Here is a 144,179-nt window from a genome sequence, read left to right as displayed (position 1 = left end):
GGCACACTTCTGTCCATTGCAGTCCTAAACTTGCAAAGAGCAAGGATTGTTAGAAACATTATTTTGTAAAAAAAAACAACATTAATGAAGTAAAATATGAAACAATTGCCTATAATATAGCAATTAAAATATCGACCTCTAAAGTCTAAACTATACAAATAATAATCAAATACAATTTCATGGCTTGAACAAGCAAAGGAAATAGACAAATCAGCATATTGAACAAACAAACAATTCTTTTACCTTTTTTACCAATTAATAGAGAAAAGGCGAAAAATCAAACTTATATCATATCATCATCATAATATGTACAAAGCATTAATTAATCATTTTTATTAGATGAAACAAGTAAATAATAATAAGTACACAATCAATATCGAGGAACTCTCCTTTCAAGGAGGCCATTTTAGGTGGTGAAATGGGCTCTCCTTTCAATCATCTAATACCAAGTTGGGCAGTACCTTTATTAGCACTAGATTGGAATGTATCTTCAAGAACATGGAAGCTATTCTGTCAAATTCGACAAGCCAATCCTTTTAAAGGCATGCGACTGTTTTTCAAACAACCATGATCCAATTAAATTTGGGAACAAGTGGAAACACATAGAAGGGATTTTGAATTTGATAGCCACTAAGTGAACGGTCAACACTTGAGCAAACAATGTTACTTTTTTGGAAATTAAAAGTCAGGAAGATTAAGAGCACATCTGAATAAAACAATTACAAATTCCCACAAAAGATAAAAAGCAGATCTGACATAAAGCAACTGCATATTGGGAATGATCTAGTAGCATAGTTGGATTCTATCACAAATACTTTTACAAGTCACGTTTCTGAACTGATAGGGATTGATACTGCACCCCTATCAACTAATGGTGCATACAGATAATCTACAGAACTTGTAAATTTGGTTGCATCTTTCAATGTGGTTCTGAGGGCTATAAAGATGCTCGGAAAGTTGAATATCCTGGTCCAAACAGCTTGAATGTTGTAGTTTTTCGAAGCTATATAATCAAACATGACATTGTGTAGATTTCCAAAAAAATTCTATTTGAGCACTTTAGAGATAGAAGATTGAACTATAACCTTCTAGCTTTAATCGTCAAAAAGGAGTCTGCAAATTGAAGAAATAATTTTATATCCATTGTACTCTAACATAACACAATTAAGATGATTTCTAAAATCCAAGATACCATATTGCAATCTCACAAAGGGGTAGACAAGCCCTTTTCAGTTTGCCTTTAAAAAATTGACAGGTACATGTGATTGTTTTTAAGTTCTATTGTTCCCCGTGTTCTTGAAAAATCAGATTTTATTTTCCTTGCTATTTATGAAAGGTCTTCGTTGTGAAACAAGTTCAGTATTAGCAAACTGGTTTGAGAAACTAGTAGTCATAGATTGGGAAAACTAGTTTTTATTAGTCATTGACTTGTAGTTATTCTAGTAGCAAAGATCTGAAAATCCTATACAATTCAATTCCAAATAAAAATATTATCAAAGCCACCAACATACAAAAACTAGTATTTCAAACCCCAGTTCATTCGCAGCTGCTCTGAAAGCAAGCTTCAGAGCAGCTGCAACATGACCAAGGCAAAGATCACAAGCGTACATGGCAAAGATCACTAGTGTAGAGAGATTTCAATTAATCAAACAAGGCAACAATGGATACTTTCAACAGCATGGAATCTCCATACAATTCCTGAAGCAATGGATACCATCAGAAATGCACTAACGATGCTGCCAAAGGGCATGTGGACTTTCCCACATACAGGAGCTGTAGAATGAATAATGGACTAAATACAAGCAAAGCAATATCTATCCATCCAGTGCTGCAAAGCATACATCATGAACAGATGTGATAGCCTTAGCTTGGCTTGACCCTAAGTGGCCATAGGACAAATGCAGGCATGTTAACAACATAAAAAATGGACTGAGATGGTGGTCTTTGGGTGTAGGGTTCTACATGTGAAGCAAGTCAAGTTCAATGTAAGATTTCAATGTTGGTAGCAATGACCATAGGGTTTGAAAAGAGGAGCAACAAGCATGGAGGGCATGGCAGTTTTGGAAGGAAGAGACCACAAGGAAGAGTTCTTCATACGGTTTACGACATCGAGAGTGACAATAGTGTTTCTTGGTATAGGGTTTGAAGCGAGGAACAATGCACATGTAAGAGAGTTCAAGAGGAAGAGATCGCATTTGGCATAGGGTTTCTCATATTTATGCTCTGTTTACTCCAAAGCACGGATGAGGAAAGGAAAGTAATCCTCGGAGGAAGAGAAGAGAAAAGGTGAAGAAAACCCTTAGAGGAAGGTGAATACATACGACGTAATTTTGTAAATAAAAAAAAGTACATGCGCCATTTTTTAGGTACATGGTATAATTTTGTGAGTTAAAAATAGTACATGAGTCATTTTTTTATATATGGTGTGTCATTTTTTTTCCGTCCACTGCTTTCCATCTGATTTTGAGGTGATCAATTTTGGTTCCAAAACTATTCGTTGATAGATTATGTTTCTCTTCCCTCTAAAAATTTTAATAAAGTATTTTTTTTTAGGGTGAAAACTTTTCCAGAAACTTTTCCTTAATTTTGCTTTCTGCTCCCCCAAATAAACTTACCATTAGTGTTCCGCATAGGGATCACAAGGTTTGGGGGGTTAGGTGGTAATTCTGATCGATCAGAATAAGTATTTTGGAGATAAGGATAGAAATACCTACTCATTAATTCCTAGTTAACCAAGAATAAAAATTTTGACAGCATAGGTATTCCAGATTAAAATTCAAATGTATTGCAGTTATATCTCTTCAACTCCCGTGAACCAAAAGCACCACAGAAGAAAGCATAACCTTAACAAAATGCAAAAGAGAATAATGTGATTCCTTGTGTGTAATAATTTTAGTAGCAATTTTGATGCTGCAAGAAATTCTTTTTTTTTTAAAGAAATAAGCTGAGGTGGTTCACAATAAAACTTTGTGGTGAAACCATAAAAAAGCATGCTCAATGCAAGATGCTAAGACAGTCAAAGACGTCTTCCATCTTCCATGTACTTCATTTGTGTCATTCTTGCCACTTTTGTGGAGATTAATAGAGTTAAATAAAACATGCAGAGAAAAACATTATGATACCATGAGTAGAAACCATCATGTATGTAGCTCTTCATGCAATCAAACCAGTGTTCCACTTCTTACAAATTCTCATTCAAAAATTTGTGGAGCACATTTGTAGCCATGTATGGGGATGCACATCCATGCACCTGAAAAGGTTGCGACAATTAAAGTTGATCAACGAACCATTAACATACAATCAGAGTTTATTTTGAGCTAATAAGTTTCAGCATTGAGCATAAGCACTGTGTCATTATCGCGATAAGATTGACTGCAAGCTTTTCTTAGACTATCAAAGGAGATAAAATTGCCAAGGAAAAAGATGTAAAATAGAGTGTTTTCTTAGCTCCATGTATGTGCTAGCAAGTACCAGAAGCAATTTGTTTAGTAAATTGGTAAGCAAGAATCAAAATGTACAATCAAGAAGAGGGATGTTCATGGACTTGTTCACAAATACTATGTAGACTTGGTCAAAGCAACCAACTTATAGGGAAATTAGGGACGTCATGGAATAAATATATATATATTTATACACACACACACACACACACACCAAGAGTATGTAAGTAAATATCTACCTTGATACAAATTATACTCACCCGCAAGAAACCTGAAGGGATTTCAATAAAGCCCTGTAGAAGAAGATCAACCTTTTGTAGAATGCAAAAGGGAACGGGTGTAATAACATACAAAAGACCTTTAATCACATCGATAGCTCGCACAATACCTGATCAATCAATTTATAGGTTAGTCACAAAACAGAAACCATAGTCCATTGAAATTCCAACAAATTCCTTAAAGTTGCCTATATAAAGATACAGATTGAAGATTCCTTTTAAAATTGGAAATTGTGTAATATGCAGAAATTTAGTATAGAGCCATGAAGCATTTGAGATATTGCTCATGATTACTTTTCAAATAAATATTTCGCTAATTTTCTAGCATATTCTTCCCACTAGAAGAATATTAGGTGTGATTCGATCACATTTATTTAATATAATAAATCTGGACGCGAAAACTAAATTTGCTACCGTGTGGCCTAGAGGTAATGGGTTCGAGTCTCGGAAACAGCCTCCTGTAAAGTACGGTAAGGTTGCATACAATAGACCCGGGACCTTGTATTGGCGGGAGCTTCGTGCACCAAGTGCCCCTTTTTATGTGAGAAACTAAATTTAATCAAAGATAATGAAAAGAAAATCTGTTATAATGGTCTGCCTACAACATGGAATTTGATGGTTATGTGCAGAATATCAAGTGGGATAAGACTTGGTTGTTGCAGAATACCAAAAGAATGTAGCAGTCTAGCAGAGATATCAGTTGTTAAATAAACAAAAATTTTAATATCAAACAACTACGAGATCATCACAGTGAATCATCACCAATAAAAATGGTTTCCTTTCTTCCAACGACACGAAACAAGTTATAAAGCGAAGCAGAATTTGAATAATACTTCATAAAAACATAGTACTAGAATTCCAACTTTTGGCTCTTCTGTATTTTCTGTCAATCGGAACAAGCACTATTACAGACAATTTCAATGAGACCAAAATCCATAAAATTTGTTGTCTATTCTATTTCTCTCTGTGCTAACAATTTCAGTTAAATAAACCAAAAAGATGCATACACATCTGTTATTTTTTAAAATCGGATATCATCATCATTTTTACAAGAAGGAAGCCATAATGTGCAAGTCTCCCTTGTGATTTAGGAAAGGTTTGTGCATAAAAGCTTCAGTTCAGCAAGTCTACAGGATATTCTATCATCACCTGAATCCAGTGATGAGAATGTTGCACTAAGTATTGGAAAATTAGCTTGCCCCTTTACAACCATGTGTGACAATATTTGGCAAAGCGCACTAAGTTATGAGTTTTTATTTAATAAATGATTTGCATAGAGCATATAGGATTCCTTGTGTATTTTGTAGATTGAGGTATCAAGTTTACATAATGGACTTAATGGATTAAACGTACAGCCATGTGAAATTTCAAGCTTGAGAATGGTAATAAAGCTTGGAGAAGACCCTTTGTGTTGAAACTGTAACCTTTTAGGCTTGTTTGGGAGTAGAAATAATGTAAAGATATGACCAATGTTATGGATACAGGAAAAGTTAAATGGTTGTAAGAACAATTTAAATCATGATCTAGGAACAATGTAAGGCATGTCATGATCTAGGAACAATTTAAATCATGGAAGGGCTCAACTAGGAAAAGAGTAGAAGGTAGCTTAATAGTTGTAAGAAAAACCTAATGCATATTATGTTCATCGCTTGCTCCATTGCCTCATTTAAAGGTGTATTTAATGAATATTGTTGTGATGTTGCACCAGAGACAAATGCAAACCATTTTGTGCTAGCGTGCACATCCTTTCTTCTTGATATTGTTCACATGTGCAATTGCTCTCTGACGGTGTGCCAATCTTTGCTGTTTATGTTCATGAATAAGAATTACAAATGATATGCAGCAAATATTCCTCCATTTTGTTCTATAAGCATGATAAGGGCAAAATTGTCTACATAACTTGCTCAGCCATACTACAAAAAATGTTTAATATTTGACTTCTATAGTGTCTTCAAAAATGTTGAAAAGTTAATTTTGCAGTGCTTTGATTAGTGATGGAAATGGATGCTGGAAAATATTATCCAACACTTACTGATGCAATAGCACAAGTGTTGACAATTTTCAGTAATAGATAAAATAATGTAAAAATTTTATATGCTTGCTGTTGAGAAAATAAATGTTGGCAACACGACTTTGCATGTAGTCCTGATAAGTAACTGAGAGGCAGGAAAATGAGAGAAATAAGACAAGCAGAGCAGCTTATTACCAAGTCCCACACATGGAGGTATCTTAGACTTGGATTTTGCAGGCACATCCGAACTGACAGCCAGGCCAACAATTGTAGCATTAAGACTGTGAAATATTTCACTACTCGGAACCTACAAAAAAAAAAAAAAAAAGAAGACAGCATAAGGAAATGAAGATAGATTACACATGTTTATGGGTTATAAACAAGTTGATTATTCAGTTTATTAGCTACTTAGCTTCAGGATTAAATATTGGAAAAACAAGATACATGTTTGTCTGATACCTGCTGAAGTTTGTATACATGCAACATAAAATCATTGGTTATTAGGAATTAAGCACCCAGGATCCTTTGGACCACAACCCCTGGTCCGTTCCTGGACTAGGGGTCGTTTATAGGTGGAATTTCATGGATCCCACCTGTATAATAGGTGGGGTCCATGAAATTCCACCTATGAGTGATGTGGTCCATCCTCTGGACTGCACTTTGCTGTCCAGAGGATCTGTACGCGGAATTAAGAGGATGACACAAAATCATTAATGAAGTTGCACATTTACAGGATGGTTGATGGATCTCTTCTTCACAAGAACAATATAAATGAAATGCCATAAGGAAAAACAAGGGAAGGCTGTAAATCATAGCTCAAACAAAAAACTGACACAGCTTGAGATATATTGGGGTCACACAAATGATTAGGAAAGAGCATGCATATGAAACTCAAGACAACATGTTAAACCAATCTTAAGTATAAGTTTAGTTAAATCACCTAATGCTTTACTAACCTGACAATGAAGATGAATGACCTTTACTTTTGAAAAAGGAACCACATATGGAGAAACAGCAGCCAGAGCACGAGCAAGCGCTTTATTAGTCAGAATATTCAGGTTGTTGGGGAAGCATTGCTTGAAATAGCCAAAAAGACGCTGGTCTCGCATATGGCGAGCATCTTTCTGAACTAATATACTGCAGGAAAAAAAGAAAATTTGTCACTGTTAAAGCCTTACAGGTGAAGTTGTCCAGCTCTATAGCACACCAACTCAAGCTATAGCCTGGTGTATACCTAAAACTTGGTAGAAAGCATAACTAGATTAATAATCGATTTCAAAATCAAATACAGACAAAAAATGTAGCTAAGTCCAGAAATGACAAATAATCTTCTATTTGCTAAACATTTGGACATCAATGTGTACACGAAGTAGTTTCAGCAGACATAAAGAGTAAGTCAATTGTGAATGATGAAAACTCACGATTCATTTTTAATATTTCGACGTGCTGAATCAAGAACAAGTATAGGAACTTTATGAAGTTCCTGCTGGTTTGCATCCAACCAGAATGTCCCAACTGGTAGATTTTTACTCTGAAGTGAAATGTGTATCTGAACAACTAGAGTAGGAGATATATATCTTAACATTTCAACCAAGAGATCAAAACCAGTGCCTGCATACAACAAAGATCAATGAAGAGTTCCCAGCCAACAAAATAAGTCGCTATTTTCAGAATAAAAACACTTATTTTGCTACTTGAAAAGAGAAAAAAATATCAAGTAACAGCAAATATTTCAAAAATATACCTTTCACCCATCCAGGAGTGTTAATAATCAAAGGCAACACTGTATTTCCAGGATCATTGGGTTCATCCAGCTGATGATACTGCTTGATAAAGTAATCATATAATCTTAACGTAAAATCCAGATATGCTTCCGGATTACTCTTTGAGGAGATGTCGCCCAAGTAGAAAAACCTGAAATTTTATGAATTATTGTGTTGTATAAAATTTTCAATAAAAAATAAAATCACATCAACTTTTGAATGACTTTATACACTATTTTGTTAAAATGAGAAGTTGTAGACTAGAGAGTGGGTTTATAAGACTTAGATGAGGGTACTATAGTTAGATTTAAGCATTTTGGACCAAATATTGAGACAATCAAGTTAATGACCCATTTCTTTCATTTGGGCAGATTGTTATATTTTGGTATTAGAGCAAGGTTTGTCATAGGCATGATGAGCGCCAAACAAGTAATAAAAGGATTAGTCCATCGCATGTTCTAATTAGAAATTATTGCTTGCAGAAGTGGAACCGCCATTAGATTGAGGCTCACATCCCCCATATGAGATGATGGTATCCAATAAGTTAGACTTGTGGCCTTGACAGGGACAAAATCTAGTATGACTAAATTCCAACATTGTCTTATAACTATGTAGAAGTTGCTCATAATTAGTTTGAGATATCTCCATCTTAGGAATCAATAAACTATTTCCAGCCTCAGATATAGAACAAGCAAATAACATGAACAAAGAAGGTGTTTCTTCATCATGAAAAAAGAACACGAGTAACACATTAAGTCATTACTTAATTGAGGGCCTTCCGGCCTTGATTGTAAAAACTTTGAAGGCTGCAATATTTTCATAGAACAGCCAAAGCCTTTGATGTTACTAGATGCTTTTAGATGATGATTTTTTAGTTAAAATCAAAAACATTTGTATCTCTAATTTGTTTTTGTCCTTGAAATGATTGGAATAAGATATTTGAATTAGCTCTTAAAGCTAAATTAATAAATCACTGAGACTTTTTTTTTTAAAAAAAAAAGCGCCAATAAATGAACTTTGAGTAGTCAACCAACTCATGTTAGGAGTATCAGACTAAGCAACCATAGTCAAATTAAATGCTTACCTTTCAGTTTCTCTAATGCATGGATTCATCAAATCTACAAACAAAGAAATAACGTGCTGCTTCATTACCTTTAATTTGAGAAAAATTCCATAATATAAAAAGGAAGTTGGATGAGGAATATTGATACCCGAAATAGTTTCCTTAATAAGAGTGAGAGAGACACATCCAGGAGGAGAGAAATCAGGTTGTCCCACATCTGTATCCAAATAACCAACTCTCCCATACCTGCGATCAAACATTCCCAGTAACATTCAATCTTAAAGCTTTAAGAGAAAGTAAGATGAATCCTAGGGAGGAAATAACCCTTTTTCGCAAGAGTCAAAAGAATGAAAAGAAGTGGGCACCTTGGCAAGAGGGCATTGAGGAGGTAGCGGGAGAAGGTAGACTTGCCGCTATTCTTAGGCCCGCACATGAAGACCACAGGCGGAGGAAAAGAAGCGGAAACTATGCTCTCAGCTGCATGCGCCCAGTCCAACGGAATAATTACCTCCATCTCCGTGCTAGGGCACTCCTGTTCACTCCAACTCCACCCGCCGTCCTGATCTCTCTCTTCGCCGACAAAAGAACACAAGCACGCACGGCACAATCTATCTCACCCGCATACACAACTCACAGCGCAGCTTCTAGTTTCTCAACCTCCACAACCCACGTCTTCCGAGGCAGCAGCCGGCGCCGGGATTCCCCGCTGTTGGCGCTGTTGGGCGACGGAGCCGAAGCGGAACGAGAACCGGAACCCGCAAAACCTGCTAATTAGGTCTGATAGGCCGATTCGACCAAGTGGGTTTTAATGGACCATATGGGTTTAATGGACCGAGTGAGGTCCCCGGTTCAATCGGTCCATCCAATCCGTTTAATAAGGAAATATTTTTTACTTATTTTTATTTTCAGTATCATAAGAATCAATCTATTTTGATCGTCCTGATCTTTCTTTGGTTACGTATATTTTTTTTCTCGAAATTTAACACATAAAATATTATTATGAAATTTGTATTCAAATCTTAGTAAAATTGAATTAATCATTATTTTAAAGATTAATAATCATTCATGATTTTTTTTTTTTGTTAACTTTAGGATGATTTAATGAAAACGCAATGTTTTTGAAAAATAATTTGGCCAGATTCTTCTTCATTTATTTCTTCGAATAAAAAAACAGAAAAATATATCGGCACATAATATTCACGCATATAAATTTGTCCACGGACGATTTTCACACACACACAACTCGCTCAAACGCAGACAAATATATGTATATACATATCACGGACAGTTCGATATTTGCTTCAGCCAATTTAGTCCGCATAATTTTATTTAGGATACGGTGACGGAAGTCAACTAAGCTTAGGTCTTCTCCTCAGGTTCCAGCTCTCTGTTCTCGACCGTAGAGTACCCACGGCTGCAGTCCACCTTGCCGCCGGCGTCAGCTGGGCTTATAAACAGCCCGTAGAACCCTCCGATGACGACAATCATAGCCATCATCCAGACAGCCACCGCTAGCACCGTGGGCATCACCCTCGCCACTCGCCAGGCGAACGCGAGGTTCAGCGCCGCCGACGAGGCCCAGACAGCCGCCTTCAGCCGCTCCCTGGCTTCCGGCGCGCCGTCGGGGCCCATTCTCTCGAACCTCTTGAGGCAGGCGAATAGCAACGCCAAGTCCGAGTAGGCGAACACGATGAAGGCTAGCTCCGACGGGTCGTGGCGCGCGCGGTAGGCGATGCCGGCGGAGTGGAAAACGAGGAAGACGAGGACGGCGGCGGCCAGAAAGCGAGCGAGGCTGCCCTGCGGTGACCATTTCGTCGACCGGGGATGATCACTCGATGACGTTAACATCTCTTCCATGCTTGCACTGGACGATCTCATTCCCACCGACGGCCGGTGGCTCAAAATTTAAACACAGGCCGTGAATTGACTTGGAAGACCGATGACTGAAGTCGTCCCACGAAATTTACACGAAATTAAGATCGACCTCCGCGGAAATTGATGTTCGAACTAGGGAGGCAATTTCACCCTATAGATAATTCGATATCTGATCCGAATGAAAGAGGATATGAAATAATTTTTATACCCGATTATAGTAAATTGATATTCGGATATGGATATTTCGAGTATGGGTATGGAGATGGATGTGGTAAAATAATACTCATACCCTACCCGAAATCCGATATATTTATTTATTTATTTATTTATAAGCCTCATTTTTTATTGGGAAAGAAAAAACTTTAGTCTGTTTTCCGTCTTAGAAAAAAAATTTAGTTTATCTCTTTATCTTATTATCAACACGCATCTCATCTTTTTTTCCACGAAAAATATTCACCTGATCGAAGTAGCGTGATACAAGGAAAAACTGACAAGTACATTGAAATATTTTTTTAAATGAGAATGATAAGGAATAATAGGATGATGGGTAGGATATGGGTACCCGAAACTCCGACGGACATGGGGATAAGTATGAAAGTTAAATACCCGATGAGTATGGGGATGAGCATGAGTATAGATATAATAAATAAGGATGGGTACGGAGAATATGAAATCCTATCCAAATTCTACCCATTGTTATCCCTAGTTCGAACAGTTGGAGGGACCATAAATTATGTAAGAAGATAAATTATGTGAACATTTCTGATCGTTTATATGCCAGGGCGGAATCCTTTCAAATGTCTCCCGACTAAAAGCCCTTTATTTTAATTGAAAATTTTAAAATTCATATGATAAATAATCAAAATTAACAAAATTTTCTATGGACCCCTCGGATTGTACCTCGGATAAACTTTTACCTGGCTCCGCCCTTATTTTTATGGATGAGATTATGTATATTTTTATATCCGTTAAAAATTGATGTTAAAATAGATTGTATTAAATATATATATAAATACCAACTGTATTAATTCATAGGACGTTAAAAATTGATGTTATCTTGAGGCTTAATATTAATCTTTTGCAATGGAAATCAAATGCTATTATGACAAGTTTATAAGTTTAGATGTGAATGACCTTTAGTTGAATGCCGAAAAAAAGTCATTAAAAAATAGTAGTTATATTCCGAGTGGGCCCTAGTCCTTAAAGGGTCTGATAAAAAAAAAAAAGCAAGTTATAGTCCGGGTGGGCCCGAGACTTTAAAGGGTCTAAAAAAAAAAAGTCTTTTATGTTAATACAAAATTAATAAAATTAATATTATAAAAATAATTTCATTAAAAGAACCAACTAACATTTATAATAATAAAAAATATTAGATTCTACGTTACTTAATAATCAACATCATTACATTAAAAAATCAAAAAGGACTATTACAATTAATTATAAAAACTATTTTTCTTATATGTTATTTATAAAGTTATCAATTAATTTTTTATAATTAAATTTTTCTAAAAACTCATTCTCAATTAAAATCATAACTACTCATTTAATCATGTTTAGATTATAATTAATCTCAAATAAGATTTCAATAATTTCAATTTAAAAAATTTTATTCTACAAATGCAATAGTCATCAGAAAAGCTAATAGCATCTTGTATGCAATGAATGAATGAATGAATTTGGAAAATAATTTATTTTTTACAAAAAAAATAGTATTTCACTTACTATTTTTGATTACTTTGGTAGAATATATTGTATGATTTTAAGTTATTGATATAAGTGATATCCATCCAAACTTGAAACATCTTGTTATGTGCCTCTTTTTCTTTATAGTTTCCTTTCAAGATTCATTCAACAAACTTTCAAGTTCTCATCAATTAATAAACTCAACTTTTTTCAGCTATAGAAAGGAATAAAAAAAAATCTTCATATTCCTCGTACTGTTCAAATATTTTCTTCAATGACCTAATTATTTGATCTATATATATAAGAAATAATAAACTCTAATTGTTTGACCTCACTGTGGAAAACATACTTAGAATTTTGCTACCTGAAGTTGGAAATCAATTCAAAATCTTGTAAAAGACACGAACCTAGGTTGCATAACAATCAGCAATAGCGAACGAGGTGATGCGCATGGTATAATTGTGCAATGAGGGTGATGGGTCAAGCTTGGAGTCAATGATTTATGTGCAATTTTGGTACCAAAATGTAGCTCAAGCCGAGCTCTATCCAAAACTATCATCAATTTTTAGTTTGTAGTGATCGATGGCTTAAAGCGATCGTGATGGTTTGAAAGATTTTAGAAAATTATTTTTTACTTACGAGGAGAGTAAATAGTTGTGAGAAAAGAGAAATTCTAACTTGCTTTATTAACCTTTAATAAAAAAATATAAAAAATTTATTTAAAAATTAGGGCCCACCAAAGGTGGGCCCCTATGCAACAGCGCCACCTTGACCACATGTTGACACCGAGAAGAATATAAATTATTCTAGGATATGAAGTTACAGAGAGATTAAGAAGAAACAAGAGAGAAATAACGAAATAAGAAGTAGCTCAAGATAGATTTAAAAAAAAAACCTTCTTGAGAAAATGAGAGCGGGAAATAAAGAACAAAAGAGATATAGCTGTAACGTGACTTAAGCGAAATCAATTGATTCAATATCAAAATAACTTGTCACAAAACATCATCTAAGCATAGGTTTATATAGCTCTCAAAACTTTCAAAAAAATCTAAATAGAAAAATAATCAATTAGATTTATTTTCTAAGATTTAGGACAAAATTAAATATAAAAATAAACTAAACTTAATTAATGGATAACTACTTTAAAAAAAAACTCAATTTTAGATTCTCTTGTATCAGTCGCCTGGAGTTGAAGAGAACTCATCCTCAAGTTTAGGGTGGGTGTATTCAGCTTCAGAGCACAATGACTTAAGTGTTTTACATAAAAAAATATCAAAAGTTTTTAAATAGCTAGGAAGTCGCAACCTGTGTGCATTGTCATTAATCTTTTCTAGTATCTCGCAAAGTCCAATCTTTCGATCTTTAAGCTTGTTGTATTTGTTGGATTCCGTGGTTGTTTTGAAGTATCAACCAAGTTAAGTTAGGTCATGTTTGATTTTGATCATTGTGTCTAAGTGTGTAGGAGCTTAAGAGTACAGAAAGTCGAGCAGAAGATGCAGCTAGTGAGAAGGATGACACGGGAAGGGAGTTGACGGTCTCGGTGCGTCCGAGGGACGAACGAGCTACGGAAGAGTACACCGTTGGACAAGAAGAATGTACGTGACGTTCGAGGGACGAGAAGCCGGAGCGGAAGTCTGCTCGAGGAGAAGGTCAGAAATTGGGTTCGGGTGAGTCCTATTTCGGTTGGTCGCAATCACCCAAGCAATCGGAGCTTCAGAATGTCAAAAGGAGCTGAGAGACCCTGCTGAAGGCGCTCTCAACAAAGGGTTGAGGGCACCTCAAAGGCGCCCCAAGATGCCTCCGCTTGCTTCAGGTGGGAGGGTGCTCTCAATCACTTGGAGGCGCCCTCCACAGCCTTGGAGGCACCCTCAATGAGTCAAAATTGAACGTTGGCAGCGGATAAAGTTTTATCCGCTGCATCCCCTTGGAGGCGCCCTCCATCCCTTGGGAGGCGCCCTCAAGCCTATGAATGGAACTTCCAGGAGCTATAAAAAGAGCACTGGAGCTATAAAATTAAAGATCAACTCTTGTACTAGCTTCCTAGCAACTCTTAGAGCTTTCAGTGTGTAAAATGCTTCTCCACCTTCAAAGAAAGAGATTCTTAGTGAGATGTTCAACCGTCTTGGATTAACAACCACCCAAGTTGTAATCAAGTCAAATCTCTGAGTCTTCTTTAGTTCTGTTTATTATTTTATTATTGTTGCACTTAAAGAGTTGAAAGATCGAGGAGGGTATCATTTTCTTTTTCAGCAATTCACCCCTCTCCTCTTGTCGGCCCGTTGTGCCAACAGTATTCACCAACAGGGAAATAGTCATGAGTTAATACATCCCAAACCATATCACCAATGTCAAAAAGAACCTGACGTCAATGCTTCAAGGATTGCACAATAACATAGACTTCCATATCATAGATAGAATAATTTTTCTTAGCACCAAATAGTTTCTTGCTGAAAAAAGGAATAGGGCGTCCCGATTGACTTAGAATGCCACCAATGTCAATGCTAGATGCGTCACAGTTTCCTTTGAATAGTTTGTCAAAATCTGGAAATGCTATAATGGGTGCTTCTGTCATCTTTTGTTTCACCAGTTGAAAACTAGTCATAACTACTTTAGTCCACTTGAACTCGTGCCCCTTGAGACACTCAGTGATAAGAGTAATTAAGGTGCTAAAATTCTAGATGAATCGACGGTAGAAAGAAGCCAATCCATGAAAATTTCGGATGTCGTGAATGGTTTTTGCCTGCGACCACTCTAAAACTGCATCTATCTTTGATGGATCTGCATGAACTGTTAGAGTGTATACTAAAAGCCTAGCTTTTGCAAACATTTATTTTTGAAATAAAAGAATCACATTGGTCAAATGTCTATATTTATTTGCTAAGTGTAGTTGTTCAATTAATTTATATTATAGATAACATGATGTGTGGTGTCACACACAGAAGATCATGCTATCAGTTCTTTATAAATTAGAAGCAGTTGCTCACGACTAAGATGGAAAGGAACAAACCGTTGGAATAGTCGTAGTGTAATTAAGTAATAGTTTATCTTGACTAATAAATTACACTAATACACTCTGAGTGTATGGGGTAGGACAATTTAAAGTAATTTCTTTTTATACTGACTTAATAAAAGAATAAAACCTTAGTTATTATGGAAGTGTGTGCTCTTAATCCTAATATAATAACAAGCGCATATATTTAGTATTTATTTTTTTGACTTATCAAAGGGTGAGATTTAGCTCGATAAATCAATAGGTCCGATAAGTTGGGAAATGGTATTATTTATAGTGTGTGTTGTTGATTATAGAAAGAAATTGTGTCTTAGTAATCTAGGTTGAGAATGTCCCCAAGAGGAGCTCATAAGGATTGTCATGTTAAACCCTGTAGGTGGACTTAGTCCAACATGACAATGAGATTGAGTGGTACTACTCTTAGACTAAAATATTAATTAAAGCGAGTTGTAAGTAACTCAATTAAATTAATGGACATTCGATATCTTAAACACAGGGAGACTAACACACTCATGATAAGAAGGAGCCTATAATGTAATTTGGGATTGGTGTGATAGTGCAATAATAACTCTCTAGTGGAATGAGTTATTATTGATGAACTTGAGTTGTGTGTTCGGGGCGAACAGGGGATACTCAAGCTCGTCGGGAGGCCAAAACCAATTTCTCCTCTAGGTCCCTATCGTAGCCTCAATAAAGCCTTAAATCCGCTCATAAAAAACTCATCTTGGTTTCCAAGAGGGGGTCGGCTCATGGCTTGGTGACCAAGCCATAGGGGCCGACCACTTCCTTCTCAAAGGGGTCGGCCCTTTGCTTGGTGCCCAAGCAAGAAGGGATTGGCCACCATAATTCAAATTAGGAGGGGTGTTTTAAATTTTTTTAAAAATCTTCTCTTTATAGATATCTACAAGTTTTAAAAGAGAGATTTTAAATTATAAAACTTTCCTTATTTGAATTAGGCCACATGGTTTAAAAGAAAGTTTTAAAAGTTTTAAAACTTTCTTTTTTAACCATCCACATGATTTTTTAAAAGAGAGTTTTAAATTTGAAACTTTCATTTTTTTTGTAACCATATTAAAAAAAGGAAATTTTAGAAGAGAAGTTTTAAATTTTAAAACTTGGTTTTAATTTTTTAAAACTTTCCTTTTTTAACATCCACATTAGAAAATTAAAAGAGAGCTTATAAAATTTTATAAGAGCTTTCCTTCTTTGCTTATAAAATTTTTACAAAATATTTTTCTCCTTCTTTATAGGAGTCGGCCACCCTTGCTTGGTGTCCAAGCAAGGGGTCGGCCATTAAGAGGATAAAAGAGGAGGAAAAGGAAAATAAAAGGAGGAAAGAAAATTAAGAGGAAGATTTTAATTTTTTGTAAAAATCTTTCCTTATTTGTCTTGGGCAAGTATTATAAAAGAAGGGGAGGAGAGGCCTCATGAGGATTTCTATTCTTTTCTCTCTTCTCTCTAGTCTTCTCCTAAGGGCCGACCCTTGCTTCTCTTTATGCTAGGGCCGACCACCTCTTGTGGTTACTTTGTGTGACCGGATACAAAGAGAAGGAGAAGAAGAAGAGAAGTAGGGATTGCATCAATTCTTATTCTCTTGTTGGTGCTCTCTCTTGTGGCCGACCCTCTCCCCTTTTCCTTTCCCCTTGCTCTCTTTTCCTTAGTGGTGGTGGTGGCCGAATATTAGAGAAGGAGGAAGAAGCCTTTTGGGTGGTGTTCGTCTTGGAGGATCGTCGCCCACACGACGTCCAAGAGGAGGCGAGGAATACGGCAAAAGATCTCGAGGTTATTAGCATACAAAGAAAAGGTATAACTAGTAATTGTTTTCCGCATCATGCTAGTTTTTCTTTATATGAATTTTAAACACAAGAGGTATATGATTCTAGAGTTTCGAATTTGTGATTTGAGTTTGTGTTTTTTTTTCAAATTTGTGATTCGATTGTTCTTTTTTGTTAAACCTAGAGTTATATAAGAAAATTAAATATTAGATTTCCTTAAAAGACTTTGTCTAGGTGGTGGTAGATGATCACATACCCAAGAAGGACTAGTGTCTCACCATGCAGTCCTGGAAGCTAATTTTGAAAATTAATATTTAATTGAATTTATAACATAGGTGGATTTGGATCAATAGTGTTAAGTTCCGCTTGCGACCCAAGTCTAAACCATTAAGAATAGATAAGTTAAATTTGGAATCAACAATGTTAAGTTTCGTTTGCGATTCCTAATTTAATTTCTAAAGAACACAATAGGTTGTTTAGGAAAGGTTCGACACTTGTACAAAAATTTTGTACAGTGGAACCGGTACAATCTTCCTAAAATCGGTAGAAAGAGGTCAATCCATGAAAATTTCGGATGTCGTGAATGGTTTTTGGCTGCGGCCACTCTAAAACTGCATCTATCTTTGATGGATCTGCACGAACACCATCGGTAGACACTATAACATCATCTAAGCATATGTTTATATATCTCTCAAAACCCTCAAAATAATCTAAATAGAAAAATAGTCAACTAGACTTATTCTCTAAGATTTAGGATAAATTAACCATCAAAACTCAGTTTTTAAGATTTATGACAAAATTAAATATAAAAATAAACTAAACTTAATTAACGGATAACTACTTTAAAAAAACTTAATTAACGGATAACTACTTTAAAAAAACTTAATTAACGGATAACTACTTTAAAAAAATCCCAATTTTGATTCACTCCTGCATCATATGTGGTCGGCCCGGGATATAGTTAGAGATTTAAAATTTGAATGAAAACTAACTAAGGTAAAAGGATCCTCCAAAAGCTTACTATTTTTATTCTATTTATTATTTTGGACAAAAATTAAAATGACACCTCAAATTAATAGAAATATCATATTGACGCTCATTTTTCTTTAAAAAAAAGTCAAATGATCATCTTTCTTATGATGTTATCCTGAAATATCTCTGGATTTAGTGCTATTGTAGAAGCTAGCAGGTACTACTACACGTTGTAGAACATCTAGCTTTTACAACATGTAGAAGCTAGCATCTAGCTTTTACAATTATAGAAACTAACATAGATGTTATCTTCTATAATGTGTAGAAGCTACACAGTCGAATGATCAAATAATGTAAGGGTATTTTAGGTGAGTCATTTTAAATGAGGTGCTCATTTGACTTTAATCAGAAATGGGATGCCTATATGGTGGTGGCAAAAGATAAATCACGAGTGACTACTAGCCTTTGGAATAGTGACTAGCACATAAGGGAGACATTTACCTCGGCTTTGCCGAGATTCGAACCTCATATCTCATGGTGGCAACATCTCATGAGCTAGCCACTAGACTCATATGATTGACAAACATTTACCTCGGCTTTGCATCCAAGGGGACTGGGATGTCTATATGATGAAAACACATATGATTGACACTCATTTGATTTTTGCCCTATTTTTTAGTTGACACCATGTATCTAGTTTACACAGACAAATCCTAGGGGTGACCAGCCTGGCCACATGGAAATTTTCCACCGACCATCAAGGTAAATCAGGAAGCACTTACAATGGACGACCCATTAACCAAATATTCTAGGTCAACCGCATTTTAAGAGAAATTCATTCATTAATTTGCCGAAGTTGAGACTCGATCCTTACACTAAAAAAAAAGCAATTAACGAGGGACAACACTTTGCGACGAAATTTTTTTGTCGTAAATTTATGACATATTTTGAGACAAAAAGCATAAATTGTCACAAATTAGCAACAAATTTTGTGACGAAATATTTTCATCGCAAATTAGCAACAAAATATGTTTCATCGAAAATGTCATTAGAGATTATCGATGAAATTCAATATTCATTAGTTCATCGCAAATTTTGTGATAAAAAATTAGTTCGTTGCAAAATTTGCAACGAATTCAGGATTCGTCGCAAAATGTCATTTTTTAAAAATTTAAACTTTTCAAAATCAATTAATAGATCTAGAAAACTCAGAATGACATGAAACTAGTTCTTATAAGCTCTTATAAACCTCCTGATTATATAAATACCATAATATATTAATTTTACCTAATATATTAAGATCGATAATTTTTTGAACGTGATTTTGATTTTTTGGACACATTCACATTAAAAAATCACCGATTAAGTAAAATAAGTGTTTGACGATATTTATATAATCAGGAAAATTATAGAAACCCAAAGATGATGATTTCATGTCATCTCAAGATCTCTAAGTTCGTCAATTAGCTTTGAAAATTTTAAATTATTTTTTAAAAAATGACATTCTGGGACGAATCCATGGATTCATTAGAGAATTTGCCACAAATCTAGGATTTGTTGCAAAAGTTGCAACAATTCTATAGAATGTCAATTTTTTATTTTTTTTTTAAATTAAACTTTTCGAAGCAGGTTGGCAGACAAAGAAAACTCGGAATGACATAAAAACAATTTCTATGGGTTCCTATAAATCTTCTAATTATATAAATTTCATAAAATATTAATTTTACTGAATATATTAACATCAATAATTTTTCAAATCCGATTTAGATTTTCAGATATATTTATATTCAAAAAATCATCGATTAAGTCAAATTAGTGTTTGAGTGTATTTATATAATCAACTAATTTATAAGGACCAAAAGAAATTGATCTCATGTCATTCTGAGTACTCAAGGTCATCAACCAGCTTTAGAAAGTTTAAATTAATTTTTTTTAAAAAATGTCATTCTACGATGAATCCATGAATTCATCATAGATTCTGTGACGAACCCAAGAATTCGTTGCAGAATACATTTTTTTTTTAATTTATACTTTCCGAAGCCGGTTGACAGGCCTAGAGAGCTCAAAATGACATAAAATTAGTTTCTATAGGTTTTTATAAATCTCTTGATTATTTAAATACTCTCAAATATTAATTTTACATAATATATTGAGATTGATGATTTTTTTAACGTGATTTAGATTTTTCAGACACATTCACGATAAAAAAAATCACCAATTAGGTCAAGTTAGTGTTTGAGGGCATTTATATAATCAGGTAATTTATAAGAATTCGTATAAACTAATTTTATATCATTCCAAGATTTCTAAATATCTCCCAGATTCAAAAAGTTTAAATTTTAAAAAAAAGTCAATCTGTAATAAATCTATGGATTCGTCGTAGAATTTATTTTTTCAAATTTAAATTTTCTGAAGTCGATTGACCTACCTAGAAAGGTTAGAATGACTTGAAACTAATTTCTATGAATTTCTATAAATCTACTAATTATATAAATGTCTTCAAATATTAATTTTACCTAATATATTGAGATCAGTGATTTTTTAATGTGATTTAGATTTTTTAGAGATATTCGCGCTAAAAAAAATCATTGATTTGGTCAAATAAGTATTTGAGGATATTTATATAATCGGGTCATTTATAAAAACCTATAGAAACCAGTTTCATTTTATTCTAAGTTCTCTAGGTATCTCAACCGGCTTCGGAAAGTTTAAATTTATAAAAAAAATAAAAAAATGTCATTATACAACGAATTCAGGGATTCATCACAGAATACTAATATATTTTTTTAATTTAAATTTTTCGAAGTCGGTTGACAGACCTAGAGAAGTCGAAATAACATGAAACCAGTTCTTATAGGTTCCTATAAATCTACTAATTATTTAAATGATATAAAATATTAATCTTACCTAGTATATTGAGATGAGTGATGTTTTAAAGTTAAAATAAGTCTAACATACTAAATTCATAATTTTTCTAGTAATTTTGCTAAGTCTTAAGTGAACTAATTGACTTAGTAATGGAAGAAAAATATATTAGGTCAAATTAGTATTTGAGAGTATTTATATAATCAGGAGATGTATAAGAAACTATAAGAACTAGTTTAATATCATTCCGAGCTCTCTTGTTACGTTAACTGGGTTTGAAAATTTTAAATTTATAAAAAAAAATAAAAAATGTCATTCTATGACAAATTCAGGGATTCATCGTAGATTAATGATAAATCCATGGATTCATCGTAGAATCTGCGATGAATCTTGGATTTGTTACAGATTTAGCGACGAAATTTACAACCAATTTATTTTCGTCGCTAAAAACCATAGACATAAAACCCACCTAACTCTCCTGCCCCTAATTGCTTGCTCTACGTGGCGTACACAGTGCGGGCGATTCCAATTTTGGGCGATCTTTGACAAGGTTCTCTTTCTCTCCTCTCTTCTGTCTATGACCACCAATAGAACTGTTGGACCCCACGACTATCCTCATCCGGCCACGGGAGCCCGCAGCTGCCCTTGGGTGGTCGTGAGCTCCCACGGCTGGCCTTGGCCGGCTGCAGGAGGTCGTGTCGGGCCTTACTAGGCTTCGACAACCACCATGGGCCTTGCCCTACCGTGACAGCCCTTGGACGACCGCGGGAGGGCGTTGCGGGCCTTGCCCAATCGTGATGGCCCTTGGGCGGCCGCGGGAGGGCGCTACAGACCTTGCCTAGCCGCAACGGCCCTTGGTCAGTCGCAGGAGGGCGCTGCGGGCCTTGCCCAGCTGAAACGACCCTTGGGTAGCTATGGCTAGCCTTAAATGGTTGTGGCTGGCCTTGGGCGGCCGCGACTGGCCTTGGCCAGCAAAGGCAGGGCTTACCCTACTATGGCGGCCCTTGGCTGGCCTTCGACAACCTTACCTCGCCTTGGGCTGTAAGTATCCCGTGGTAGTTTTGATGTGATCAATTAAGTTAAATTAGATCTTGTTTGTTAGGGTTGCAAGGTTGCAAAAATAGTCTCACATTGAAAATACATGGAAAAGATCATGAGTATATAAGAGCAAAGATATCTCTATTGACATGAAGCCTTTTTGGTAAAGCCTAAGAGCAAAACCATGAGGGCTTAGGCCCAAAGTGGATAATATCATGTAATTATGGAGATATATCTAAATTCTTTTTGATCCTACAATTGGTATCAGAGCCCGGACTGCCAGAAGCTTTAACTACCGACTGTGCACAAGAGCTATGATCTGATTGAGCCATGTGAGTACAATATTGACCTTGAACAAAGAAAGTGAGGGCTCCTATGTTCAGATCGAGGGGCAGGAAGACTTAGTGGGTCGAGGATCGGACGTGGGAAGCCCGTGGTTCTTTGTTTGAGGGGGGGGATTGCTGGGGTTGCAAGATTGTAAACATAGTCCCACATTGAAAACACATGGAAAAGATCATGGGTTTATAAGAGAAAAGATATCTCCATTGGCATGAAGCCTTTTGGGTAGAGCCCAAGAGCAAAACCATGAGGGCTTAGGCCTAAAGTGGACAATATCATACCATTGTGCAGATATCTATTTTTTTTTTTGATCCTACAATTGGTATCAGAGTTCGGACTGCTAGAAGGTTTAACCACTGACTGTGCATAAGAGCTATGGTCTGAGCTAACATCTATCCACCAATGTTCGAGGGGGAGTTCGCATTTTGGAAGCGATTAATGGAGGTTTATTTTAAAACTAATTTTAATATGTAGTAGAGTGACGAATTCATGACAAACGGTAAGGCTAAATCCCACCTTCTGAGTGTACTACCTGCCCAGGATCTCGAAAGAGTCGGAAAATACAAAAGTGAAAAAGAATTTTGGGAAAAGTTCTTGAAACTCTATGAAGAACCATTTGAAGCCAAATATAACTCATCGGCAGACACTGAGCCGACGTCAGAAGAATTCAAGACCGAGGAAATTGCTAGGACAACCCTAACAGCCAAATTCTCTCCTGAGGACATAGAAAGCTCATCGTAGATGAGCATCAATAAAGGGGGAGAGTCTTCAGAAGAAAGCAGCCCAACAGGGGGAGCATCAACAGTCGACAAAGTAAGTCAAGTAAGGTTTCCACCTCCTAACCAATTACTTAATTCAATCAAAATATTGTCGGAAGATTTTTGTAAATTACAAATTAAAAATAAAAAGTTATTAACAAAGAATAGTGAGTTAAAAGAAACTTTAGCAAGAGCTTGTCAATTAAAGGATTTTGACAAACTAAAAATAGAAAATGACATGTTAGAGGAACAAATAAAGTTTTTAAAATTTTTTGTATGTTCAAAATTCTCTGCTTCAAATTTGAGAAATTATAATGGACTAAAATGGAAATTTAACTATCACAATGAAAAATTAAAGAATTGGCAATAACTTAAAATTTCCTTGTTTCCAAGATTATGTTAGTATTACTCTTTTTTGCAATTTTTTTTAACTACAAAAAAATTCTGTTTGAGTTTATATAATGCTCGGGTTACTCAATTCTTTTATAAATTCTCAAAAATATTTTGCAAAAATTTCTCAAGAATATTTTTTCTTGCAAAATTGTCTAACTTCGAATTTTTTTTAGAATTTTTTTTTGAAATTTTCTTTTACTTAGAAATTTTTTTCTAAAAAATATTGAAATAAGTTTCAAAATTTTTTCAAGATTATAACCCTTAGATTTTTTTCTTTGAACCCCAATTTTTTATGTGATCAAAGGGGGAAAGGAAAATGTTAAGTCTAGGGGGAGGTAAATTACAATTTTTTATTTTTTTGCACTTTATTGTAATATTATTTGTTTTACTTTTATGTCTATTTACCCTATCTTAACTTAGGTTGCTCACATCAAAAAGGGGGAGATTGTTAGAACCCTAAAGTTGTTTTGATGTGATCAACAAGTTAAGTTATGTCATGTAGTGTTTTAACCTTATGTCTAAGTGTGCAGGAGCTTAGGAGCACAGGGAGTCGAGCAAAAGATGCAGCTAGCGAGAAGGACGGCACGAGAGAGAGAGTCGACGAGCTCGGTGCGTCTGAGGGACGAGGTGCTGCAGAAGAGTACGCGGGCGGACGAGAAGGAGGCGTGCGACGTTTCCGAGGGACGAGAAGCCGAAGCGGAAGGTTGCTCGAGAAGATCGGAAGTTGGGTTCGGGTGAGCCCTATTCCGAATGGCCGAGATCACCCAAGCAAGCGAAGCCAGAGCGGAATACCCGGACCAAGGTGAGTTGAACCAAAGTAGAGGGCTCGGACCGAAAAAGTCAACATTGTCGACTTTCTTGGTCAAGGCGCCCGGACCTGGATTTTATCCAGATCACGGTCAAACGCGATATCTATGCAAAAGGGATAAAATTTTATCCTCTTCTAGACGCCTAGAACGCTTCCAAGTACCCCGACCAAGGCTATAAATATAACCTTGGTCCAAGAAGCTAATTACGACAAGCAATTAGCAATACAATTCTTGTGCGCTTCCATTTTTAGTTTAGCTTCTAATTTCTATGCTTGAATGCTGTAAAAGGCTTCTCTTCTTGAAGGAGATATCTATTGCGCTTCAACTTCCTTAGATTAACAACCTCCCTGGTTGTAACCAAGTAAACTCCTGTGCCTCTTCTTTTTAGTTTATTGCTTTTAATTATTTATGCAAGTGTTATTTTAAAAGGACGAGAAGGGTTTTGCTTTTAATTTATGCATGACTATTCAACCCCTCTTCTAGCAGACCGACGCGGTCCCAACATTGTTGTGGTTTGATGCCCTGTGTATGAGTGTACAGGAACTCAGGAGCACAATGTAACGACCCAATTTTCCCTATTTTGAGTTCTGAATATCTTTAAAAATATTTAAAAATGCTTTTGAAATATTCTAGAGATTTTTAGGAATTTTTAGAGTATTTTTATGTACTTTTTGGAGTCCGTTTGGTATTTTTACCGAGTGGAGAAAGTTTAAAATAAAAAATTTCAAGAGCTAGGGTTCGAACCCAGTCTCTCGGCCCAAGCAGTATTCGACCCAACCAACCGAGCTGAGCTCGTTTTGTTAACTAAGTGTGGGAACAAATATATTTAAGTAATAGATGGAACCGAAATAACCCAGGTTATTTAAGGAGATTAATTTCCTTCCCGAAACCTAAAACCTAATCTCTCCTTTTCTCCTCTCACCACGCGACGCCGTCTTCTCCTCTCGGGCGAAACCGCAGCCAAGGCTAGGGTTTCCTCCTTACGACGTCGGCGAGGTGTTTTCCGGCCGGTCTCCACTCGTGGGTGACTATTCCGGCAAGGAGAGCTCGGGAAATACAAGGAAAAAGGTGGAATCGAAGCTCCACCGAAACCCTAGGGCACTTCTCTTCGGTTGTAAGTCCAAGAACCCGATGTAAGTGCTTCTCACCTGCGGTAGGAGTAGCTCTCGGGGTTTTGTTTTGCATTTTGGTTGTAAAATGAACAATAGTAGCCTTTTCATTCTAGAATATGGAATTTATTTCAACCCTTGTTTTTAACAATCCGGGTTAAGATTTGGGATAAGTTCTTTTGGTTATTTTGATGCACGGCAGAGCCTTGATGTTTCCCTTGTTTGTCACAGCATGTTGTTGATGTGTTTTTAGTGCTCGGATGGAAATTCTTGAGGGTTTTTCCTTGATTACCATAGCATGCTATTTAGATGTATTTACCTTACACTTTAAGCATGATTAAGTAGTTAAATTTCCTTCAAGTTACAGCATGATCAAGGGACCGTTAAGATTTGAAATAAGGTAGTTTTTACAAGCTTATGGTGGGGAAAACTATCACTGCCGTGAGCTTAACTAAGGATACCATCTATGACCATGTAGTTTTTGTTATTGGCTGTTGAAATTCAGTTTGAACATATCATGTTACATTCCAGTGGTATAGTTGTTCTTTTTAAATTACTGTGGAATTTAGTTTGAGTAGGTACTGGTTTATATTTTTATATCAGTGACATATGGTTTAGAATCTCTTGTATACTGAATAAACGAGAGAAGTGCAAGTAAAGTGAGATAAAGTCACAATCTGATCCTAAATTTCAGAATTTAGAATCAAAGCACACTAAGTGCTTAAATCAATGCCAAGGCATTTTATTACAAGAAGTATTTAAAGAAGGATATAAAGAAAAGTATTTTACTTTTAAAAGGGCATGTACCGGACACAAGGTCTAAGGGATGGGCTCCAAGTTGCCCCTAGACATAAGATCTAGAAGTGTCTTAATGGTTTTGGGATTAGCTACCTCAATTCTCATTAAGAAAGGCGCGCAAAGTGGTACAATGCCAGGCCCAAGTAAAGTTGAATATTATTTTAAAGTATAAAAGTATTAATTTGGAAACAAACAGAACAAGTTCTTTTATCTAAGTTGCAAATTCTAGCAAGTTAAATGGTTGTTTCCTTTAGAGATGCATGATGTAGTTCTATATTGCTATTTTCATGTTGAGCATGTACTCCCTGCTTTCTTTAATGCTTATGCATTCCTTATCGGATTTTGTGAGTAGAAAGCACTTACTAAGCTTTTAGCTTATAGATACTACTTTTTCCTCCTACTGCAGATATAGATAAAAATAAAGGAAAAGCTAAAGTGGTGTAGAAGAAGGCGACAAGGAGTCGTTGATGGTGTGTGTGTGGTGGCTGTTATGGAAGTATGGGGTCTTGCTAGAAGAGTTTGGAGATGTTACTTGCTAGTGCTCGTTTGATTTTTGCCATAGTAGAACTATATTGCTATGTTAGAAATTGTTAGATACTAGTATGCTATATAAGTTTGCTTTAATGGAACTGTCACATGATTTACTTCTGCTGTAGTGAAATTTGTTTTCAATTGCAATGAGTAGGATATATGAGTAGCTAGCGAATTCCTATGCTTAGTTTTCCTTTTGTTACTGCTGGAAATTTTAATCTGCTGTGAAATGCTAGAAATATTCTTATGCTCAGTACTTCCTTATAAATCTGCTGGAATGTTAAGTTGCTGGATTTATTCGGATGTTAAATGCATATAGTTCGGCTTGTTAGGTAATGAATGAGTAGTAGTTTATTTCACTTTCTCTTAATTACGGTTTGGTTGTAGAATGAATAACTACATTCTGTAACAAGGGATGTTAGGTAGGATTTCATGAATGCAAGTTAATAAAGGAAGTAGCAAACAGTAGAGATACTTAAGCTTCATTGCCTATATGTTACACTTGCTTGTGTTACACTTATTTGCATGTTTAAATAAGTAAGAAAGAAAAAAAAAACATCAGAGCAGTTTAAAGTTTTAGTTGATATGTGATATGTTTTAAACAAATAGATTAAAGCATTTCTAGTGTTAAAGTAGGTAGCCCAGTTATGTGTAGATAGTAGATTGTGTAGCGGTCACCCTTAGAGGAGTAGTAAGGAGGGTGGTCGTTACACACAAGAAGTTAAGCAAAAGACACATCTAGCGAGAAGGACGGCATGAGAGAGAGTCGACGGGCTTAGTGCGTCCGAGGGACGAGGTGTTATGGCAGAGTACGCTGGCTGACCAGAAGAAGGCGCATAGTGTTTCCGAGGGACGAGAAGCCGAAGCGGAAGATTCTCGAGCAAGCCAAAAAATGAGTTCTGGTGAGCCCTATTCTAGATGGCCGAAATCACCCAAGCGAGAGAAGCCAAAGCGGAAGTAGGACGAAAGTTAACCTGCTGTTGACTATGGTCCGGACACCTGGAGCGATTCTAGGCCCCCAGAGTCCTAGCGCCTGGAGCTGGTTTGGGCGCTTGGACTACTTCGGGTGACGAGGGTGCCCTCGAGGATGCCCTTGACTATGGATCAAATTTAACAGGGTCCGGGCACCCGGAGCGGGTCTAGGTGCCTAGATCGAAAAATTTATCGAGACGCCACCTGTTGCGATGCAAATAAAGTTCTTTCCACATTCAAGGACCTAGAACCCTTCCAGGTGTCCCGATCTGGGCTATAAATATAACCCTAATCCCAATAGCTAAAATGAACATTTATAAACGATCTACTTTCAGTTTAGCTTTGTAATTCAGTGCTTTAACTTCTGTAAGAGGCTTCTCCACCCGAAAAAGACTTTAGTGAGTTTTCAACGTCTTGGATTAGCAATCTCATGATTGCAAACCAAGTAAAAGATCTCCTCTTTCTTTTTAATTAGCTTCTTAATTCTGTTTATACAAGTGTTTATTAGATTAGCTTGAAAAGTTGATAAAGGTTTGCATTTTTATTTGCAGGGCAATTGGCCCCTTTCGTCGGTCTCCAGGAGATCAACAAGTGATATCATAGTAAGGATGCTTCAGAAGCACTAACTGCCAACTGAAGCATAAGAAATAATCGTAGCTAGCATCTATCCACCAAAGTTTGAGGGAGAGTTCACGTTTTGGAGACGTCAAATGGAGGTATACTTTAAAACTGATTTCAATATTTTACTAATGATTAAGTACGGTTTTGATATACCCAATAGCGAAGAAGGAAAGAACCTGAGGAGCATCGATAGACTGAGAAGCAGCACAATGATTTTATGAAAAATGGTAAGGCTGAGTTCCACCTTCTGAGCATTATACCTGCTTAGGATCTTGATAGAATCAGTAATTACAAGAGTACAAAAGAACTTTGAAAAAAGTTCCTAAAGCTCTATGAAGAACCAAAAGAAGTCGAATCAAACTCTTCGATGGACACCGAGTCGTCATTAGAAGAATCTGAGATCGAGGAAATTACTGGAACAACTTTTATTGACAAATACCTACTAGAAGACAAAGAAAGCTCGTCCAAGATGAGCTTCGATGAAGGAAGAGAGTTTTCAGAAGAAAGCAGCAATGAAGGGGGAGCATCTACCAACGAAAATGATATGGTAAGTAAGGTATGTAAACTTCCTCCAAATCAACTGTCTAAGTGTATTAAAATGATAAGTAGATCTTTGTGTTAAACCAGATCTAAGTATGTAAAATCAAAGATAGAATATGCATGCCTAAAAGAAGGAATTGGGAAATTAATAGATGAAAATACAAAATTGAACGATAAAATTGAAATGTTAGAAAAAAATAATTTATTCTCAAATCTTTCACATGCTTCAGAAAGAAATTTCAAATATTGTCAAAGACTTAACTACTATTTTAGATACCATAAAGGTCAAATTACAAAAGTAGAAAGACAATTTATTCCTAGAAAGTTTTTGATTAATCTGGTCGGAAGGAACGTATATCGAGTTCCAAAATTATGTCTAAATTAAATTTTTATGCATGCCTTTTTTTTAATCGAATTAAAGTTTTTTTGTTTAATATTTTTAAATAAATTTCTTTGCATGATTTCTGTTAGAAATTAATTAGATATTAATTTTTTTTCTGAAAGATAATTTTATCTCTTATCTATAGAAATATTTTCAGAATTTTCTATTCATTATATTATTTTCTAATGAAAATCATATTTTTCAATTTTAAAAATATTTCTTAGGGTTATCTTTATGAACTTCATTTTTTTAAAAAACCTTATTGTTCCTGTCCGAAAGCTTGCGAGATGGAACACTGGATGGCAGTGGATGATGATAGCTTCTGATACTAGTGAATAGGAGAGGATCCGAGAAAACCACATCGGACCTCACGAACACCTGAAAACTGGATGATCAATCCGAGAAAACCAAAGCGGATCGTATGCTTGATATCTTACCAAAGAGAACTCCAACGAGATGACTTCAAGGATCAGAGGAAGCTTCGCAATCCGGTGAATGAGATGATCTCGTCTCCCTGCACACAATGAGACCATCTGACAAACTGTTAGTGACCTAAGACCGGAGTGAGAATCCCTGGCTAGGCCCTCCGACGTTCAAGTTAGTCTCCAGCGAGAGGTAGATGAAGAAGAAGAAACTGTACCCAGAGTTAGGGTTTGATTTGGATACAATGTGTATGTTTGTGTATCTTGCCAGTGGAGAGGATTCTCCTTTTTATTCGACCTCATCTAACCTCCACAGTCATGAGGTGGACCCCAGTTTGTTAAAGTTTGTTAAAAGATGATGTAAGCCAGAACTGCAATAATAATAGTTTAAGGAATCTTTTTCTTACCCCAAATGTACCTTCTTTGTCGTTTAGCATACCCGCGGAGAATTCTAGAAGATATTTACCGCCAAATTGATTAAGTTGCCATATGATTGTATATTGTTATGATTCGCCTATTATGGTTCACCTGTTACATATGTCTGGTTAGTCATATGAGCTTATTTGACATGTATGTGGAATATATTCTGTCCATAATACTTTTAGTTCTATACTCGACCCAGACTTATAAATATGCCAAAAACTATGTAAGGTCGAAGACCTTTATGCTCGATCTACTTCTCCTACCCAACCGGTCTATTAAAGTTAGGTGGTCATATCCTGTCGACCGAGATTGATCGGTCGGACGTATGAAGACGCCTTTGCCCTTTAACTTTTCTTGTATTCGATCGTATGTCGCTAAACGTCTCTACGTTCGGCTGGTCCATTCGGTTGACCTTACCTTATCGACTGAGACTAATCAGTCGGGTGCATATAGGCCTTCGATATAGCTTAATATTAAGTGCTTCTACTTTCGATCAGTCTCTTATACCCGACCGGTCTTTTCTTACTAAACGCATATGCTCGGCCGGTCCTTTGAGCATGTCTGACCTTACATTATTGACTAAAATCATCCGGTTGAGTCTGTAGAGATAATTTTATCCGATTACACTTCTTTCAGCTAGCTGTAGGCCAGGGGTTACATGAGACCAAATGCATCTGTGTTCACTCGATCTATAGGACCCGATCAGCCTTTACCCGCCAGGCTTACAGGCTTAATCGGTACATTACGTTCGTTCGATCTTTGTCTATTGTGTACAAGGTCAAGAACTTTTGCATTCGGCTGACTCTCTGTGTTGAGTCGGTCATGTGTACTCGGTCGAGTATCTGTGCTCGACCGGTCTTAGCTTACAAAACTCATGTATTTGAGTGACCCTGCTATGTCCTGGACCACCCCAGGTTATACTTTCTCTATATCAGATCAATCCTTTATATCTGACCGACCGGACCTACTTGGTTGGTTTTTTCAGCCGATCTTACACGCTCGATCGGTCCTACTTGCACAGTCGATCTTACATGCTCGGTCGGTCTGTCACACCCGACCTATCCCTGTTTGCCATGTATGGAGCGACCCACCTTTGTCGGTGTTGGTGCAAGCTGCACCAGAATCAAATCTGAGTTTTGATGTTGTCAAAGGTTCAAGTTAAGTCTTGTTATGATCTGATGATTTGGCTAAGTGTGCATGCTATTTACTCAATCAGAAAATCCCTAGTCATGGCCAGACAGTAAAGTCCAAATAGGTCTGGAGGACTCAATGTTTGGCAGGTAGGTTGAGGTAAATAACTGGAGGAGCGATAGTGAGGTCGGGTTCCTGAAGGGAACAACCTAAGGTCGCTGATCCAACTAAAGAAACTAGAAAGGTTTCCAAGTTGAGATCAAGACAATCCTAACTGTACTACTCATGCATATTACTACTCATGTATTATAACTGTGCTAACTTTGTTTTGCAGGAATATTATTGTTATATCGAACTAACTTTGTGTTGCAGAGTCATATGACCCCTTGAACTTCAAATGGTCATAACTTTTGACTCAGAACTCAGAATCAGGCTCTGTCAGCGGCCACGCGACCAACACTCAGAAAGCTTCATTTGACCAAGGGTTCGGTCGACTGAACCTCCTATTCAGTCGACCAAAAAAGACATTTTATTAGTCGACCGAACAAGCAAAATTGGCAAAACAGATCAGGCTTGCAGACATGGTATTACAGCATGATCGGTCGACCAAAAATGAGGTTTGGTCAACCGAACAATGAAGACATTAATGATGCATTAATTCAAGATCTCGACGAACAGGGAAGGCTACTGTTCGGTCGACCGAACAAGGTTATCGGTCGATCGAACCATTAAAGATCAGTTAATGCTCGAAGATCAGATCTCAGCGAATCTCAGCATAGAAGGAGGGGAGCGGGTTCCGTCGACCAAACCCATGGATCGGTCGACCAAATGCCGACAGTTCTTATAAAAGGGAGCTTGAGGTCCAGGGCTTAAACACACGGTTCTGCTTCAAAGGTCATCTCTATGCAAGCTTCTGCTACTGCTCTACGACTCGCAATCTGCTCCATTCAGAAGGGCTGACCTAGCTTCGTCTTCAAATCCTTGTCGGTATACTTTATTTTGTAATAAGATTGCATTGTACTTAAATTGTTACAAGATAGTAGGGTGTTACTATATTGCATATTGTACGCACTGCTTCTTTTCGAAGATTTCGGAAAGAAGGTTTATAGTGTTTGCCCATCGGTGCAATTAAGGATCGCGGGCCTTCGAGTAGGAGTCGAGCTAGGCTCCAAACGAAGTAAGCAACTTTGTCCCCTTTCTTATTTTCCACTGCACAACTTTGATTTTAAAAGGTTAAAGAAAAGTTTTTAAAAGCGCGATATTCACTCCCCCCTCTATCGCTCCTAACCGATCTATCAATTGGTATCAGAGCCTGGTAGCTCTGAAATTACTTAACCGTTTTTCAAGCAACTTTAAAAACTTTTTCTTTTTCTTTAAAAGTGTTTTCTTTAATTCTTAAGTAATTTTTCTTTCTTCTTCTTTATCTCGCAATGCTAATCCCAAGACAAGAGTCTTGGAAATTCTTTTTGTTTCTCAATTTTTGGTGCAAGAACAAATGACACAATCCGAGGGATATTCGACCGTGCGCCCTCCGCTATTCGATGGAATTGATTTCCCATACTGGAAAAAGAGGATGGAAGTTTTTCTCAAAACAGATATTGATCAATGGCTCATTATCCGATGCGGCTACACATCACCAGTCAACAATCCAGAGGAATGGACAGAAGAAATAAAGAAGAAAGTACAAATCGATTCAAAGGCACTCAACACTTTATAATGTGGATTGTCAAAAGAAGAATTAAAACGAGTCGGCCCCTTCGACAATGCAAAAGATTTGTGGGATAAGTTAGTCAAACTACTTGAAGGGACAAATGATACAAAGGTAATAAAGTATGATCTTTTATTAAATTCATTACTAAATATTAAAATGCTAGATAGTGAGTCGGCAAGCCAACTACACATGAGGATTAAGGACATCCTCAATGGATTACATATCATCAGCCATCAACTTGAAAATCGTGATATCATTAGGTATGCACTTAACTCATTCCCTCAAAACTCCTTATGGGTATCTATTATAGATGCCTATAAAGTTGCAAAGGATCTTTTCATTATTAAATTAGATGAACTATTTTGTGAATTAACATTACATGAGCATACTAACTTGAGTCAAACCAAGAAAGGGTTAGCTTTGTATGTAGGACCAAACAAGGAAGCTAAGCCCCGAACAAAACCAGAACCAAAGCACTTGAGTCATATAACATTTATAGCAAGGACAGAAGAGTCCGAATCCAAGTCTGAAGATGAGTATGAGTCAGAGTCCGACGACAAGTCCGAGATCGACATCGAGTCCGACAAAAGCCACGGATCGGAAGATCCAAATATGGTAACGATTTATTCTAAGTCTAATATGCTTAAAGTAGTTAAGTGTTTGTTTAAAAAGTTATCAAAATCGGAAAAAAAAAAATAACTTGTTACTTAAGGAAATAGAACACCTTAAGCAACGAGTTAACTTGACTGATTCAACTAACCAAGTTCAAGTCGGAACTTCAACTCAAGTTGAAAAACTTGAGGAAGAAAATTCCGACTTGAAGGGTCAAGTCGAGCGACTCAAGAAAACGTTGGAAAAGTTCGAAGCGGGATCCAAGTGTCTAAATATGGTGCTTGGATCGCAACGAGCCGTGTACAACAAATCAGGACTCGGTTACAAACCCAAACAAACAAACAAATCATACTCGTCTCTAATTAGTCAAAAAGTTAGAAGTCAAGTCCAAGCATGGGTCCAAACAAAACATTTAATCAAACCAATTAAACCAAACATCTACTTAGTCCCTAAGAGTCAAATTCATTACTTAGATAGACCTTATCTAGGCTATGACTCAGGGGGAGCAAGTAGAAAAATAATACAACCAACTTAATTAACCAAACTCATACACTTAGGATTAGGTTTACTTTCTGCTTAGAATGGTTAGATGAAAAAGGTTTACCAAACCCTACAACATAACATCAGAATGGATTGGGATGATAATACGTCAAGGAAGTTTTGTCGAAGGCATGTCTAGGCTAAATATGGAATTCTACCTGGTGCACTAGATTTAGTGGATCTGACCGAAGCTACCCCAGTCAAACATGGGCTAGTTAGACCAAAATTTAGTATTAAGTTTTTTGGGCAGGAACAATTTGGAAAGTCTTCAACAAGTGGTCTAATGATACACAAGTAGGTCATATGCCTCGCCACTGAACTGAAAGCTTATCCTTAGGATGCCTGCTTGATTAACCCAAAGCTAAGTTTGAATCTAACATGGGTTCAATAACCTTGCTCGAATAATTAAATTAAAACTTTAATTCAAACTTATTTCAAACCTAACTTAATTCAAGCCTAATTTAATCCAAACCCAATTCAAACTTAATTAAATTCAAATCTAATTAAATCCAAACCAAATTCAAACCTAATTAAATTCAAATCCAATTCATACCAAATTAAATTCAAACCTAATTAAATTCAAATCCAATTAAATCCAAACCTAATTCAAACTTAATTAAATTCAAATCTAATTAAATCCAAACCAAATTAATTACAAACCTAATTATTTTAAAACATAACTTAAAATTATTTTAAAAAATTAATTAAAATTATTTTAAAACTTAACTTAAATTTTTTTTAAAACTTAATTAAAATTATTTCAAAACTTAATTAAAATTATGTTAAAACTTAATTAAAATTATTTTTAAAAATTAATTAAAATTATTTTAAACTTAATTAAAATTATTTTAAACTTAATTAAAAATTATTTTTAAAACTTAATTAAAATTATTTTAAACTTAATTAAAAATTATTTTTTAAAACGTAATTAAAATTATTTTAAAACTTAATTAAAATTATTTTAAACTTAATTAAAAATTATTTTTAAAACTTAATTAAAATTATTTTTAAACTTAATTAAAATTATTTTAAACTTAATTAAAAATTATTTGAAACTTAATTAAAATATATTTTAAAACCTAATTAAAAATTATTTTAAAACCTAATTAAAAATTATTTTAAAACTTAATTAAAAATTATTTTAAAATCTAATTAAAAATTATTTAAAAACTTAATTAAAATTATTTTAAAAACTTAATTAAAATTTAAAATTGTAAACTAAAAGGAAAACTAAATTAACTCTAAATTCAAAACTAAATGATTAATCAATTAATTGAACTTGAAATCACTAATTAATTAGTTAATTTTCTTTAACAATTAATCTTGAAATTTCTAAACTAAAACATAAATTAAAACTTAAACTAAAATTTAAAAATATAAACTTAAAACTTTAAGTTAAAAAATAATAAAAATAAAAAAACTTACACAACATAAAATTTAACTAATCTAGACCTAAATTCAATACTAAAGTTTAAAACTTAATTCAAATTTAAATTAAATTAACACTTAATCATCTCAAAATTAAACTCTAACTTAAAATAATAATCGTTTTTATTGAAATAAGTAATAACTAATCTAACAATTATAATAATGTAAACCAAATCAATCTAACTCAAAACTAATTTAATTCAATTAATTACCTCTTAATTAATCAAATTATTTAAAACTAAAATTAATAATGATCCTGTCCGAACCAGGAGTCAACGGACGCTGGGGATATGGCGCTCCCTGCTAGATCCTCAAGTGCTCCGGCGAACCTGCAACAAAACCGAGCCGGGAGGGGGTGTCCCGGCGACGGCCCTCCGACGCTCAAGTCAGGCGAAGGAATAAGAAAGTGGCTTAGAAAATGTAGACTTGCGTACCTCCGGTTGAAGAAATGGAGGCCTTATATAGACCTCTCGAAGGAGCCTGGGCACACCAATCGAAGCGATCACCTGCTTTCGACCATGCCTAGGTGAGGGCCTGTCAGAAGGGCATCCATAAGACCATACTGCTACTGTATCAACCTGTCCATGACGTGATGTTGGGGCCTTTAATAGTGCCATCTTGCGTACAGTCTAATCATCATGCCTTTGCTGACATATCATATCCCGAGCCGATCGAATAGGCCGCTCGGCTAACCACTGTTCCCTCGCCACGATTCCGGCCGAGCGGACACCTCCGCTCGGTCACTCTGTCCTCGGCCGAGCGGACACCTCCGCTCGGCCACTCGGCTCCGGCTCTCCTACTTTGGCGTCGGAAACCCAAACCTTTGGCTGGGTAATCTCTGGTTCCGCTCAGACGGGACCCCATCTGTGGGTCCCCCATTCTTACCGCCGGATCACTTGCCTCCCCTTCAAGTCTAGTCGAAGGAGGTAGTGAGTCCGACTGACTGGACTGTGTGTCCGAGCGGGCGGTCGTCGCCTTATCGTTGCTGCTGATATCCCTTGAGCCGTTCAACCCTCATGCCAAATTTATCCGCTCAGCTCTTCGCTTTGTATGCCTTGGCGCCCAACGTGGATGTTTGCTTGTCTAAATCCTCTTGAAAATCGCGCAAGTCTTTTTCATTAAGCCGAGGCATGCGCGGTATGGGCGCATTAATTGCGCTTGGTGACAGAGCGCCACGTGGATTGTCTCTAGTGGTGGTGACGCTCCGTATGATGGGACACCCTTTGTTTTGAAATGAACGGCTAGATGATGACCTCGTCTCTTGTGCCCTTCATCCGACGGACGAGGCTGAGCGGTCTCGTTTGTATAAAGCCCTCGTTCTGGCCTTCACGCCGCACTCTCTGTTTCATCGCGCGTCCTCTGTCGAAGCTGCCTGCTGCTAGCTTACTCCGGCGACTCCCCGTGCTTGCTTTCCGGTGGTTTTCGAGTTCCTGGGCTTCTTTCCTTTGATCTTTCCTCAGTAAGCTTCTTCTCTTCTCTCGTCCCCTTGTTTCCGAGTATTGCTAGGCTTCCTTCCCTTCTTTAATTTAGTCATGGCGAGCACTTCTGCCCCCGCTACCGAGTTCAAGGTCCGTGGTATATGAGTATGGAGAGTAGGTTCGATGAGGAGCGCGCCTGGCGCGTTGTTAGGACCTACGGGATCCCGAACGACCATGAAATAGTTGTAGCCGGCCCGACCGACCGGCCCCATAACCCGCCAATCGGTACCATTTGTTTTTTTCTGGACCAATTCCAGGGCGGCCTTAGATTTCCTACCCATCCATTTATTTTGGAAGTTTGTAATTATTTCCGCATCCCGCTCGGCCAACTAGTGACGAATTCCTTTAGGCTACTGAGTGGGGTGGTCGTCCTCTTTAGGCTACACAGTATCCCACTTGACCCCAAAATATTCCACTACTTCTTCTACCCCAAACAATCCGAGTTGGGTACTTTTATTTTCCAAAGTAGAATAGGCTTCAAATTTTTTGATAACATGCCGACCTCCAACAAGCACTGGAAGGAGTTCTTCTTCTATATACGTCTTCCCGAGCGGCCCGCATTCCGAACCAAATGGCAGACCGCTGTGCCGACCCAGCCGGAGCTCGGCAAATTCAGAAGCAATCCAGCCTATCTTCATGGGGCAAACCGCTTGTCCGGTCAGCGGTACAAAATCGACCAGTTGCTTCTTAAGGGGGTGTTGTACATTTTTGGATTATCTCCCGTTCGGGCCAATCTCCCCTACCGCATGGGTAAGGACTCTTTACTCCCTTCGCCTTTTTTGTCTAACTGATTTTAATTTCTTCCACTGCAGCCGAAGTCATGTGGCGCTCCAAGGCTACCGATCATCTGAAATTGAAGGCCGTGGAAATTGAGGCGGCTACCAAAAAAGAACTCGCCGAGCGGGGTCTTATCCCCAGCTGCCCGGCAGATGCAGGCGAGGGGGGGATGCAGTCTGCCCCTGAAACAGAAGTTACCCAATCCGCTTCAACGGAGGTTGAGGCGGATCCTGTTTCCTCTGCTCCAGCCGAGCTGGGAGTCCCCCGGTTGGAGATCAAGTTCGGCGGAAACGTCGAAGAGACTCCAGCCTTCCACCGACCCAAGAGGGCGAACCACAGGCGCCGATCGAGATCGCTTCGCCAGATCGCACGCCGTCGCAGATCAGGACCCCCGTGGCCTCGCCCACCGCACAGCCCTCTGGCTCTCCTCCACGGACTCGTCGTCGCTTACGACGGTTGGGCGAAACTTCAACCATAGGGGAGTCCTCGGGCCAGGCGACTGCGGCTGAGGAAGTGCCGGCCGGCCACCCGACCATCAAGACTACCCTTCGATTCCCATCGGAGGAATATTTATTGTCTGCCGATCAGCCATCAAGCCCCGTTCATGAAATAACCTTGACGGGTCCGCTCGCCAAACTTTTCGAGGACGCCCAGATTCGGGTGGCCCTCATGACGCCCAAGCAGCTCGGCGATAACCACATGCAGCAGGCCACTCAGGTAGGTTCATTTTTCTTCCTGCGCCATGCTACTGTTTGGTTCCTGATTTTGTTATTTCACTTACAGCATTGGCGGAGCAAATCGCCACTAGCCATCACCTGGCCGAGCTGGAGGATCTCATGGAAAAACTCCAAGTCTCGGGGGGTCCATCGGCCGAGCGGGAGAAACAAGCTCGCGAGGCCGAACAGAAGAAGGCCGCCAACCTGGTTACAGAGGTGGCTCGACTTGAAGGCTTGGTGAAGAAACGCGACGAAGACGTGAAGCGCGCCAGTAGCCGGAAGAAGCGGGCGATCGCTGATCTGGACAAGATGAAAGTCAAAGTCCGAGCCCTAGATCAACACTCTAAGGAGCTGGAAGCCCAATTAACTGCCGAACGGGATGGGCGCTCAGCTGAACGCACTAAAGCGGAGGTTGACCAGAAAGTTCTCCAAGATTCACTAATTGCCTCCAGGGCGGCGCTCAGAAAGTACAAGGAAGGGGAGCCGAGTCGTCTGGCTGCTGCACGTCAAGATTACCTCCGCTCGGAGAGGTTCGACACGAAATTTGGCGGCAGCGTCTCTTCAACCTTTGCCGAGGCCGTTAAGGTCACTATGGCCTACTTGAAGAAGGGTGGCCACCTTCCTGCGGGAATGCACATTCCCGCCTCCGATCTGGCGGCCATGATAGACGACATTCCGGACGGTTTCTTCAACTTCGAAGACCCCGAGTGAAGAGTGTTCCTCGTCTCTATCTTGTTTTTGCGTTTCTTACGCACAGCGTAACTTTTTGTACTTGCCGTCCGGCATGTTTTCCCTTTAATGCAATTATGTCTTTGCTTGCGTCCTCCTGATCATTATCCATAATATTCTTCTATTTGCTTAACGTTTATGCTTAGAGTCAATCATGCTCTAAGTGTTCTCCGTCACGCGACCGATCAGCTTAACCCATTAAACAAAGTCCGAGCGGGAGGGTCTATTCGCTCTGCACGTATCTAGCCTGTGTGAAGTCAACAAACGCCAAGTATCGAAGGACCAACGCCCGAGCGGGCCTAAATGTTTTAATACTTGTGGTTTCCGCGGTTTCTTATTCTCTGATATTCGTTCATCCGCCCGGGGTATTTATAGTCGCCGGACCGACTCTCGACTTTTAACGATGGTGCTCGTCGGTTTTCAGCTCGGTTTTTATAGACGTCGGCTCGTCTAACGATGGCGCGGATATTTATAGCCGGTCGGCGCGGCTCTCGATCTTTAACGACGGAGCTCGTCGGCGCGGATATTTATAGCCGGTCGGCGCGGCTCTCGATCTTTAACGACGGAGCTCGTCGGCGCGGATATTTATAGCCGGTCGGCGCGGCGCCAAATTGATCCTGTCCGAACCAGGAGTCAACGGACGCTGGGGATATGGCGCTCCCTGCTAGATCCTCAAGTGCTCCGGCGAACCTGCAACAAAACCGAGCCGGGAGGGGGTGTCCCGGCGACGGCCCTCCGACGCTCAAGTCAGGCGAAGGAATAAGAAAGTGGCTTAGAAAATGTAGACTTGCGTACCTCCGGTTGAAGAAATGGAGGCCTTATATAGACCTCTCGAAGGAGCCTGGGCACACCAATCGAAGCGATCACCTGCTTTCGACCATGCCTAGGTGAGGGCCTGTCAGAAGGGCATACATAAGACCATACTGCTACTGTATCAACCTGTCCGTGACGTGATGTTGGGGCCTTTAATAGTGCCATCTTGCGTACAGTCTAATCATCATGCCTTTGCTGACATATCATATCCCGAGCCGATCGAATAGGCCGCTCGGCTAACCACTGTTCCCTCGCCACGATTCCGGCCGAGCGGACACCTCCACTCGGTCACTCTGTCCTCGGCCGAGCGGACACCTCCGCTCGGCCACTCGGCTCCGGCTCTCCTACTTTGGCGTCGGAAACCCAAACCTTTGGCTGGGTAATCTCTGGTTCCGCTCAGACGGGACCCCATCTGTGGGTCCCCCATTCTTACCGCCGGATCAAATAATTAAAGTTAAATTAAGTTAATCAACTTGCTCAATTAATCTAATTTAATAAATAAATGAATCAATTATTCTTAATTAATAATTTAATTACTAACCCTAAATTAATTATGTTTAAGTTAATCAATATTAAATGCTTTAAATATTTAACTTAAAAATCAACTTTAAATTAATCCTTAATTAATTAATTAATTCTATTTTAAATTATACAATAAATTAGAAACTAAATAAATCATTAAAGTTTTAAACCTAATTTATTTAATTCAAACAATAATTAAATCATTAATTAATTTGAAGTTATCTTTACGAATCTAATTACCACAAAATTCAAACTAATCCAAATTTAATTGTCAACTTAATCAATTAATCTGAAATTGATTAAAAACTTAAACTAATCACCGTATTTTATTAATTTAAATTTAATCCTAAATTAATTAATCTTAATCAATTCAAAACTAACCTTAATTTAGTTTAACTTATATAATTCAATAATCAAATTTAGTAAATAATATTTGATTCACTAAATCAAACTTAATTATTAACTTTAAACTTTAACCATAAATTAAACTTTAATCAAATATTAACTTAACCTAATTACTAAAATATTTAAATCATCCTACACAACTATAGGATTATTTTGTTTGATAACTTAGGAATTGAGATTAATTAACTAATTTATTCCAAAACTTTGGTCTAACATATATTCATATCTTGCTTGGACTTTATGTTATTATTTAATAAGGGGAGCATCAACATCATTTCAAAACCAATCTTTCCTAGACATTTTCAAAACTTAATTCACTATTAGAAAATGTTCTAACTTTCAAAGTTTTACTTAGAAAATTTTCCTAACAAATCTTAAAATTTATATATTTTTTTAACTTACACTTATTTATGAAAAATTTTAAGTTGTTTTGAAAACATTTTCAAATTTTAACTTAATTCTATTAAAATAATTCAAAGCTTAGATATTTTATGATTTTTTTTAAAAAAAATCAAATGATTTTTCTAACTCAAACTCTTAATTTTTCTTGACCTGCTTCAAATTTATTAGTTAGTATTACCCCTATTTTTGATGTGTGTCAAAAGGGGAGAGATAGTAAATTTGTAACGACCCAACTTTCCTCATTTTGAGCCCCAAAAATAATTAGAAATACCTTTAAAATATTTTAGAGATTTTTAGAAATTTTTAGAGCATTTTTATGTAATTTTTGGAGTTCGTTTGATATTTTTACCAAGAGGAAGAAGTTTAAAAAAAATAATAAAATAAAATAAAAAGTATTAAGGTCGGGTTTTGAACCCAAGATCTCGGACCGAACTAGACCCTAACCAAAGTCAACCAACCAACTGAGCTAAGCAAGTTTTGTTAAATATATATGATGCGAAATTTTCTTAAGCCGTAGTTAGATAATAGGAAACCCTAGTATAAGAAAGGAATTGAGTTTATTTTTTTTCAAAAACCTAGAAATTTCTCTCATAATTCCCGATCCCTTTCCTCTTTCGGCGACGACGACTCTCTCGCGCGACAAAGGCAGCTCGGGCGGCTTCTCTCGGGCGAAACCGCAGCCAAGGCTAGGGTTCTTGTCTCCGGCGCCGGCGAAGGGTTTTTCCAGCGTGTCCTCAACCGTGTGCGACCACCATTGTCGAGGGGGATCTGTGGGCGCAAGAAGAAGCCGAAAACTCAAGTTAACTGAACCCTAGAAGGTTCCTCCTTCGGCTGTGAGTCAAGGAAACGAAGGTAAGTTGCTACTCACCTGCAGTAAGATAGCTCCGACGTTTAATCCTTGATTTCCTCCTTGTTCCCGAAGCTTTGCATGAGTTTCCTTGTTTTCTCTGTTTTCGGATCATTTGAGCCTTGCAAGTTTCGAAATTTTTACTGCCAATCGATGAACCTGTAATGGTATAGATTATTGAGCAACTTTTCTTTATCTATGCGTAGTTGGAAGAATTAGATTGTGTAGATTCATTGAGTGCATGTTTTAGTACATCACGGTATTAATGTTTGTGATAACAGCAGCAATTTTCCTTATGCTCTGCTTAGTAAGGATTAATTTAGAATGGGTAAGTGTATCAAGTGTAAGTTTTAATTAGGTTTTACATGGTATCAACTTAGATCTCCTTGTTACCTTAATTAGTATCACAATTTTAGCCTTCCAGTTTTCTTAGCATTTGCTGCATCCTTTCCTTAAGTTTTGCTGGATTGGAATTAATGTGGAAGGTACAGATTATTGGTAGGTTAAGATTCAATGGTTTGAGGTTTTGTTCTTTTGAGAGCTTCCAAAATCTTGGACAGATTCTATCGGTGGATTTAGCTTGATGATTAGTATTTTGATGGAGATTTTAGAACTAAATCAGCGGATTAAGAAGAGTGAAGAGAACCTAATCCTTTTGTTTGCAGGATATCGATTATGCTGTGAAAAGGTTTGAAGCAGATGGACAACTTGAAGCTATGTTTTCTAGATTAAGAGTCCATGCATTAGAGCTGCTGAGTAGAAGATCATATGATTTATTTCAATAGGGTTTCACTACATATAATCAGATGTCTGTAAGATATAACATTCTGTTATAGTAGTTTATTCAGGAGATCAAGTGGGTTCCATATTTAGGAAGATAATTCCTGTACCGATTATTGAGGTTAGTTTAGTCTAAAAGTGAGAAATATGTGATGATTTAGTTATGCAAGTAATAAGTTCAGAATAGAAGTTTAGTTTAGAAGATGAGAAAAGAGATTTACATGTTGATCAATGTAGATTCTATAAAGTATTAAGATGCAGATTTTGTTAAGCTTAGTATGCAGATCTTAGATAAGCTTAGTATGCAGATTTTAGATAAGCTTAATATGCAGATTTTAGTTAAGCTTAATATGCATGGTGTAATTTGTAGCTTAGTTTTTACTTGTTAACTCCATGAGCATGATTGGCTTTAAGATTAGTATTTTAACAAGCATGAACAGCCATGTATTCTAGTGGAAGAATAAGAGCTCTATTAAATTCTTTTAGAAGTGTTAACAAGTATAAGATAGATAAAGAAAAGAAAGAAAAGGCCAAGGCCTTAAGTAGATCCCGAAGTCAAGACTTTAGGAATTTTGGCACACAAGGTGCTAAAGAAAATGCCAAGGCATTATATATTAGAAATATTAAAAGATAACAAGTATTTTATTTTTATCAGTGGCACTGTACTGGACTCTTAGTTGTCCTTGGGTTGGTCTCCCATAGTCGTCCCTAGGTTCAGATAACCTAATAGTAACGGCACGGCCGACGGTCGACGGTCGACGACCTGAGGGTCGCCAAATGGGCCGCCAAATGGGCCGGGTCATTACAAAAGTAAAAGCACAGTTGCCGGGCCCAAGAGAAGTTGATTATTATTTTGAAGTATTATAAGTATAAGTTTTTGAACAAGTAAAACGAGTTTTACATAAACATAAAGTATTAAAAATTAAGTTTAGAACAAATGAAATAAGTTTCATATAGTTCTAAAAATCAGTAAGTTTAGTTCTTTATTCTACCATGTTTATCTAGTGGATGAGTAGTTTTTCATGTTTACCTATTAGATGAGCAGCATGATTAGCTATTAGAATTACATGAGTAGATTCCTTAGCTTTTCTTTGCTATTAGTTTGACATGAGTAGTTATGTTTATGCTTTATTTGCTTTTAGAGCATATAGTTTCTAGTTTTTCCGATATACATGTATATTCATGTTTTTGTGAGTTAGATAGCGCTTACTAAGCAAATTTTGCTTATAGATTGCACTTCCTCTTACTGCAGATACAGGAAAGGAAAAGATATAGAAAGGAAGGCGACAAGGAGGTGGTTGAAGGATGTGTGATGCCAGGACTATGGAAGCCTTAGGACTAGGAAGAAGTTTTCTTTTAGTTTCTATTGTCTTTTGCTATGTTAGAAGTATTTGAGATAGTACATGATATTTTGATGTGATTAGGACATAGTAAATTTATTGTGATATGGTGTGATGAGTTGTGGTGTTGTTTTCTTTATTTTGGATTTATTATACTGCATGGTTGATTGATATATGTTCCAGCCACTTGTGGCTGAGTATATATTGCATGTATTGTTGAATATGGTCACCGGTACAAGGGAGATTCTGTCGGAATTTTTCGGTAGAGTTTCCATGTGATTTTTAATCATACCGGTTAAATAGAGTTAGTAGTTAAGTAACGGTCATCCTTAGAGAGTAGTAGTAGTAAGAAGGGTGGTCGTTACAAAATTTAGAGGAGTTATTGAATTCAGGGGGAGAGTTGAATGTTTGTTTACTTAACTCTGTATATTTTAAACTTAACTGTGAACCTTGGTTGTCAAACATCAAAAAGGGGAAGATTATTGGTGCAAGCTGCACCAGAATCAAACCTGAGTTTTGATGTTGTCAAAGGTTCAAGTTTAGTCTTGTTATGATCTGATGATTTGGCTAAGTGTGCAAGCTATTTACGCAATTAGGAAAGCCCTAGTCATGGCCAGATAGTAAAGTCCAAACAGGTCTGGAGGACTCAATGTTTGGCAGGTAGGTTGAGGTAAATAACTGGAAGAGCGACAGTGAGGTCGGGTTCCTGAAGGGAACAACCTAAGGTCGCTGATCCAACTAAAGAAACTGGAAAGGTTTTCAAGTTGAGATCAAGACAGTCCTAACTGTACTACTCATGTATTATAACTGTGCTAACTTTGTTTTGCAGGAATATTATTGTTATATCGAACTAACTTTATGTTGCAGAGTCATATGACCCCTTGAACTTCAAATGGTCATAACTTTTGACTCAGAATCAGGCTCTGTCAGTGGCCACACGACCAACACTCAGAAAGTTTCATTTGACCAAGGGTTCGGTCGACTAAACAAGAGGTTCAGTCAACCGAAAAAAGCATTTTATCAGTCGACCGAACAGGCAAAATTGGCAAAATAGATCAGGCTTGCAGACATGGTATTACAGCATGATCGGTGGACCAAAAATGAGGTTTCGGTCGACTGAACAATGAAGACATTAATGACGCATTAATTTAAGATCTTGACGAACAGGGAAGACTACTGTTCGGTCGATTAAACAAGGTTATCGGTCGACCAAACTATTAAAGATCAATTAATGCTCGAAGATCAGATCTCAGTGAATCTCAGCACAAAAGGGAGGGGAGCGGGTTCGGTCGACCGAACCCATGGATCGGTCGACCGAACGTCGACAGTTCTTATAAAAGGGAGCTTGAGGTCTAGGGCTCAAACACACGGTTCTGCTTCAAAGGTCATCTCTGTGCAAGCTTCTGCTACTGCTCTACGACTCGCAAGCTGCTCCATTCAGAAGTGCCGACCTAGCTTCGTCTTCAAATCCTTGTCGGTATACTTTATTTTGTAATAAGCTTGCATTCACTACACCAAATATGACTTTCCGCAGCGTGCAAATATGTTATCCGCAGCGCACATTGCACGCTGCATAACTACAAGCTGTTAAAAGTCATAAAACAACGGCAGCGCGCATCGCACGCTGCGGTTAACAACATTTGCAGTGCGCACTGTGCGCTGTTGTTAACAACATTCGCAGCACGCGATGCGCGCTGCAGTTAAAATATCATACAATTATCACTAATATTTATTTAAAATATATAATTTAAATTTAAAATTTAAAAATTATCATAATTTATTGATCACTTAAAATAGAAATAAAAAATTATAAAATATAATAAAAATGTGAATACATAACTTTTATTCATCTAATAATAATTTTACAAAGCTCACAAATTTCTCTAAGTCAAGTACAAAAATCAGGAATTTCTAACAATCAAAGATTTCCCTGTCAACAATGTTCCAACACTGCTTTAATCTAAAATGCATCCAAGTATTCCACTTGCCACAAGTATTTGTGCCGTTTTCAAGACTTCTATCTTAGCCTTCATCTCTCAGCTTCATATTTATGATCTGATGTCGAGAGACTATGACCAACCTCAATGTCCTCATCTTTATCTTTATCTCTAGCTTTGCTACCCCCATCTCCATCACGAACTGTGCTCATTCTTTTGAGTGTTATCTTTTGAAGTATTTCTATTTTCAAGCTCCTCTATCTTTTCTAGTTCTTCTAGTCTTGCCATAATTCGAGCATATTCTTCATCTTCACCAAGCTTTTGCAGATTTTCTACCTTGTAGGTGTGTAAAGAATCTGAAACAGTTAGATTGAAAATTAGAGGGAAGCACCTTGTCTTTCACCCAAACTAATAATATATCATGCCTTGCAAATGTGAATATTTACAATATGTATTTACACAACAAATTAAAGTAAGTTGGAATCTCAAAAGTAGTTGCACAAAGAGAACATAGAAGTTGCTAACTATACTAAAAAAACATACATTACAATATGTGATTCCATTTCAAATAGATCAATATGACATCTCACAAGAACAATAAGTATATCTTGAAAAATGGTCTAAATCGAAATGTAACAACTAATTATGTGATTCCATTTCAAGCAGAGAATGATAATGTAGCTTACTATGGACCAAAACCTAACAAGAATACTTGAACCAAAACCTAATCATCCCAAGTCTAGATTCATACAACAGAAGGTTAGACCTGCAACTACCATATGCAGCTACATTAGTAAGTCTAGTAGTTATTCCTATGCCTAAGTTGTACTACAGAAGTTGCTAGAAAAGTATAATATATTTCTGGATTTGAAGAATAAGCAAAGTGACTGAACAACATGAAAGAATTCTTTTTCAGTGTAAATCACATACTACACGAAATGTTCACAAAACTTAACTTTGCTGACTAGTCACTTGATGTCGCCGACTATCGCTAAAGTATCTTCATCAACAGTATGCTTCAAGCGTTTGATCGCTTTGTCCACTTGCAAACAGAGGTCATTCTCATATGTCCTATTTCATTAGGCTAAAAGAGGGAAAAAATTCTATCACCATTTTTAGACAATGAAAATTTTGATAATTTTTTATGAAAAAAAAGTGTTTCATGGGTGAGCAGCAGTTTGAGAACTTCTCTATTTCAGTTTGTCCTGACAATTAAGACGATGAGAGAGATCATTTGAACAAAGACTCCAATGATCAATCCCCACCATATTCCTTGAGCCACAGCAGCATCAAAAACAATTGTTTAATATTTTTCCTAAATCAAAACAGATCAAAAGAGTAATTTAAATCTTAGTTTTCACTTACAGTAGTAGCTAAACTACTTGAATCTAAAAACAATGCCGATGGGAAGTCTAATCAGGTAATAAGCACCCACATTTACATAAGCCACTATGGCTTGCCACCCACTTCCAATAGCAACTCCTACATCATCCATCCTCGTGAACACTTGAAGCTAGTCGTCCATTAAAAAAAATAATTATAGAATTTTAGATCAATGTTGTACTAGACAGAATTGACAAACCTCCATTCAAGAAAATGGAGATGGAAAGTAGAGGAGTTAGATTAATGATTGCTGGTGTAGAGCTTGCGCAAGAGCGTGTGCAGTATGAGGACCAACACACTGATGATCAAGCTAAGGATTAAGTTGGTCGTCACCATAACAAGGACTGCAAACTTAGCGACTCGAGGATGAGCAGCCCCCAACTCATTCCCTATCCTCACACTTCAACAAACAACCTCTGGTTATTAGTGAATGATTCATGGAGATTGATGCAAGTGCAGTAGTCGTCAAACCTTGCGGCATTGCTCAAGCCGAGCATGATCATGAAGTCCCAATTCCACTAATTTGCACTGGAATCGATCACACTGTCAGTAAGAAATTTAGATAGGAATTGATAAGCTGTGTGGTCATTGATTACCAGATAGATATGACATTGAGTGAGATTTCTGGATTTAGGAGGTAGCCTGTGATCAGTACGAAACCTTGGATGTGCCAAATCTCCAAGCTATGATGAATGTGAGTTTGAGCGAGGGGGAAGAGGAAGAGAGGGGGAGAAAGTTGGAGGGTTGACTTACATGAGCATGATGGTTGATGAAACAGTGAGTTTGAAAAAGAGCCAGATGCCGGTGAAGACCTTAATAGAGAGGTCAGTCCAGGTGGCCCTGCAGGAAGGGATGAGGATGATGTAGAGCCAAATGGAGAGGACGAGCACCCACCAAGGGATGCTGAGAGTGATGGAGGCGCCGAGGAGGCCGAAGTCAAGGACAAAGACGGCAAGCTAGGAGATGAGGATATGGAAGAGGAGGACGGCGACGACGATGACGGCCATGGGGTTGATGATGTTTTGAGCCTATAGGAATCGTTGCATTGGGTAATAAAGGGTGAAGGAGATGAGCTGAGGCAGGAGGCCGCGGGAGTAGATCCGGCCCACCTTCGCGACCGCGTCCGACTGGCCGTTGGCGTTGAGGAAGGAGCTAGAGAACAATGAGTTCGATCACCCAATCCCTCTCCCTGTCCCTTCCCATGGAACCCTAATTTGACCCCGATCGTGCCGGCTGCCTTCTCCGCCACGGCTCCGTCAAAATCGAAATCCTCCCCATTCTTTGGCACCTCCTCCTCGTTCTCATCTTCGAGGGTAGTGTGAAGGTCGCCTTAGCGTTAGGGACGAAGGAGGCGAAGGGCAGAGAGGAAGACGAAGTCGAAGTCGAAGTCGCGCAGGGCAGTGGCGTGCATAGGGTTTTGGGCAGAGGCAAAGGCGCGAAGGGATGGGCGGCGGCATAGGAAGGGTTTCACGGATTAATTCTGGTGTGGTACATTGGGTTACAAAAGTACTACATTTTTTCTAATTTTTAACAGTGCATTTTGCACACGCTGTTAATATTTATATTTAAAAAAATGTGTTGTTAATATTAAATATTAACAATGTATGTTACACGCCATAAAAAAATTTATTAACAGCATATATTTTTCTGCACGTTGCAGTTTATAAAAAAATAATATTATCCGTAGCGCACTTAATTGAGCGCGCCGTAAAAATTATCATTAACGACATGCCCTAACAATGTGTCGTTAATAACGTGCTATAGAAAGTCATATTTATTGTAGTGAACTATTAACAGCGCGCTCCACATGCCGTTAATATTAAGTTTTAACAGCACACTCTGCATGCCGTTGAAAAGTTTATTGACAGCGTACTTTTTCTGCACGCTGTCGTTTGTATAAATATTATACTATTCGCAGCGCACATAATTGTGCACGCCGTAAAAACGATTATTAACGGTGCACTTTAATTGTACGCCGTTGATGATGCGCTGCGGAAAGTCACTTTTGTTGTAGTGATTGTACTTAAATTGTTACAAGATAGTAGGGTGTTACTATCTTGCATATTGTACGCACTGCTTCTTTCCGAAGATTTCGAAAAGAAGGGTTATAGTGTTTGTCCATCGGTGTGGTCAAGGACCGCGGGCCTTCAAGTAGGAGTCGAGCTAGGCTCCGAACGAAGTAAACAACTTTGTCCCCTTTCTTATTTTCCGCTGCACAACTTTGATTTTAAAAGGTCAAAGAAAAGTTTTTAAAAGCGCGATATTCACCCCCCCTCTATCGCTCCTAACCGATCTATCATTCGGGTATAACCTTTTCCGGGCGGCCTCTCCTTTCGTCCTTTCCAGCCTTCCTCATCCTCTCTTCTCCTTCTCCCCTTCTCCTCTTAAAAAGGGATCCTCTTATCAAAACCCATATCACTTATCATTTTCTTTGTCTAAGAAAATTTTTAACCGTTGGTGCATTTTTTTGAATTATTTATCTAAATATAAATTTTTAATATAATTTTTTTTTCAAAAATTCAATTATTGGAAATTTATTTTTCTATAAAAATGCATACTCTATTACATTTTCAAAAAAAAATTTCATGATTTTTTGAGTTTGAAAACTATTTTAAATATTTTTTTAAAATATATTTTTTTAGAAAATATTTTATTTATACTTAAATCAATTTCATAATTTAATGAAATTTTCTTCACAACTTTGATTATGTCGGTGTTACTGCTATAAAAATTTCCAGAATGTTTGCATAATTGAAAATATTTTTTAAATTATTTTTTAAATAATTGGTTTATAAATTTTAAAAATCCAAATTTTCGTAATTTAAACTTCATGATTTTCTGGATGATAGTCATTGTAGTATTATCCCTTACACTCTATTTTGAATTCATTTCAAGTTGTTCTCATTTGTTTATCCCTATTTTTAATATGATCAAAGAGGGAGAATTAAAAGTTAAGTCTAGGGGGAGGATACATTTTTTTATTTTTGCATATTTTTTCTTTAAATGCAAAATATGTACTTGTCATTTTTACTATTATTTATTTTCAGTTTACCCCAATTTAACTTGAGTTGCTCATATAAAAAGGGGCAGATTGTAAGTACCCTGTGATAGTTTTGATATAATCAACCAAGTCAAGTTAGGTTCTGTTGTGGTTTAATGCCCTGTGTTTAAGTGTACAGAAACTTAGGAGCACAGGAAGTTAAGCAAAAGACGCAACTAGCAAGAATAACAACACGAGAGAGAGTCGACGGACTCGGTGTATCCAAGGGACGAGACCTTGTTGAAGAGTACGCTGGTAGACGAGAAGGAGGTGCGTTGCGCTTTCGAGGAACGAGAAGTCGGAGCGGAAGGTTGCTGAAGAATGCCAAAAAATGCGTTTAGATGAGTCCTATTCTAGATGGCCAAACTCACCTAAGCGAGTGGCTGGAGTGGAAGCCGGACGAAAAGTTAACTTGCTATTAACTGTGGTCTAGGCGCCTGGAACGATTTCGGGCGCTCGGACCACTTCGGGTGCCGAGGGCACCCAAAACTACGAATCAAATTTAATAGGGTCTGGGCGCTCGGAGCGGGTCCAAACGCCCGAACCGAAAAGTTTATTGAGACACCACTTGTTACGATTCGATGTGATGCGGATAAAGTTCTATCCACATTCAGGCACCTGGAACCCTTCCAGGTGCCCCAATCTAGGCTATAAATACAATCATGATCCCAGTAGCTAAAAAGAACACTTGCAAAGGATCTACTTTCATTTTAGCGTTGTAATTCGGTGCTTTAACTTCTGTAATAGGCTTCTCCACCCAATAAAGACTTTAGTGAGCTTTCAACATCTTGGATTAGCAATCTCCTGATTGTAAACCAAATAAAAGATCTGCCTCATATTTTTTAATTAACTTCTTAATTCTGTTTATGCAAATATTTATTAGATTAACTTGAAAAGTCGAGAAAGGTTTGCATTTTTATTTACAGGGCAATTCCCCCCCCCCCCCCCCCCTCCCCCTCTCTTGATAACCGTCAGGGGACCAACAAGGGCTACCTTGCCTCACCTTATGTAGGGCCAAGCCGGCTGAGACTTATCAATTGATTCCAACCTTGTAATATTGTTCATCATGAGCCTATTTGTATTTCTTGACCTGTATATTTGACTATGTAATATTATTATTGCAGATCTATATTAGACATGTTTGGAGAGACACTCGACATCTTTGTTGACCTCTATTTGGTATATTATTTCATGTTATTGATTTCATTTGTTATATTTTCATTTAATTTGTATGTGAACTAAATACATGTTGATGCGGTGATGATAAAGGGCCCCACTCCTCTATCATGGCGAAGGTCAATGAGGTCAAAGTCAATGCGGTCAATGTGTAGATGGCATCGGTCGGTCGGGCGAAGTATGCTCCGACTGGGGGAGAAGGATCTGACCCACGCGCCCCCTTTGACAAGCGGAGTAATCAAACAACCGACGCTCAAGGGAGACAAGGTGCAGAAGCCAAGCTGAGCGGCTACTCTGCTCGGCCAAACACAGAGTTTGATGAGCAGAGTTCAACTTCGGCCGAGCGGCTACCCTACTCGGCCTGGTAACAGGCTTCGGCCAAGCGACTACCCCACTTGGCCTGGCAACGGGTCTCGATAGTTGCAGAATGGAACTTTTGCCAAGTAGACGCACGGGAGTAGCAAAGTTCTGACCGATCGGACGGTGCATTAGAGCGGCAAAATTTAGGCCGAGCGGCCATCCCGCTCGACCAAGCAGTACAGTGTTAGAGTGTATACCAAAAGCCTAACTTTTTGTATAAACATTTATTTAGAAATAAGAATTACATTGGTCAAGTGTCTACATTTATATATACTGAGTGTAGTCGTTCAATTAATTTATATTGTAGATAACACGGTGTGTGGTGTCACACACAGGAGGTCGTGTTATCAGTTCTTTATAAATTATAAACAGTAGCTCACGACTAAGATGGAAAGGAACAAACCATTGGAATAGTCGTAGTGTAATTAGGTATTAGTTTGTCTTGACTAATAAATTACACTAGTACACTCTAAGTGTATTGAGTAGGACCATTTAAGAAAAGTTCTTTTTATACTGACTTAATAAAAGAACAAGTCCTTAGTTATTATGGAAGTGTGTGCTCTTAATCCTAATATAATAACAAGCACATATATTTAATAGTTATTTCTTTAACTTATCAAAGGGTGAGATTTAGCTTGATAAATCAATAAGCCCGATAAGTTGGAAATGATATTACTTATAGTGTGTGTTGTTGATTATAGAAGGAAACTGTGTCCTAGTAATCTAGGTTGATAATGTCCCCAAAAGGAGCTCATAAGGATTGTCATGTTAAACCCTATAGGTGGACTTAGTCTGACATGACGATGAGGTTGAGTGGTACTACTCTTGGACTAAGATATTAATTAAGTGAGTTGTTAGTAACTCATTTAATTAGTGGACATTCTACATCTTAAACACAGGGAGACTAACACACTCATAATAGGAAGGAACCCAAAATATAATTTGGGATTAGTGCGGTAGTTTAATAATAATTCTTTAGTGGTATGAATTATTATTGATGAAGTTAAGTTGTGTGTTCGGGGTGAACACGGGAAGCTTAATTTCATCGGGAGACCAAAACTAATTTTTCCTCTCGGTCCCTATCGTAGCCTCTTGTATATAGAGATTTATACCCACCACATACCCACTACTTACCCAACTCAAGGAGGTCGGCCAAGCTAGCTTGGAACCCAAGCTAGGGCCGGCCAAGACCCAAGGATAGAGCCAAGATTAGTGGCCGACCCTAGCTTGGAGTCCAAGCTAGGTGTGGCCGGCCACATAGAAAATAAAAAGATATTTTTATTAAAATTATTTCTTATGCGGATATCATGGTTTTAAAAGAGAGTTTGAAATTTAAATCTTTCTTTTTAAAAGCTTTCTATAAAAGATTAAGAAAAGATTTGAAATCTTTCCTTATTTATAGATTGAAAGGTAGATTTTAATTTTGAAAAAACTTTCCTTTTTTAAACTATGTTCATGATTTAAAAGAGAGTTTAAAAATTAAAATATTTCTTTTATAAAGGTAGATCCGCTACCTTAGCTGCCCCCTAGTGTCGAAAATATTTCTTTTATAAGTTTCTACAAAACATTAAGAAAAGATTTGATATCTTTCCTTATTTGTAGATTGAAAGGAGATTTTAATTTTTAGAGATAACTTTCCTTTTTGAAAATAATCCACATGTTTAAAAGAAATATTTTAATTTATAAAATTTCCTTTTTACAAACCACCATGAAGGGAAAAATTATTGGAGAAATTTTTTATAAATTTCCGGAAACAAATTAGGAAGTTTTAATTCTTGTGAATAAAAACTTTCCTTGATGGAAAATAAGATGTGGCCGACCATTACAATTGAGAAGAAAAAATTATTTTTAATTAAATAATTTTTTTTCATGTCAAAAGAATTAAGGAAGTTTTTATTTAAATTTCCTTATTTGCCAAGACCAAGGATTATAAAAGAGGGGGTAGAGGTGCTTTCAAGAAGAGAACTCTATTCTTTTTCTTCCTCTCTTTTTCTCCTTGGTGTGGCCGGTCCTAGAGGTTCTCCCTCTCCTCTTCTCTTCTTCTTTAGTGGCGGGTTTCATCTTCACTTGGAGCTTTTGTTGATGGCCGGTTCTAGCTAGGAGAAGAAGGAGAGAAAGGAGACTTTGTTTCTAGCATCCCTTGGAGCTTGGTGGTGGTGGCCGGACCTCTACTTCTCTTGGAGAATTATGGTGGCCGAATCTTGCTTGGAGAAGAAGGTGGCTTTGGTGGTTCTCGTCTCGGAAGATCGTTACCCACACAACGTCCGAGATTAGAAGAGGAATACAGTAGAAGATCAAGAGGTTATTTGCTTACAAAAAAGGTATAACTAGTAATTATTTTCCGCATCATACTAGTTTTTTTTGTATAGTTATTTTTGGAAATACCAAACACAAGAGGCATATGATTCTAGAGTTTTCGGATTTGTGTTTCTTTTATTTTATTTTTTGAATTTGTGATTCGATTGTTCTTTTTGGTTAAACCTAGAGTTATATAAGGAAATTAAATATTAGCTTTCCTTAAAAGGCTTTTTCTAGGCGGTGGTGGATGCTCTCATACCCAAGAAGGTCATGTCCTCGCCATGCAGTCCTGGAAGCCAATTTTGGAAATTAATATTTAATTGAATTTATAACATAGGTTGATTTGGATCAATAGTGTTAAGTTCCGCTTGCGATCCAAGTCTAAACCATTACGAACAGATAAGTTAAATTTGGAATCAATAATGTTAAGTTCCGTTTACGATTCCTAATTTAACTTTTAAAGAACACAATAGGTTGTTTAGGAAAAGGTTCGACACTTGTACAAAATTTTTTTACAGTGGAATCGGTACGATTCTCCTAAGACCAACCAACATACAGTATGTTGATATCCATCGACATCCTTTTGGGAGTTGGTGCCGCCGACACTGGGCATGGGGCAGCTAGAAGATCGTACAGTGGAAACTTCCACTGTAACTTCAGAGATATGCTCGGCCCGTTAAGATACTGTGTCAGGAACACTTTACTGACAAGTTTTTTCAGAGAAAGCTTTAAGAAGCATGCTCACCTTGGGAAGCGTGCATGCGCGCTACCGGAACTCTATATAAAGGGGGGCCCAAGCATCAGCGGAGGTACGCAATACACACACTATTCACTGTTTGTGCTAGTCTTCTTGTTGCTCCACTTTCCACTTCATCGTCGGTGACTGACTTGAGCGTCGGAGAGGCAACACCGAGAGACCCCTTCCCTGGCTTGGCACTGGCGTAGTCTGTGTTGCAGGTCCGCATGGAGTCCATCAGAGGTCAGCGTGAGCGACATATCCCCAACTTTCAGTCTCTTCGACTTTCACATATTCATCGTTAGTATAATATCTAGTTTTTTTGTGTGGTAATTTTGATTCATATTTTAATTAATTAGAAATAGGCAAAATGCAAAATGAAAGCATTTGTGTAGAAATGATATATTTTAATAATGATAGCATTAGTGTAAGAATGATAGAGGGAGGCAGCTCACCCCTACTGACCGAGGGTGGACGTCGCTAGCCCCTACCAGTTGTGGGCAGATGTCATTGGCCCCTACTGCCATTGGGCAGGCGGTCGTGACCTCCCTCTCACTTTATTTACCTTTGTTAGGTAAATACCGCTCATCTTATTTTAATAATGATACCAATTTGCCTATTGTACAGTCTCATATTTTTTATTTTCTTTGTTATATTTTATTTTTATTTGTATATGAACTAAGTATATATTAACCATTAATGCATTTTCTTTATTTTTATTTTTATTAATATAATTTATTAGAAATAAACAAAATGTAGAATGAAAGAAATTGGATGTATAAAAAGAATTTGTCTGACCGTTAGGGTTTAATTGATGAGTTTAGCACTAAGTTGACATAATTTTTTAATTTTGCATCTAGTCAAGTTGAATATATGGATGGAAATAAGATAAAGTGTCTGATTAGAAAGTGTCAAAATGGTAAATTTTTTACATTGCAATAAAGTTGGAAAACATCTTTGTAGATTTGGTTTTACCCCAAATTACTATAATTGGACATCTCATGGTAAATTGTTCATATATGATGAGGATTATAAATGAAATATATAAGTCTCAATTAGTGGTAATCAGAGTTATTGTAATCAATTAAATCTATATCAGAGGATGGTAATTAATGCAGTGGGTCAAAATTTTAATCCTGACATGTATGGTGCAAGTTCTAGTTATCCTCCAATAGTTGAACATATGTTTACTACTTATACATCACCGTTGGTGGAGGTATAAGTACTAGATATTGATGAAACATATCTTCAATTTTAAGAAGTGTTGAGTGATGTTGATGAACCATTATGGGCTAATTGTGATAGTCACACTAAATTATCTCTCACCATAAGACTGTTGAATGTCAAGGCAAAGCATAATGTGTCGCAAGATTATTTTAATAATTTTATTCAAGTTATTAGAGAGTTATTGTTGCATGATCACATACTGCCTAGTGATTTTTACAGTATGAAAAAACTTGTGAAAGAATTAGGCCTCCCGATAGAAAGAATTGATGTTTGTAGAGATGGTTGTATGTTATATTGGAGAAATGATGTTGATGCAGATGTTTGTAAATTCTGTAATCAAGCTATGTACAAGAGCACTAAAAGGAGTCAACAGTGATGTAAATCATACAGTCGGTTGTTTTATTTACCTTTAACTCCTAAGTTACAAAGGCTTTATGCATCAAAGGAAACTACTGAATATATGACTTGGCATGCAAATCATCAAACATAAGAGGGGTTAATGTGTTATCCATCAGATGTAGAGGTGTGGAAAAATTTTGATAAAACACATTCAAAATTAGCAAAGGAGACTCAAAATATTAGATTAGGTCTTTGTGCTGATGGATTTGCTCCATTTGGTAAATCAGGAAGAAATTGTTCATGTTGGCCTGTTATTTTAACTCGGTATAATCTTCCACTTGGGATGTACATGATAACACATTATATGTTTTTAACATTGGTTGTGTCTCGACCGTAAAATTCAAAGAAGTTAATAGATATTTATATGCAATCACTGATTACATAACTGAAACAATTATGAGATGAAGGTTTTCTTACATATGATGTTCATACTAATTAGATATTTGTAATGAAAGCTGTTTTTCTTTGGACTGTAAATAACTTTTTGACTTATGGTATACTATCAAATTGGAGTACTACTAGGATTTTAGGATGCCTAATACGTATAGAGAGATCAAAGTCAATTAGATTAAAACATGGGAAGAAGCTGAGTTATTTTGATTGTCATAGGCAATTTTATTAGTAAATCATAATTTCAAAAGGAATAAAGATGAATTCAATAGGAATATAACTGAAAAAATACCTCCTCCATTGAGATTGACATGTCAAGATATTTGGCACAGAGTGCTTCACTTTCCATCTATTATTGAAGAGCTACATGGTACAACATATGAATATGGAAATATACATAATATGAAACGAAGTATATTTTGGGATTTACTGTATTTGTTTAGGTATTTGATATATCATAATCTCGATGTAATGCATATTGAGAAGAATATTTTTAATAATATGATAAATACAATGATGAATATTAATAGAAAAACAAAGACTATCTCAATGCAAGAAAATATATGTGTCTGCTTTGTAAAAGACCAACTCTTGATATCGATGAAAATAATAGGGAACCAAAGCCAAAGACAGTTTATACATTGAATAACGATTAGAGACGTGTTGTTTGTGTATAGTTAAAATCATTAAAATTTCCAGATGGTTATGTCTCTAATTTTCGAAGATGTGTTGATATGAAATAATATAAATTAATTGGTATAAAAAGTCATGACTGTCATATATTCATGCAAATGCTCATTCCTATTGCTTTTAAGGAACTATTACCAAATTTTATATGGGGTGATATTATGGAGTTAAGTATTTTTTTATTTACTCAACAGTTTTGAGACACTCAAACATAGAGACATTAAAGAGAGACATTCTAATCATTTTGTATAATTTGAAATGGATATTTCCACTCTCATTTTTTGATTTCATAGAACATCTTTTGGTTCACTTGTCATATGAGACCAAAGTTGAAGGACCTGCCCATTTTCAATGAATGTATCCATTTGAAAGATAAAATTTTCTGTTGGAACCCCAAGGTGTTTTAATGTGATCAAACAAGCTAAGTTAGGTCCTGCGTTTGTTTAACCCTTGTGTCTAAGTGTGCAGGAGCTTAGGAACACAGGAAGTCGAGCGGAAGACGCGGCTAACGAGAAGGACGGCACGGGGAGAGAGCCGACGAGCTCGGTGCGTCCGAGGGACGAGGTGACCGCGGAAGAGTACACCGGCGGACGAGAAGAACGTGCGCGGCGTTCGAGGGACGAGAAACTGGGAAGGAAGGCTGCTCGAGGAGAAGGCCGGAACATGGGTTCGGGTGAGCCCTATTCCGGAAGGCCGAGATCACCCAAGCAAACAGAGCCGGAGCGAACAGACCCGGACCGAGATGAGCTGGATCGAGACAAGCTGAACCGGAGTCGAAAAGTCAACTTATGTTGACCTTAGGGCTCCGGGCGCCCGGAACCATTCCGGGCGCCCGGAACCGACCGGGGCGCCCGGAACCCTTCCGGGCGCCCGGAACCCTTCCGGGCGCCCGGAACCGACCGGGGCGCCCGGAACCCTTCCGGGCGCCCGGAATCGACTTTTCAACAGGATCGAGTTTTGACTCGATCCGACCGTTGGGGGATAAAATTTATCCCCCCCCCCAGGGCGCCCGGAACCCTTCCAGGCGCCCGGACCAAGACTATAAATATAGCCTTGGTCCAGAAGCTTAAGAGCAACGACTTGTAATCCAGTGCTTTCATTTGTGTTATTTCTTTCTGTGCTTTCAACGCTGTAAGAGGCTACTCCGCCCAGAGGAGAATCAATTAGTGCGTCTTCTTTGCCTTGGATTAGCAATCCTCTGATTGCAAACCAAGTAATTCATCTGTGTCTACTTTCTGTTTTAATTAGTCTCTGCCTTTTTAATTACAAGTTCTTTTAAGTTAGTTGAATATCCGAGAAGGGTTTTTGGTTTTATTTTGTAGGGCAATTCACCCCTCCCCTCTTGCCGGCCTCCAAAGGGACCTACATTTTCATCTTCTATACTTTTACAATCTGAATATATAAAAATATACTCATTTTATTATATATTAATATATATTTAAATTCATTTTATTATAATTAGATTCCTATATCTTTTGAAGAAAAAAGTCAAAAATAAAGTACGAGTTGAAGCCTTTATTGTTAATGTATACATTGTGGAAGAAGTAACAACTTTTACATCATATTATTTTGAGTCTCACGTTCAAAGCAAAAAATATTGACTAGAAAGAAATGATGAGGGTCCTATTGATTCTAATTTGAACGCATTCTCAATTTTTAACTACTTTGATTGACCAAATGGACCATGAAAGCAGAGATATTTAATTGGTCAAGAATGATGGACAACCTATACATATATTTTATTTAATTGTCCAAAGTATCGTCATATTACGAGTTAGTATATATTTTTTATTTCTCATGTTGTAACTTTTGTTGTTATAATTTATTTTTTTTATGGTAAGATTTTTGAAAACTTATATTTTGAATTTCTGACACAAGAGTTTGATCGCTTATGCCAAGAAGAATTTATACAATGGTTCAAATCATATATAAGTAGACAATTTAAATTTGGTTTACACATATGCAGACTTTTAACAATTAGTGTATTTGACTTTAGGTTTATGATAATCAGTTCACCTTGAACAAGAAATGTTATTCCATCTTTCATGGGATCGAAAAGCATTAATACACACTTGGCCAGCTTATTTTATAAATGGATATAATTTTTATATTCAAGAGTATGGAATGGGAAAGAGTACAATGAGTAGTGGGGTTTGTGTTCAGTCATTCAATGATGGAGGTGCAAGCAATGATTCTTATATTTGATTGGATGAAATTATAAAGGTAGAATAATCTGACTTAGAAATGTGAGTTATCTTATTTATGTGTCGTTGGTTTGACCTTGTTAGAGGGATAAAGGTACATTCATGGTATAATTTGGTTGAAATAAATCATAAAAGATTGTATAAGAGATATAAACCATTTGTGTTGGTACAACAAGTAATTCAAGTATTTTATTCTTCATATCCTAGTTTAAAACGTGACAAAATTGATTGGTGGATTGCTTGTATAATGAAAGCACAAAAAAATTGAAGAATGTTGGGAAGACATTGTATATCAACAAGAGAAAGTTGCGAATACATTTCAGACCGAGCAATATATTATTCCAACATTATGAGATCCCAACGGAGTAGTGATAAATATGGATGCAAGTGAAATTAATGATGATGATGAGGAGGAGGAGGATGTCGATGAGGATGACATGACAATGACAATGAGGACTTTAATTTTTGATGATGAGTAAATTTTATTATCTTAATATAAAAAAATTATGATATTTTATTTTCATATAAAGTACTATTTTTTTGTTTAAGTAAATTTAGTTTTAATTTATAAATTTAGAAGACTCATAGCTCAATTATTTGTATATCTAATGTCTCATGTGTATTTTAAAAGGTTAGCTTTTTTAAACTTTAAAACAAAGTGCGTAGTAGAAGAAAATAAAACACGAGAAAAGGCAATGACACAATCGGTTACTTGGTTCAAAGCTTTCAATAACTTCTACTCGAAGACCTAGACCCCTCGAATCTATCGACTGATAATCCACTAAATTCTCTACCGTTAAACTCTCAGTAGAGTAATCAAATACAAAAAGGATATCAGATGGCATAACAAGCTACACTTCCGTTAAGCATGTGTAATAAAAATTAACAGTAATTTTGTTACAAACACGAAAGATGAAGATCCGGATGTGTTCATGTGTAGTTGTCAAACCTCTAGCAATGGTCCAGCGCAGTAGGGCAGTAGTACATTCGCAGCATGAAGACAAAGTTATAGAATGAATGTTTGGGCTCGAGAGGAAGTTTTGTACTTAATGCTGATCGAACAGAGCTTTTTATTGAGTATTGAGGGCACCTCTAACCTCATCTGAGGCACCTCCAACCTTAAACATGATCCCCAAAGATTCAGACTTGATCACCTCCGCCATCTTTGGTTTCTATTTGTGCGAGGGTGCCTCCAAGCACTCTAAAGCACCTCCAATACACCTCCGAGGTGCGTCCGTAGTTCGCACCACAAAATCGTATCCATAAACTTTATCTTCTCGAGGACTCCTCCAAGTGTTCCGAGGCACCTTCATACCAAGCTTCATGGGGCCTCTGCCACACAGGAGGTGCCTCTACACCTTTCTACGCAGAGACTTCAGCTGAGGCAGTTGAGGCACCTGCAAAGCATAGGAGGCGTCTCGGATCACTGTTCACCCGATGCAGATTTTGTACATAGCTCTTGCAAGTTCATGTTAGTATAATAATGAAAAATAACCTATAAAATCGAGTTAGCATAATAAAGAAATAACATTATTAATTAGATCATGTCTTTCTAAGATTAGTATCTAGTCATGATCTTAGTTTAGACATTCGAAACGACTCTAAGTTGGACCACGCCTATAGTCTCACCAAGACTCATCCTCACTGAATCACTTTTTTCCAGTGACTTACCTCACTTATTATGTGCAGTCACTTGACTTGTCTTTTGATCCACCAGGTCTCCCTCCAGTTGCTAGGTCCATAGACCCAATTGGACTTTGACCAACTATCTGGTCATGCAGACTCAATTGAACTTCTTGTCAAATATCGGATCATACCTTGATCTATCTATACTTCGTGCTAGTTATTAGGTCCTCAGACCTAACTAGGCTTCAGTCTGGTATCAGGTCCTCTAGATTAGTCAACTCCTGTACACTCGGTAAAAATGTTAGATAAACAGAACCTAACTTTAACCATTTATCATTCATCAAAATATGAGTTTGACCATTAGTGCTAACTACACCAACAATATCTATTATCACAGAATTCTCACACACTCTCTCTTAACAAATATGGTAAGTTCTTTTATGTTATTTATTATGCATCATTTTTTAAATTTATCCTATTTTTGAATTTTCAGAACACCTTTAGATGGGGTAGGCGTAGACGAAGTTCTCACAGCGAGTCAGCACCTAGCAGTGTACCTACGCCCCCTTGATCAGACAAGACCTTCACATTCGCCTTCGCAGTACCTTTATCAATACCTTTATTGCACTAGTTGGCAGATCCAGTTCCTACCAGATACTCATTTTTTTAGATGCAAGATATTCAGTAGTTTATAGTCCCATATGGAGATTCGTAAGTATAAAAATAATATTTTATATGTCTAATTGTCAAGTAGGAATAAAACTTAGTTTGATTTAGCTCACTCAACTTTTATCAAGTTTATTTATTTATAATAATTGAGTTATGATATGCATCAATTAGGTATTTCATTCTATTTCATGCTGGACTAGTATACTTGTCCTCTACTTATTCATCCTCTTATTTTATGAAAACCTCTGAAAATGTTTTGATGTGCTACTTTCTTTTCAACTAGACATTTAGATTAGTATATGCTCATTATTCATTCTCTCATTTATGTAAAACTCTAAAAAAATCTTTAATGAGCATCCAATGATACTCTTCATGTGTATAATATATATTAAATAATTAGACTATTGAACCATTGATTGGATTGGATTGTACTAGTTACAAGACATGGATAATTATAATTGCTAGTTTGGGGATGTTATAAATATGATCATCCCTACCTTCCATTTTCAGATTTTTCTTGTTACTATTATATTTCATAGTCACCATTGACCATGATAGGTTTTCATAGTCACCATTAACCATTGGGGATCTAATTATTTAGCATTGCTTTTTTTCCTTTATGATAGGTTCGAAAACTTTATACCTATTGTTCACGATATTAATAGAATCGTGAATAATCAATGGTTGGGGTATTCAATGTCTTATTCAAGTACTCCATTATCAACAAAAGAGTTATGACGAAACAAGTTTAAGGTATAAGTGATTCATTTTATATCTGAAATAAAAGTAGATATATATACTCAATTGTTTTATTTTCTATTCAACGGACATATAATTAGGACCCTAGCTATGAATTGGAAATCAAGAAGATTTTTAAGAAAAAATGTAGTGATCACATCCACCATACTCTGAATCATGCTAAGTCTAGGAGGAAAAAGCCACCTTGCATCACAGAGGATAATTGGATTAAGATCACTAATTTTGGTCAAATAGAAGAAAGCAAACAACGGAGTCAACAAAACAGATTAAATCAATTTTATAATTATGGAGACTCATTTGCTATATATGCGGGAGGTTCTATTAATATCGATGAACATAGACGGATTGATAATTTTTTTAACTATCCTAATTTTTTAACTCTCCCAATAATTTTTTTTATTTGTGACTATTTCAATATTTTTAATCATGTTTTTTTAGACCAAAGATATGGGGAAAGAACCTTCATTCATAAAAACTTTCACCAAATTTTTTTTAAAAAAGGACAAATCTTGGAGCGAGCCTAGAGCAAAAGCAATTAAGATTTGGAGTAATTTAAAATATATGCATTTCTAAATTATTATTACAATAAAATTATTTTAATTGTATTCATTACAATACAGGACAAATATGATGAGCTCGAGATAACATAAAAGAGTTCATGTGCTAGTGAGGAGACTAAGTCATCTGTCGAGAATAATTTAGATTTATGACTCGAGGCGAGTGAAGGAAAGATTTTGGGAATGAGTTCTTTAAGTAAAAATCATAAAGTTTCTCGTAAATCTTTTCCCACCCCACTAACCGTCACAATTCAAATCAATAACTTGACTAAAGAGGTTTCACATTGAAAGGACATTATATTGGAAAGAGACGAAGAAATGAGAGCTATGCGCCAACATTATAAGACATCTTCATTCAGTTCCTCCCCATTCAGGTGATAATGGTGGCAACGATGATGGTGGTGATCACGATGATGATGATGATGACCTTCATGACTTTTGTATGAATATTATTTGTCTCATAATTATTTTTTTAAAATATCAATTATTTGATTGTCAAAGTTTCATTTTGTATTTTTTTATTAATACTATTAATTTATTTTGAACAGAATTTGTGAGACCCAGGCTGATATAAAATGAAAATCAATATCGGAAGAAGTAAGTATTAAGTTTTGTGTTCATATATATACTATTTTCTTTCTTGTTATTAATAATATTGTTTGTTTGTTTATTTTGATATAGGAAAAAAAGAATATTAGAAGGAGAAGAAAGTGTTCCTTAAGAAAAAATATTATGGTTTTGTGATGTATGAGATTTGATGATGTATGGATGTTAGATATTTGGTGATGTTCGAATTTGAAGTTAGATATATGATTTTATTTTGATGTATTAATTGTGATTTGGTTTAATGTATGATTTTATTTTGTTAGATATGATATGTTGGATAGGATGTGTATATATGATGTATATGGATTTATTTGTTAAACAGGTTTGATATTTTTATATTCATAAGACACTATGCAGAAATAGTTATTTTTGTTTTTTTTGACGTTTTACGATGAATTCAATGATGGAAATTTTTCGTCGCAAACTTATAGTAATTTATCATCAATTCATCATAGAATCTATGACGAATCAGTAAATTCATCATGAATTTACAACGATTCGTCACGGATTTACAACAAATCTATTGATTGGTCACAAATTCATGAATTCCCGAAATAAACATTTGGAAAACAAATCCATATATTCGTCTTAGAAGTCTATGAATTCGTCGTAGATTTTTGTGACGAATTTCCTTATTCAACACAAATTTATGCGACAAATTTGGTTACTCGTCACAGATTTTGCAATGAATCCTAAAATTCATTGCATAGTTCTGTGACAAATTTAGGGATTTGTCACATAAATCTATGAAGAATATTATAATTTGTCACATATTTCATGATAAATTTATGAATTCGTTATATATTTCTACGATGAATCTACGAATTCGTCGTAGATTTCTGTGATGAATCACTAAATTTGTCGTCAATTTCACCATATTAAAATTTAAGTTTTGACGACAAAATTTATTTTTGTTAGAAAATCTACGATGAAAATTGGATTAGTCATTGAATTTGGGAAGAAAAAAATTCGTTGCAGATCTTCTTTTCTCAATTTTGCGATGATTTTTTTTTTGTAAATTTTCAACTAATTTTACGTTGAAAATAAAATTCGTCGTAAAATTTATCATGCATTTATTATTTTTGTCGTAGAATTTGGGGACGACTTTTATATAATAAATTTTTTTATCACAAAATTAGTCTAAAAAACTTTTTTTTTTTTATGGTGTTAGATATCTAAGAAATTCAGAAAGCGCCTTGCCATCGGGCATCCAACAACTTATATTGGATGTATATAAATATTTTTTATTTAAAATAAATATTTAAATATATGTTCATGAGTAAATTCATTGGTTTAATATTAAATAAATATAATCTCACACATTTATAAGCTTAGTTTCAATGATTTAAGTATCAGTTCAGCTGATTAATTTTAAAATATACATATTTTTTCCATCAAATAATCACAATAAACAAATGACTCATGACGACCTGACATCATCCATAATTTAATCGTCATAAATATATTTGAGAATTAAATCCGGATTATTTGAGAATGGGCTTTATCTATTCCCATCATATATATACATGTTCAATGATGATGTCATTGTTGCGGAAGTTGAGACGAATATATTCGTCTTTTATCATAATAATGATATCATTACCCAGCATAATTGTACTATGAACTATCTAATAAAAATACTTTTTTATTGCTCTTTTGTTATATTAAATAATAATTGTAGTAAAAATTGATAAAATACTATTATACTGTGACTATTTTTTAGAATTGGCACATATAATATTATTAAATATCCTTTAATTTTTATAATATTAGATATTTTTATTTTATAATCCAATATCATACTCTTACCTCTCGATTAATTTTCAAAATAACAGTTTCTATTATCTCCTCGGATAGATCTAGTGACTAGCGCATGAGGTATTGTCACAATGAGGTCTGGGGTTTGAATCTCAATAAAATCGAGATAAATACTTTCCTTATGTGCTAGTCATTATTCCAAAGGCTAGTAGCCGTTCGTTATTTACCTCCTCCATATTGATCATGAGACGGATTGACGGGGACACTGGGACGAGGCTAAAAAAAATAACGGTTCCTATCACTAAAATTTATTAGGTCATTAGATATTAGAAAGTACGGATAAATTTTAATAGATGAATATTTAATGTACCTTGAATTAATTTACCATAAAAGATAATTATACTTATGTACTTTACAATTTGTCCTCAGAATATAATGAAAGATAATATAGTCGATGTATAAGATTTTTTTTCTGAATATATGCATCAATCAAGATTTGATCTTTATCTTATTATAATAAATTTACTATTCACTAACCAATTGAGCACCCCGTGAATACTCTTTGAATCAACTATGCTGGGGAGTTCCTTCCATTTTTTATAATATTAAATATTACATCAAAAGATGTCATGTTAATGGTTCCTCCAAGATGATTGTACACATTTAAAAAAGGATAAATTATAGAAGGATATTTATCCTAATTTAGTGACCCTTTGTATTAAGATGATCAAATATCCATGACATTTTCTCATCTGTCGAATTCACCCAAAATCTATTGCATCAAAATTACAATATTAAACATTGTAGTAAAAAATATTATGAGAGTTCATTACTAAATCATAGGAAAAGAGGTAAATTATAAGTTAAATTAATCAGGGGTGGAAGGATTTTTTTTTTCCTTCCAAGGCCAATCCCGTGGGACATGATCAGTGTTAAACATGAACACCTAGTGCATATGAATATGATAATATTTAAATAATTCACTAAAAATGAAGAGTGAGAGTTCTTGCAAACCCTAGCATGCCCAACCATTCCTGACCTAATCCTTCAAAAAATCGAGCTCGCCATGGATGGATCTTCGAGGTTTCGGCCGCCGCAAGGGCACCTTTGCCCCATCTGTTCGACCCCCCACTTCCCTTTCTGCCAAATGCCGATCCAGATGCCACTGGCGCCCCATGCATTCGACCATTACCGTCCTGAATTTCGCCGATTTCCTCCAGGTCCCGCTCCGCCGTTCTCGCACCGGCCTCCTTTATGGGACCACCGACCGCCGCTGCAGCCTCCGAGGCTGCACCCGCCAGAAACCTGGGGCGTGAATCGTGCCATGGAGGGGGAGATCTTCCGCCCTTTTATGGATCCGCCACAGCGGTTTCCGCAAGATGAGTTTTTGGGAGGAGAGACCTCATATAAAAGGATGCGAGTCGAAGAACCAACAGCGGGGACTCCCCACCTTCATCCATTATTCGATCGCAACGGGTTTGTTTCAGGGAGGATATCGGTGGAGGATGCACGCAGGCTTAATCTGATTCGAGATCATGGGAAACTGAATGAAGAGTTGATGCAATCTAAAGGCGAATTTCTGCCAGATCGATTTGCCCGTGCAGGATCACAGAGTCAACCAGGGGATGCGAGGGTAGATCGCGTCTCTGATGGCTCAAAGTTTAACTCGGTTGGAAAAAGTGGTTTACTTTTACCTCTCGAAACAATTTCTTTCTCCCCAAATAAAGTGTCGCGGCCAAGTCAATTTGAAGGGCATCAGAGTTTTAAAGAACCTTCAACTTCCTATGGGGTTGAGCGGTATGCATTCCGTGAAAGACTAGATTTTGAAAGAATGGAGGTCTACGATACACATTTGGGTGAGAACAGGATTGGTCGTTGCGAAAAAAGATATTCTTCTGGTGGCTCAGACGTCCAGGACTACGCAAATGCAAGACATAATCAATACGATAGTTTCCCAAATGTAATACACGATAGGCACGATGTTTCTTTTCAGCAGAGCGGCAGCTATAGGGATGATGTCTCTATGCCCAATACTAGGTACAATGCAGCTCATGTCACCAACGAACTTCCTTTTTCTGTGAAGAGACAGCAAGCTACACACAATACATTAAATTACTTACCACGAGACCAATTTGAACAGAATGATCGCAATGATTTCCCAGAGATTCATGCACCAAAAGATTACCCTTATGCGCTGCCAAATGCTAAAAATCCTGAACAAGTAAGTTATCAACTTGCACGAGAGAAAAGTTCCTATCCAGCATTTGGAGGCCCTACAGAAAGCAGATTTGATCTAGTCATCCAACAAACAGATGCACTTGGATTTCCCTATGAAATTAAAGTTCCAGATATATGTGATACTCAAAGACCACTAAAACCACTAAATTATCCATTGTCAGAAGAGTCTGGTTCAGAGAACTTTGTTGTGCAAGGAGGTTTCTCTAACTTTTCTACTATTGATGGTAATGGCATGTCAAAAAATATGGGTCGAATGCATACACCTGGAGTACAACTTTCTATGCCACCATCTCTTCCAGCTACTCATGTTCCAGAGACTTCACCACTGACTGCACCACCGCTAGCATTGTTTCCTGTCCTACCAATCACATCCATTCCTACGAATAGAAAATATCCTGATCCGCATGCTTTACCAGAGTCTAGTGACTATATACAGCAACCTCCTCCGGTTAAGATTGCACAGGTTCTCTGGATGATTCATATGCATTTGAATTATTATTTTTTTGAACCCTTTTTTTTTTGTTTTGAATTTAGATTCTTTATATTTTGAGTTCTTTATTTGTTTAGTTGCTAATGGCTAACTGTGCCTTGAATGGTGGGTGATGAACTGCAAAGATTGATACATGATAGAGATGGAAGAATAGATGGGAGGGATGAGAAAGAATTGCCCTTTGAGTTGCATCCTTGATGAGTGCATATATAGAGGATGAATAATTTTCTATACTCAAGTAGTGTTAATTACTAATCCTTCTGAAGCCAAACCAAACCAATCTCGAGACACAGATGAATTCTAAATATCTTAGTTAAATCCAAATGAAGTTTGCCTTTATATTGATTGTAGATAAATATTTCTAGATCCCAATACATAGTCGCTAAGACGCACAAGACAACACCATAATATGTACCCTTCCACACCGTCATACCTCAAAAACGTTGATTCCAGGTTTTCTTGAAATACGTCAATCACACTACACATTGGCTATTCCCAAACGATTCATGAAGGATATTAGACGGATGAGTTACGATGGAAAATGTTCAAATTCATCCCTTGAAGTATCCATATCCCCTCTTAGCTATCAAAGGAAACAAATGATAGATGATCCATTTGTTGACTTATTCTTCACTCCTGATCTACCATTGGCCTATCACCTATGTGCTCAAGTAAATAAATCCCCAAAATTACAGCTTGACTAGTGAAGTCCAATCCATCTTTGCATTCACCCTCTTAGTATGGGTTAATTGGGGTCACAATAAAAAAAATGAGTAAAAGAAAAATATCTTTCATTGTAAAAGAGAATATTGACATCTACATGTTAGATTGAAGGATAAGAACACAAAAGAAGCAAGCACCTACATTATATTTCAGTTATGCTAGCTTGCCACACAAAAAGGGGAAATGTCCCATTGAGTTGTTTGATTGTTGATAAAGATATTGATAATTCTTAGTTTGGAGAAGACAAAACATAGTATAGCCAAAGAAAGAATTGTTTGTGCAATGCTGCAAAGTTGGGACAATGGCTTAATTGTTCTTTAGAACAAGGATTGAATTCTCATACTGTTTGATTGACACTAGCAGGACCTATTGATTTGCTCGTCAACCAAAATGGATATGATGTCGACAAGCATTTTGTAGTTGAATAAGATGTGCCAACTATTATTGTGTGGTGTCACATGATATCTTAGAACCTTTTGGTGCCAATTTGCAAGGAGTGGGGCAACATAGGAACCATGCAATGTAGATTCATATATTAGAAGAGGATATGAGGCCATGAGGATAAGAGGTTGTGCTACTGGTATTGTGTGTTGCATTGTCTAAACAATGGCGGCGAAAGCGGGTGGTGAGGCTTCAATGGTGCATGCAAGGTTCTAAAATTCGCTAGGCTCTAGTCGGGCGGCAGACCAGCGCCTAACGCCTAGGCCGCCTAAGCGGGGACTAGGCGCCGCTAGGCGAATTCCTCGGTATCCCTTGTTTCATATGGACTATGGACAATGTCATATGCAACTCTAAATGTTGTCTTAAACAATTTCATAGCAATGAAGATCTAACTATGTATGCTGAAATAAATACATACTTTCCAATACCAAAAAATGAAAAACTATAAAAGAAAACTAATAGTTTTGTGCAAAGGAAATATACTAGGCTTAGTAAATATGAGTAAAAGAAACAGTTAAACAATAGAACATGCAGTAAGTTATCATAATCATATAGTAAACAGTAGAACATTGGAAAATAGTAGCAATAGTTCAATTCAAGATTACAATGCATTGTGAACTAGTAACCACTAAGCAAAATATAATTGTTAAATAACATAAATCATGTCTTAACAAAATGAGTTCAAAATTACACAACTAATAATATCTCATAGACTCATATTTATTCTGCTTCTTCTTCTCCATAATTTTCAATAACTTATTCTTCATCGGACATAAACTCAATATCATTATTGTGATCCTCGTCTTCTTCTTCGGATTCAAAATCATCTTCACGAAGTTCTCTCACTCTAGAACTTCTTCGGGGTTGTAGATTTTCATCTGCTCCACTTGCTTCATCAACCATTTGCCAAGTGAGCTCGGAACCTAGTTCAACTTCATCATCTTCCCCATCATCCACAATCCAACCTTGTGCATTTGAAGCATCTTTTGCAAGAAGGACATCAACATTTATTTCTTTTTCTCTTTTTTGTTTGTTCAACAATCTAGCATTAAATTGGACAAATACTAGATTGTTCAACCTGTTGGCATCCAACCTATTTCTTTTCTTTGTGTGAATCTAAAAAAAATAGAGAAAGTAAATACTATAGTTAGTACCTGAATATAGAGTATAAACGTTAAAAATTATAACTAATTTAATTAAAGAGTAGGCTGAAAGTTTAAAACTTACTCCTTCAAATGTACTCCAATTTCTTTCACACTCAGATGAACTTATAGTTAATGAAAGTATCCTCAATGCCACCCTTAGCAAGTTAGGTGTGTGAGCACCGTATGTACTCCACCATGCACATGGATCAAATATATCATTATTTTTTTCCCATGCTTTTGCTGCCAATGTTTTTCCAAATAACCCAGTCTTATTTCTATATTTTGGAAATTCCTTGTTAATAATTGTATCTTGTAGATCTAACTCATTGGCATGCAAAGTTTCCATGCATTCAAAAATCCCCATTGCGACCTCCTCATAAAGAGCAATAGAACTATCTTTGTAGTAAAAATAAGGATTCAACAAAAATGCACGAAGAAGAGAGACATAGTCCAACCAGGAGTTACCAAGATTGCATCAAATTTCCTCACATTGCAAAGTTTGATTGAAAAAAAAGCTAGTTTAAGGGCCATGTTTACAAGTGATATGTGGGAGAAATGTAAATGGTCAAAAACAAACAAAGGAAAATTGGCTTACTCTACAGTGATGAGCATGAGTTTTTGGAATGGTGTGACACTTTGTTTGAAAATATTTGCTCCTTTGGTAAGAGTTCTTCGATTGGTAGATGGAGATAGAAAGCCATCGATGGGGTTTCTATATAGGGAGCTTCTTCAAGCTAAAGAAGATATCAAGGTAGCTCTGAATAACGTGGAATCAAATTATCAGCCTATCATAGTCATTATTGAGTCAAAAATGAAGGATAGACTTGATACATCATTGCATACCACTTATATCGTGGAAGTTTGCCAATACTTTCAAGCATGAGATTAATAGTGTGAGTTGCACATGAACTCCAAAAGATTCCGAGTCGTTTTTCTCTCATCAATTTAGTTGCAGCCATATTGTTGGTGGCATTGTCTGTAATAATCTGAACAATATTCTGAGCTCCTACTTGTTCAACACACTTGTCAACATACTCAAAAAATAAGTTCAGCTGTATGTGCCTCCTCTGAAGACTCCTTAGACTCTAAAAATGTAGTACCCTATTTACAATTAACACACAAATTTAAGATGCTTCTTCTTTTTCTATCACTCCATGCATCTGTCATGATCGAGCATCCATTCTTTGCCCATTCTTCTTCATGTTTCTTCAGCAATTGTTTTGTTCTTTCAACTTCGGCTTTCAATAGTGGCTCCCTAAGTTGATATTGAGTTGGAGGCTTGAATCCTGGTCCAAATTGACCCACTGCCTCCATTAGTTGCTTGAAGCTATCATTATCGACAGCATTGAATGAGATTCCATTTTCATAAACCCATCTCCCAACATATTGTTGAACTTGTTGAGTTCTCTCTTTGAAAAGAGCCTTATTTATATTTTTTTGGCGAAGCACTTTACTTCCACTGGAGCCTGCATTTTTTGGAGCAATTGCCGATGCATATCTATCCATGGGGCACCTTCTTCTTCATCTAGGGAAATAGCCACCTCTGCTCTACAACTTTGTTCTTCCATTATTTTGTTCTTCTTTCTGTTCCTCCCTTCTAAAATAGTCTGTTTGCACTTATTTTTGTCGAGATGCTTTTCGACAACCCGATACATTTCCAGGTATATTTCCAATGTGCTCTTTTATCCTATACACTCCTCCTGACATTGCTTTTCCACATAACTTACATTTAATTTTGTCGAGGTTCTTAGGACCAATCAATATCCCAAACTCCCATCCGATGTCATTTGATTTTCTTCTAAGAATTCCGGATTCGGGTTGAGTGACAGATGCTATCGAAGATGGATTGCTTGCCATTGATAACAGATAATCTGAAGGAAAAAAAATTATATATAATAAGACATAATATGATAATAAAATTTAATTATACCTTACTGATCCGACGATAAGAATAGGGAACCCCCGTGCTGGGAAGTCAACGCCAAGTGGAAGTCAAAGGGCCAGGTGGTCCATCGGATAAGGATGGACCGACCGGGCTCATGAGAAAAGGCGGACCGATCGGCCGACCGGAGAAGGATGGGCCGACCTCCCGGCCGGCCGAACGGTGAATAAACGATGGCAACAAGCACCCTGGCAGGAGTCGGGGTTCCGGCGCTCGACTGAACAGGAACGAAGGGCCGAGCGGAAGGACGACCTTCAGTCTTCCAGGATGGGCGACCACCTACGTCGGACTAAAGACAAGCGCTCTGGCCGAGCGGCTGGATGGTCGATCCTAGAAGAAGAAGTCAAAGAGTAGGGGACAGTGTGGACGTCATCTCAGTAACCCCTGTTGCTGACAACAGGCATGTTCGAAGACTCAACCATACGCAGTATGGTGCGATTGAATATTCTGCTGTCCCATCAATGAGACGCTCAGATTGTAGCGGCATGGAATCAAACATGCTCTTCTGACAAGCCCATGCTGCGGTATGGGGTATGACACGTGTACACCTCGGGTTGTGTGCACCAAGTTCTCGTGGCTCTATATAAACGCCATCAGACTTCATCGGAGGTATGCAATATGAAATCTCTGGAGCCACCTTCTTGCCATTCATTTTCTGACTTGAGCGTCGGAGGGTCGTCGCCGGGAACCCCTTCCCGGCCCGACTTCTTTGCAGGATCGCCGGAGTGTTACCAGTCGAAGACCCACGTCAGCAACCGGAGAGCACCACGTGCCCAGCGTCCGTTGATTCAGCTTTCGGACAGGATCAATTTGGCGCCGTATGTGGGAACGCTCCTGCATCCGAACGGAAACAATGGACGAGGCTGGACGACAGCACACGGTGATGCTTTCCACGGAGGAACTACTCCAGTGAGTCGTTAAGCCTGGAGCAAAAGGCACCGGTAGGCGGCTCCCAACTCGGCCATATCTACTCGTGTGGCGGCAACACCACAGGCCACGGTTCCATTCCATCGAGCTCTCTTCCGCACTCCTGAAGCCGCAGCAGCTAATCACGATAGAGGCTCTTCGTCAGATGAAGTACCAATGCGGGATAACAGAAAAGGCAAAGCCCCCCGAGCGGACACCTCGCCCGAGCGGGTCAATCGTCAGTTCTCAGAGGCCATCTTGAAGGACCCTCTGCCAAAGCACTATATGCCCTCGACGATCGGTGAATACAATGGAACCACCGACCCGGACGATCACTTGGGTAAATTTGACAATACGGCTACCCTTCACCAATATACAGATGGGGTGAAGTGTCGAGTTTTTCTGACCACCCTCTCTGGATCGGCTCAACGGTGGTTTCGGAGGCTGCTGGACGGATCCATTACAAGCTTTAAAGACTTCCGTACGGCCTTCCTCCACCATTTCGCCAGTAGTCGGCGCTACCAGAAGACTAGTGTGAGCCTCTTCGCCATCAAACAAGAGCCTAGGGAGCCGCTCAGGGCTTATATCCAACGCTTCAACCAGGTGGCCATGGACATTCCAACGGCCACCTCAGAGACAATGATGAACGCGTTTACACAAGGCCTCGTGGACGGGGATTTCTTCCGCTCGCTCATCCAGAAGCCACCCCGGGACTATGATCATATGCTACACCGGGCCAACGAATACATCAACGTGGAAGAAGTCCAAGCGGCCCGAAGAAAAGAAACTCCCACTGAACGGACTCCCCATGCCGAGCGGAAGCCGCATACCGCTAATCAGCCGCCCAGAGGACCGCGGGCCGAAGCAATTCGTTCTCATCCAAGACCTCATGTCCAAGAAGTAGCAGCCGAGCGGCCCCGGACAAAGAAGAAATGGACTCCCATGTTCTGCTCATTCCATCGCACGGACACGCATAACACCCGAGATTGTCGGAGTCTTCCCTTGATTGCTCATCCCTTTCCTCGGAGTGGCGGCCGCAGATCACCATCGGCTGACAGGCGACAGAGGCCTCGTGAAGCTGAGCGGACAATACCCGATAGGCGGCAAAGGCAGACTCCCGAGCGGCAGCATACACAGAGACGTGAAGACAATCCCCGAATGTCTAGGGAGCAACCTAAATCGTCCACCCGGGAGGAAGAGAATAGAAACAACACTTCCCGAGATCAAATGCTGGTGGGCCGGCCGGAGGAGACTCCAACCGAGCAAGGAAGGCGATCCGCTACCCGATCCGCACTGCGCGGGACGGGGAGGCGACCGAGCCTGGTATCGCCGGCCCGTGGACTAGGTTGAAGTGCCCACGACGCCCGCCATCAAAGCGGTAATAGCCAACTACACTATTCACCGCGTTTTTATTGACACAGAAGCTCGGTCAACATCATATTCAAAAGGCGTTCGATCAATCAAATCGACGAGCCGCCCCATACCCCTCTACGGATTTGACGGCAATGAAGTCCGCCGGACAAATCCTACCGGCTATCTCATCGAGAAGAACCGCTCAGGAGGACGCGGACAACAAACTTCGTGGTGGTCGACTCTCCCTCATCATACAACGTCATTTTGGGACGACCGGCACTCAGCGAGTTCCGAGCGGCCGTCTCCACCTTCCACTAGAAGATCAAGTTCCCCGTCGAGGACAAAGTGGGAGAAGTATGGGGAGATCAACTAGCAGCTCGGCAATGCTACGTCGAGATGGTCCGAGCAGAAGCTAATTCCGCTCGGAAGTCGCCACGGATCGAGGTGAACGCTATAACTGAAAAGCCTCCCTCTCTAGTTTATGAAGAAAAAGAGGAAGTGCAGATTCACCCGACCCGAGCGGAGGCCACAACGTTCGTTGCGTCCGACCTGGAGGCAGGCCAGAAACAGGAAGTGATCAAATGCCTCCGGAGAAACTGTGATGTCTTCGTCTGGTCAACGCACGAGCTGCCCGGAATTTCGCCGAGCATAGCGCAGCACGAGCTACATGTCCGACCAGACGCTCGGCCGGTGAAGCAGAGAAAAAGGGATTTCAACGCCTAACAGAATGTCATCATCCGGGCGAAAGTTGAGAAGCTTTTGGAGGCCGGTCATATACGCGAGGTTAAGTTCCCGAGCTGGCTTGCGAACGTAGTATTAGTCTCCAAGCTGGGCAACAAGTGGAGAGTGTGCATAGATTTTCGGGATCTCAACAAAGCTTGCCCGAAAGACTTTTATCCTCTGCCGCGGATCGATCAACTCGTGGATTCCACTGCAGGCTGCGAGCTGATATGTATGCTCGACGCTTACCAAGGCTATCATCAGGTGCCGCTCGCCCGTGAAGATCAAGAAAAAGTCGGCTTCATTACAGCCGACGGCACCTATTGCTATAATGTGATGCCGTTCGGATTGAAGAACGCGGGAGCCACATATCAGCGGCTGATGAACAAAGTGTTCAAGGAGCAGATCGGGCGAAATCTGGAAGTATACGTGGACGACATTCTTATCAAGTCCGCCCGAGCGGCCGATCTCTTCGATGACATGGAGGAAACTTTCCGAATGCTACGGAAATATGGAGTCAAGCTAAACCCCCAGAAGTGTCTGTTCGGAGCAAAAGGAGGGCGTTTCTTGGGTTACATAGTGACCGAGCGGGGTATTGAAGCAAATCCCAGCAAGGTGAAAGCTCTACAAGATATGCCGCCTCCAAGAAATCTGAGGGAAGTGCAGCGTTTGACCGATCGGATAACCGCCTCGCCCGATTCATCTCCAAGATCGCCACCGAGCCCGCCTTTTTCAAAATATTACGCAAGGCCACTAAATTTCACCGACGAAGAATGCGACGGGCGTCAAGAATCAAGGCATATCTCGAACTCTCTGTAGCTAGTAGGTGAGCCTTTCAGATTTATTTATCTTCAAACGAGCAGGCACTGGTGAGGGCGAGCGGAGAAGAGCTTGATATTTTCCGAGCCATATTTTAAAGATCTCAATCTCGCTACATCGACTCGAGAAGTTAGCTCGTCCTCGCCACGCCGTCCCTACTTCCGGCGATACCATCATCAAAACTAATAGCCCGCTTTGACGAGTATTATTAATCCGAAGCGTCCGGACGGCTTATTATGGACAACGGAGTTGAGTGAATTCGACATTCAATATCAACCCCGCTTGGTAAAGGCGCAAGCCTTAGCAGATTTTGTGATCGAGGTGCGTAATCCGAGCCGAAGCTATGTGGAAAATATTTGGACGGATCATCCACCTCGGCTCAAGCGGATTGAGTATCGCCGCCTCTCCCAAGAAGAAAAGAGGCACTTATCCGTCCTACCGGATTACGAGTTACAAACAACGGTGAGTATGAAGCCCTCATGGCCAGCACGGGAGCCGGACGGTGACTATACATTCAGATTCTCGGTTGGCCGCTCAGCCGCTCTCTGGTACTTTCGAAACCAACACTGAAGCCTTTGAGAAGCTCAGAGCCAATTTCAGAGAGGTCATCATCCAAAAGGTACCGAGCGAAAATCAGCTTACCATGAGTTCGCAACTCAAGTGCACAACGCCGTCGTCACCCAACCGCCAATCGAACAAGTATCTTTGGTGGCGTACGTCGGATGGAAGCCTTCACATTCCCAAGTGATCGAGGACACCCATCACGGAGTTTCTCCGCTGGAGCTACGCCATCCGATCACCACGGCCCAACTTCTCGTGAGAAGGGCCACGGTTCACACTTATCGAGATCAACTCTGAAGACTTTCTCCCGCTGAAACGCGAGCTCGGAAGACGCGCGACATCCTCCAAGAAGTGCACCAAGGATCACGCGAGGACATCCGGCGCGATCATCGCTAAAAGATATCACCGGCTACCGCCAACCCCGCAACAGACCACGGACCGTCGCGACGCGTGCCTTTCGCTGTATATCATAATTTCTCACACCGACCGGCAGAGGAAATGAAGCAGCATCGTGTCCTGTCCCTTCGACCAATGGGAATGGATATTGTAGGTCCATTCCCTATGGCGACCGGGCAACGGAAATTTTACTAGTGGCGGTCGATTATTTTTCCAATGGGTGGAGGCCCACCATAGCCAAGATCACCGAGCGACGGTCGAAGTTTATCCGGCGTAACATCATCTCGTCGGTTCGGCATCCCCGTCGACTTATTTCCGACAACGGGAGTTCACAGGAAAAGTGCTCGAAGATTGGTGCAAAAGCTACGACATCGAATAACACTTCACGTCCGTGGCATATCCCCAAAGCAATGGTCAAGCCGAAGTAGCCAATCGGGAAATTCTTCGCATTTTGCGGGCTCGGCTCGACCATATGGGAGGTAGCTGGGTGGATGAAGTGCCAAGCGTCTTATGGGCCATCCAAACGACCCCGAAGGAAGGAACTGGCGTCACGCCCTTCCATCGGCGAAGCGGTTATTCTGTCGGTTGACGCCGAGTCCGCTCGGATCCGAATTATGATGATGACAACGCCGAGCGAGGAACATGGAGTGGATTTGGTCGAAGAAGAAAGAGCCAAGGCGTCCGTCCGGTGATGGCGATTGTCAAAGAACGGGTATTACAACCGCGTAATCCCGGATCATTCGTGTCGGCATCTGTCTGAAGAAAGTAAAGCCGCGACGCTGCAAGCTAGAAGCTCCTTGGCCCTTCAAAATCATCGAAAAGCTCCGCTCGCGCTTATTATTGGAGGATGAAGACGGGCAGAATCTAGAGCATGGAGCGCAATCATCTCTAGCCTTATCGAGCTGGGTGAAAGGTGCACCTTATTTTTTGTATATATTTTGGTCGCCCGTACTTGTAATGCAGAAGCAAAATGAATTAAATGGATGGCCAATGGGTTTGCTAAGCAATCGAGCCCGACGTTAAAAATCGAGAGACAAGCCGGCCTATAAACCCGCCATGTGGAAGACCGCCGAGCTCGACGTTAAAATCGAGAGACGAGCTGGCTATAAATCATTCGAGCGGAAGACCGTCGAGCTCCGACGTTAAAATCGAGAGACGAGCCGGCCTATAAACGTGAGCGGAAGACCGCCGAGCTCCGACGTTAAAAATCGAGAGACGAGCCGGCGTCTATAAACCCGCCGAGCGGAAGACCGTCGAGCTCCGTCGTTAAAAATCGAGAGACGAGCCGGCGTATATAAACCCTCCGAGCGGAAGACCGTCGAGCTCCGACGTTGAAAATCGAGAGACGAGCCGGCGTCTATAAATCTTTCGAGCGGAAGACCGTCGAGCTCCGACGTTAAATATCGAAAGACGAGCCGGCGTCTATAAACTCGCCGAGTGGAAGGCCGTCGAGCTCCGACGTTAAAAATCGAGAGACGAGCCGGCGTCTATAAACCCGCCGAGCGGAAGGTCGTCAGGCTCCAACATTAGAAATCGACGTTAAAAGGCGAGCAACCGGAGTCTATAAATCCTCCGGACGGATAACTTTCTGCAAGGTCCTGCTCTGTTGTAAAGGTTGACCTTTGATCGGGCCTGCCGATAAGGCAAGAATAAAGAAAGCATGGGGCCGAGCGGCTCCTTTATAAAACGCACTTAGCGCGAGGAAATTAGGACCGGCGCAAAAAGTTAAAGATTGGATGCTGGTCAAATAAACAAATAACAAAGAGAGAGAATTCATTTACACCAAACGGTGAATAGACAAAAGTGATAACAACAGTCTTCGCCCCGAACGGCGGGCATACAAAAAAAAAAAAAAAAAAAAAAGAGAAAAACAGCAGAAACTTGAAAGAAGTTTTACAAACCCTTCATTCACTATCACCAAAATTAAAGAGAGAATTGGGGATGGAGCCCATCATGATCACCAGATCTTCAGGGGGAATCGCCAGCTCGGTTGGTATGTGGCCCTTGCTCTTCAGATATTCAACTGCCACTTTGATCGTCTTTTCGAAAGTCAAGGACAGCTTGTCGCTGAACTTTTCGCCAAATTCATCCGAGCGGACGAATGCTTTGCGCGCTTCCGCCAACCGACCGGGCTCCCCATCTTGATATTCTTTAAGAGTGGCTTCGGAAGCGTCCAGGGCCGCCTGGAGATCTTTCAAAGCCCAGCCCCTTCCGCTTTAACCTGGTCGGCCGAACGACCCTCCCGTTCGGCGGACAACGAGGCGTCCAATTCCTTCACGCGCCGCTCTAGTCCTCGGTTCTCCACCTTCATCAGGTCCATGTCGTCGATGGCTTTGCGCTTCCGGATGGTCACGGTCTTTATCTCCTTATCTCGTAGCTTAACCAAAGTTTCGAGGAGGGCCACCTCACTCGACAGATCGGAGGACTTACCCCGCTCGGCTTCCAGCAGTTTTTTGACCTTCTCCAGAGCGGCTGTTGATTGTCTGCTTTCCCCCGAGGCTTTGAGCTTTTTCAGCTCATCCTCCAGTTCGGCTAGTCGGTAGCTGATGGCAATCTGCTCCACCCAGTTCTGCGAACGGATGTGAACAAGTTAGAAACTCAATCCAAGTAACTAACACGGTAAAAGAACATACCCCGGTCGCCTGTTGTAGATTGCTATCGCCTAGCTTTGGCGAGCGTCGAGCGGAGTCGAGCGTCCTCCCAGGCTTTGGCGAGAGGACCCGTAAGGGTGATCTGCTGCTCGGGGACCACTGGCCGATCAGCAGCCGCCATGTATTCCTCCGACGGAAGGCGCAGGATAGTCTTTATCAACCTCGGACCGCTCAGATCACCTGGGGCGCAGCTGCTTTACAAGACGGCTCACCGCTTGAGGAAGGAAGGTCGCCCAATCGCCTAAGGCGACGCATGGTTCGCGGAGGACTGGCGGGCGGCACCTCAGAGGTAGCCCTTGGAGAGCCGCGCGGCGTGGGAGTACTCTCTATAGAGACCGTCCCGGACAGCATTGGAGCTTCATCGCCCCGCTCGGACTGCGGTTCATCAGATGGAGTTGGTTGAGAGGCTGGTTCTGGCCGTCTGCGCTTCCGAGTTGCCAGGGGGGCTTCGTCAGCCGAACGACCCTCTACCCCGACTTGAGTAGAAGGCTCTATATCTCCCGCAGCCTCGCCGAGAAAGGCAGAAGCGTCTAAGGCTTCGGGGACACTCTGAGTCCCCTCACCCTCTCCGCTGGCCGGACCAGCTGAGGCCAAGCTTCGCTCGGCGATCTCCCTATTCTTGGCCGCCTCGATCTCAGCGGCTCGTAGTTTCAGCCGCTCGGTAGCTTTGCGCGCCACATAACTTCGGCTGCAGAAACAAAGAATAAATCAGTTAGAATAAAAGAAAGAGGATGATAGGAGAGCTTACTCATGCTGCAAGGCAGATCGACGGGAATAGAAGACAAGCCGAATATATACATCACTCCCGGAAGGAGCAGCTTGTCGATATGGTAGCGTTGGCCGACCAGCCGGTCGGCTGCATGAAGGTAGGCCGGATCGCCCCTAAACTTGCCGAGCTCCGGCTGTGCTGGCATCGTCGTCTGCCATTTGATACGGAAGGCCGGTGGCTCGGGGAAACGCATGTAGAAAAAATGCTCTTTCCAGTATTTGTTGGAGCTCGGCATGTTATCAAAAAGGACGAAACCTATCCTAGATTGGAAAACAAAAGTACCCCACTCGGCTTGCTTAGGGTAGTAGAAGTAGTGGAATATTTTGGGGTCTAATGGGATGTTGTTTAGTTTAAAGAGAATTACCACCCCGCTCAGCAGCCTAATGGAGTTCGGAACTAGTTGGCCGAGCGGGATGCGAAAATAGTTGCACACTTGTAAGAAAAACTTATGTGGAGGAAAGCGTAGCCCGGCTAAAATTGATCTCGAAAAAAGAGGACAGTGCCGGACGGCGGTTCATGAGGCCGGTCGGCGGGGGTGGCTAATACTATGTGGTGGTCGGCAGGGATTTCATAGGTCCGAGCGAGGTGCAGCGCGTCCTCCTCGTCAAACTGGCTCTCCATGGTCGTGTACCAAAGACCAAGAGCGCCGGCGGTCGGCTGGGAAGTGCTAGTCATGGTCGAAACACAGTAAAGAATCCGAGACAAAAAGAGGGGTTCGAACAAAAAAGAAAAGGTGGCAGACTGAAGGGGACAGCTAACAGAAAAAAGGAGGGAACGAGGAAAAGGAAGGCTTACGAGCAAAAGGGATGATCGAAAGGGGCTTCGAGGTTGCCGGAGCAGAAAGAACAGCGGGAAGTCGAAGGTCGACAAAGCAAGAATGCGGCGGAGAGAAGAGGTCGCTAGATTTATAGCGTTAGCCTCGAACGGCCTCAGCCGTCCGATTCAGGTCGTGAAGAACGAGGCGATCATCCAACCGCTCATTTTAAACGGCGGCTGTCTCATCGGAGGTAACGCCACCACCATACGCTGACAAAAGCGAGATCGCCACGTGTCAGCAGGACACGGGCCACATTTAATGAACGCCCCTTACTGCGTGCAGTGCACGTGCTTGGCAGTAAGGGAGAGGATTCGGCATGGATTCCAAGGGAAGGCACGGGCAAGACACCGCCGAACGGGCGAGCATCCCCAAGCCTAGCCGAGTGGACTAGTGTAGCGGCCGTTACTCAGTCAGATCGGCAGTCCAGTCAGTCGGACTTCGCCTCCTTCGACTAGACTTGAAGGGGAGACAAGTGATCCGGCGATAAGAATAGGGAACCCCCGTGCTGGGAAGTCAACGCCAAGTGGAAGTTAAAGGGCCAGGTGACCCATCGGATAAGGATGGACCGACCGGGCTCATGAGAAAGGGCGGACCGATCGGCCGACCGGAGAAGGATGGGCCGACCTCCCGGCCGGCCGACCGGTGAATAAACGATGGCAACAAGCACCTTGGCAGGAGTCGGGGTTCCGGCGCTCGACTGAACAGGAACGAAGGGCCGAGCGGAAGGACGACCTTCAGTCTTCCAGGATGGGCGACCACCTACGTCGGACTAAAGACAAGCGCTCTGGCCGAGCGGCTGGATGGTCGATCCTAGAAGAAGAAGTCAAAGAGTAGGGGACAGTGTGGACGTCATCTCAGTAACCCCTGTTGCTGACAACAGGCATGTTCGAAGACTAAACCATACGCAGTATGGTGCGATTGAATATTCTGCTGTCCCATCAATGAGACGCTCAGACTGTAGCGGCATGGAGTCAAACATGCTCTTCTGACAAGCCTATGCTGCGGTATGGGGTATGACACGTGTACACCTCGGGTTGTGTGCACCAAGTTCTCGTGGCTCTATATAAACGCCATCAGACTTCATCGGAGGTATGCAATATGAAATCTCTGGAGCCACCTTCTTGCCATTCGTTTTCTGACTTGAGCGTCGGAGGGTCGTCGCCGGGAACCCCTTCCCGGCCCGACTTCTTTGCAGGATCGCCGGAAGTTCGCACCAGCAGTCGAAGACCCACGTCAGCAACCGGAGAGCGCCACGTGCCCAACGTCCGTTGATTCAGCTTTCGGATAGGATCACATACAAATATACAATACAAAATAATGAAAATATGAAATATAACATTAAGTCATTAACAAGTCTGAAAGTATTTTTTTATATATCTTAATCTAATTAATAAAATTTATTAAATATTTGTTTAAATAAATTTAATTTTAAATATATTTTTTATATTATTAAATCTGTTATATACTTATATATAAATTAATAATATTTATTAGAATTTTTAAAATTTTAATTTAATTTTCATATTTTTAAAACTGATTTATATAAATTAATAATATTTATTAGAATTTTTAAAATTTTAATATAATTTTAATAATTAATATTTATAAATCCAATTAATATACATTTATAATATATAAATTATAAAATTTATAAATATGATTTATATAAATTAATAATACTTATTAAAAATTTTAATATAATTTTAATATGTATAAATCCGATTAATATAAATTTATAATATATAAAATTTATAATTTATAAATAATTAAATATGATTTATTAATTATTAATATGTATTATATGTTTTTTAATTTTAAATATTTTTATATTTTTAAATCTGATAAAGTGATAAATGATAATATTTATTATAATTTTTTAAATATGTTAATATAATAATTAATAATTAATATTATTTATTTTAAAAAATTAAATATATTATTTATATATTTAAATATGATTATATAAATTAATAATGGTTATTAGAATTTTATATATAATTATATTTATTATAAAAAAGATAAATTTTAAATATATTTAATTGGGATCTTAATTTTATTAGGGTTTATGAACTCAACCTTATTATTAAAATTATCCCCGTTAGGAGTTAGGAATTGTTTTAATTTATTAAATCTAAAAAAAATTAAAAAAAGAAAAAAAAACGCTAAAAACGCATCTCTGTTACGAGTCTCGCGACTCGCGCGACGGCGCGGGCGGCTTCGCCGGACGAGTCCGATGCGTCCGGCGAAGTCCGGCGTTGCTTCCAGCGGCGCTGGTAGCGTCGCGCGGAAAGCTTTTGGCACAGCCAGAAGCATCGCGACTCTATCGGCGTTGCTCGAAGCAATGCCGGACTTCGCCGGACGCGTACGGTGCATCCGGCGAAGCTTCCGGCAGCGTCTGCGTCCGGTGTTGCCGCGACGAAGATTTGAGAAACAAAAAAAGTACGATGAAACAAAAATGAACAGAAACAAAAACTTACCGAAAGCAACGCGATCAGGGAGCGATCAGGGAAGACGAACAGTCGGCGAAGAGTCGGGGCGATGAAACAAACGAACGCCTGGCAAATACCTAAAAATCGGGTTTAACATGCCTTAAAAAGCTTGGCCCGCCGAGCCCGCTGAACCCGCCGAAGCCCGCCGAGGACCGCCTAGGTGGCCCAGCCGCCTAGGGCTTCCGCCTCGCTGGTTTTCGGGCGGCATCCTGCCGCACAGCGCCTAGGCGGCCGCCTAGGGCGCAATTTCGAACACTGGGCGCATGGGTGGAACAGAAGAAGTGAGAGCGATGAGGTTAAGAGCATAAGAGGTTGTGAAACTGGTATGGTGTGTTGAGTTGTTTGAGCAATGGTGGTGAAAGTTGGTAGCGAGGATACAATGGGACGTGGGTGAAATAGAAGTAAGAGTATGGGAGAGCATTGTGAAACAGGAGGTGTGTCCATGAGTGGGTGGGGTTATTTCAAATGATATAAATCACATATATGGGTGAATTTATCAGCGGGTTTTTATGTGAACGGGGTTAGTAAATAGATATTAACATCTTATAGGGGTGAGAGCAGTTAGTGGGTTGGAGGAATTAAGTGAAAAATATGAATAAAGATAAGTTATTAATAATGATGAGATAAACTATTAATAATTTTTCAATTCATAATATGGGTATGTTTAGAAAGATAAAATTTTCTTCTATTAGTAACTATAAGTTATATAATTTTTATTCCAAAAGAAAAAAATGATAATTATATTATAAATTTATATATAATATGTTGTTGATTAGATTTTGTTATCATATATTATTGTTTTATAGTTAATAAATATGGTGAAGCATAAATTTGATTAAATATATAGATTTTAACAACTTTTGTAGATAAAATAACATAACATAAATTAGATTGAATATTATAGATTTTGAATAGTTATGAGATAAAATAATACAGTTATTAATATCGTTATTGTAAATTATTATTTTATACATAACATATATTAATTCTTTAGTATTAGTATTTATGCATTAGATAAAAAATTGTATTGTTTTAATTAACTTTCAAAGTTAAAACTAATTATAATATCAATAGCTTATGCATTTATAATCTATTATAATTTGTAAGTTTGCATTTTTTCCACTTCAAAATTGCATATTATAAGATTAACTCATTTGAATTCATTTCAGCAAGACATGGTATCAAAAGTGTATCATCTTGGCCTGAGACTAAAACTCCTGTGCTGAACAATATTTTAAACCTTGCTTTACAAAAATTTAATCTCCTTGGTTAAATCCCTGTAAATTAAAGATATCATAGTGCTGTGAAGTTTGTGGAAGATGTAGGAGTAAAGATTGCAAATGAGTGCTTGGAGTCCACACTGCATTCTTAAAAAGAGAACAAAGAAAAAAAATGTGAGGAGGAAATATGAATAAAATTATGACAACAAGTCTTAGAAAGATATACATGTCAGAAGAGAGGTTTTTGTACTTACTCAAGAGAAGAGGAAGAGTGACTAATCCACATGTTCTCTTTCATTCACTGTGAAAGAATTGATTGTGGAATATGTAGTGAAACTAAAAGAGAGATTGGGTTCTAACAAGTTCTCTTAACTTATACTCTAAGAGGGAAAAAAGGAGAAATTGCGAGGATATACATTTAATTTCTAGTATATGCCCCTAATTAGTGATAGACAAAGATGTTAGTGCTTAAAGTTTTCAATTATGCTTTGAAAATAAGCTAACTGTGAAGGACTGTAGAATTATCTATCTTGTGCTAGAGGAATATATTAATTATTTTTAATTTTATTCTTCTCTTATTGATTTGGTAAAGAACCTTGATTTCTTCTTAAATTGACTTTGATGCCGATTCTTGATCTCTCTCGTTTGTTGGCTTCAACCACATTACCGACTAGGAAATATTAGCTAATCATGAAGAAAAGTTTGACTTGGATGGGCCTATCTAAGATTGTTTTGACCTAGATTTGTTTGAATAGAATGTACTTTGATCTCACTTATTTGAATCTGGAGGTGGAAAGGGAAGAGGCTAGAGATTTGGTCACTAGGGCAAGAGGAATAGTAGGCATGGGGACTTAGGGTTATTGGCTTTATAAGGTTTCAATATATATGCATTTTATTCTAAATCGAAGTCGGGTAAGATTATCAGAAAGTAGGGCTGAAACTTGAAACTGACCAACCTGAGTCCTACTCAAGACCCCAATCAAGTTCCAGCAAAATAATAACAATAACTTTTTGTTTATTGAATACATTATTTTATCAGTCAGGTACCTAGGTCCTTGAGTTTTCTTGTCCGCCTCTATTGCTTTGATTTAATGTTTAAAAATCTGCATTAGTATATGTTGATCTCATATATTTTTGGCTGATATCATTAGTAATTAACAATATATGGGCAAGTTTATTGTGCATCTTGGTTCTGTATTAAATGTTGTGGTCTTATCGTCTTTCTATGTTTTGTATTGGTTTGGCTTATAGTACTATTAGTCTTAGACCTTGCAAGATTCTCTAAGTGATTCTATATTTTTTACCTCATGAAATCATCATACAATGTAGGATTTACCTCTCATCCATCAAGTACCACTGAAACATTTTCCTGATGGAGTGCCAATAGTTTCAATCAATCATTCTATCAATGCTAAACCAACAATTGTCAATGCTTGTGATTTGTTTAAGCAACCTCTACGTGCATCTCGACCTGATCATATTGTCATCATCCTTCGCGGACTCCCAGGTTTAACATTTTCTCTACAATTTTTTTGTTTCTGTATGTTAAAATACTTAAGAGGAACTATGAATAGATTTTTTATGATGTTTTAAATTTTTTTAAGTGTAGACAACTTAAGCTATGCCCCTCTTGCATTTTACTTTTTCCTTAGACCTGTTTTTTTTTTCTTGAGAACTTATTAATATTTTTTGGCTTTAAAAAAAAACCAAAAAAATATTAATAGGACCTGCTAATATTTTTTTTTGTTTTTTTAAAGCCAAAAAATATTAACAAGTTCACAGGAAAAAAAAACATGTCTAAGGAAAAAGTAAAATGCAAGAGGGACATTGCTTAAGTTGTCTACACTTGAAAATTAGAGGATATTGTAAAGGGGAGTCATGACGCAACGGTAAAGTTATTGCCGTGTGACTATGTGATCATGAGTTTGTGTCGTGGAAACAACCTCTTGTAATACAGGTAAGACTGTGTACAATGGACAACCTTCCTCGACCTGTATTGGCGGGAGCTTTATACACCGGTTACCTTATTAGAGGACCATGTGTCACTTACTGATTATCAATTTCTATAGAATATTTTTTTTCCCCCTTTCACATAAACATTTGAGGTTAGGTGGAAGGAAATCTTACTCTTTACATTATATGAAAAGGAGTGTTAGCCTTTCATAGTCTCTTAAAAGGATATTTTTTTCTCTTGCTTTTGATTTTTAACTAATGTTGAATCTTAATTATGATAGGCTAGTTTGTGTTATGGTGTTATTTGCAAGGAAATTTACTCACATTAAAATTTTTCTTTCTTTGCCTTGTTTGAGACATTTGGATAAGCTTTTGTAAATAATTGTTGATGTTAATGAATGATTAGTAGAACTAAATTTTGTACTTAGATACAGAGATCAAAATATCACATGACCAAGCATGGAGTGAAGTGACTTCATATTTTTGTTTGGTGAATAATGCCCATCGATTAACTGCATTGATTTGATTAAAATTTTGAAACAAGGTGATAGAAAGTGTTCCCATAGGGTGTTTTCAGCAGGGTGTTTAGGGTTTAGAGATTAGGGTTTAGGTTTAGGGTTTTAGGGTTTAGGATTTTAGGGGTTTAGGGTATGGAGTTTAGGTTTTTAGGGCTTAGAGTTTAGGTTTTCGGGTTTTAGGTTGAGATTTCGAGTTGAGGGTTTAGGATTAAAAGGTTATGGTTTAGGGTTAGGGCTAACGTTTTTTGGGGCTTAGAGATTAGGGTTTTGTTTTTAGGGCTTATGGTTTGATTTTAAGGTTTAGATTTAGGGTTGAAGGTTTAGGATTTTAGGGTTCTAGTGTTTATGGTTTAGGTCCGAGTGGAACTTTTTTTTCCCTTTGTTGGAAAAAGAAGGAAGGAAGCAATGACATAGCTAGGATTTTCAATTAGGGGAGACGAATTCAATAAATTTAAAAAATTAATATAACACAAAATGTATATTAAAAATCGTATGTTAACTTAATATGTTCTCACCATAACACTTTGCGAGATTTCAAGCTTTGAAAATGTTGAATAATAGCTTTACGAAACATATCTTGCTTCATATATAGTATCAAACAATCATTTACATTTCATCTCCCAACCGATTACAAAGTGAGGTTTTGATTATTTTCATTGCTGAAAACACTTTCAATGCTATTTCAGAAGTAAATATTCAAAGAATACAATTGATGTTTCTTCAATTGAACCCTAATCCCACAACCTCAGAGAATTGATTGCTACTTCGCATGTGAAAAATAAAGTTATCAAGTTGATGCTTAAGATAGGGGAGAAATTGGACAGATAAACCTGAGCAAACTGAAACAATTTTATGATACAGAGATGAATTTGATGGATCAAGATAAGCCATATATAACAATAACCTTGTGTTCACCTTGTTAAAATGATTGTTCAACTCTTGAAGTGGCAAATCTATTACTTCATAAAATATTTTCAACACCATAATAGTGAAGATTTGTCCTTTAATATTTCATCGTGATCTCCAATGAAAGGTGAACATGTCTTCCATGTGTGGGGGTGACTAACTCATATTTAACACAAAATAAATAAACTTCATTCAATAACAAATCTCAATCATCATCTGTTTGTATTTGATGTTTGCTCGATCTTACAAGAATCATGACGCTCACAATATCTTGATCTTTTCTTTGCAAAGCTTGCAACAAATCATTCATGACTCCCAATATATTCTTCAATCTTCCTGCAAGTACATATGAAATATGAATTCATATTTTCCCATCAATTTCAACAGATTATTTGCTTGCGCCCTTTCCTTGTGATCTTTTCCCTTTTCAACAATTAAAACGACATCAATAACTGAAGATACAAGCCTATTAAACTCAACAATGTATTATAATGTGAACCCAACGTGTACTTCCAGCTCTTTTCAATGTTATCTATTGATTCATACCTCGTCCAGTGAAGATATCACCATTGTAAATTCATTTAATAACTTTTTAAAATTGTTTCTCACGAAGTATGTCTCTTCTCTTGCATAACGCTTTAACAATATTATTCAACTGTGCAACCACATTAAAAAATAGAAATCCTCATGTGATTTTCAGCAACAACTACAAGTGTAAGTTGCAGTTGATGAGTAAAACAATAAACATAATAAGCAAAGCATATAAGTTGTTTAGGCCTAACATGTGAACTAGAGCCATGGATGCAATGTTTTTTTTTCCTCTAGTACAATATTCAGGCTCTTCAGCTTCACTAGCCCTAGCAACGACATTCCATGTCAAGTCATCACCTTTAAAAAACCAACTTATCTTCTTCATTATCACTTTCTCTATCCATTCCTCCCATCAACCATTCATTTCTGTCATCAATATCTGTTAAAGAGATGGGGTCAATCTGATCACGTGCATCATACCAAAGTTTGAAGGCGCGATTGTATTTCACAAATACCAAATCATTGAAGCGCTGCTGAGCTAGCCTATTCCTTTTTTTGCTATGAATCTACAGAATGCCAAAAATCACAATAAGTATAATAAAATAGCAAAGAATATTTTCTACTTATAAAAATAACATACTAATAGTATTATACATTTATATTTATTATATACGCTCAAATATACTCCAATTGTGCTCACAGCCGGAAGCACTGAGGCTAAGCTCTTTAATAGCAAACTTTGCAATTCTGGGGTATTTGCTCCGTAGCATTTGCACCATTCTGCCGGAGATAATGCTCTTCTATGTCTAATTTCCACATTTCTCCCAAATTGCCTTTCGATATATAGAGAGTTGGGTAGTGATTTTATCTTGCTTAGTAGCGCTTGAAACCAATCTCTTTATAGTTTCAAACAAATCATTCACCACTTCTCCACAGATATTTGCATCCGTATATGAATAAAAATATTTTGGATTCAAATAATGTCCTCTAGCATGCAGAGATCGATGAAGTTGACATTCCCATCTCTTATCAATGATCTCAAATACTTTTTTATATTTCTCTTCTTTCTGCTCAAAGGCCTTCATAATTGTTTCTTTTGCCCTATCCATAGCCTCATAAATATAGCTCATTGCAGGTTTTCTTTCGTTATCAACCAGTCTCAAAGCACGGACTAAAGGGTCATATATCTTTAAAATATGCACAACATTGCTCCAAAATCTAGCTATCATGATGATTTTAGCTACCTCCTTCCTTGCAGCTTCTTTTGCCCATTTACTCTCTGTCCAATCATTTGAAATGAACATTTTTCTTAAATTTTGCTTAGTGCATCCTTCCAAGAGTGAGAAAAGCTTGTGACACTCACCCGATAAAACTCTTCTTGTCTTGTGAATTGGCTCAACATATTTACCATGCTTGGGCGAACATAAATGTAGGCATTCACACTCATTGCATTCTTTAATGTTGCTTTAAAATGAGGCAATTTCCCAATATCTTTTAAGATCAAGTCAACGCAGTGAGCAGCACAAGGAGTCCAATACAAGTGGTCTTTTTGCTTCTAATAATTTTCCTACAAAAGAAGTTAGAAAACTAGATAAGTTTAACATATATAAGAAAAACCATATTGATAAGAAAGAATTAAATAGATTCTTACCGACAAGCACATTGTTACTTGCACTATCCGTAACAACTTGAACAACATTTGCTTCTCCTGTACGCTCCACAAATCGATTAAGCAATTGGAATATTTTCTCTTCGGTCTTTGCATAATCAGAAGCATCAACTGATTCGATGAAAACTGAACCTTTAGGAGAATTCATTAAAAAATTAATCAATGTCCTCTACCTTTTGTTTGTTCATCCATCTGCCATCAAACTACAGCCATACTTGGATCATTCTGTATCACATGACTTAATGTAATCATTTGTCACACTATCAACAACATTTTTTTTTGAAAAGGAACCCAAATCGTATGATAACTAGGTCTTTTTAGACCTACACTATATTGGCTAATCAAGTCCAACATCCTTTTAAAGTTTGAATAGTTAACGACATTAAAAGGAATTACCGCATCATACATCCACTCAGTTATGGCCATGCAAGCTTTTTCTCTCAATTCTTTCTTATATGCCTCATTTATCGTAGTTTCTCTCTTTACTCTTTCCACTTTCTACTTTCAACATTTTTTTTTGCACATTAGGAGCAAAATACGTATCCATTGGACCTATTTGTCTGACTTTTTTTTTGCATATTCACTGATCTAGAACTTGTACTTATGGGTGGTATAGCTTTAGCTCTAATATCATCCATATCAATATCATCACTAAGAGGGTCTACATCCTTAAAGTCCAATGTCGTAAGTTTAGAAAGATTACTTTTCTCCGTCTTTTTCTCGATGAAAATTTTAATTTCTTCACGTATATGAGGCAGACATCTTTTGCAAGCCGTAGTATTTCGAAACTTCCCAACAAGATGTTGTTTTGCACGTAGATACCCCATTTTGTAACTTTTTGACAAAAGTTACAAATCAAATCATTTTTATTATCCGGATTAACTCTTTGAAAATAATTCCATGGCAGATCTTTTGATGCATATGTTGGAGCATCACTACTACCTTCCATGATAATTGAACAAGAAAAAAAAAAGACGGAGAAAGAAGGATAAAAAAGCAAAACAGGACAAAAAGTCAAAAACAGGACAAAAAAATAGAAAAAGGGATAAAAAAATGGAAAAAGGAAAAAAAAAAGCAAAACTGTATAGCAGCAATAACATGAACCAGCAACTCAGCAAGAAGGAAAGAAGAAAAAGAAGAAAAGAAGATACCAGAACAAAGAGAGGAAAACAAGAAAAACTGAAAACAAAGAAAAGAAGATAAAAAATGAAGAGAAGAAGAAGATAACAGAAGAAAAAGAAGAAGAGAAGAATAAAAAAATGGAAAAAACACATACCTAGGTATGGCGGCGCGACTTAGGCAATGACGGTGGCAGACGGAAATGTTCCGGGTAGGCTCGGGTTCAGGTGTCTTCTTCTTGCGTTCTTTTCTTCTTCCCTTTTATCTTTTTCTTCTCTGTGCCCTAATTCCGAACCAAATGAAATGTTTTTTTTTGGGTTAAAAATCCAGAAATTGTTTATGAGGCGTGTCTCGATCGTGCCTCAGTTGAGGTGCAAAGGCACCCTAAGCGTGCCCAAGTGTGCGCCTGACGAACAACACCCGCCTCGCGTGGGAAAAGACGCTTTTCCCAACGCCTTGTGCCCCTCACGCCTCGAGCGTGCCTCAAGCGTGCCTTTAACAACATAGTCTCCATCATAGTTGAGCTTTTTAAGCCATTGAATTCTCCTCTCATATTGCTAACTCCATCATATCTTTGCCCCCGCAAATTAGATATAGATAACCCATGTTGGCGCAACAAAGAATCAATAGCAATCTTAAGTGATAAGACAATAATGTCACTTACATGTACAATACCTAGAAAGCATTCAACAATATTTTCCTTTCCATCTACAAACCATAAAACATTTGCTCTTTAATATATGCACCATGAGTTTCATAAGCCAATATAGTAAATAATTCATCACCAAGATCTTTAAGAATAGAATTAGTGGTTAAATAGGTAATGAATTTAATAATATCTTGTTGAATATTAGGTGATGTCAGTCCAGTGCAACTTTATTGATATCCTCATTATGGTCAACAAGAAATCCTAACCGTTCAAGAAAATTACCATGATTAAGTATGTGGATTCATCATGACCACGAAATGGTAATCCTTGACGCACAAGAAATTTTATGCCATCAATTGATGCTATCAAACGAACACAATAATCGGTAGCTACCAAACAAGTTTAAATATGTTATTTTTGATTCATTGTCATAAGCCGCTATTTGTGAATGTTGCTCTGATTTCCAACATGTTCATGTAATTTTTCTTTCTTTCTTTAATTTTTAAATCCCTAGAAAATAATCACCTCCATTTTGACCACCAATGATCAACTTTGAATAAATAATAATAAAGATAGAAGGCCTCATATTTTGCAATGTTGTACTCTAGCCAATTAGGATGATTACTGAATCATATAGCTCGAAATCTTCATTTCTCCTTTGGATAAAATGCCAAAGTAATTTATGATTCTTAAGCTGAAACAAACCTTTTTGCAAATAGCAACGCTGAATAATCTCTCTTGCATTCACATTATACTCGAGAATGCTCTTTCTTAGCCCAGGGTCAGTAGGATACCCATTCGAATCAGCATTAGGAGGTAGTAGAGGCAGCGATGGAGGAGGTGGAGGGGGAAATGCCTTGTTTGAATTAGGTTTATCTCGCATATTCTTAAAATACCTCAACATCTCTATTTCACCTAATTTATCATTAATATAATATTTTAGAAATATGATCACTTAATTTAATGACTATTTTTTTTCAACCATTTAGAAACAAATAGCTAGGCCTGTTCAACCGGTCGGTTAACCGGTTTATCGGTTCCTGATAATTCTGGTTTACCATGGTTTATTTAAAACCGGTTAACTGACAGGTATCTTACCGGTTCCGGTCGGTTAACTGGTTCCAACCGAGAACCAGTAAAGACTATTGAGCTTGGGTAAGTGTACTTAGTGAAGTGGGTTATTGGGTTTTTTTTTTTTTTTTTTTTGACAAACTAATTAACTAAAGGCCCAACTAAAAATTCTCCAAAGAAAACCGGTCGGTTCCCAGTTTTACCGGTTAAACCGGTAAAAAAAGTCCAAAATCGGGAACCAACCGGTAAACCGGTAAAAACCGATTAACCGGTTAACCAGTAAACCGGAACTAGTAAGCTATCGGTTCCGGTCCGATTTTCGGTTTGCCGGTTTTTTTGCACAGCCCTACAAATAGCAAACAAAATTTCCTAAAAGTTTCAAACTTTGCATAGTACTTCACAACTATGCACAATAATTTTCAAAAATAATATTTCACAATTATAATGTATCAACACTTTCAAAATCGAATTATCCAACTCTGAAAGCTTGAAAATATTTAAAAATATAAGTTAAATTTTTTTTAAAATTTCAAATATTAGTGCAGGTCGATTTTCACAATCAAAATGCCTAAATTTTGAATATAAACTCAAAATGTTCTTAAATTTGAAAATTTTGACCTTAGCCCTTAGTTCTAGTTGAAACAACAGTCCGTCGATTCCCGGAGCTATTTTCTTCAACACCTATTCGAGAACACAACTCAATTAATCAACCAAAGCTCAAAATTTTCGACCTAAATGCGCAAAAATTGAGCCAACAATTAAAAATGAGTTGGGTTTCCACTTCCACTCATCGCGTGTCATAGCCTCTGAAATCACACTCTAGGTACTGAAACTATACCTAAGCTTCCTCAAACCATGATTTTCAGCGACAAGAACCCACGACGACAACAAGAAATGCGTCGCGCAGCTCCAACGAGAGAAGAGGCCGACATGCTCGTTCCAAGTCACCCAACTTCGAAATATGTGGTTAATTTTAGTTTTCCAGTGACAAGTGTGGTGAATCGATTGGTTTTAAAAAAGTGACAGTGACGGTTTGGGACTATTTTGGGGAGAAACTGGGAGAGAAATTGATATGAATCAGACATATTTTGGTTTTAATTACTACTATTTTTTTTTTAAATATATATTATATATAATATATGTCCCAGAGACGCCGACCCACTGGAAGGAAGGAAAAGAGGTCCTTCAAATGTAAATATACTAATCATGTCGCATCACTTCTAATTTGTTGTCTTGTAGAAGTGTCGGCCTGCATAAGGTTATTTAAGATCAAAATCCTATCTCGGAACAAAGAGGTCCTTAGATTTGGTTGGAGCATAGGATTGTTAGATCCAATAAGTTAATTGAAATTATTTTTAGAACTGTATTTGACAATTATATATAGGATCTTTCAAATTAACATTTTAAGCTTTTGTCATTCTAAGTTCAATATATAATATTAATATGAGCATTTTATTGGGATACCATGAAGCATAATTAAAAGTATGTAATAAATGTAATATAATTTTTGAAGTGTTGCAGTTTTATATAGCAAGTAACAATTTTTACAAGATGAATCATAATATATATGATATATGATAACTAGAAAAAATAATTCCCAAAAATAATAGAGAAAATTCTCAGAAGATATGACACTAAACCAAGGTTTAAAATTTTGAATTGTGAAGTTTTGATTTATGATCGGAACAATATGATTTTAGAATAATATCAAGCCATGCTTATAAGGTTTTGGTAATGGTACATTTTTAAATATAAATATATTAATTCAAAAATATTTTTATTAATATTTGATTGTTATAAATATTTATTATTGAGTTATATTCGAGATGTTGAAAATTGATTTTAAATTTTGATATGAAGTCTTTGATACTTATTGAGTAAAAATCAATTTAGGGATAGTTTAAGTCCAACAAGTGGACATAACATGATCATGTAGGTTTAAACTCGATTTAATTTGGAGTTATTTCGATCAGTTTAAAATTAAATCAAAATTATATATACAATAATTTAATTCATAATAATATATTTTATAAGATTATAAATTATATTATATTTATATATATTTTTCTATTTACCTTGTGAATAGGTGAAAAAGGGGAAAAAAATTAACCATCCTTTTAGAACTTTTTTTAATCTTTTATCTCGTGGACGAATGAAGGAGGGAAAAATTAACAACGAAAGAGGAAAAAAATGGATGGAGGAAAAAAATTGAGGGAAAGGAATTGGAATTAACTTTTTTAAAATTAAACAATTTAAAAATTGGAAAGAAAAAAAACATGATGCAGCCACTGCGAGGTCGCAACTCCATGCCGTGGGCAAGCGGAATGGTAAATTCCGCTTATGCCTACCGGCATGACTTGGTATTTTATATGATGCCTTGGATTGGATCAGAAGTCTGTATGCTCCAGTTTAATTCAGATCCTACTTGGAATGTCATTCGTTTAGTCAACTATGTGTTATAAAATCATAAAAATACTAAATTCCAGATCACAATCATGACTACAACAGTCCAGCCTCGAAATGACTAGGAATGTTGTTTGTGTTAACTCCCCCAATACAAGCTTGCTTTAGCTTGTGCATCCTATTTTATCTTCTTCTTCATTTACTTCATTGTCCTTTCTTTTATATTTTCACCAAATCCTACAAATACTGGTTCACTGCTAAGATGAAACATCAGTAGCAATAGATTGGAGTTACACAAATCACTTGTAACAATTTCCAAATACTTAATTTCCTTTTTTGATCCTTACCATGTTCATGCTGATTGATATAATAGCTATTTGTCTGTCATTTTAGGTAGTGGAAAGAGCTATTTGGCTAAAGCATTGCGTGATATTGAGATCGAGAATGGTGGAAATGGTCCCAGAATTCATGCAATGGATGATTATTTTATGGTTGAAGTTGAGAAGGTGTCTTTACCATTAACCAGTTTTTTAGATGACTATCTCGAAGATAGTATTGATAATTATTTGTTTTCTTCTTATTTTTAGAACATTGACGACAATGATGGTTCTAAATCCACTGGTTCATCCAGAGCAAAAAAACAGACCACTAAGAAAGTGATCGAGTATTGTTATGAGCCAGAAATGGAAGAGGTGATGCCACTGCCTTAGATTTTTATTATTAGATCCTGATATATTTTGTTATTTTGTTTGTAAGACTACTGAATTTCATTTTTTTCTTGTGGTGTGGTTTGCTAGAACTATTTGACTTTAGGTAGTCCCATGGAGTTTTAAGGTAAAAGGAAGATATTAGTATAACTGACTGTGCTACTGACCAATTCTTCTATTAGAAGTGTGAGACAAGTAGGGATTAACCTAGTTACCCACACTGCACAAATTTTTTTTGTTACTCCTTTTTAATTTCTACACAATGTGTGAAGGTGAACAATGTTGTATCAACACTGTCCGGTCTTGTGCAAGTCATGCTGGGCCAATCTTAGGCATGTGAGAGCCATGTCAAACTAGGCCTGGTCTACGCCAATTTAAGTTGTGCTCGTTATGTCCCAAATTACCCTAGGTTTGACACAACACGAGCATGGGCACAAGTTAAGTTGGGCTTGGCTTGTTTCTTGTCAATATCTAAAATTTTAAAATATATTTTTTTAGAAATCCTAAAATATCCCATAAAATTACAATAAATACTATCGCTAATATTTAGGTATATATAGGAAAACTTAGTGGGCCTATGTGCCATGTTAGGCTGAGCCAACGGGTTGTTTATTTGCCACTCAGCCTGACCTATATGTTATTGGGCTATTCTTGGCATGACCCACGCCATGCTGGGTGGGCCCATGTAACAGACAACTATACCCAATTGGCATCTTTATTATGTGCCTCATTTAGAGACTATAAGAGGAGGCCTATCATGTACGAACAGCATTAGCTGTAAAACTCAACTTTGTACAACTTGAAATTGTTGAATTATGAGTAATCTAAGTTCAAAATCAAGAAAAGTATCCTCACATTTTTGAATTCTTGCAATTGATTTTTACACAATGTTAATAGGTGGTCTGGTACCTCTTTCATAATTTGGTTCCTTGTGGAGTGAAATAGTGTGGAACGGTACTATAGCAATATGTATATTATATATATATGAGTGTGAGCACTAATCATTTTGAAAATTGTTACCATCTTAACAAGGATAATAGTGGAAAATCTACTTGTGCAAATAGATGCTGCTTATTTAAATTAAATCTTATCACGATTCTTGATATAGTGCGGGCAGAATTTAGGATATTCTTCCAAGTAGGTGGCACCGTATAAATGTAACAACAAACTTTCAACACAACATATATATTATTCCATTGACATAACTTATATAATTTAAAAAAAATTAAATTAAAATATATAGATACAAATTATAACACTTCTCAGAGTGCTAATATTCTTGTAATGTATTGTAATATTCTTATAATGCGTTGTGATGGTATTGATAATGACAAAGATCTCCTATTTAAGTGATCAAACAATCATATATCTAATCATTTATTTTTTTGTAAAATCCACTTAGCATGGTTTTGGCAAGGAATGCTTTGTTTAGTTGCAAGACAATCTTTGTTACACAATTTTTTAAAAAGTGGTCTAAGCGGTCCAGGCAGATCTATGAATTTTTTTAATAAACTGATGGTTTATTTGATGTTAAAAATTAACCCTAATTCTCCTCATTAGTCCACCAAGTATGCCCGAGCTTCCCACCCCACACAATTTTTACTTTTACTTTTCCACCTGATGTTGGCAATGCGCACTAATTACTTACAATGTTTGAACATCTTTTATTTTCTATCTTTTATTCTCTTCCCTAATGTTCTCCCTCTTCCTCTATCACATTTTTTTTTCATTAATTGTTAATTTTTTATCATTTAATCTTAATATAGAATATATCTTCACATGATCAAACTCTGGTTGATAAAAAGGAATCTAGCAACGATATCATTAGTACAGACAATGGTAAGATGTATCTATATCCTATACCTATCTCTATCCTAATTTTAATATTGTCACTCAAAGCTTATCTTCCAATGGTTAGCCGAGATATATTAATGGACATGTAGAGAAACTAATTCCAACATTATGACCTAAGAGCATTATTTAATATGAGTTTTGAACCAATGCTTCCATTAGATGCATGGTCTTATTTTGGTATTGAAAAGGTATAATCATTAGCTGAGATACTCACATTTTTTTTTGTAACTTGTTATTCTAAAATTTTAATTCAATTGATTATATAATTATATAAGCTTATATTGGAGGTTAACAAAAAAAAAATAATAATAATCCCAATTAGCCTCATTGATTATCCCTGGGGTGATCGGCTCGACCCCACGGAAGTTTTCCACTGGCTACTAGGGTAAATCGGGAAGCGCATGCTGAGGCCAGCCCAGAAGCCCAACATCCTTTGCTTGCGCCCCCCATTTGGAGGAAAAATTCTTACAAATACGCCATAGCTGGGGATCAAACCGCGGGTGCTTGGGTGACAACCTGGATATCCTACCGCTACACCATATCCCCGGGTACGAGGGTTAGCATGACATATTATCAAAATCATACTATTTCGGCCAGAGATCAAAACTCCAATACAGAATCATATTTTAAACTTGAATCAAATAATCTTGATCATCATGTTGCTAAGTATAAAATGCTTATTTTATTTTTATGTTTATAATGATTTCACAACTGTGCACAAAGTTTCAATAAGATTGCAATTGAGCATTCATTCTTTGTAGGGATTTTTTTTTTAAATCAGTGGGTGCTAAGTTTGAACTTTATCCCTAATTTTGAAGGACAAGAGCCAATCCTATATTGTTCTTGTAAGGTCATCACATCCATGTATGTGCAACTCATAATAGACTCTTTTTGGTCAATTGAAATTACTTTATTACTGATGAAAGAAAGCGACAAACTAAAGGTAGAGATGGAAAATATTTTATAACCCAAGTTCTACAAGGTTTTCATGTTGATATTGTCAGTTGTAGCTGAGTTCAAATAAAAGTTGCACCACATTCAAGACATATAAATGTGATACCCCTGGATTATTTGTAAGTTTCCTTATAAGTTATTACCTAATCTAGTGTTCTTAACTGGTAGTTGTGTTTTCTAAAAAGTGTTTTCTTTGTGTAGTTTTTGATCTACACAACTTCTTGCCTGTCAATCTGTATCCCAATTTTACTCTGTTTTGTTGCTTTTAAAATTGATTTCAATCTTGTTGTCGTATCAAATAAAACCCATAAATATTGTTCTAAGTTAATTCTCACCTTTTGAGGTTAATGCCGTTTTTTGGAGAACAAATGGTGATAAGTTTGAGCTATCCCTTCTTGAGGTGTACAACTAAATTTCATTTAATTAACTCTTTTGAAATGATCTGCTGTTTCAGTATAATCATAGACATGGGCATTATAATTCAAATTGATATTCTTTCTTTCTTGGTCATACAGACTCTTTCCTGAATGCTGAGTATGTTTCTTGTTGTTATTCTGTTAATATGCACACTCATTTGTACGTGTGTATTTTATTTAATCCCAGTATAGTGTATGTATTATTAGTTTGGTTATTAGAGCTCAAGTGATTGGCTATTTGATAGGCATATCGGTCAAGCATGTTAAAGGCATTTAAGAAGACACTTGAAGAAGGCATATTCACATTTATAATTGGTATGAAGTAACTGCTGAATTGCTGCTTTTGTTTCTTGGAATCCAGAGGTTCTATTGTCTTTCAAGCTTTATTCCTTTTAACTTGGTTGTCAGTATTGTTTTACCATCGTTATTGGCATTTTTAATGCTTTCTCTATTAACGTTTAAAGTTTTTGCTTCTTGCATTTCTTTTTCGCTCCATTAGCTGCAGCCTGATATTGTTATGGCTTGTTCTGCACTGTCATTTTGTTTGTGTGCTGGTTGTCATACAAATGTTGGGAACATGTTATGTTTTTGAATGTTGAAAGAATTGAGCTAACCTATGAAAGATGTGACTGAACTGTGTTCCAGTATGTTGGGTACTGTGGACGCATTAAGGCATTTTCATTGGTACTAGATGAAGTGATGGATGCTGTGCTAAGCATTCTACGCTACCTTCAATTTTTGCTAATCACTAATGCAGTATTGTTCGGCAACTGACTCGTTTATTGCTGGTATGTTTGCCTCATTTAGTGGATGACCGCAATCTGCGGGTAGCCGATTTTGCTCAGTTTTGGGCAATTGCGAAGGTATATTCTCTTTCTTCAGAAAACCATACGAGTCTTTATATTTGAACTTTTCATGCTGGTTGAGGGATTGTTGAGAGCTTGCCTGGTAACTATGAGGTTAATATAATGACATTTTCGATTCCTTTATAACTGGATTTACACGCAACACATGTATGTATATTATGACCCTTTTTGGTTGTTTTATAATCCTGCACATGCTGTTCTATTGTATCCGTTCAATGTTTATGGATACATGCTTCTTTTCTGTTTCCTATTTGCGAGATGCTGCACTTTTTAAGCACCTAAACTATCTTACTAGAGAGATCCATGTGGTTGATGAAATAACCCAAGTTACAGCTGTACATGTTAGCACATAACGCAAACATGAGACCGTGTTTCTTCCTCATGGTTATGGCAATATAGTGTTTTGATCATGGTGATGAGCATGTAATGTTCGGAGAAGTATCTGTTGGTTTTTGATTTTTTAATATGTTACTAAGATTCTCTTTCCAACCTTGGGTGAGTCTAAGGATTTATTTGGTTGTCTAACCTTGATAAATTTTTGTATGATATTGTTTCTGATGATCAAGTTTGATGTGGGATATGTAGGAGAACTAAATCACGGCAACATATTTAGCTTGATGGAGATTGTATGTTTTTATTTAAAGCTTAAATGAAAAGAAACTAGGGAAACAAGTACTGTTTATTCAACAACACGTTTGCTTGCCAAGTATACCAAGAAATTAATTAAACACTTTAGGAGTTAAGTCTCTTGCATGGGTTCTTGCAGCAAAATTAACTTTTTTACACTTGATCATGCACAAGAGAATAACTATTTTATTTATCCAAGCATTTTATACAATATTGTTAATTAATCAGTATTACTATTAAATAATAAAGGTCGAGTTACATGCAATATGAGTTTTGTTAGTGCCAGAGTAATGCTAATTTTCTGCAGGTCTTGAGTTCGAGGGCTCATAAATCATTGCTCTAACTAATACATATTTAAAGGGCCTAGTCTATATTTCTTATTTATGTGGGGTTTATTTTTTGCGACAATTTATTATTCCATTTGGTAGGCAGTTATGCAAAATGTTTTATTATTTATATAGCTTTCCGATCAAGTCAATTTGGATACGTATTTGTAAAGTTAGGTTTTGATACACTGAGAACAAGAAAAAATTGGTTAACAAATCAGTTTGACATTTGAAATCACCAAAGAGTCTAGAAATTGAACATGTGTTAGAAAATTGTCAGATTTACAAATTTTTAAGGAAAAAAAATAGAAATTGCTAAGTTATTATGCAATAGTATTCCATTTCAGCTGCTGTGAGAAGAGGGGGTTGCAGAGGGAGGTTTAGTTCACATGAAACACCGTATATAAGAGAAAAATATTTTCAAAATGTCACTTTTCCCCTTGTTTTTATATGTTTGGTTGCTATTAAAATAATATGATAATGCATGAGCAATCATGATTCAGCATGTGCCAAGTCTTTTCCATTTTAATTAAGTTTTGTTTCTTTTAATATGATATCGTGAACAATTCACTTACATAGCTATCGCATGCTTTTCTGGCAATGCCTTCTGCACCGCAGGAGGTGTCTAGATGCTTCCGGTGCCGCCGGAGGCATCCCGCGACTCCTCCGGCACATCCGGAGGCGTCCACAACTCCCCCTGGACTGCCGAGACAAGGACGCCTTCTGTGCTGGTTTCGGCGGTCCGGCGGAACGGTAAAAATCGTTTGTGCCGAGCGGCATAAAACAACATTTGATTCTATGGTATACATATCTATTGTAACTTTTATATTTAAATTTTATAACTATTATCTTAATTTAATTTAATTTTTAAATATGTAATTCTTTTAGTTTTGCCAAGCATGCTTAAGATTGGTCAAGTTGGATTTATTAAATTGTTATGTTCCTTATTCTTATAGCATTTTTATATAATGTTTTGATTTAAAATATGTGCATTGGAGGTTAAGGCTAGGGCTAAGGGTAAAGGGTTATTAGACCTGAGTAGTATACATTATTCGAAGGAAAAAATTATTAATTTTCCAAAATTCTCATTAAGTTTACGTTGTTTGTAATTTTTTACGTTACAATTTGGTTTGGTTTATTGTTAATTTATTAGAGGATATAATGTGATAATTTATCTATATTAACATTATATTGTTTTTTTTTTGTAAATTTAGGATGTGGATTCCATTTTTTTTGGTAATCCAGGTATCCAACTCTTGGAACTGATTAATCCATCCACCAACCTGACCCACGGAAGTTTTCCACTGGCCACTACGATAGCACAAATGGGTCTGGTTGACTGCCCAACATCACGAGCATGAGAGTTTGACCTACCTCTTACTATTGCATTGAGCGCGCGTGGGGGTCATATCCGATTTGATCCTATGGTAGATGAGATTGATTTTTGATATTATTGTCATCAATAATCAACTGCGTAAAATTGTGGCAATTTGGGTCAAACCGAATCGGGTTGAGTTGTGCCAAATCACGTTTAAGGTATGACTCAAGTCAAATAAAGCCAGAGTATGAGAAAATTAAACTTGGGGTTGACTTGTTTTCAAACTTATTCTTTAATTTTGTAGTTTAATTTAGAGGTATATTGGATTTAACTCATTCAGAGATTGGGTAAAATAATACAGAGAAAGTTACATGGTTGTTCTCTCACAATTGTGCAAGGTGTAGATTCCCTCCAATGAAGATTGGACTTCACACAATATCACGAGTAGAGAGTTGGCAAGTATATAAGAAGTTGAGGGAGAGGAAGGGCTTACAGTTGCTTGCCTCTTACTCTCTCCCCTTCTTCAGGTGGATGAGCAGTGGAGTTGGGCATTGACAAGGTGAGCAACGGTGGACCGCTTTGACTGGAGTGCAAGATGGAATTGCCTTTGGGTTGAGGCAGAGGAAGGTGGTTGTGCGGTAGCCAGCCCTCATCTACTCCAGTTAGATTTAGGCATAAGGAGCCTGCCAGTAGGGGGTTGTGGATGAGTAGGGCCGCAAAGGCTGACCTCCATAACATGTGGCAGTGGCACGTAGTGGTGATTTATCGACAAGATTAACTACTCGAGATAGAGTGGACAAAACTACTGACACCCAAACAATACAAAGTAACAACATGAATATAAACCTTAATTCAAGAAACCTTGAAACCTTGGTGTGAACACTATCAACTTCGTAGCACTTGCCAAAACTTCTATACTCTACTAATGATCTATCTGCACAAATTTGAAGAAACAAGAATGCAACAAATAAAATTGATGCATAAGATCGGCGAGTTGCAAAAAACCCACCAAACCTGTCAACTGTTACAAATGAATGCAACTGCAATAACAACTCATTCAATCAGTACAATAATGCTATCGACATTGCTCCAACCTTTATGTCTAGGATATGACAGTGTTCAGTGTTACCATGTCTGCTCAAATTTTGGTGAATGAAGGTGAATCACTCACAAGTCACTACAATGAAGTCTAATGAGAAATCTAGGTTGACATAGTTGAAGTCTATTTAATTGATGAGACACCTATGGTTGGAAGACAAGTTTCTTTTAAAATTGCGAAAAGTAAATTAAATTTCCTTGGTGGTTTCATGCTTCTCATTGTCGTCATTTTCTTGAGCAGAGATCAGGGTATGAGGTATACTTGCTGGAAGCTCCATACAAGGATCCAATGGTGAGATTGCATCTAGCATTCTGATTTATGTAGGTCAATACTTGTTTTTATAGTTTTTCATTCTCTAAACATTCCTTCCAAAATCCAATTATTGTCCTTAGGATTCTCATATATATAACTGCCTAAATACATATTCTTCCTAATTTTGTTAGAGATTGTCATACCAATTTTGTGTTTCTCATCTTATTAAATTGGTATTTCACTTATTTCGTTTGTCAAGAAATTCTTCTACTTAGTTTTTAGCTATTTTCTCAAAAAAAGTCATTTAAGCATAATTGTGTGCCTTCTTTAAGAAGTTTCAAAATATCATGTTCTCATTCATATCGGTGCTCATCGATAGCCTCATTACTTTATTTGAATCTCTTAAATAACATCACTACAGTGGAATAACTTATTGCAAGAATTATTTTGTTAGATAATTGTATGCTATGTATGCTTATTACAACTTTTTAGTTCCAAAATGTAGGAAACCAAGTGGATTTTTTATTCATAACACCATTTTGGCTAGTGTGCATAGTGACTTGTGCCATATATGTGGCATAAATTGAGGTTATTTCATTAAACCAATTAAGCTTAACATCCTATGGATGGATGCCTAAATTGTGAGGGGACTTTAGATATAGTTGATCTTTATTGCTATCTCATGTTGCTGTAGGTGAATCATCTCTGTTTCATTTGATTTTCTCAATCTCAAATCAGAGAATTTTGAACTTTTGATAGCTCTTGTTATTGTCAATCATTATAAGTTCTATCCTTTCTGCAAATGATAGGGCTGTGCGGCTAGGAATGTGCATGGTTTTACACTAGAAGATACACGGAAGATGGCAGAAAAATGGGAAGAATCTCCATCTTTATACATGCAAATTGATATTCAGGTCTCATAATGGGTGCATGCATAAAATTGATTTTGTTTCTACTAATTTTTATATTACGTTAATTTGGTAAATAAAATAATTTACTAATTATTTACTGCTATATCTGAACGTGCAGTCATTATTTCATGGGGATGATCTGAATGAGCAGTCCATTCAAGAGGTAAATTTGCATGGGCATCAGCTTTCTATGTATCTTTTTTTGAGTGTGCCTGTTTTTTAACTTGCAACAATAAGATCCTGTTCCTATCAGTCATAGTGAAATTAACTTTCAGGTTGACATGGACATCAATGACTCAGACTGTGACAACAATAAGGCTAAGTTACTGGAGGAAAGCCTCAAATATCCAGAACCAAAAAGAGATAATTTTGTACATAGACAAGGTATTGGTTGTTCCAATTCTTGGTCTTTATACATATATGTAAAAGCATTTTGTTCTCAATCCATAGATTAAAATGCCAACCCATGCTGGGATTATCATTCCACCTACTGGACAACACATGAAACGAATTTGATATCGACACTAAAGTCATGAGCTGACTTCACGCAAGAATTTCTTAGCGATGGCAGTATGCACAACGTAAAAAAAAAAGAGATGAGCGAGGGAGGGAGGCTAAGAGAAAGATTGAGGGAGAGAGAAGCATTGCTGGAGGAGAGAGAAGGGGACCAACGTTTGCCAGCAAATGACACGTGGTGAGCGGTTGGCGGCGGTCACGATAGAGGAAGAGATGAATTAGGAGAGAGGAGTGAGGAGAGTAGGTTTGGAAAGATAGATAGTCTCTCAAATTTAAAAAAGAATAATTTAAGATGCAAACAATTTAAATAGGTTAAAATTCAATTTCTTACATAAGTGGGCTTCTTCTTTGTCAAGAGAGACTGAGAGATATCATGTGAGCAAGTGACTCAAAAATTAGGTTTTTGTAAGAGTAAGATTGTGTTGAACTTCTTTTCCTCAACATCTTCCCCTCAACTTTAGTTTGAGTGTTGAAGAACAACTTATGTTTATCACAACATTTAGATTAAATAAAAATTTATTTAATTAATTGAGAAATATTTTATTATTATTAATTTTTATTTCATTTTATTAGAATATCATTAAAGATACATGATTGCAAATTGCAATAGGAAAGGGAGCCATGGCATAATGGTAAACTTGTTGTCGTGTGACTTGGAGGTGGTTCGAGTCGCGGAAATCGCTTTTGCAATGTAGGATAAGATTGCATACAAAAAACCCTTTCCCGAGACCCCGCATTGGCGGGAGCTTCGTTTACCGGTTGCTCTTTATACATGATTGCAATAGATAAGTACTAATTGGTTCAAATTAAAGTTGTTTTTTTTATAAAAAATCTCTATCCAATTCAATGGAAAGCATAAAAGAATTTAAATTTGCATTTGATTTTATTTGAAAAAAAAATCTTGAATGCAATATCTTCAAATTTGATTAAGTTTGAGTTAAGTTTCATATTTTATATATTTTATACTTACAAAATTAAATAAAATTTAATTACAAAATTTAAAATTTAAAGGATAGTAAGAGATGGTATGAAAAGAATGTAATTAGTTGATGTGGTGATGACAGACCACGAGCTATCTAGGAGTGTTGATTTGTAACAATGTTGGCTAAATCATAGGATGTGTATTTCAATTTGATCTATAAAGTTACATCTACTAATCCAAAAAAAATAACATATTAAAACATAAATTTTAAAAGCTAAACAACAACATAATTAAGCTCAATTAGCAATAAACTAAAAGTTATTGAATTATCCAAAATTTATAGTTCATTAATTAAATTCAATTATTCACAATCCGTAATAAATCTAAAAAACATTTGAAATACTAATTCATATTTATGAACATATTATACATATCAAATCACTCACTGTACTATATAAAAATAGATTAGAATTGTCATATTATTTTTGTTGAATTTTTAGATATGTAGTTGTTGCAATGTAGAGTGACCATGAAGCTAAATTAAGAAAAATTATTAACGAATGTAAGTTGTTATCAAAATGTTACGAAATTACTTAGAGCAAATCAAAAGTGTTATTAATTAATGTCCTCCACAATGAGAGCCTCTGGAACCTTAAAATTTAGAATTGCTCTAATATTCCTGAAGTTATTGATAATAAGGGGAAGTGCATTTGTTTTGTTTCTTGTTTCAACATTCTACTTACAAAACTTGACTAGATTATAAGAGATTAAGACTCTAAAAAATAAAACTTAATTGCCTGCGAACATATTTAACTCTAAGAATCGAGACGATCAAATTAATTAATAAATATAAACAGAAGAATAAATATTACTAGTATTCTAATTAATTATTAAGTAAATAATTAAATACAATAAATAGTTATTTAATAGTTACAATTTATATTAGGGGAAATTAATCATTTTATCATTTAAAAATTTAATTAAATATCAATATTGTATTGGCACTACACAATTTGGCATCTATTCTTTATCGTTCCAATATAGAGACCAAAACTTTAGCACGACGTGAGGCTCCTACAAAGTGGATACTATAAGCTGAATTTACTCAGAAAAGTTGAATTTACTTGATTGCCATCACTAAAGATTATATCTGACTTCTTGTTTCCCAGTTACATTGAACATATTTTTCTTATATCTTGTTTTCTTAGCATGTGATGCCAGACTGGATCTTCCACCTTTCACTTTGAAATAATTTATTTGATATTTACTTTCTAGCAAATTGGTTGCAAATGGAGTGGGTACAAGAATGTTAATTTGAATGATGTGACATCAGTGTCATGCTTTATGTCTGAATTTAAGAACTGCTGGTATATCCAATTATTTTTCTCCAGATATGATCATAGGTCTTACATTTCATGGAAAAAGTGGGGCTAATAGGGAGCAAGTGTTGCAGCTGCCTAAGAATCAAATGGAAGTTGAGTAGGAAAGTAAGGCAGAGTGTTGCATCTTGGCTTTATAGAGATCAAGTCTTCGGGTGCTTGGACTCATGGTTCTGTACAATGATACTTGGTGTCGGTTTTTAATACCTAATTACCTATCAGGTGACAATGGTAGTGATGTTATAGTTTTTGCTAGTGGAGGAGGTTATGGTTGAAACCAAAATGGGAAGAAAATAATCTTAATGTATAGTTTTAGAAAATATTTTTCAGACACCTAAACTGTAAATAAATTTGGATAGTGAGTTTGGTTGAAATGGATCTTGTCCATGAGAATGGTAGACTAAATGTTTTGTAGTTGAAAGTGGTGGTCTGGGAGAATTTCCTTTCATAATATAAACTGACATGTGAGTTAACCATATTTAGTTTAGTTTAGATGATGAACATACAAATAAAAAAAAAAAAAAGGCAGCCTGACGCACGAAGCTCCCGTCATGCAGGTCCCAGGGAAGGATCCATTGTACGCAGCCTTACCCTGATTTTTGCAAGAGGCTGTTTCCAGGATTTGAACCCGTGACCTTTTGGTCACATAACAACAACTTTACCGTTGCACCAAGGCTCCCCTTCTATGAACATACAAATGATACATGTTAAAATTGGATGGTAATCATGTTGGGATGATTTTATTCATGAGAAGGTTATTTGTTGATGTTTTAAAAAATGTAGATCCACTATTTGTTGATGTTTTAAGTTAATGAATCCTATGAAGTATTTTTTTCTCATTTTATTTTCAGTTGTTCATATATGGGGGTTGGATCCTTCCTTACTATGACTTGTACAATTTGTGGTTGATATTTCATTTTTCTAATCCTTCTTTATCTGGATTCATCAAAACATGTAGAGAAGTGGGAATTTGATGAAGGGGAAGAGTGGCAAACAAGAATCAAAGAATTGGGTAGCAGTAAATGGTCGAAGGATTTAGATGAGGAAGACAAAAAGCTTGAAGGTGTTGGAAAAAATATAAATGCACTTTCTGGCCTTATTCATGCTTATAGCAAGAGTGGAAAATCAGTTCACTGGGGTGATCAGGTATATAATATATTTATTTGATTTTGATGCCCCAAAGGGCAATGCGGTATCCAAATTATGCTGGTTGCTTCATGTAGAATAATTTTAGATCCTTCTATTGAAGGTCAAATCCGTGTCAGTATCAATCATTAATTACTTTTCCTTTGTCACATGTCTGTTTATTGTGTTTATCATCAAAGGTATATCTGGTGGCAATTTAATTGAGCCATACTGTCCTAGGATCTGCAATCATTTCTAAAGCATCAGTTATCTGGTATTGTTTATGTTATGATTCGTCCTGGTATTCCTATATTACTATGGATAACATAACTCGCTAGTATATTTTTAAGCTCTCCTTGGGATAATTTTGTATTTGATGCGCCTAATCTGTGATGTTTCCATTTCTTTTGAACTGCGTTTCTATCTGTTCAGTTAGAAGAACAAATGTAATTGCTAAGAGAATTGCATATTCACATTAAGGGCATTTGTGGATTTAGCCGTGGTATTTTACTCTTGCAAGAATTATCTGTCTCAGCGTTTGCCATTATTGCTATCTTTTTCCACACCTAATCACAGTGCTGGAATTACTAAAGTATGAACAGATTATAAAAGCTCATGTATCAAACTATCTTACTGCGGTCATGCTGGATAGTTGGCTAAACTAACTTTGTTTCTTTTTTTTACAGCTCAACAAAAGTGGATTTTCAATCGGCACTGTGAAGAAACACTCCTTGATCATTGGTCCAGGATCGGGATACAATTTGGTAAGAATTTTCTATTGTCTTTCTATCTTTGAGCTTCAATTGAATGATTCTTTTGATAAGTGGAATAAATTCAAGTGCATGTGTGTGAAGATATTATTATTAGACACGAATTTTGATGATTCTGTTGGTCATTCCATCCCATTGGATTTTAGTTTCCCAGTTATTTTTGCATCAGAGTATGTTGCACCGTCCCATTGGAGTTGAATGTTAGGGTATGACTCGAGCACATAAGTGGAAAATGAGAATTGCAGAGATGAGGGTGTTAAAATGGATGTGTGGACATACAAGGATGAACATGATAAAAAATGAAAATACTAGAGAGAAAGTTAGGGTTGCATAAGGAAAAAAAAAATCATCCGAGAGATACATTTAAGATGGTGCGGACATGTACAATCAATAAATGCTCCGGTTAGGTGATGTGAAACTATAACAAATATGCACATCAAACGAGAAAGAGGAAGACAAAATGACTTGGTTAGCAATAATAAAATAAGATAAAATTTATTTATTTTTAGATAATGATATAGTAGAGGATAAAATCCAATGGTGTAGAAGGATTCATTTAGCCGACTCCACCATGTGGATAAAGCTTGGTTGATGGTGTTGTAGTATGTTGCTCCGAATTGAGGACAAGGAATGACGGTTTGGTTCTTCTGCTATATTTGGCCTTCTTGAATTTTGCAGAGTAATTGAAGATGAAGACGGCTATTTCTGGCACTTTTGGCTTCATGGTTAAATGGTTTGCTTCAGTAAGCATTGAATGACAATGTTACTTTCTTGCAGGCATCAAATCCAGTAGGTGAAAACCAAGACATTACAGAGGCAGCTAAGACTAGCAATACAAGTGAATCAAAGAGGCGGTTCAGCGAAAAACTTCGTGCTGAGCACGAATCAATCAGAGCCCTTTTGAGCAAAAGGCGGCAACGGATTGGACGACTTTTGGACACTGACGATGACTAATGCAGTCTCGGTTATTTGCTAAGCAAGAACACAACCCCCATGTTCCTGATCCTCCAAGATCCTTATTTTCTTGAATGGCATCTGGTTGGGAGAGGAAACATTGAGGCAGCATCAGCTTTGTCATACCTGAAAATGGCAGTATTCAACTACAGATTCAAGCAACCCGATGCAAATGATAGCATTCTGTGTTATAGCATGGAATTTCCCATATTTTTTAATCAGAGTATTGTACGTGCCTGTGTAAGAAGAACCGAAGCGATTGGATGTTAGTCAAGGTTCCAGCTCATATTTTGTATGAGAAAAGGTCTTTAATATATGACAAAAATTAAATAAGTATTTTTTTTGGAATTATGACAGTGGCATTTCTTTTTCATTTTTTATCAAAAGGACTTCAAACCTCATCGGTCATTCGTAAAAATTACATTGCTGTTTTAAGTACAATCGATTTTGATTTTTTTGATAAATTGATTTCGAATTTAAATCTTGAATCGATCTGATGGACTTGACTTTAATTCTCTTCAATTAGCATTCATGTGGTAATAATTTAGTTGTTACCATATGAATTTATGCTATTCAACAATATCATGTTCATGTGAATTTGCTGTCCCATGGGTTGACACAATTTGTACTTTAATAATTTTTGAAATCAATTTTTAACATATGTAAAATGTGGATGTCTAATCTCTTCTATAAAAGGATTATTATACTATGAAATCATTTTTACTATAATAATAAAAAATAAAAAATAAAAAATAATAATAATCTAGTTAATTTCATTGATTATCTCTGGATAATCGAAAAAGTAAATAAAATTTGATATATAATAGATTTATGATTTTAAATTTAAAATCCACTATTAAAAAGTCAAAATAGATTCAAATGCATTAAAAGTACCTATGTAATCTTACGAGAGGATGCCACTTCAACTCTAATAGTAGGATTTTTTTTTTTTTTAAATTTAGGTATCTAATTTTTTGAATTTATTAATTTTAAAGTGACTGATTCTATAATTTTTTTTTTATAGTCTTCAGAGAATCAAAAATCACTCACGGAAGTATTCTTAATTAGAATTCCACCCTTAAATACCTAATTAATCATTAAAAAAAACCTAACCGCTAGGCAGGTAACCAGGGCACTTTTAATTTTTGTCGTATTTGACTGAATTGGACTACGTGGACAATCCAATCCATGCACTGCATGACAATTGGCGGCGTAACTAATCTCACAATTGATTGTCCATCAGCTTTATCATGATTCTAATTGTGCTTGTTTCATTGTATTTTGACTGCCTTTATTATATTTGATCCATTCTTTACTTTTTCTTTTTTTTTTCTTTTCAATTTTTAAACTTAAATCGGATCCCAAAAACAGAGAGAAGAGAGAACGAAATCAAATTGATAGGTGCATCTTGATTAGGATATTTATCTAAAATTTATAAACCTGCCTATTTCTGACAATTGTTCTCCATGAAGGATAGTTTGGTAAACTTCATATATTTAAAAAACAACACGAACCATTTTCCACTATAAAAGAGGATCATATAAATCATTTTTTTTTTCCTTTTTGACTACGCTTTATTCATATGAATTGACATAAACTTTGTTAGGTTATTGTGGTTGGACACTTAACCCGAAGATTAGATTTTCGATAAGAATTACATCATACAAATATTAATTCTTAAATATTCTTTAATGCGGATCTAGGTTCAATGCTAACAATACATGTTATCATTTTTTTAAAATAAAAGATGTTATTATGGTGGCAAAAAATTATACGTTGACTTTGGATGCCCTACACGATTAGTCTCAAACTCATCAGTATAAAGGTAAATCATGGATAGTTTTGTCTTTGAATAAAAATAACCATTGTATGAGGGAGGATTTGATTGATCTCCATTCCTCTTGATGGCAACACTTCATGCAATAAATATTATCATGTTATTACGGTTGTTATTAATATCAAATTATGGTAAGTATCGCCAATTATTTATACTTCTATCAACCTTTATCATTATAATCGATGTTAGATCTATGCTGTCCCCTCGGATGGATCTAGTGGTTAGCGCATGAGGTGTTGCCACAATGAAGTCTGGGGTTCGAATTTCGACAAAGCCAAGATAGATACCTCCCTTATATGTTAGTCATTATTCCAAAGGCTAGTAGTCGCCCGTGATTTATCTCTTCCTTGTTGACCTTAGGACGGGTTGGCGGGGCGCTGAGGGTGAACATATTCGTCTTTTGCCACAATGTTAGATCTATGCTTGTCCTTTAGTCCAAAGTAGAACCTACATTCTTTCGGATCGAAACTCGGCGTGTCTGAACATGCCTCCCCCTAGACAAATTGGTAGGAGCACTGGGACGAACGAATCACCTTTTATTATAAAAGTAGAACCTACATTCTATACTTTGAGATTCAAACTTCCACACCAATACTAAATCCTATTTATCTTAACATGTGCATATCGAAGTACATATTACACTAATTTAAACATTTCTCTTTTTAAAAAAATAAATAAATAAATCAATCTTCAGAAACAAAATGAACAAATCTTTCTAAATCATTCCACAAAATCTTTTATTTGAAGGTATTTTCCCTTGGATTTAGGGATCCTTCAAGCAAAACAATTAGGAACAAGCAAAATCAAATGATTGAACAAACATTTTGTTCTCTTGCCACACATGTCACTTAACCATTCTTCCAAATTAATTGATACAAGTGACTCATCATGCTCCTCAATTAGGGTCAATTTTTTCAATGATGGATGAGCATTCCTTTCTCTTATCATATTATCTTCCAATTTTCTTTTCCATTTGAAAAAAGAAAATAGATAAGATAATAACATGAACAAGTGTGATGCCTTTTTCTCTCAAAGGACTTTTGGACAAAGCAAAATTGGTAACTTTGGGGCCAATAATTTAATGGCAACTAATTTAATATTTAGGTTTTCTTAAAGAAATGGATGGTTATCCATGTAATGATTTGATGAGTAGGCCAAATAAAGCTTAGACAACAAGCAAGGAAGCTTTTAGGATAATTCATCAATTCAGTTTATATATTGAATTGTGATTTTGCCAATTTGTAATTTACATTTTAAAATTTGACCTATTGTTTTTTTTTAATTTCAATGTGATATAAAAAAAAAATATAAGTGCTCAAGAATTTTTCTTTTTCTTTTCTTTTTTTATTTATTTTGAGTACATAAGTAAGAAATAATAAATATAATAAATACAACAATAAATATGAAATCCAAAACATATTAGGACAAATGAATGAAAAATATATATTAAAATGAATATTTTTCATTTGGATTCATCTTTAATTTCTTTCAAATTAATTAATAGGAAGGGATTCTTTATCATGTTTTGTGTGAAAACTTATGTTATAACCGTTGATTAGGAGTAAATCTAAGATTAAAATAAATTGGTGTTGTCGCATATAGTGGTTATGAAATGATTCACATAAAAGATTATGAAGAGACTTTCTTATTAGTTTTTACCTCAATATTAGTGACCTTTCTTTAACAACCTTGTTAATATCACTATGTTAAGTGAATCAAAGAAAAATTAGTTTTTGACATTAATAAATTAATGATTGAGATCTTCGAATAAAATGATATTCATCACAAAACATCACAAAGAGATTGTCATCCTTGGTATTAATTAGTCATCCTTTTCAACCATCCTAAACCGATCACTATACTCAATCTCTTGTGTCGACTTCTAGTCCCTCTCCTAAAGCATTGCTCCCCTAGATGACCACCTAAGAGACTGTCTTATCAATTGCCATGTGGAATTCAACCATTGTATTAGTGAACAATCACATCACTAGAGAATTAAAATTGTATTTCATTGATTTTTCAAAGTGACTTGATGCAAACAATGGCCAAGTCGCCATCTTTTAACTTTCACCACTTCAAAAACACACTTGCTCCTAATTCTTAGTATACTTGATTTTATATTGATTCATTGCTCAATGGTGAATAAACTCACTGTATCCTTTAATTTTAACCTCAAACTGAAAGGGGGCAAAAGTGCCCTAAAAATGCCTTTGCCGACTATTGAATAGGTTTACTATAGGAAGAATTTAGGGATAAAAAGTTTCTTGGAAGTTTTGGAGAGGAAAAGGAACAAAAAAAAAAAAGCAAGAATCTATTTAAGATATTTGTTTGACTATAATTGATTAAGCAATATGAATTTGAAAGAAAAGGATCTTGATAAGAGATCATTTCACTGTTTATCCCCATTAAAATGTTGATGGACACCGACAAAATAGCTAAATGTTAGTTTATTCTAGAGTTCATATTTAGTATTATATATATATTTTCTTTTGAAAAAAGATTGAATGATTACATGTTATCATATTTCATTGAGATTCCAAAACCTTGTTATAAAAAATTTGATAATTCATTGTCGGTTCCACGGTGAGATGAAAGGTATAAATTATGTAATGAACCTCTCCCTAAGTGGGAGGGTTATTTATCGCAGCTGCGACTTGAACTCTTATTCATTGATACAAGTATATTACTTGGGTACCAACTCAATCAATCCTTGGGGCATTGAGATTCTAAAACATGATATAAGAGACTGAAATTAAAATACATATATAATTAATCCCAAACTATCTTATTAAATATTGTATATTGATGCGGCATAAATTTATATTGCACCACGAAGTGATAACATTGAAGTCTTCTCCTCATAACGTAGTTGATTCTACGAAGAATAACACACATCAAAGGGCTCGTCAAGAATTACCGACGAGGTCTCTCTGATATCTAAGTGATCATAGAACCTCAAATAATATAATAAAGAGAAATAATAAGAAATTGAATAAAACAGATGAGATAGTAGTCAATCTTCGTTGTGGGAATAACATCACCTCTTTTATATATGGAGAGAAACTTATGAGACACACCTCATAGAGAGAAGCTCAAGAGACACATCATTTTGCAATTGGCGCCATGGTAACCGACACATCAAATTGCCTTCAAATAGAGAATCCCTGTATCCAAGCTTAGGATCACAACTCATTCGGACTCAGGGTGCTTGGATGCTCGACACTTGGGTACTCGAGTAGGCACTCGGCAATTTAGACCAGTAGGAGGTTGTGAGATTGGACTAGTGGCAATTCGACCAAGTGTGAATTGGATAGTGATGACTCAACAAGATGAGTGAGCTATATATATATATATATATATATATATATATATATATATATATATATATATATATATATATATGGTTGTGAGATTGGACTAGTGGCAATTCGACCAAGTGTGAATTGGATAGTGATGACTCAACAAGATGAGTGAGCTATATATATATATATATATATATATATATATATATATATATATATATATATAATCTTAGTCTGCACATCCTTATATGGGTGATCATGGGTGACAATAGATGTGGCGAGCCGATGTGCCCCTCTCTCTTCTACAATTCTATATGCAATCTCTCTCCTATAATTCTGCATGCAATCTCTCTCCTATGTTGGTGTATATATATTTATATATCATATATAAAATAGAATCTTAACTTGTACATCCTTATATGGGTGATCATGGGCGACAGTAGACGTTGCGAGCCGACGTGTCCCTTTCTCTTCTATAATTCTGCATGCAATCTCTCTCCTACAATTTTACATGCAACCTCTCTCCTACGTTGGTGTTGTTTTTTTAAAACAACACCACGTTGAAAAAAACAGCACCAATGTCGCGTTGGAAAAATAGCATCAATGTGACATTGTTTTTTTTAATACAACACCACATAGTGTTATTTTTTTTTTTCAAAACACCATCATGTAGTGCTATTTTTTTTTTAAACAGTACTGTGTGGTACTATTTTTTTCAACGTGGCACTATCATAAAAACAGTACCACTTAGTGTTGTTTTTTCAACGTGGTGCTGCTATAAAAAAGCACCAACTTGGCGTTGTTTTTTTTAAAACAACACTATGTGTTGTTTTTCAAAGTGGCGCTATTTTTATGAAAACAACACCAAAAAAATAAGTACCACGTGGTACTATTTTTTTCAACATGACGTTTTTATAAAAACAGTGCCACATAGTGCTATTTTTCAACGTGGTGCTGTTTTTTTCAAAACAACACCACGCCATGCAGAATTGCAAAGAGAGATTGTATGCATAATTGCAGAAGAGAGAGGGATGCCATAAGCATCAGCTTGTCATCCTTGATGTCGCCCACGATCAATCACCCATAAGTCAAAAACTAGTGGACCGCCGGTTCACCTAATTTTTTTTCCCGTTGGAGCCATCTGGCAGTTCCTAGCCGTTGGAACTAACGATTAACCGATGGTTCCTAGTAGGGAGGGGTGGAGGGTTTTTCTAGATATTTTTTTTCAACGATTTAGAATATTTGATCATTTTTTGATCAATGACTATGATTTAATGTCTATAACTATCTAAACTCTATAAATAGAGAGTTCATTTCATTATTTTCACACATATCTTCTCTACTCTTAATCTCAATTTCATATTCTCTATACGTTTTTGTCTTCTTTTTTATGCACTTTCATTTCCAATTTTCAATTATAATAAAAGTGTTAGGATCGTCGTACTCGGCTAGAGAGGGGGGGGTGTGAATAGCCGACCCCAAATTGCTCGTTTCTTCCTACGATTAGGGTTAGCACAGCGGAAATAAAAATAATAGAAACGAAAGCGGAGAAATCAAACCTCAACACGCGTCGATGTAACGAGGTTCGGAGATATACTCCTACTCCTCGGCGTGTCCATAAGGTGGACGAAGCCTATCAATCTGTCGGTGGATGAGACCCCAGAAACCCGGCTAATAATCACTCCTTCTGGGTGGAGAAACCTCGCCACAATGTTTTGCAAAAGCAATACAGGAGTAGAAAGCAGCAAGAAGCAAAATACAATACAAATGTATGAAACACCTTCGCTTACTTGCCTTCTCTTCGACTGGATGAAGCAGCAGCTTCTCGGATCCAACCACAACAGCAACAGCAACTGATCAGTTGGTCCCAGCCGAGTGGAAGCTCACAAAAAGCTTCAGGAACGAAGAGCTCAGCAAAGCTCGCAGAAGAACTTGCAGCAGCAAGAAGAAGAGGCAGGAACAAGAAGAAGCAGAAGCTTCGGAGAAGAAGAAGAAGATAACTGTAGCAGCCCTCGATCTCCTTTTATAACCTCTGATATCCTGAGCCAACCTGCGAACCTGCAAGCAAAAAGGCCAGAACACAGAAGCCCGAAATAACCTAGCCGTTGAGTCACAATGGCTAGTCCTGGACCGATCAGGCTCCACCCTGATCGGTCCAGGGTTCTTCTGATCGGTCATGGAGACCGATCAGGCTCTATGCTGATCGGTCCCCAGACCGATCAGAATGCTTTCACAGAGAGTTGCCCAACTCTCTGTGCGTACCCTGATCGGTCCCGGGGACCGATCAGGCTTCCTGCTGATCGGTCCCCAGACCGATCAGTAAGCTCACAGAGGCACACTGATCGCTTTCTGATCGGTCTCCAGACCGATCAGGAAACCACAGTATCAGTGTATCGGTCACCAAACCGATCCAGGTCTTGGTTTTTGCCCAAACCAAGTCCAAACCAATATCCGGTCAACCTTGACCTCTTGGTACATCATGCTTAGCATCCGGTCACTCCCTTGACCTGCTAAGACTCCCCACCAAGTGTCCGGTCAATCCCTTTGACCCACTTGGACTTTTCTCTTCGTGTCAAGTATCCGGTCACTCCCTTGACCTACTTGACCTTCTCAACACCAGATGTCCGATCACCCTTGATCCATCTGGATTTTCCCTTGCCCGGCTTCACTCACCAGGACTTTCACCTAGCTTCACTCACTAGGATTTTCACCTGGCTTCACTCACCAGGATTTCCAATCTACCCGGCTTCACTCACCAGGACTTTCCAACTGCCTGGCTTCACTCACCAGGACTTTCCCACTGCCTGGCTTCACTCACCAGGACTTTCCCACTGCTTGGCTTCACTCACCAGGACTTTCACCTAGCTTCACTCACTAGGGTTTTCACAACTGCCTGGCTTCACTCATCAGGACTTTCCCACTGCCTGGCTTCACTCACTAGGACTTATCCGTCTGCCTGGCTTCACTCACCAGGACTTTCCACATCCGGTCCAGAGAACGAGCTACCGAGCCCTCTCTGACCACAGTTCGGGAAACGAGCTACCGAGCCCTCTCCGACTTCCATCCGGTCCATAGAACGAGCTCTCGAGCCCTCTCTGACCATAGTCCGGAGAATGAGCTACCGAGCCCTCTCCGACTTCCCATGTGCCAAGCTTCCATACTTGGACTTCTCCGTGCCAAGTCTCCATACTTGGACTTTTCCCGTGCCAAGCTCCCTGCTTGGACTTTTCACTATGCCAAACTCCCTGCTTGGACTTTTCACCATGCCAAACTCCCTGCTTGGACTTTTCCCATGCCAAGCTCCCTGCTTGGACTTTTCCGAGTCAGGTCAACTCACCTCGGGTCAACCAGGTCAACCTTGACCACGGGTTGCACCCACAATCTCCCAAGCTTGTATCCTTGTAAAACATCAAGATACAACTTTTCTATTCACGTCAAACATTGTCAAACATAACTCATCAAACATCAAAACACAACTCAAGTCAAGTCAACTCGAGTCTGGTCAACCAGGTCAACCTTGACCTAAGGTTGCACCAACAAAAAGGAGGTTATAGAGGTGGATCATCTCGACTTGGAAGGGAAAGGAAATAGTGAATCTGCACAAGGAATTCAACATTCAGTCTACCGATGATGAGATCGAGCACCTTCCGAATCCGACACCCGAAACACAAGGAAGTATTGATATAATTACTTCTAAGGTTCGAGAAATTTCTCCTCTAAAGACTTCTATTTTCACTAAATATTTTGACAAGATCACTCTTCTGTCAGGAGAATTGCGTACAAAATATAAGCACTGCAATACTTCATACAAATTCCAAGCTGGTGGTGGCTATAGGTTGTTGAAACGACATATAGAAACAAAGCACTCGATGAAACATGAACTCGACAGTTCTCAAACACAATTATCTAGATTTTCTTCAACTAGTGGTAATACTAATTTCGATTTATTTTTATATTCGGATAATAAATTAAGAAAATTATTAGCTAATTTGTTTCTGTAGAACATCTTTTTTTTAGTTTTGGATTTAAATGCACATTTACAGATTTTGGTAAAGAATCTCTTAATCAATATGTTAAATGTGTTCCTAGGATTACACATACTCCTATAATTAAAAAATTAGTAAAATAAGAAAAAAAGAATTTAATAAATTAGATAATAACGTTTCTTTATGTTCCGATATTTGGAGTGATTATTGATAAAAATATTCAAATATGGGTGTGACTTGCCATTCGATTGATAACTCTTTGTTGGTGCAATCTTAGGTCAAGGTTGACCTGGTTGACCTGACTCGAGTTGACTTGACTCGAGTTGTGTTTTGATGTTTGACGATGTTTGATGAGAAGAGAGTTGTATTCTTGATGTTTGACAAGAATAGGTGTTTGGGAGATTGTAGGTGCAACCTTAGGTCAAGGTTGACCTGGTTGACCTGATTCGGGAAAAGTCCAAGCAGAGAGCTTGGCACGCGAAAAGTCCAAGTACGGAGACTTGGCACGGGGAAAAGTCCAAGCAGGTAGCTTGGCACGCGGAAAGTCCAAGTATGGAGACTTGGCACGGGGAAAGTCCAAACAGGGAGTTTGGCACGGGGAAAAGTCCTGGTGAGTGAAGCCAGGCAGTCGGGAAATCCTGGTGAGTGAAGCCAGGTGAAAATCCTAGTGAGTGAAGCTAGGTGAAAGTGGAAGTCCTGGTGAGTGAAGCCAGGCATTCGGGAAAATCCTGGTGAGTGAAGCCAGGCAGATTGGAAATCCTGGTGAGTGAAGCCAGGTGAAAACCCTAGTGAGTGAAGCTAGGTGAAAGTCCTGGTGAGTGAAGCCAGGCAGTTGTGGAAATCCTGGTGAGTGAAGCCAGGTGAAAACCCTAGTGAGTGAAACTAGGTGAAAGTCCTGGTGAGTGAAGCCGGGCAAGGGAAAATCCAGATGAATCAAGGGTGATCGGACATCTGGTGATGGGAAGTCCAAGTAGGTCATAGGAGTGACCGGATACTTGGTACGAAGAGAAAAGTCTAAGTGGGTCAAAGGGATTGACCGGACACTTAGCGGGGAGTCCTAGCAGGTCAAGGGAGTGACTGGATGCTAGGCGCAATGTACCAACAGGTCAAGATTGACCGGATGTTGGTTTGGACTTGGTTTGGGCGAAAACCATGAACTGGATCGATCCAGTGATACCTCGAATATTCTGATCGGTCTGGTGACCGATCAGTAACACATCAGTAGCCTACTGTGTGATAACTGATCGGTCTGGTGACCGATCAGGAGTCGATCAGAAGCCGAACAGGAGCGAGGCGCAAGAGGGGCTGATCGGTCTGGGGACCGATCAGCACAAAGCCTGATCGGTCCCCAGATCGATCAGGAAGTTCCCTGATCGGTCTATGGATCGATCAGAAGGTTCCCTGATTGGTCCATGGACCGATCAGGGACGGAACAGAAGCGAAGGGACCGATCCACATGGAGCCTGATCGGTCCACAGACCGATCCAGGCACTAGCCGTTGCGACGCAACGGCTAGATTTCTTCTGTGTTTCTTCGCTTTCTTCGCAGGTTATAAAAGGAGGGCTGCTGCTGCGAGCCAAAAACTCTTCTTCTGCTTCTTCTCCTTCTTCTAGCTTGCTGCTGCTTGCAATCTGAGCTTTGTTGAGCTCTCCCCAGTAAGCTTCGTGTGAGCTTCCAGTCGACGGTCAGCTGCTGCTATTGTCCGAGAAGTTGTTGCTTCACAGGCAGTCGACGAGAAGGCGAGTTAGTGTTTGTACATTGTTCTTGTCTTTCTACTTGTATTTCTTGTACTCCTTCTTGTTGTTGCAAGTTTTGTGGCGAGGTTTCTCCACCCAGAAGGAGTTCATATTAGTCGGTTTTCCGGGGACTCATCCACCGACGGATTGACTAGACTCGTCCACCTTACGGATACGCCGAGGAGTAGGAGCCCTAATCTCCGAACCTCGTTACATCGGTTTGTTTGAGGTTTGTCTTCTTTTCCTTCGTTTCTACGTGTCATTTTCCGCTGCGCTAACCCTAGTTTGTAGAAACGCGACGATTTGGGGTCGGCTATTCACACCCCCCCCTCTCTAGCCTCCGTACGAAGGATCCTAACATTGGAATCTTCAAAAAAGATTGTTAGCTTATAGAGTTTTGATGAATCACATAATGCTTATAACATCAAACAATTATTATATGTTTAATTTGTTTGTGTGGGAAGCATCCGACGATCGAACTCGTGTTTTGATAATGGCAAAGGATTCAAAGTTAAGGTGTTTTGTGATTTAACATGTCTGCTTGAGTATTTCAGGAAAGTCCTAGCTGTGGTTAGGCAAAGGGAAAACCCTAGGGGGTGGTAACCCTAGGTCATAGGGGGTGGTAACCCTAGGTCATAGGGGGCGGTAACCCTATGCGGAAAGTCTTGGCAGGTCGATGGCTTCAGGCAAAAGTCCTAGGGGGTGGTAACCCTAGGTGGAAAGTCCTGGTGTCGCGAACCAGGTGAAAGACTGGACTAGCCGTGAAGTGGATGTCCAGCAAAAAGTCCGGAAGCGTCGAGTGCTGAGCAAAAGTCCAGTCGATCTGGAGGATCGCACTGACAACAGGTAAAACTCCTGAGTGGAGTAGATGAGGACGCGTTCCCCGTAGAGGGAACAATAGGCGTCGGGTCGGAAACCCGAAGTCAGACTCAGACAGTCCGGATACTGTCATTATCACTTCTATTATGTTTTATGTACTAACTTTGTGTTGCAGGGTATATTTGGGATTAATGTATCTTGCAGGGACCAAAGTACAAAGATTAACCTCGGATGAACAGTGTCCGAGGCGCCTCCATGGAGCTTGGAGGCGCCTCGGGTGCAAAACCTGATCTGGCTGCGAAACTAGCTTGGAGGCGCCTTGGAGGAAGCCAAGGCGCCTTGGACAGAAGCCTGAAGGCGCCTTGAAGGGCGTTGAAGGCGCCTTCAGGTCCCAGCAGTCAAAGGCTTATCGCAGCGAACTGATCAGGATAGAACTCAGCTTCAAGGCGCCTTGGAGCTTGTTTAAGGCGCCTTGAACACTGTTTAAAAGCAGGGTTCGAGCAGCACTTCATAACAACGAAAGAAAAAGCTTCCTCGTGCTGTGTTCTGCTCAAGTATTGCTTCCGAAGTGCTGCGACAACCACCCGACAACCCGGAGCTCCGAATCTTCATTTCTTAATTGTCGTCGGTATAATTAATTATTGTCAATTATTGTACTTCAGTTTGTAATTATTCCGAACTTATAGTTGTTTCCCACCGAAAGCGATCAAGGATCGCGGGCCTTCGAGTAGGAGTCGTCTTAGGCTCCGAACGAAGTAAATCCTTCGTGTCTGTGTTTTCTCTATTTCATTTCCGCTGCTTTAATCTCAACGAACGTTTTACGATTCCGATAATCGAACGAAATAGCCGCGAGCGCTATTCACCCCCCTCTAGCGCGTCTCGATCCAACATAATTTTAGAAGAATATAGATTAACTCATAAAATATTTTCAATATCGATAGATAATGTTAATTCTAATACTGCTTGTATAGATGATCTAAAATTTATTTGTCGACCTATTATTGGTGGTTTATTTTTTCATATTCATTGTGTATGTTATGTTTTAAATTTATGTGTTCAAAATGGATTAATAATTTTAGTAAATTATATTAAAACAATTAGAATTATAATTTCTTATTTATGGTTATATCCATCTATAATGAAATAATGGGGTAGGTTTTGTAAAACTAATAGAATGCGACCTAAAAAAATTTTCACGTGATATATCAGCATGTTTGAATTCAACATGCCAATTATTACAATATTTATTTTAATATAAAGAATTATTATATTCATTTTTTATCCAAAAATACTAATATTAATATATATTTATTTTCATAATAATGGAATATTTGTATTAGTATTTGTGAAATTTCAAACATATTTAATGATGCAACCGAACAACTTTCCGATATTTATTGTCTTACTGCTCAATTAGTTTTAGAAAAATTTTCTAATATAGTATTAGTTTTAAATGAATATATTAATAATAAATTCTTTATCTTTTACATATTAACTATGAAAATTAAATGAGAAAAATATTTTTGTTTATTACTGAAATTTATTTAATTACATTTGCTTTAGATCTAGATTTAAATAATGATCCTTTATGTCGCCCACGATCGCCCATAAGTCAAAAACTAGAAAACCACCGGTTCAACCCGCTGGTTTACCTAATTTTTTTTCCGTTGGAATCACCAGTTAACCGAAGGTTCCTAGTCGTTGAGAGAGGGGTGGAGAGTTTTTCTAGGTATTTTTTTCAACGATTAAGATTATTTGATCATTTTTTGATCAATGACTATGATTTAATATCCGTAACTATCCAAACTCTATAAATAAAGAGTTCATTTCATCATTTTCATACGCATCTTCTCTACTCTTAATCTCAATTTCATATTCTCTATACGTTTTCATCTTCATTTGTATGCACTTTCGTTTCCAATTTTCAATTACAACGGAAGGAGGTCGTGGAGGTGCATCATCTCGAGCTTGGAAGGGAAAGGAAATAGTGAATCCACACGAGGACTTTAACATTCAATCCACTGATAATGAGATCGAGCAACTTCTGAATCTGACACTCGAAACACAAGGAAGTACCGATCCAATTACTTCTAAGGTTCAGAAAATTTCTCCTTTAAAGACTTCTATTTTCACTAAATATTTTGAGAAGATCATTCTTCTGTCAAGAGAATTGCGTACAAAATGTAAGCACTACAATGCTTCCTACAAGTGCCAAGCTGATGGCAGCTATGGGTCGTTAAAATGACATATAGAAACGAAGCACCCAACGGAATATGAACTCGACGGTTCTCAAACACAATTATCTAGATTTTCTTCAACTGGTGGTAGTACTAATTCCAGTTTATTTTTATATTCGGATAATAAATTAAGAGAATTATTTGCTAATTTGTTTCCGTAGAACATCTTTCTTTTAGTTTTGGATTTAAATGCACATTTAAATATTTTGGTAAAGAATCTCTTAATTAATATGTTAAATGTGTTCCTAGGAGTATACTTACTTCTACAATTAAAAAATTAGTAAAACAAGAAAAAAAAATTTAATTGATAAATTTAGTAAATTAGATAATAAAGTTTCTTTATGTTCCGATATTTGGAGTGATTATTGGCAAAAATATTCGTATATGAGTGTGACTTGCCATTGGATTGATAACTCTTAGAACCTCCAAAAAAAAATTGTTAGCTTATAGAGTTTTGATGAATCACATAATGTTTGTAATATCACACAAATTTTATGTTTAATTTTAGAAGAATATAGATTAACTCATAAAATATTTTCAATATCAATAGATAATGTTAGTTTTAATACCGCTTGTATAGATGATCTAAAATTTATTTGTCAACGTATTATTGGTGGTTTGTTTTTTCATATTCATTGTGTATGCCATGTTTTAAATTTATGTGTTCAAGATGGATTAACAATTTTAGTAAATTATATTAAACCAATTAGAATTGTAATTTCTTATTTATGGTGCATCAATCTATAATGAAACAATGGGATAGGTTTTGTAAAACTAATGGAATGCAACTAAAAAATTTTCACGTGATATACCAGCACGTTGAAATTCAACATGCCAATTATTACAAGATTTACTTTAATATAAAGAATTATTATGTATATTTTTTATCCAAAATACTAATACTAATATATATTTATTTTCACAATAATGGAATATTTGTATTAGTATTTGTGAAATTTTAAAAGTATTTAATGATGCAACTGAACAAGTTTCTGGTATTTATTATCCTACTACTCAATTAATTTTAGAAAAATTTTCTAAAATAGTATTAACTTTAAATGAACATATTAATAATGAATTCTAAATGAGAAAAATATTTTTATTTATTACTAAAATTTATTTAATTATATTTGTTTTAGATCCTAGATTTAAATTAGAAGTTTTATAAGAAATTTTAATTTTATATTATGACGCTCTAATTCTAATTAATTTTTTTTCAACTATCCAGTTAATATTATATATAATGTTAAAATTTATTTATATAATATTTATAGTTAATATTATGTAAAATATGGAATACAAACTAATATTTCTAAAATAACATAATTACTAGTAGTAATTTAAAATTTACAAAAACACAACTTTTATTAAAAGAACGGACGAAACATCCACAAGGATTCTCAAGTTTCACACAGGAACTTAGAATTATTTTATGACTTTTTTTATTTTAATGAAACAAATAGTAAAAATTTCGACATCTTAAAGTGGTAGTCACAGAATGTTCAAAGCTTTTCCGTCCTCTCCATGATCGTCAAAGAAATTTTAACTTGTCTAGTGTTAACTGTTGCTATGGAGCAGACGTTCAGTGCCGGCGGTAACATATTAAATAAACGGCGATAAACTTTGTCTCCCGACTCATTGGAAGTCCAAATATTACTCGACGATTGGACCAGAATCGAGAAAAAAAAATCCAAGGAATGCAACTTTCAGATGACAAAGTTTAAGATTTTGATACCGAAAGAACGAATACAACATGACGGAAAATGGAAGTGAGTGACAAAGTCACTTTCAAATGTAAAAGGATAAAAATATATAAAAAAAATTAAGTGGACTTTGATTCCCTTATAGCTGTGATACGTAGACCATTTAAATGAGTGCAAGTCCTTTCTAAAAATAAATTTTAAAATTTTAAATTTTTAATATAATAATAATTTTGAATCATGATGAACCTTGAATTAAATCATGAACCACCGTTAATTCTGAACCTTGAATGATAATCACATTAAGATTAAGGGTCAGATCTATAAAAAGTTATCCAAATGGCAACGACAATTCTGAATCGTAGTCAGGTCTCATGAAAAATTTGCTTAAAATAAAAAAAATCCTCCCTGTGACGAAAACTTCTCTATATAAATCCTCGAACTCCCCTCGTTCCCATGGAAGCATAAGCGATGTGAGCTCCGTAGATCGAGTTCCACCACAAAGTGCCTTCTTTCCTCCTCTTGTTCCCCTATATATTCCTCTGGCTTTTCACCCTCTCTTTCTCTGCCTTGTTGTCTTTCGCCTCTGTCATCGCAACTAACATCTACTTTCCCCTCCCCCAAACCTGAGATACAGAGAATCACAGGGAAGGATATGGGCCTTAAAGGCCCTTTCTTCCCCACCTTCTTCCGTGGCTCTGTGATGATGATCACCAGCTTCTTCCGCCACAAGATGCTCGTCGACCTTTTAAAGGAGTTGTGCTTCTAAGGAAAAGAACTTTTTCCCCCTTCTTTCTGAGAGAGAGGAAAAAAAAAATCTCAGTTTTTGATTGGTGTTTCTGTGGGGAAAAGGAAGGAGAAGGAAAGAAATGGAGGAAAGGAAGCTCCTTGGGAGCTCAGACTTTGCAGTCCTGCTGCGGAACCAGGGGATGTACCCTGGAACTCACTTTCCTGGTATTTTGCTCTTTTTTGTTCTTAAACTTGTGCTGTAAATCAACTTGGGAACTTGCAAGAATCGTGATCTCTTGTATCTGTAGCTCTGACTGGTTTTGTTTCAGGCTCATGGGAAGGCCGCCCAGCCACGAACACTTTCGATAGGCCTCTGTTTAAGCCTGTTGAGTTAGACGATTTCGGCGACGATGACTCGGATGATTCTCTCCATCACCAAGAAAAGAAGAGGCGGCTGACGACGGATCAAATTCAGTTCCTCGAGAACAGCTTTGAGTCGGAGAACAAACTCGAACCCGAGAGGAAGACTCGACTCGCGCAAGTCCTTGGGCTGAAGCCTAGGCAGGTTGCGATATGGTTCCAAAACCGTCGCGCGCGGTGGAAGACGAAGCAGTTGGAGAAGGACTACGAGGCCTTGAAGTCTAGCTATGATGGCCTCAAGGTTGATCATGAGTGCCTTCTCAAGGAAAAAGAAGAGCTAGAGGCTGAGGTGATCCATTAATTTCGCTTTGCTTTCTAGTTAGTTTTAGTTGTAGCATGATAACATGAGCTCAATGGATTAGCTAGGTTACAAATGTTAGGAAGTTTGAATGTGAGGGAGCGGGAAATCTTGCAACTCTAATTTCAAGTCCACCATAGAGAGTTCAATACAACTATTGTTCAAACGTAACTAGACTTTTTCGATCATCAGAAACTGTGTACATCTAGATCACTGAGTCAAAAAAGAAATTGAAACTTCTTTTTTGGAAGTTGAGAGGCTAAAATGATGATGGCTTCTTTTTTCTCTGCAATTATTCTAAAAGAAGTTCTTTGAGCATTATGCCATATGCTAGTGGATAATATTCTTATCAGCATGGGCTTCATCTCACCAGGTTCTTTCCCTCACCAGAAAGCTTCTCCAAAAGGAGAGGAATGGCTGCCTGGAATCATCTGAGTTCAACGACAGATGTCGTGACAAGTTGCCGAACCCGGAATCCCCCTCGAGCTTCAATGATTTGTGGCAGACCGTGGCACGCAAGCAAGAAGACATCAGCTCTGCCAACAGCACCATATTAGACTCTGGAAGCCCTGCTTGCATTGATGAAGGTGGATACTCCATGCTAATGGAGCTCACCAGTTCCTCGAATGCCTTTGAGCTCGATAATTCAGACCGATCGCAGATTGGTGAGGCCGACGATGCTAGTGACTACGACTTCTTGGCTCTTGAGGATAACTCATGTGGCTATGGACTGCTTTGGTCTTAATAACCAACAACTCTTGTAAAGAATGTTAACACCATGTGTATGTGTATTTTACCTATCCTCCCCCACTTTGCTTAATGATATGGTCTCTTGTGTTCATGCTATTTGGCAGATATAGAAGGTCAATGTCGATATCTTGGTAAAGATTGGAGCCTTGGAGGGATGTATTCTAGCTCAAAAGTGTTCTTAATTAATGTTCTTCACACGCCTGCAAATCGGATTCCCGTATTTTTCGAAGGTGAATTAAGAGTTTGGTAGTCGAATTATGAAGCAGTGCTATTCTATTCAATTGGCCCTTTCTGAGCTACTTTAATTTCTTCCTCTCTTTGTTTTGCTTCTCACTTTTTCTTTTCTTTTAAGCAATCAACAGTTAAGTGATCAATTGGGTCACCAAAAGGCCAAAAGGGAGAAGAAAAAGGAGTCAATTCCTCCAAAGCAAACCAAAGTTGTTCATCTCATAGAGTTCATTACAACGCTAGCTCCTCTTACGATGCAAAAGATTAAATCTTTCTTAACAAAGCTCGAACACAATTTGGCAACTCGAAGCCTTTTTTTTGCCACTGTTGGTTCTAAAGTTTGATAGGGGTGTTTCTGAACTGAAGAAGCTCTTTTTACGTCCAAGTGCAATCAAAGAGGAAAAGAAAAAGAATAAAAGAGAGACAGAAGGACATATTGATGAAGTTTTGCTCACCCACGGCACGGAAGCAAATGCAAAGCACATATTCCACGCCCACTTAATCAAAGAACAAAAACTTTAAACACAAAGAAAAGAAAGTGACACGCAAATGATAACAATGAAGAGTTAATACTTGTTCATCCATCAAGTGGCTTAGTACTTGAACTAATTTTGATATCTATCTTTAAGGGCTCTTTGCAATAGTATAGTACAAGCTTATTCCTCTTTCAAAACTAAAAGCTACAGTTTAAACTCTGTAAACTGCTCTAGCATAGCAAGGTATCTCCTCCGGAAGATGTCAGTAAACCCAACGCAGCACGAGACCAGGACCTTCATGAGGAAAGAGCAAGGCGTTGCAAGCTAACGCAACACACACTGGCCCAACACTAGTTTCTAAAGAAGGTTCAGATCAGCTTCAGAAACAGAGAGAAGATCAAGTTCTTTCCCTATAATCATTCGGTGCACCACTCAAAATGCTCAACTTGCTGATGAGATCAAGAAAGTGAGCACGCACACAAACCTGTGGAATGACATGATACTCATCCATCTGATTTTATCACTGTTGAAAATTGGACCAACAAACAAGTAAATAAATTACTTGTCTTACACTAACAATAACAACACTACAACACCCTTTTTGTGGATCACTCACAATTCTAAGACAAAGAAGAAAAACAAAAAACTTTAACTCACAAATTGATACTTGATTGATTGAAACTAAATAAAAGGTAGAGTATTTATAGTACTCTTCATACAATCTGGACCGTTCAATTAAATTAAATCCTAACCATTGACATTCTAATTCTTATCCATGAAATGAGAAAAACACTCTTAACCACACATTTAATTTTATCTTTTACCAAGTCGTCGTCATCTTTATCTATTAGAAAAATAAATAATTAAATAGCAAATCTTATCTATAACTCTTATCTTTTATTGGATAAGTTTTATCCTTTATTTGGGTTGGAGTTGATATTTAACACTCCCCCTCAACACCAACCCTTTGTACTATGCCGAGTTGATCACGAAACCTTTTGAATTTGCTGGCGCTCAAGCCTTTTGTGAACAAATCTACAACTTGATCATCTGTCCTGATTTGTCTCATCTCAATTTCTTCTTGGAGAACTTTTTCTCTGATAAAATGATAGTGCACTTCAACATGTTTAGTTCTTGCATGAAAGATCGGATTTTCCGTCAAACGAATTGCCGATTGATTGTCATAATATATTGGAACTGCATAACCAACTGGTTGATGTAGGTTATTGTTTTTGTTGGTCAGTGACTCTTTGAGAATCTTGTTTTCGTCTTCAGTGGTGCATAGTCGATCGACGAGAGCAACAGCACCCTTGCTTGATAGATCATAACAGTCCTCTAGAACCGTATCCTTTAAGTGGAAATCTTCAGCCATGGAGCTCGAAGCTCTCTTCCTTGTTTCAATGGACTCAACCTCGCTTCGCATTTTCGCTAAAGCTGTTGGTCCCGGCAGCCTCTTCCTGACCATGATACGCAATCGTTGGCACTCCGTTTCTAGCTTAGCAATCTTCTTAATGCTCCCAAGGTGTTGTCTATGAGCAGCATTTGCTGATCGATGGCTGTATTCCCTCTCCTCGTTTCTGATCTCAATCTCCTTCTGAAGCATGCATAGCTCATACTTCAGCGAAGCAATGAGTTTCTCAGATGAATCAAGTCTACTCATCTCTTCCGTGAGCTTTGCTTCTACATTCGATTTAGACTCACACATTTCTTTGAGCATTTGTTCTTTGACCACTAGAATTCTATTCAAGTTGCTAATTTCAACCACCGACTCGGTGAGCTTCTGATTTGTATCTGCTAACCTCTGTTCTAATGTGCGAATCTTCTCCTGCTCTCTCGATATCTTCAAGGAGGCATTGTTGACAATGAACTGCTGATCTTCCTTGGTCACATGAAGCTGTTGCATGCATTCTTTTAATGCTACATCTCTATCGGCTACTCTTTGTTCAGCAGTTCTCTTCTGAAGTAAAGCATCATCCAGTTGTTGCTTTAAAGAAAGGGCTTCGGCTTCGGCTTTTCGCCATCCTGCAATTGCTTCCTCCGACACTTTTGCTTGTTTTGCCAAGAGATCATCTTTAGTATTGGACTCGATGCGAACTAATGAAAGTTGATCCTTTAACTCTTCGAGGGATCTCTCTAACTCTAGAGTCCTCTCTTTCTCAATGTTATTTTCTAAAGATTTCCTCTTCCACAGCCATTGCTTGTTATCCATGATTCTTGAGTTGTCGGTTGTAACCACCATACGAGTTCCTTTGTATTGAGATAAGTTTTGCAATTTTTCTTTATCACCCGTCATATGATTTGAGCAGCCTGAATCCACGATCCAATCATTTTTGTAGTCAATCTGTTCTGACGTTGTTGTGAGAGCCAAGTCTTTTTCCTCCGTAGCCATCAAAGCTTCAGCATCCCAATCATCTTCGCTATTCTCTTTAGAATTGGAAGTAACAGTGTTGCTTTGAACGAACCTTTTCTTGGACCAACAATCTTTTGCCATGTGGCCCACCTTCCCACAATTGTAGCACTCGCCAGAAAATTTTTTACGATCACCATAATTCTTCGAGGCTCCCCCTGGACGAGAGCCTCCACTCCCATGATAGCTTTTTCCTTTGTCGCCATCCTTTTTAGATCCACCAGTGTGCCGTTTGAAGCTGCCTTTATTTTTGTTGGTGTAGAGCGCTTCTTCTTCATCTTTTAGTGAGAGTCCTCCCATTTGCTTAGCCATAGCTTCTTGACCTGCAAGTAAATTTTCAAATTCAAGAAGCGATGGTTGTGTTGGCCATCCTTGTATAGCGGCAATAAATCCTCGATATTCTGGCCTCAAACCATGAATAATTATTCTTTTTATCCTTGCTTCCCCAATAGGAGCTGATGGATCTAGCTCTGAAATTTCGCGACATATCAACTTCACCTTGTGGAAGTATTGGGCAATCGTCTTGTCACATTGCGCTATTGACAATAGCTCGTTCTCCAGAAGTTGCAATCTTGTATCATTCTTCTTTGAAAAAAGTGTAGCAAAGATATCCCACACTTCCTTTGGTGTTTTGGCATCTCGGATGTGCTCCAACATTTCTTCTTCAATTGTGATCTTTAAGGCAAACATTGCTTTACCTGCCTTAATCTTCCATTTTCGCAAAATGCCATTGGCGTCTTCTGCCGGCTGCGTAGCTTCACTACCACCAACAACCTCCCAAAGATCTTGACCTTGTAGGTAAGACTCCATGCATGTTGCCCACGTGTTGTAGTTTTTGTTGTTGAGCTTCTTGATACCTCCTACTACTTGAAGGTCCCCCATCACGTCGAAAAGCTTTGATTATACCAAACAAGTTTGATTAAAAAACTTGTAAAGCATAAAACTCCTCACAATCTAAGATAGCTCCACCAAGAATAATCCCTGATTAACCTGGCTCTGATACCAATTGTTGAAAATTGGACCAACAAACAAGTAAATAAATTACTTGTCTTACACTAACAATAACAACACTACAACACCCTTTTTGTGGATCACTCACAATTCTAAGACAAAGAAGAAAAACAAAAAACTTTAACTCACAAATTGATACTTGATTGATTGAAACTAAATAAAAGGTAGAGTATTTATAGTACTCTTCATACAATCTGGACCGTTCAATTAAATTAAATCCTAACCATTGACATTCTAATTCTTATCCATGAAATGAGAAAAACACTCTTGACCACACATTTAATTTTATCTTTTACCAAGTCGTCGTCATCTTTATCTATTAGAAAAATAAATAATTAAATAGCAAATCTTATCTATAACTCTTATCTTTTATTGGATAAGTTTTATCCTTTATTTGGGTTGGAGTTGATATTTAACAATCACCACTATCACATTTTAATGGAAATAAAGGGTGACTCTATCTATTATATATAGTCGTACCTTACATTACAAGAAGTTGTTTCTACGACTTTAATCTATGGTCACAAGATCCTATGAGAACAATTTTATCATCGCGTCAAAGCTCTCCTATTTTAATGATAATGAAAAAAATAGATACTGTCAATGACAACTGAGATCCAATTGCAAGAAAGTGAGCACACAAACCAGTGAAATGACATGATACTCATCCATGTGATTTTATCAGCACCATCACATTTTAATGGAAATAAAGAATAGTTTAGTGCATGAAACTCCGCCAATGTGAGATCCTTAAGAAGAGTTGAATCATATTGGGTCTATTGTATTCAATTTTACCTTGCATTGTAAGAAGTTTTTGTGATTTAAATTCATGACCAACGGTAGCAACTTTATCGTTGCACCAAAATTCTCCTTCAGATTTTAATGTCAATGATAAAAAAATCTTAATGACAGCTCTAGATATCTACTAAAGACCATTTCAATTCATTGACAAAGAAAGTAAAAAATACAAAGAATGATATGAAACCTAAAAGGTATCCATGAAGCACTTGATTGAGAAAAAAACACTTATTGTTTGCAAGAGATTATTTTTGTGACTTAAACTAGATCATACAACAACAATTGTACCTTTGTGCTAAAGTTTCCCTTCACATTTTAATAGAAATGGAAAAAAAAATCAATTAATGATAACTCTAGAGATATCTACTAAAAATCTTTTCAATTCATTAACAAAGAAAGTGAAAATATAAAGAATAATATGAAAACCAAAAGGTGTCCAAGAAGAGTCTGATTGAGAGGAAAAAGCACTCATGGTTTGGGAGAAGTTATTTCTACAACTCAAACTCATGATCATAAAGTCATAGGCAGTAACTTTTTCGTTACGCCAAAGTTTTCCTTCACATTTTAATGGAAATAAAATAAAATACTTGATAATGACAACCCTAGAGATATTTGCTAAGGCCTTTTTTAATTCATTGACAAAGAAAATGAAAATACAATGAATACTATGAAAATTAAAAGGTGTATATGGAGCAAATGATTGAGAGGAAAAAACTGTCACACCTCGATGGTGTAATTCCTACTTGTTGGAAGGTACCCCACTTGGTGAACTATAATAAAAGAGACTTATGAATCATATAATAGAATAACTATGAAATTCATCAAAAATTCATCAATGAAACTATACGGGTAAGATGAAACATGGAAGCATAATTTTTTTTATTACAACTTTAAGTTATCCATTTATATTTAAATATATTTATAATCACCTAGCATTTCTATATTGGAATTTAGAATTTTCATTATTTATCATCATCAATTAAGATAAATTCTTACTATTTAATTAGCGAGTATACAAATCATCAATGGTATAAAATCAACATAGATAAATGTCACAAATCATATGAGTATCAACATGCATAAGTAACATCAACGGTCTAAATATAAACCCCCACGGGTTGGCGCAGTTGGTATTTACATGATTGTGTGTTGCAATAGGTTTTGAGGTCAATTCCTAATGGTGCAAAAATGTCTCACTCGGTGCTTGACTTTCCCATGCAAAGGGTTGTTGTGCTAGGGCAAAATGCCCCATTGATTACCCTCTTCTAGAGTGTGTGGTGCTACCTTGGAGGGGCCGCTAAGGTGACAATTTCACCTTTTATTGCAATCAATTGTCTAAATATGATAAATCAACTAAGAAATAAATCAATGGAGTCATGGCTAACAACCCCCAATTGGTGGAATGCATAATATGTTGGAAGATTGGTGTGAATGAGTAATTAAATTTAGATCGTTGGATTAAGATGAACAAGTATGGTTCATCCAACTTGAAAGGGGATAAGTGGCTCTTTGGATCATTCAATCTCAACCATTGATTTCAAATGGAATCAGACATTGTGTTTCTTGGGAAGGGTCATTTTGTTCCTTGGGAAAGGATGTGATCTAATTTATCTGATTCAAGTTGGATGGATGAGATCTAATTGAACGAAGAGGTTCTTCTATCCCTTCATTTGGTATAAATAAGATCTCTCACATTCTCATTTCATTCTAATTCAAAGTAAAACAAGCATTGTATTTTATACTTGCATTTAGAGAGTTCAAGAAACTTCTTCAGTTTAGAGATATTACGATTTGCAATGCTGCTATTGCAAGATCAAGTCGTTATATCTTGGGAGAGTCATTATATCTTGGGAGACGATTGTTATATTCCGTGAGCACTATATGCAAGGCAAATTCATTTTAAAGAGATATAATCCAACTCTAGCCTTGACTTCACAAAAATGGTGTTATACCGTCATTATGTCCGCACTCAGATTGGATCACCACCAAAACCAACAATTTTAAAATGAATTTTCGTGCAATCTTGATGGATTCATCATCGACTGCTCCTGTTCCACTGGTGTATGATGAGAAACTGGAGAAATTTATAGGTACTAATTTCAAGAGGTGGCACCAAAAGATGTTTTACCTAACTACGTTGAACCTTGCGAGGTTCTTATGTGAAGATGCCCCCTCCATATCTCAACGTAAAATTGAAAAAGAAAATAGGGTGACATATGATGTTTAGGGATATAGTGACTTCCTATATCGAAACTATATATTTAATGGCTTGGACAACATATTATACAATGTGTATATTCCTATGACAATTGTAAAGGAATTATGAGAATCTCTTGAAAGGAAGTACAAAATAAAAGATGTCGGATTGATAAATTCTTATACTTCAAAATGATTGATTCCAAAACTATGATGACTCAAGTCCAAGAGTTGTAGTTGATCCTATATAATATGCATGCAGAGCACATGACAATAAATGAATCTTTTCAAATTGCCGTGATAATAAAAAAACTCCCACATTCGTGGAGAGAATTCAAAAATTATCTAAAGTACAAGCGAAAGGAGATGAAACTTGAGGATCTAATTGTAAGACTGCAGATTGAAGAAGATAATCATAAGCAATTAGAATTAGCAAAAATGCCTAGATTTGCAAAAGCAAATATGATGAAACTAAACACTATCAAAGAGATAAAGTATCCTGACAAAGGGTAGAGCCAAGGGAGGGCTAAGAAGTTTCAAGGAATATACCATAATTGTAGCAAACCGAATCACAAGGCCAAAGACTGTCGACGTCCAAAGAAGGTCACTCAAGTGCACATGACTGAAGATAAGTAGTGTCAATAGACATGTCATAAGTAGACCTGATTTTCGTTGTATTTGAAGCCAACTTGGTGGACAATCCAAGATAGTGGTGGATCGATAATGGTGTTACACGACACATTTGCTCTGAGAAGATCTATTTTTCAACTTATACCCCTATTAATAAGAGAAAACTAATCATGAGCAATTATACTACTTCCAACATTGTTTGTCTTGGCAAGGTGGTATTGAAGATGACATCAGGCAAAGAAGTGACATTGATTGATGTACTTCATGTTCCCAACATCTGAAAGAATTGAGAGTCAGGGTTGACTTTTATCAAAGCTGGTTTCAGGTTAGAGTTTGAGTCAAATAAATATGTATTGATAAAAAATAGTCAATTTATAGGCAGAGGGTTCATGGAGAACAATTTATTCAAAATGAATGTAATGGATGTACACTATGACTACAATGGTAATAAAATTATAAATTCTACTTATTTGATTGAGTGTTTAATTTGTGGCATTTTAGACTTGGACATATAAAGTATAACACTTTGCTAAGAATTGTGAATTTAAATTTATTGTCAACATTTAATGTTGATCCAACACATAAATGTGAAATATGTATTGAAGTTAAAATGACAAAGTTATCTTTCGATTTAGTAAAAAGAAACACGACCCCTTTTGAGTTAATTCACAGTGGCATATATGATTTAAAATTCATGCAAACTAGAGGAGGCAAAAAGTACTTTGTTACTTTCATTGATATTTGTACTAGATACTGTTATATCTATAAAAAAAGCAAAGATGAAGCCTTAAAAATAATCAAACATCATAAAAATGAAGTTGAAAATCAAATTAGTCAATGAATTAAAAGAATTTGAAGTGATCGAGGAGGAGAATATAATAGTTCATTTGATAAATTTTGTGCAGAATTTGGCATTATTCATCAAACGATAGGTCCTTACTTTCCTCAATCAAATGAGATTGTCGAGCCTAAGAACCAAACTCTTAAAGAAATGATGGATACTATGTTGATAAGTTTGTGCCTACCCTAGAATTTATGGGGGAGGGGGAGTCAAGGAAACTATTTTATTAGCAAACTATATTCTCGATAAAATTTCCCACAAAAATAAATATATTTCTTATGAGTTATGGAAGGGTCATAAGTTTTCTTATAAATATCTGAAAGTGTGGAGGTGTCTAACTAAGGTGGAAGTGCCTAAGCCAAAGCAGAGAAAAATAGGACTAAAGACAATCAATTGCACTTTAATTAGATCGGCCAATAATAGCAGTGCATATTGATTTTTGATGCACAAATTAATAATTCTTAATGCACATGTTGGAAGAACAATAGAATCAAGGAATGCTATATTTTTTAAAGATATCTTTCTTTACAAAGAGAGGAAAGAAGAAAGTTCAATTAAAAGAACTTATGAAACAGCGAATATGGATAATATTAGAAATAATGAAGAACCAAGATACAGTAAGGGACCAAAATAGTAAAATCATTTATTCCTGATTTCATGACTTGTATGTTGGAAAATGAACTAAGAACAATAAGCAAAATTTTATCACGTCCCAAGGCTCTTTTTTGGGAAAAGAACATCAATAGTGAAATAAATTCTATCATGCAAAATCATATTTGGGAATTAGTAGATATTCCACCTGGAATCAAACCTTTAGTATGTAAATGGATCCAAAAGAAGAAACATAAAGATGATGGAACTAATGACAAGTACAAGATAAGACTAGTGACAAAGGGTTTCAAACAAAAGGAAAGTCTTGACTTCTTTGATACCTATTCATCAGTAACAAGGATTACATCTATTCGAGTACTCGTTGCTATTGCTACAATACATAACCTTGAGATACATCAAATGGATGTGAAAAACCTTTCTAAATGATGAATTAGAGAGGAAGAGATATATATGGAGATACCTAAAAGGTTTGTGGCTCTAGGACAAGAAAATAAGGTGTTCAGATTCGTAAAATCACTATATGGGCTAAAATGAGCACCACAATAGTAACACGAGAAATTTGACAAAATAATGATGTCAAATGGATTTAAAATTAAAGGCACAAATTATCTTTTCGAGTGCGACAAATGCATATATATTAAATGCACACCTGACTCATTTGTTTTCATCTATCTATATATAAAGGATATGTTCATCATCGGAAGTAATTATGATATAATCATAACTACTAAGAAGTTGTTGGCCAAGAACTTTGATATGAAAGACATGGGTATAGCCGATGTTATACTCGGGATTAAGATCACTAAGATATTAGAAGGAATTGTCCTTTAGCAATCTTATTATATTGAGACAGTACTAAGGAAATTTAATACATATGATCAATCCCTTATAAAAACACCAATGTTAAGTTTGTATTTAGCTAAGAACCATGGTAAACCCATATCACAATTGAAATATTTGAGAATTTGATAGTTTTATGTATGTCACTAATTGCATACGTCCGGATATTATTTATGCGGTCAACAAATTAAGTAGATTTACAAGTAATCCAAATGATGACCATTGGAAGATATTGTTGGCCTAGGTAGGCCGGAGAGAGGGGAGGTGAACTGGTTGTTAAGAAAAATCTTTCTCAAACTTTTAACTCAGATTAGCAGCAATAGTATAATTAAAATAAACAACAAGAAAATGAAGAAAGAGGCGCAGGGTTTACTTGGTTACAACTTAGGTGGTTGTTAATCCAAGGACAAATGAAAACTCTAAAAATCTTCTTCTGTGAAGGCGGAGAAGTCTCTTATACTCGTTAATTGCTTAGACTATTGCTAGAAAAAGAATACAGGAGTTATATCTTATTTCCTAGGTCCATGGGTCTTTTTATAGCCCTTGAAAAATCTTATCCGTGGCTTAAAGGCGTCGTTCATAGGGCTAGAAGGCACCTCCAATGAGGCACCAAAGATTATCCTTTGGCAACGGCTAAAATCAGCCTGGTCGAAGGAGCCTTCATACTGTTGATTTTAGCCTTTGCCAAAGGATAAAGCTTTAGCCTTTGGCGCTTTGCTGGAGGTGTCTTCCAGCCTTATGGAAGGTGCCTTTAAGCCACGGATAAGATTTTTCAGAAGCTATAAAAAGACACCTGGACCTATGAAATAAGATATAACTCCTGTATTCTTTTCCTAGCAATAGTCTGAGCAATTAACGAGTGTAAGAGGCTTCTCCACCTTCACCAAAGGAGATTTTTAGAGCTTTCATTTCTCCTTGGATTAACAAACACCTAGGTTATAACCAAGTAAACCTTCATTTTCTTGTTGTTTATTTTAATTAAACTATTGCAGCTAATTCGAATTAAAAGTTTGAGAAAAGTTTTTCTAACGGCTAGTTCACCTCCCCTCCCTCCGACCTACCTAGAACAACAAGTGGTATCAAAGCAAGGTTCGCTTCAGGAGGACTAACTGCCGAACGAAGCATACGAGATGGCCGAATCAAGCATCTACCCATTGAAGTTCGAGGGGGATTTCGCCAACTGAAAGAAGAAGATGGAGGTACTTTTCAAAACTGATTTCGATTTGCTTTTCATAATGAAATTTGGTTTTGTAGAACCTGAAGGCAAAGAAAAATACCATTGGACCAAAAAGGAGTAGGCCAATTTCGTGGCAAACGGTAAAGCAGAGTTCTATCTACTAAGCGTCTTACCGCCACAAAATGTCAACCCGATCGGTGTGATGCAAATCACGGGGTACCAACAGATATTAATATGTGTTCTTAAATATTTAAGATACACCTTAGCATATGTATTTTATATAAAATATCTAACGGTACTAAAAGGTTATTGTGATGTAAATTGAATATTTGATACAAAATACTCTAAATCAACCAGTGGATATGTATATATCATTCGTGGTGGAGTGGTGTCATGAAAATCCATGAAACAAACATGCATAGTTCGACCAACTATGAAATTTAAGTTTATAGCCTTAGATAAAGTCGCAGAAGAAGCTAAATGGTGTCGTAACTTCTTAAAGGATATCCCATGTTGAGTAAAGCTAGTGTCTATCATGATGATATATTCTGATAATCAATCGACAATTCCAAGAGCATAAAATAGCATGTATATGGCAAGTCATGACATAATCATCTAAGACACAATACCATTAGATAGTTATCTCAAATGAAATTATCTCTATTGACTATGTCAAATCAAATATAACTTGGGGGATTCATTTACAAAAGGTTTGAATACAGATCAAATATATTGCATATCAAGAAGCATGTGATTAAAAATCTATAAACAAGAACATTCATAGTGGTAACCGACCTTATTGATTGGAGATCCCAAGATCTTGGTTTAATGGGATAACAAAATTATTAAAAAATTGTATGAGCACTTGGACTAGTTCCCCTCTTATTACTAGGATGAAAAGTGATGTCTACTAAATGTAGTGAGATTAAGTTATAAATATTTAATGACTCCTATACTTGAAAAAGTAGAGTTTGGTAGGATACTTTTGATAGGAGGTCACCTATAGAACCGTCAATTTAAGTTAAACTCGTTGGGTTGGTCTGTCCTGCCAAACAATTTAAACGGGTTAGATTAAAATTTTATCAACCCATTTAAAGACGAGTCTAGGTAGGTCAACCCACCAAGGTTCGCGACCCGCACGGGTCGATCTATAGCGGGCTTGGGTTGGCTCGCGGGTTAAGAAAATGCTGAAGCAATTGCTCATACACCTTGAACAGTCATTGAGGTCCCTTGACACTTCTCTCGTGTTCATGAGATATGAGAGCTCACTTGTTGCTCTTTTGTAGTGTATTGATGCAATTGGAATTTAGGGCTACTAGATTGGTTTATAACCATCTTCATGGTAAGCTTTCTTAATTTGCTTTAACAGGTTTTCCTAAGTAATAGGTGTTAAATTCATTTTGACTTCATGAATTGAACATTTTCTCTTCACTGGATGAGCAACTCGCAGGCCAACCCAAGATCGATGCAGACATTTTTATTTTATTTTATTTTATTTTTTGGTAGGCCTGAGGGTTGGCCGGCCTACCTGCAACCTGCCTTGAGTTGAGTTGGGTTAGAAATTTCCTAACCTTGTAAGATGACGGATCGGCACGTCTGACATCTCTGGTCACCTATATAGGTGTGAAGACAGATCGCTTCAATGAAATACTTATGAATCTAAGATATTGTCCATGGCCAAAACGACATAACCGTAAGAACTACAAATAAGTGAGAAAAGTTATTGTGTAGATACCATTGTCTTTTTTTCTCAAACGGTTAAGTAGTTCAAGACATCGTGTTCATTAAGCTACCTAGTAAAATCTGATAGTATTCTATTATGGAAGGTTTAAAGCCACCAACTAACTCTCTCGATGAAATCATCTTTCGATTAAACTCTTCTTTGATGTCAAGATATATGCATCATTAATTTTCATTCAAGAGGGAGATTATTGAAAAATTAGTGTGAATGAGTAATTAAATTTAGATGGTTGGATTAAGATGAACAAATCTGGTTCATCCAACTTGAAAGGGCATAAGTGCCCTTTCAGATGGCTCAATCTTAACCATTTATTTCAAAATGGAAGACATCCAAATGAAGAGGCATTATGTTCCTTGGGAAGAGATAGTGTGTTCCTTGGGAAGAGATGTGATATAGTTCAACCCATTCAAGTTGGATGAATGAGATATAATTAAATCAAGAGGTTCTTCTACCCTTCATTTGATATAAATTAGATCCCTAGCATTCTCATTTCATTTATTCTAATTCAAAGTAAAGCAAGTATTGCATTCCATACTTGTATTTGGAGATTTTAAGAAATTTTTTCGGTTCAGAGGTCTTGTGATTTGCAGTACCGCTATTGTAAGATAAAGTCATTGTATCTTGGGAGACAATTGTCGTGTTATGTGAGCATCGTGCACGGGACAAATTCATCTTAAAAAGATAAAGTCCAACTCTATCCTTGACTTTGTCAAAAAGGTGTTATACTATCATTTTGCTCATGCTCAGATTGCACAACCACCAAAACCAACATAATAAACATTAACTGCGACCGAACACGATACCACAATAACATGTGGATAGTCGAGGACTCTTGATCACAGGTGAACACACTACCACAACAATATATGAGCAATTAGGTACTTTAGGTCGTGGGCAAACATACTACTATAACAACATATGGACAATCAAGTACTTTGGATCATGACCGAACATGCTACCACAACAACATGTGGGCAGTTCAGTACAATAGTATAAAGCTAGATTAAGAGTTTTCATTTTTTTATTTTTTTCTCCATTTATCATAATTATTCAATTTAAGTTCATATCTCACTGAACGACCGATCCAAATTAACTTTTTTATATGAAAATGTTAATTCGTTTAAATATCATCATTTATAAATTAAAAAAAATATCAACAACTAGAATATCAATTAGCATGGTGGTCAAACAATATAAAGATAAGTATCAATAGAAATGCAATTCAGAACGTGTATTTAACTTTTAAAATTATCTTTTCCATCTTAATTCCTAAATAAATCATATGTGAACATGAAATAACATTAATCGTTTACCCTCTAGGTTTAATTATTTTAAATCTTATTTTATTCTCATTTTTAAAAATAATTATACAAGAAAACATAATCTATTTATCTAATTATTCATGCACAATGGAGTGTATAACAGGTCAAAAGATAAAATTCACCACTCTTATATATAATAAAAATATCAAGTTTTAGTAGATCATCATGCTCCATAAAACTCATATGTACAACATAATATAAAAATACTTTAAATACTCAAAATGATTTCCAATAAAAGTAGTAATATAAAATCTAAGTATTATTTACAGCTCAAAGTCGATGGATTAGGTCTTGCTATCTCATAAATATACTATTCAAAAATCTCATATTTTGATTTTATCCAATTTTATCATAAATTCTTAAAATGGAAGTAAAAAAACAAAGAATGAATCGTTGGTCCTTAGTGAGAAATTGAGTAAAGATTAGTTCCTTATTTGTAGGATTTTTCAAACAAACTATTTAAATAAGAAACAATCTCTTTTTTAAGGTAACTATTTGAGCCAAATGAAAGGCACTACAAAAATCTATGCAATTATCGATGGGATTACCAACGGAATTAAATATAATCGATGATTTCCGACTGAATTTAATTCAGTCGGAAGTTGCCGACTAAGTTTAATTCAGTCGGCAACTTCCGACGGAATTAACACTTTGGTCGGTAATTACCGACTAATACGT

The 144,179-nt window shown here is 37.1% G+C and overlaps 4 protein-coding genes and 1 pseudogene across 9 annotated transcripts in view; 2 read left to right on the top strand and 3 right to left on the bottom strand.

The window, feature by feature from the left end:
* The window catches only part of LOC122038624 (polynucleotide 5'-hydroxyl-kinase NOL9-like), a 9,646-nt gene extending 313 nt beyond the window's left edge, over positions 1–9,333 (bottom strand). Inside the window, exons 1-10 of one of the 3 annotated variants that reach the window (XM_042598451.1) lie at positions 8,921–9,333; positions 8,704–8,801; positions 8,577–8,610; positions 7,474–7,643; positions 7,151–7,340; positions 6,686–6,866; positions 5,925–6,036; positions 3,701–3,828; positions 3,123–3,250; positions 1–29 (exon numbers count right to left, since the gene is read on the bottom strand). The exon at positions 1–29 is cut by the window's left edge and continues 313 nt beyond it. In XM_042598451.1, coding sequence (XP_042454385.1) covers positions 3,182–3,250; positions 3,701–3,828; positions 5,925–6,036; positions 6,686–6,866; positions 7,151–7,340; positions 7,474–7,643; positions 8,577–8,610; positions 8,704–8,801; positions 8,921–9,069 — 1,131 coding nt within the window. In that variant the 5' untranslated portion in view covers positions 9,070–9,333 and the 3' untranslated portion in view covers positions 1–29; positions 3,123–3,181. Of the gene's footprint in view, positions 30–153; positions 1,114–3,122; positions 3,251–3,700; positions 3,829–5,924; positions 6,037–6,685; positions 6,867–7,150; positions 7,341–7,473; positions 7,644–8,576; positions 8,611–8,703; positions 8,802–8,920 lie in introns of those variants that run through there. The other 2 variants (XM_042598450.1, XM_042598452.1) reach the window with 2 other exon arrangements.
* A 385-nt stretch (positions 9,334–9,718) lies between these two features.
* Positions 9,719–10,472, bottom strand: LOC122013185. Its single transcript, XM_042569584.1, has one exon. The coding sequence runs from the start codon at positions 10,431–10,433 to the stop codon at positions 9,915–9,917; it is 519 nt and encodes a 172-aa protein (XP_042425518.1). The 5' UTR covers positions 10,434–10,472; the 3' UTR covers positions 9,719–9,914.
* A 35,736-nt stretch (positions 10,473–46,208) lies between these two features.
* LOC122038623 lies at positions 46,209–48,593 on the bottom strand (annotated as a pseudogene).
* An 18,292-nt stretch (positions 48,594–66,885) lies between these two features.
* On the top strand, positions 66,886–111,781 carry LOC122038622. Its single transcript, XM_042598449.1, has 13 exons — positions 66,886–68,614; positions 86,923–87,100; positions 96,806–96,918; positions 97,000–97,104; positions 100,589–100,658; positions 101,151–101,206; positions 104,820–104,870; positions 105,641–105,745; positions 105,861–105,905; positions 106,018–106,126; positions 109,518–109,705; positions 110,371–110,448; positions 111,232–111,781. The coding sequence occupies exons 1-13, from the start codon at positions 66,980–66,982 to the stop codon at positions 111,406–111,408; spliced, it is 2,910 nt and encodes a 969-aa protein (XP_042454383.1). The 5' UTR covers positions 66,886–66,979; the 3' UTR covers positions 111,409–111,781.
* Positions 111,782–127,473: 15,692 nt separating this feature from the next.
* LOC122038621 (homeobox-leucine zipper protein HAT5-like) lies at positions 127,474–130,061 on the top strand. Of its 4 annotated transcripts, XR_006127911.1 has the most exons (5): positions 127,474–127,979; positions 128,084–128,463; positions 128,846–129,232; positions 129,327–129,452; positions 129,585–130,061. XR_006127911.1 is itself a non-coding variant. In XM_042598448.1 (4 exons), exons 1-3 carry the CDS (start codon positions 127,895–127,897, stop codon positions 129,215–129,217), a joined length of 837 nt encoding a protein of 278 aa, XP_042454382.1. In that variant the 5' UTR covers positions 127,474–127,894; the 3' UTR covers positions 129,218–129,232; positions 129,327–130,061. The 4 variants fall into 4 exon arrangements, 2 of the variants coding, with proteins under 2 accessions (XP_042454382.1, XP_042454381.1); XR_006127910.1 differs by having other exon boundaries at positions 128,846–129,452; XM_042598448.1 differs by having other exon boundaries at positions 129,327–130,061.
* Positions 130,062–144,179: the final 14,118 nt, after the last annotated feature.

This window comes from Zingiber officinale, chromosome 1A (genome assembly GCF_018446385.1).
Source record: "Zingiber officinale cultivar Zhangliang chromosome 1A, Zo_v1.1, whole genome shotgun sequence".
NCBI lineage: Eukaryota > Viridiplantae > Streptophyta > Magnoliopsida > Zingiberales > Zingiberaceae > Zingiber > Zingiber officinale.
The sequence above is the reverse complement of the archived record's forward strand: the minus strand, read 5'-3'. Positions and strand labels throughout refer to the sequence as shown.

Bases quoted from the DNA above. Each gene is read 5' to 3' on its own strand.
- LOC122038621 (XM_042598448.1), top strand. From the start codon at position 127,895: ATGGAGGAAAGGAAGCTCCTTGGGAGCTCAGACTTTGCAGTCCTGCTG. The intron at 127,980-128,083 runs GTATTTTGCTCT...GTTTTGTTTCAG, and splicing joins CCCTGGAACTCACTTTCCTG to GCTCATGGGAAGGCCGCCCA. The intron at 128,464-128,845 runs GTGATCCATTAA...TCATCTCACCAG, and splicing joins AAGAAGAGCTAGAGGCTGAG to GTTCTTTCCCTCACCAGAAA.
- LOC122013185 (XM_042569584.1), bottom strand. From the start codon at position 10,433: ATGAGATCGTCCAGTGCAAGCATGGAAGAGATGTTAACGTCATCGAGT.
- LOC122038622 (XM_042598449.1), top strand. From the start codon at position 66,980: ATGGATGGATCTTCGAGGTTTCGGCCGCCGCAAGGGCACCTTTGCCCC. The intron at 104,871-105,640 runs GTGAGATTGCAT...TGCAAATGATAG, and splicing joins CTCCATACAAGGATCCAATG to GGCTGTGCGGCTAGGAATGT. The intron at 110,449-111,231 runs GTAAGAATTTTC...ACTTTCTTGCAG, and splicing joins CAGGATCGGGATACAATTTG to GCATCAAATCCAGTAGGTGA.